Source organism: Pyrus communis, chromosome 2 (assembly GCF_041283825.1).
Source record: "Pyrus communis isolate YQ-2024b chromosome 2, ASM4128382v1, whole genome shotgun sequence".
In the NCBI taxonomy this organism is placed as follows: Eukaryota; Viridiplantae; Streptophyta; class Magnoliopsida; order Rosales; family Rosaceae; genus Pyrus; species Pyrus communis.
Window position 1 is genome coordinate 27,183,222 of NC_142566.1, and position 134,615 is coordinate 27,317,836.

General features: G+C 36.5%; 11 protein-coding genes, 1 long non-coding RNA gene and 4 pseudogenes across 18 annotated transcripts; 8 read left to right on the forward strand and 8 right to left on the reverse strand.

The window, feature by feature from the left end:
- Positions 1 to 1,111: 1,111 nt before the first annotated feature.
- LOC148698854 (uncharacterized) lies at positions 1,112 to 2,205 on the reverse strand (annotated as a pseudogene).
- Positions 2,206 to 8,330: 6,125 nt separating this feature from the next.
- Positions 8,331 to 18,709, reverse strand: LOC137732901 (disease resistance protein Roq1-like; annotated as a pseudogene). Its single transcript, XR_015960150.1, has 6 exons — positions 18,570 to 18,709; positions 15,786 to 16,433; positions 11,712 to 12,786; positions 11,229 to 11,507; positions 10,530 to 11,072; positions 8,331 to 10,403 (listed from the first exon to the last, which is right to left on the reverse strand). The product of XR_015960150.1 is annotated as a disease resistance protein Roq1-like (transcript).
- Positions 17,214 to 29,717, reverse strand: LOC137728183 (disease resistance protein Roq1-like). The gene is made up of 6 exons (XM_088690024.1): positions 28,952 to 29,717; positions 23,094 to 24,183; positions 22,581 to 22,862; positions 21,880 to 22,443; positions 20,953 to 21,750; positions 17,214 to 20,828 (listed from the first exon to the last, which is right to left on the reverse strand). The coding sequence occupies exons 1-6, from the start codon at positions 29,479 to 29,481 to the stop codon at positions 20,229 to 20,231; spliced, it is 3,864 nt and encodes a 1,287-aa protein (XP_088546150.1). The 5' UTR covers positions 29,482 to 29,717; the 3' UTR covers positions 17,214 to 20,228.
- A 7,834-nt stretch (positions 29,718 to 37,551) lies between these two features.
- On the forward strand, positions 37,552 to 43,670 carry LOC137747111 (uncharacterized). The gene is made up of 5 exons (XM_088679209.1): positions 37,552 to 38,406; positions 38,935 to 39,109; positions 42,321 to 42,392; positions 42,509 to 42,724; positions 43,396 to 43,670. The coding sequence occupies exons 2-5, from the start codon at positions 39,043 to 39,045 to the stop codon at positions 43,521 to 43,523; spliced, it is 483 nt and encodes a 160-aa protein (XP_088535335.1). The 5' UTR covers positions 37,552 to 38,406; positions 38,935 to 39,042; the 3' UTR covers positions 43,524 to 43,670.
- On the forward strand, positions 39,180 to 40,146 carry LOC148698855 (uncharacterized). Its single transcript, XR_015960167.1, has 2 exons — positions 39,180 to 39,475; positions 39,831 to 40,146. It is a non-coding gene; the product is annotated as an uncharacterized LOC148698855 (long non-coding RNA).
- Positions 43,671 to 43,744: 74 nt separating the features above from the next.
- LOC137747108 (disease resistance protein Roq1-like) lies at positions 43,745 to 53,561 on the reverse strand (annotated as a pseudogene). The gene is made up of 6 exons (XR_015960124.1): positions 52,808 to 53,561; positions 46,950 to 48,042; positions 46,437 to 46,718; positions 45,834 to 46,310; positions 44,605 to 45,450; positions 43,745 to 44,487 (listed from the first exon to the last, which is right to left on the reverse strand). The product of XR_015960124.1 is annotated as a disease resistance protein Roq1-like (transcript).
- A 3,215-nt stretch (positions 53,562 to 56,776) lies between these two features.
- Positions 56,777 to 59,408, forward strand: LOC137747109 (uncharacterized; annotated as a pseudogene). The gene is made up of 8 exons (XR_015960173.1): positions 56,777 to 57,353; positions 57,681 to 57,768; positions 57,876 to 57,944; positions 58,034 to 58,105; positions 58,208 to 58,290; positions 58,371 to 58,499; positions 58,605 to 58,821; positions 59,013 to 59,408. The product of XR_015960173.1 is annotated as an uncharacterized LOC137747109 (transcript).
- Positions 59,409 to 60,874: 1,466 nt separating this feature from the next.
- On the forward strand, positions 60,875 to 63,726 carry LOC137746790 (3-ketoacyl-CoA synthase 11). Its single transcript, XM_068486795.2, has 2 exons — positions 60,875 to 61,233; positions 61,841 to 63,726. Exon 2 carries the CDS (start codon positions 61,847 to 61,849, stop codon positions 63,380 to 63,382), a length of 1,536 nt encoding a protein of 511 aa, XP_068342896.2. The 5' UTR covers positions 60,875 to 61,233; positions 61,841 to 61,846; the 3' UTR covers positions 63,383 to 63,726.
- A 283-nt stretch (positions 63,727 to 64,009) lies between these two features.
- Positions 64,010 to 66,213, reverse strand: LOC137746791 (putative histone H2A variant 3). Its single transcript, XM_068486796.2, has 2 exons — positions 65,902 to 66,213; positions 64,010 to 64,585 (listed from the first exon to the last, which is right to left on the reverse strand). The coding sequence occupies exons 1-2, from the start codon at positions 66,013 to 66,015 to the stop codon at positions 64,289 to 64,291; spliced, it is 411 nt and encodes a 136-aa protein (XP_068342897.1). The 5' UTR covers positions 66,016 to 66,213; the 3' UTR covers positions 64,010 to 64,288.
- A 770-nt stretch (positions 66,214 to 66,983) lies between these two features.
- On the reverse strand, positions 66,984 to 70,737 carry LOC137747431 (uncharacterized). Its single transcript, XM_068487538.2, has 7 exons — positions 70,008 to 70,737; positions 69,473 to 69,608; positions 68,836 to 68,917; positions 68,145 to 68,320; positions 67,864 to 68,001; positions 67,645 to 67,784; positions 66,984 to 67,412 (listed from the first exon to the last, which is right to left on the reverse strand). The coding sequence occupies exons 1-7, from the start codon at positions 70,126 to 70,128 to the stop codon at positions 67,156 to 67,158; spliced, it is 1,050 nt and encodes a 349-aa protein (XP_068343639.2). The 5' UTR covers positions 70,129 to 70,737; the 3' UTR covers positions 66,984 to 67,155.
- Positions 70,738 to 77,634: 6,897 nt separating this feature from the next.
- LOC137746917 (EG45-like domain containing protein) lies at positions 77,635 to 79,388 on the forward strand. The gene is made up of 3 exons (XM_068486927.2): positions 77,635 to 77,853; positions 77,945 to 78,242; positions 79,079 to 79,388. Exons 1-3 carry the CDS (start codon positions 77,727 to 77,729, stop codon positions 79,083 to 79,085), a joined length of 432 nt encoding a protein of 143 aa, XP_068343028.2. The 5' UTR covers positions 77,635 to 77,726; the 3' UTR covers positions 79,086 to 79,388.
- A 10,650-nt stretch (positions 79,389 to 90,038) lies between these two features.
- LOC137747038 (uncharacterized) lies at positions 90,039 to 92,962 on the forward strand. 3 transcript variants are annotated; one of them, XM_068487040.2, is made up of 7 exons: positions 90,039 to 90,157; positions 90,320 to 90,540; positions 90,820 to 90,905; positions 91,052 to 91,198; positions 91,349 to 91,472; positions 92,082 to 92,368; positions 92,558 to 92,962. In XM_068487040.2, exons 2-7 carry the CDS (start codon positions 90,351 to 90,353, stop codon positions 92,648 to 92,650), a joined length of 927 nt encoding a protein of 308 aa, XP_068343141.2. In that variant the 5' UTR covers positions 90,039 to 90,157; positions 90,320 to 90,350; the 3' UTR covers positions 92,651 to 92,962. The 3 variants fall into 3 exon arrangements, with proteins under 3 accessions (XP_068343141.2, XP_068343140.2, XP_088546168.1); XM_068487039.2 differs by having other exon boundaries at positions 90,040 to 90,157; positions 90,290 to 90,540; XM_088690042.1 differs by lacking the exon at positions 90,039 to 90,157 and having other exon boundaries at positions 90,163 to 90,540.
- A 9,458-nt stretch (positions 92,963 to 102,420) lies between these two features.
- On the reverse strand, positions 102,421 to 108,908 carry LOC137747039 (potassium channel AKT1). Of its 2 annotated transcripts, none has more exons than XM_068487041.2 (11): positions 108,434 to 108,908; positions 106,993 to 107,358; positions 106,837 to 106,894; positions 106,431 to 106,739; positions 106,100 to 106,345; positions 105,876 to 105,974; positions 105,728 to 105,760; positions 105,431 to 105,616; positions 105,097 to 105,291; positions 104,917 to 104,992; positions 102,421 to 103,589 (listed from the first exon to the last, which is right to left on the reverse strand). In XM_068487041.2, exons 1-11 carry the CDS (start codon positions 108,622 to 108,624, stop codon positions 102,703 to 102,705), a joined length of 2,646 nt encoding a protein of 881 aa, XP_068343142.2. In that variant the 5' UTR covers positions 108,625 to 108,908; the 3' UTR covers positions 102,421 to 102,702. The 2 variants fall into 2 exon arrangements, with proteins under 2 accessions (XP_068343142.2, XP_088546169.1); XM_088690043.1 differs by having other exon boundaries at positions 106,993 to 107,377; positions 108,434 to 108,731.
- A 17,047-nt stretch (positions 108,909 to 125,955) lies between these two features.
- On the forward strand, positions 125,956 to 126,587 carry LOC137746911 (uncharacterized). The gene has a single exon (XM_068486923.2). The coding sequence runs from the start codon at positions 126,025 to 126,027 to the stop codon at positions 126,388 to 126,390; it is 366 nt and encodes a 121-aa protein (XP_068343024.2). The 5' UTR covers positions 125,956 to 126,024; the 3' UTR covers positions 126,391 to 126,587.
- Positions 126,588 to 127,414: 827 nt separating this feature from the next.
- On the reverse strand, positions 127,415 to 129,113 carry LOC137748478 (uncharacterized). Its single transcript, XM_068488636.2, has 4 exons — positions 128,956 to 129,113; positions 128,787 to 128,875; positions 128,569 to 128,659; positions 127,415 to 127,729 (listed from the first exon to the last, which is right to left on the reverse strand). The coding sequence occupies exons 1-4, from the start codon at positions 128,991 to 128,993 to the stop codon at positions 127,699 to 127,701; spliced, it is 249 nt and encodes an 82-aa protein (XP_068344737.2). The 5' UTR covers positions 128,994 to 129,113; the 3' UTR covers positions 127,415 to 127,698.
- Positions 129,114 to 129,967: 854 nt separating this feature from the next.
- Positions 129,968 to 132,398, forward strand: LOC137746881 (GTP-binding nuclear protein Ran-3). The gene is made up of 8 exons (XM_068486898.2): positions 129,968 to 130,172; positions 130,277 to 130,346; positions 130,844 to 130,900; positions 131,027 to 131,144; positions 131,350 to 131,439; positions 131,550 to 131,729; positions 131,816 to 131,893; positions 132,032 to 132,398. Exons 1-8 carry the CDS (start codon positions 130,170 to 130,172, stop codon positions 132,099 to 132,101), a joined length of 666 nt encoding a protein of 221 aa, XP_068342999.2. The 5' UTR covers positions 129,968 to 130,169; the 3' UTR covers positions 132,102 to 132,398.
- Positions 132,399 to 134,615: the final 2,217 nt, after the last annotated feature.

Sequence of the window (134,615 nt, forward strand, 5' to 3'; positions counted from 1 at the left end):
GATGTCTGGAGATTGTATAGGTGGTGGTGTGGAAGGTGGAGAAGTCTCGGATGGTGGAGAAGTAGGAGTGGTCGGAAGTTCAGTGGAGATGAGAGGTATGAGTGGTCGCGGGACAGGAGAAGAATCCACATCAAGTTGGGATAGGGAAGGTGTTAGGGTGGTAAACTGTGGGTGAGTAGCGGAAGTGTCAGAGTGATAAGGGAAGTGATCTTCGAAAAAGAGCACGTCCCGTGAAACAAAAACAAGATGTAGGTCGAAAAGTCAATAACCCTTTTGGCCATATGGATACCTAAGAAAAACACAACGACGGGCACGAGGATCAAATTTGGAAGGTTTATAAGCGTGAGTGGAAGCAAAACACAAACAACCAAAAACTCGTATGTGTGAGTAACTGGGTGTTTTTTGAAACAACATTTCATAAGGTGTCTTTCCTTGTAGAAGAGGTGTGGGTGTGCGGTTGATGAGATAAGCTGAAGTGAGTATGGCATCCCCCCAAAAATGTTTTGGCATGTTGGCTTGAAAGAGTAAAGCTCGGGCAACATTTAATAAATGGCGATGCTTACGTTCAGCAACACCATTTTGATGTGGTGTGTGAACGCAGCTGGTTTGATGAACAATACCTTTCGTGGCATAAAAACTATCAAGCTTAAACTCGGGACCATTATCACTGCGAATGATTTGGACTTTAGTATTAAATTGGGTTTCGACCAAATGAACAAATTGCACAAGGAGCTGTTGTGTATCAGATTTATATTTCATTAAGTAAATCCAGGTGCTCCGAGTGTAATCATCAACGATAGTGAGAAAGTATTTTGCACCAGAAAGAGAAGGAACATGGTATCCCCCCCAGATATCAACATGTATTAATTCAAAACATGATTTAGTGGATATGGAACTCAGTGAAAAAGGTGCTCTCATTTGCTTGGCTAAAGGGCAAATGACACACTTATTTGAATCACAAAAATTTTGTTTGAAAAAAGGAAATAACATGGAAACAGTTTTGAATGGATGTCCAAGACGTTGGTGCCAAAGATGATGGTTGGTTGTGCTAATGGTGTTGCATGTTCCTTTCTTTGTTGGATCGAGATAGTAGAGGCCCCCCCCCCCCGGTTCAATTCCCGTCCCAATCATCTTCCCTGAGCGTAGGTCCTGTATGACACAAAATTGTTTTAAGAAGATGGTAATATAAAGGGAATCATAGGTGAGTTTGCTAATGGATATCAGATTTAAGGTAAAGAATGGGACACACAAAACATTATCAAGCACAAGGTTGGGAGAGAAGACCACTTGGCCAATGTGAGTGACCGTGGCAAGATAACCATTGGGTAGTTCAACAGTGTGATTTGTAACTGGCCTCGACGACGTGAGATAATGAGGGCTGTAAACAACGTGATCTGTTGCACCACTATCCAAGATCCAAACATTTTTAATGCCATTATGTAGAAAGGAAAATGCTTTACCTGAAAGTACTTCATTAGTTGAAGAGTTACCCACGTGATTTGCAAATGAGGAACGGTTTTTGTTTAACATGGCAATGATCTGCTTACAATCTTCTTAGGAAAATGGGAAGTTTGGCATCCCGTCTCTCTTGTCATGCACGGCAATTTGATTGCCCTTGGAAGTGGATGAGCGGCTTTGTTCCGTTTCAGTAGCCGCTTTGCGTTTACGGCAATATTCGAAGGTATGACCCTTCCACCCACAAAAGGTGCATTTGAGATGGGCACGGCAATTTTTGGTGTTATGATTCGTCTTTTTACATTTGCCACAGCGAAGACCACCATCCTCGAGTTCAAGTTCGCGGCCATCATTCTTCACAGCAAAAGTTGCCGCTTCAGGTTGAGGAGTATGTTTTCCACTTGAGACCTCTGCCTGCTTCTCATGGCGAAGAACAAGAGAGTAAGCTTTGTTCACTGTGGGTAAAGGCTCAAGAATAAGGGTATTACTACGGACAGTGGAAAAAGAATCATTTAAACCCATGAGAAATTTCATTGTTTTCTGGGTCTCAATATAAGAGATGATTTCCTTCTTCGTATCGCAGCTACATGCAGGGATAGAGCACAGCACGTCATGTTCGTCCCATTTAAGTTTGGTAAAGTATGAACTCACCGTCATGTTACCTTGCACACAATCATGGATCTCGTTTTCTACGTGAAACAATTGAACGATATTTGCATGAGAAAACCGTTCTTGTAAATCAAGCCACATCTGTCTTACATCCTTGCAGTTGATGATGCTACTTGAGATTTCTTTTGACATGGATCCTAAGAGCCACGTCTTAACCAGATTATTGCAACGATTCCATTGCTGCAATTCTGCATGTTTATCTTCACTCGGCTTCTTGACAGTCCCATCAACAAGCCCTAATTTGTTCTTGACCGTTAAGGCCATGGTCATGGATTGAATCCATGTACTGTAATTATCTTCCACCAATGGATGCGGCATAAGTACTGCACCAGGTTGATCTGAATGATGGAGATAAAGTGGATGATTAGGATTCTCCCACTTTAGATATGAAGTCATGCTCGAGGAAGTTGACTTCGTGTCTGTGTTATCACCCATGGCTATGTTTTGCTAGGGTTGTTTTGGTGTTTGTGTGTTTGCTTATTATTTTCCCAAATATCAATCACTCTGGTACCATCATAAAATCACAGAATGGGATTGTGATATTCAAATTACTTTTCAACATATAGGTTTACAGCTTTATACAATGGTTCAATCAATGGGATCCTAAACTATTGCCTATAAGCAAGGCTTGATCAGGAACTAAAAAGGAAAGGAAATAACTACAATACCAATTTACAATATTGACTAAGTAATAGAGATATTTTCCTTAACATTTTTGTTATCTCCTTTTTTAAGTTTACAAATTTGCAAAAGCTTAAAATAGCAAAGCAATGTCACAAGGAATGAAAATTTGCAAGAGCTAAACCGCTAGCGCTAGAACCACAGATAAGATTGTCTTTTGCTTCTAATCTATTTTATATACATATGTATACATGTAATGAAAATTTGGGGGCCCTTCCAAATCAGAAGCCCTATGCGGTGGCACCTTTTGTACACCCTCAGGGCCTGCTCTGATTGATGACATAAGGACTCTTCAACCACTTCACCACCGTTTATGCGGAATCTCCTCCCTTTCTCTCTCTCAAGAAGAGGCAGCCTTGAAGAGAAGGAAATTCATGGTCTCCCGAGAAAATATATGGAAGTCCCAGGTGAACGAGGGAAGAAACAACTGAAGTTAGAGCACACCAAACATTGCCACCCACTCCCATTCATCTTGTCAAACTCCTGAAAAAATCAAACGCAAGCACCCATTATTTAAATAATGGTTTTTAATTATCCTTTATCCTTTCGCATTTAAGTTTTTTTTATTATTATTATTTTTTTTATGATTTTTTTTTTTTTATGATTTTTGTTTATGGCTAATGCTAAATAAACTAAATTCGTAGACAAAAATTTATAAACTAAATGACGTGGAAGTTAATAATTAGATTATTACTTAATTGTTGATTAACGTCCTTATTTTTTATTGGTGACACATTATTTAATTTGCAAATGTAGTCACCAAATTTAATATATCTAACATCACTCTTTATTTATTATATATGGTTATTGTCATGCTACATCTTAAATGCGGCCAAATTTCAACATAAAATAATACATTATTAATTAGTTGAATAGTTGTAATTACCGCGAATAAGTTATTGTTATAATTTATTGGATGTCTTTTTCCTTTCGTCATGGAGCAATTGCCAAAGTCAAATATATAGACAAGAACGCCAATATTCCACCATCCTTTTGCTTTCTCCTTGCTTTTGGGGTCTAATTCTTCCGGAATAACTTATTAATTAGTGCCTTACAATACTCTTAACGTGCCCACTTCCATGAACACTAATTTGTCTTGAAGGACCCCTTTACCTGCCTCTCCATTAGTATTAAGGGATATGTTATTCAAACATCTCTTTTTACTTCTTACATATCACTTCTTAATTTTTGTTATTTAATCTTATTCAATTCATCCGATTCGACGGACGAAAATTGAAAGGGTTTGTGAGAAGTAAAAAAATGTGTGAATATCACACCCCTATATTAATATCACCAGAGACCACAACTGATTGACTTAAAATAAAGGTACATCGTAATTAGTTCGAACCTTGACAAAAAATTTCAAAGGGATCGACCAATCCTTCCCACCAGCACTTCATAATTCCTCAATGAGAAGTGTTAATGAGACTCTCACAAAAGTGAGACTTTTTATGGATTCTCTGCCTCAATTTTTTTTTTGCACAGTATTTTATAATGTTCGCTAAAAAATTAAAATTAAATTGTGAGGCGACAGAGAATTCATAAAAATTCTCACTTTAAAAACTCCCCCTAACATTTACCTTCCTTAATTCATCAAAGCTAGTTGGCCTGCATCAAAGCATCGTCTATACCATATCTTCATGATTCCTTGCACCACGAGGCAATGCTAATATTTGAAACGGGACACATTTTTGTTTTTCTATAAAAAAAAAGTGAGAAAGATAGTTAAGACTGTTGGATAAATATCAATAATCAATGATAAATTTATATATGCTAATAAATAATAAAAGCGAACAAATAATTTAATAGAGTATGAATAAAACGAAATAATATTAAACAGACAAATTGAGGATCGAGGTTTGCGTACAAACAAAATTTCGTCCTTACTCTGTGCTTGTAGTTCTACGAATGTCTACTTCACCAAGATTCAACAATCTAAGTCGAGATTCCAGCACCAGAAAACTAGACTTCTAGCGAATTTCTTTGTGCTTCTCTCAGTAAAAAGGTTTGGGATTGTAGAAGAAGAGTTTGATTTTTCTGTGTTCTAAATGTCATGCAGATGGATGTATATATAATATATTTATGCATGTTCGCAACAGGTATGACTATGAGATGCGTCTATTGGGAGACATCTTCTCAGAGTGGTGCTTTGCTATTTGGCGTTCTTTCATCGCTTCATACTTCATATGAAAAGATGAGTGTTGATATAAAAATTAATTAATTAATTAAATCTGAAATTAGTTAAAAAATAATTAATTAAAGAATTTAATTATTAGAGTCGGAGATCAAACCCAATGCCCATCTTTTGATAATTAATTATATATTAAGTATATATTAATTATCAATTAATTAGCACACTCCAAAACCCATATCTAAGGTTGAGCTCAATTTTATTCTTTATGGTCCATCATTCCAACTTTCTAAAAGAGACAAAACTTTATAAAGTGAGAGAACCTTTTGATGATGATCAATGTGAGACAATGAAATATCTACTCAAAATTTCCAACAAAGACCGAGTCCAAATGGTGAATCAAGAGGATCAAATCAACTGCTGCTGAACAACATGACGAGAAACTAATCAGCCAACAAAGTTTGCTTTTCATGTTCCAAATAACAAAAACAACCAGTCAATATCACAAATTAATTGTTTGTAAAATGAGGACCAAATCATCTGATGCTACTGGACACTTTGAAGGATGCATGCAAAGGGAAAATCCGAATAGTCGAGCTGGGAAGAAGAGAAAGAGGTTGATGACGACGCTGAGGGTGGTCTGGGCGAGAGTGCAATGCTTTGTCTTCAAAGTAGATTTTGCCTTCTTCCATTTCGGTTCATCTGTAGTAATACTCATTTGTGTGCTGGGGATGATGAGAAGCGTCATGGCTTGCATGGTCATGAAGAAAGTTGAGGTTTTACATATTTTCTTCAAAAGTTTGTCTCATGCTAGATTAATCTCTGTTTTCTCCACCCTTACAAAACCATAGTTTCTTGGACATCAGTTTGCTAGAATAACGATTTTGTCCCTGCCTACCAAATTGAGTTTATGTTCGATAATTGCATGCCTCTATTGAGAATGAATCTCACATTAATGGAAAGATGAACTTTGCATATGCGTATAAGTAGTTGGGCTATTTCTCATGAAATTAATTGACAATATAGATAATAATCCAACTACTTATAAACACATACAAAATTTCTCTTGTCATATATATAGGCCCTTAGCATTTCTCATATTTTATTGCCAACAAAGAAACCTTAGCATTTCTCATATTTTATTGCCAAAAAAGAACACCAAATTGCAGGGTAAGGATTTGGATCCTCTCCTAAGCTAATTATGGAGAGGAACCTCCTGACCAATTATTGTGAGCCGTTAAATAAAAATCCAACAGTTACAGACAGGGGGTCCCTTTAAAGTTATAATAATTGTAGCTGTTGGATAAAAAACCAACGGTCCATGATGATTGGTCAGGAGGATCATCTCCATTAGCTTAGGAGAGGATCCAAATCCGCAGGTTAAAAATTGAGAAAAGAGAGAGATCAAGTGAATCTGGATTGTCGTTGAATCCTCTTTTTGAGAATCTTGAAAATCCATGAATCGTGTCCGTTTATTGTACATCGGGTGGTCAGAAATCATTTTAAATATTTTTATTTAAAATTAAATACAAACAATACATAACAAAAACTGACCGCACGATATACGATGAACGAACATAATTCATGAATCCTTACCAAAAAATTCCAGAGAGTATCCTGTTGGAGATTAAACGTTCATTAATCGGCGCCTTGTTTAATTAGCGGTGCAACAAAACACCACATTTCCTTGAAGTCCACACATGCACGTAATAATCTCCACTATATTTTTATATTTTTAAATAATTGAAAAAACAGGATTCACTGTTTTCATTCTTTAATAATCGTCACCCAATTAAAATATTAATTAAATTTAATTAAATAAAAACAAAATATTCGAAATGCCAAAAATACGAAGGAATGACGAGTAGAGACAGAGTACCGCGAGATTGTGAGCTTCTCATTCCGGTGGCCGACTCCGGCGACGAAGGTGCGTCGTCCAAACCCTCCTCATCTTCCTCCTCCTCCCACCACACAGGCCGCGAGGTGAGTTTCGATTTCTGTTTCAAATTTCATTGTTCTGTGTGTTAGTGTTATGTTTGGTTGCTGAGATACTGGAGGAAAATTCGAGGGAAAAGTTGAAAGTTTTTGCATAGGTTGCGAATCAAAGTTGTTGGATTTCTGATTATTCTTAAGATTTAGGGCTGAGAGTAGTTGTTAAATTTATTAAGTTGACCGGTATGCTGAAAGATGGAATGCTTTAGTAGCGATAGGAACTTAAACTTAGATCGTTGCCATGTATTTGTAATCTATTTTTCTCTCTTTCTGAAAGCAAAAATATATCATTTGTTTGAACTGTAGGAGATTTCTTACAGGCAAAGGAATAGTTGGATAAGATAGAGAAATAGCCCTCTCTAGATGAATTCAACAAATGTACAACTTAGCCTCTTATAAGTTTTAGACTGAGCCCATTTCATGTAATTTTACACTAATCTGTCAGGTGTGTGTGGATTTTTCTTGATGCATCTGTTTAATGCAGTAGCTAATGAGATCAAGGCTACCTTCTCTTTCTTCGAGATTGCTTTTTGCCCATATATATCATATTAGCTGCTCACTCTTTGTTCAAATCATGTTTGTATGCAATACTATATAGAGCTGAGAGAAGTTGTTAAATTTATTAGCTTGAGCCATGAGTTATGCTGAAAGATGAAATGCTTTAGTCGTGATGGGAAGTTAAACTTAGATTGTCGGCATGCATTTATAATCTATTTTTCTCTGTTCTTCTCTCATTTGTTTGAACTCTAGGAGTTTTGTTACAGGCAAAAGAATAGTTGGATAAGATAGAGAAATAGCTCTCGCTAGATGAATTCAAGAAATGCACAACTTATAGCCTCTTATAAGTTTTAGACCAGGCCCATTTCATGTAATTTTACACTAATCATGTTGTGTGCGTGGTTTTTTTTCTGACGCATCTGTTTAATCTAGTAGCTAATGAGATCAAAGCTTCGTTCTCTTTCTTCGAGATTGCTTTTTGATCATATTCACTCTTTGTTCTTTTGCAGTGTGATCCTATTTCCAGTAGCGACTTGGAATCAACATTTTTGGATAGGTTCTTCTCTCCAATATATGCTCAACTTGGAATCAACATTTTTGTTACGTCGTATTCTGAAATGCATTCCTTAAACCCCCATTATTGGATTGGTATATTCTAACTTGCATTAGTCATTGGTCCATTTTCTAACTCGCATTAGTCATTGGTCTTGGGGTTTGACGTTGCTAGAGACAAATTTTGGTGCGATAATCCAACTTCAGTAAAGAGAGTTTCTATCCGACTTCAGTGAAGCTAGGGTTATATTTTCTTTAACTTGGATGCTTAATTGTCTTATTCTTAGAAAAAGGTTTTTGATTGCACGAGTGACAATATATCTTATCTAGAGTATGTAACAATAAGAAGAGATGGGAACAAAAGAGAGATCTGGAATCACTCTGGCTTTTGGCATCACACCAAAGGTGCATTGGAAATCACCTCAATAGAGCAATTAGATAAATTCAGGCATCACAGCGAAGGTGACTAAATTTGGAATCACTCCAAGTCAACCTGCGCCTCACACATAAACAGGAAATCCAAAAGCTTGCAAAGTAGTTCCTTTTTCATCTATGGAATCGGAGGAGCCTCGTGTACCATTGGTTCGAGGAGAGGAAGCTTTCCACACCAAAAAGATGCCAAAAAGTTTGGGTGCAAAAGAAGGAGCTTTGAAGTCTGAAAAAATGCACCGAAAAATGGAAGCAGAAGAGATTCCAAGCAAAAGGTTTGACAAGGAAGAAAAAGCGAAAAAGTGGAAAGTGACAGCAGAGAAACCTGAAGAAAGAGAGGCCAAGACGAAAGAAAAGGCTTCGAGAAAGTTGAAAGCTTCTCATTCTACAGATCTCAAACCACATAGAAAGGAGGCAATTGACAAGAAGGTTGAAAAGATCCAAAAGGTGACTTCAGTTATTAGGAACTCATCAGAGAAAGATATAGCGAAATCTAAAAATGTGTCGAAGTGTCCAGAGGATCTCAGAAGCTAAACCGCACAATTGATTCCTGGTCGAAAGAGATAAAGTTCGAAGGGCAGCAGTCAAAGGACATTGTGAAAGACTACTTGGAATGAGCTCTTGATCTGGAGGGTTCTCGTGTCATGCTTAGCAAGTTGCACAGGAGGCTTCAAAGTACGTCTCACTTGAACAAAAAAACACAATTCAGTGACGGAATTTGAAAAACTGAGGCGTTCAGCCGATAGTTTTCGAGGAATGGAAATCAAGAGCTTAAGAAGGTGATCAGAGACAGCTTTGTGAGACAGAAACTGGTGGAAAATACAGAATCTGTCGAAAAGGGTAAACTATTTTCGATATATGGATTCGTGCTTGGATACTCCCTCCACCAGCTCAACCCAGAGTTCTATGTTTCATACCACCAGTGACTCCACCATTGCAGCAACAACAGCTGCTTCGTAAATCACGGATTGTATGAAGATATATGCATCCATTCCCTCCAAGCTTTGAAAGGCCACGGAGGCTGGGTAGGGTATGAACATCATTCGCTCCAAGATCCTTAGGGATTGCATCATCAAGTAATTTGGGCAAATGACTAGGCACAGTACTCAGAGATAAAAGTGAGATTCTTCAATCCTACCATGGAAGGTGGTACTTGTCTTATGGCTGTAGAATCTGCTTCAAGAGCCCCAAAGAACCTCAAACTCCAAAGTAAAAGCTTGAAAAGATAGTCTTCATATAGTAGCTCCTCCCAATCTTCTCTGCCTACATAACATTGCACACATCGACCTCAGGATATTATCATGCTGAACTTTCACATTTGGTGGTATCAGGGACTGTATGATGCGGAACTTTCACATTTGGTGGTATATCAGGGATTGTACGAAGGTTAAAGCATCCATCTAACCGCAGAGTTTTAAGCTTCGAAAGACCACTGAGACTGGGTAGGGTATGAAAACCATTCCATGAGAGATCCAAAACTTGTAAAGTAAATAGACTCCCAAAGATCCTTAGGGCAATCATCATTAGCTAATTTGCACCATGAGAGATTTAATTCCCTTGAAGAGTTTAAGCCGTGTAACGAATGTGGCAAATGAATATTGTCCACACCTGTTAGGGATAAACGAGTGAGATTCTTCAATCTTACAATGGAAGGCGGTACTTCTCTTATGAATGTACGCTCTGCTTCAAGTGTTCTCAGTGATATCATCTGCCCTAAATCCTCATGCAGTTCTCTGAATTGATAACAATTATTAAGAAGAAGAGTCTCAACAGATTTCGACTTATAGAAAACCCTTGGAAGAGAAATAAGCTTATAACAGTCGCTAAGGTTCACCAAAGAAAGTCTTTTAAGATGACCAATGGAGGGGTGAATATCGGTCAAACTCTCACACCCTTGCAATATCAACTCTTCAAGATTTGGGACTTGTGAAAAGTCTGGTGATTTCTGTAAGTCATAGGAATAGCTGAGATCAAGGATTTTCAAGTTACGTAGCGACTGTTGCAGAAAATCAAAAGAAAATTGAAATTAATATCCGAAATGAAGATGTTATAAAATAAAATAAAAAGAAGAAATCCAAAAAACAAATAGAAACAGAACATCATCAGGCGTAATTCATTGTACCTTGGAACCCTCCCAAACTTGTACCAGTTTGCTCATATGCATCTCTAAAACAACTAGTTTATCTTGATTAAAAAAGTCATTTGGTATGGACTTTAAAGGGCATTCTTCCCAACGCAACCATTTTAACTCTTTGGGAAGATGTTCGTATTCTCCTAAGCTGATGTAGGCAAGGGATAAACGAGTGAGATTCTTCAATCTTAGTATCGAATGTGGTACTTCTCTTATGGATGCTTCAAGTGTTCTCAGTGATATCATCTCCCCTATATCCTCATGCAGTTCCATGAATTTTGAACAGTAATTAAGAAGAAGAGTCTCAACAGATTTCAATTTATAGAAATCCCTTGGAAGCGAAATCAGCTTACGGCATCCTGTAAGGTTCACCAAAGAAAGTCTTTTAAGATGACCAATGGAGGGGTGAATCTTGGACAAACTCTCACACTCTACCAATATTAACTCTTCAAGATTTGGGACTTGTGAAAAGTCCGGTGATTTCTGTAAGTATTTGGACAAGCTGAGATCAAGGGTTTTCAAGTTATGTAGCGACTGTTGCAGAAAATCAAAAGAAAATTGAAATTAATATCCGAAACAAAGATGTTATAAAAAATAAAAAAATAAAAAAGAAAAGAAAAGGAAAAAAAAAAGAGAAGAAATCCAAAAAGCAAATAGAAACAGAACATCATCATGTGTAATTCGTTGTACCTTGGAACCCTTCCAAGCTTGTACCAGTTTGCTCCAATGCATCTCTAAAACAACTAGCCTTGGTTGATTAAAAAAGTCATCTGGTATGGACTTTAAAGGGCATCCAAACCAACGGAACCATATTAACTCTTTGGGAACATGTTTGTATTCTCCATTGAGCTCTACTCTGCTGAGGTCAAGCAGTCTCATTTTCTTCATTTTGGCAAATGCTTTTGTACTGAAACTAGCCTCATCAAAGCGCTGCAAATGTAGAGCAAGTCCTTCAATTTTTCCAGTTCCCTGTTAACAAAAAAAAGGTTATAGTGGTAAGAAATGGTGTATTTGCATATGTTTACATGTATTATTATGCATTACGCAAAATCACCCACGGTGAATATATTTTACACATGAATGTTGTTTAATGTATAATTGGCATGCGAGGGTTACATATATGCTTTTCTTGTACGATGCATTAATCCAAAATTGAATTGGGAATGTACTTACTAATTTATTTGTTAATACATTGGTGACATCTTGAGGATTCCACAACCTACTCCATTTTCCTGGGTAACGAGGAGATTTTGTAGAAATGATTACTCTGGCCATTTCACGAAGCAAATCATGCACATTCAACTTGTTGCGTTCAACAGTTACAAGGCATCGTTCACAGAGGACATTGATTCCTATTGTTGCAAAAAATTCACATTCATCTAATACTTTTGTGACAAAGTCCTTGTCCTCTCCAATAAAGAAACAAGATATGTCAAGGAATATAGCCTTCTGTGTATCATCTAACCCTTCAAAGCTTACTTGTAGTGGTTTTATTATTTTTCCTTCAGGAGTTGTTTTCAATTTCTTCAATTGACATTCCCACTCTGCTATGGTTCTTTTAAACAAAAAAGAACCTAAAACTTCAAGGGCTAGTGGCAAATCATCACAGTAAGAAACAAACTTTTTTGAGAGTTCAAGATATTCTTCATGAGGCCAACCATTTCCAAAGGCATGCCAACTAAAGAGCTCTAGAGATTCTCCATCCTTCAATTTCTGAGCCGGATATACTTTGTCCACATTTAGTAGTAGACGCTTATCTCGTGTCGTTATGATAATTCTACTTCCTGGACCAAACCAATCATGATTTCCAGCTATTGCATCCAGTTGTTCCTTCTTATCTATGTTGTCCATAACGACAAGTACCTTTCTATGTGAAAGTTCATCTTTTATCCGACTTCTTATTTCAAACTTTGGATTCAAGATGTCCGAAATAAGTTGTTTTTGTAGATAAACCAGACCATGTCTACTTGTAGTGTCGCTAACGTCATCAAGGAAACTCTTGAATTGAAAGTTATGATGAATTTGGTTGTAAATGGCTTTGGCAGCTGTTGTTTTACCCAATCCACCCATCCCCCAAATTCCAACCATGAGAACCTTATCTCCTTCACCACTTGAAAGATCAGTGATAATTTCTTGAACACGAGAATCGACTCCAACTGGGAACTTGGCCACAGTTAATATTTTTGTTCTAGGGATCCATTCCCAAAGATTCTCATCAATAATTTTCTGAATAAGCTTTGCTTCATGCCTGAAAACACAATTTGTAAGAAAATATAAATGGCGTTGCAGATCTGCAGTGACTTACTATTTGCAGGAATTAACTAACTAGAAGAAATATATATTGTTGATATAAAAACAAACTGTAGATGAAATGCGTTTGCTAGTGGAACTGATTTTTTTGTGGACAAATAAGTGACATATTATTACATAAGTTGTCATGTAGGCAAATAAGTGACCTATTATTACAAATTATTTACAACTTATACCAGTAACATCTATTATCAAATGTGTTCTTACGCCATTAGATAACCTACACAATCTAGACAACAAAAGCTAATTTATTTTCTTTGCGTGTTTTTAAAATTTGTATTGTGTGTTCAATAATTATACCCGCAAGACTATGTACATTAACCTATGCATTTTGAGTTTCTCGTAATTTACCTAGATTTATACTGATTTACTAATTTATATTCACTAATTTAATCTGCAAGACCATGTATGTTGTATATATATTCATTAATTTATTTGGGAACTGTTATTAGCACTTCAAAAATCTCATTCTACATTTCTCATAAATGTATTTTTCTTGTTAATTATAAAAAATTTGAAGTGACAAATAAGATTTTTGGAGTGCTAATAACAATTATGTTTTATTTAGATTGCATATTCACTAATTTACCTTTTTTAATTTGTGGCATTGTGGGCTTATTGTAATTGTGCATTTTGTTTTTTTGAGTAATTTACCTATGTATTGCATATTCACCTAGATAGTATAGGCAAGTTATTTACCCATAGGGCACGTTTGGTGGAGTGGTTAGGCTAGGGTTGGATGAGATGGGTTTGGCTATCCATCTACTGTTTGGTGTAGATGATCTCAACTAGATTAGGATTGGATTGAAAGCAGAAGTGCAAGGAAAACACAGAAAGGTGGGTCGATCCCAAGCACTAAACCCAACATTCCAGAAACAGAAACAAAGCAATTGAGATCAAAGAAAATGCAAAAAGGATAGCAGAAAATTACTGGACAGGGGAGGAGGCGAAGGAGAAGACAATCGAAGAAGCAGAAGGGGATCAATCAAGGTGGGGATCGCAGTAATTGTCATCGTAATCGACGGTGGTAAAAGAGTCATCAGAGAAAGGTCGTTTCTGGAATGTTGGGTTTGTGCTTACGATGACCCCACGCCGCTGCTCCCGATGATTCCACGGCTCTGCTAGCGACCATCCCAAAGCGCTGCTCACGACGACCAGAACTGTGGAGGGAGAGAGAGGGAGCTCTAATGATGATGACGACGATGGAAAAAAAATATGGTGATGTCGACGGAGAGAAGAGAGGTAGATGATGTTGGACTCGCAACCCATTCTGGACTTGTAACCAAAATTGGAATCCCATCCCTGATGCTCGTTATTCGCACCAAACAGCGGCAATGGACAAAACGGGCCTATAGAGTATTATTCTGAACTTGTAACCAAAATAGTCCATTTTAATAGTTGATAGCCTATCCATACAGCCTACAAAACGGGCCTATAGAGTATTATTATGTACCATAACTTATCTAATAATGATAGGTAAATTAATATCATATAATTTTGAAGATTTCGCTTAATCCTATGGAATTTAAAACAATCATTAATTAGCCAAATTTACAAAGATAACCAGATCTATCATCTCATAATAAGGGGTATTTTAGGACTATAAAATTATGTAATTTGAGTCATAAAGCAAATTTAATGAATTTTTCTAGGAGAAACTTGATATAAGTTCAATTTTTTGAGTTAATAGTAAAAATAGTCCAATTTATTAAAATAAGTCCAATTTGTTATATTTAATTATTTAATAATCAATAATTATCTATTCAATGATAATGTTTATTATAAAAATCAAATTTCTTCCCAATTATCTCTTTACTTATTGCTTTTTATTTATTTTTTTGTTATTTCTCGTTCTTCTTCCTGCTTTAAACTCCATTTATAGATTTTATTTTTAATTTTTATAATCAACCTACATCACATATTAATTATATTTATCTACTTATATGACAGATTCTTTTTTTTTATTTTATAATCAACCTGTCACAGATTAATGTGTATTGCATGTAGGTATGTTATGTTTTTTCTACCTTTTAATTAGGTTTGATATCTCACGTATAGGTATAATATGCATTCATATATTTTTTACTTGAGTTAGAGTAGAATGTTTTGCAGATAAATTTGTGTTAGTGTATTAGTTTTTTTGTTATAAGATATTAATTATATTTTTTGCAGTTGGAGAATTCATAATATTAGAATATTTTAATTGATTTTTAATATTTTTAGAAAATATAAAATGAGTATAAAAGAAATAAAAACATATAATTAGATAACTGATCTCACTTCTAAAAACACTCTATATTTTTGGACTGGATCTAAAGCCCCATTTTTCTAGTTAAAACCCACTCAACAACCAAGAGTCTGATGTTCTCAATTGCATGTCTCTTTACTATTTTTTTTACATGTGTCATTTCACTTAACTTTAAAGTTAATATTGTAGAAAGATATTTAATCCTTGCATGACGACATGAGTTAAAATTTCATCGATGTCTGATATAATATTTAATTTAACAAAATTTATCGGTTGACAAAAAAAACAAACAGTCATATACCATGTAATTAAATTTGTCTATTAATTGTTATAAAAATATTTATGTCACTTAAAAAAAAAAAAAAAAAAAAAAAAAAGAAGAGAACTTTGTAATTAAATTCGTCTATAACTTTTTATAAAAATATTTATGTCACTTTTTAAGACAAAATAAAACTTTTTTAAGGAAATAAAATTGGGCATGGAACTTGGAAGAAGGGGAAGGGGCTGATTTTAGGGATAAGTGGAGGGACGAGACACAAAGAAGACATGTAATTAGGGACAGCAGACCGTTGGCCGGGTTTAAATCTGAAAAAATATATGATGGGTTAAAGGCAAAGAATAAGGAGTTTTAAGGGGGGAAAACTAAAATTTTCAGTTAGATAATTAAAGTTGAAGAAAAGAAATGGTACCCGTCCTCAGTGTTTTTAAGATCGTGACCAGACAAGTTTGCAGCTTTAGTAAGAGCCTCTCTCCATTGCTCGACCCTCTCTCTCTTGGCTTCCCGTTTTTTGTCATCTTCTTCTTTACGGATGTCCTCTTCGTGTTTCTGAAACATTGGGGCTAAGGTGCCTTCCTGCTTCCTTATGTCTGAAGCTTCAACATCATAGAATATTGGCAAAACATGTTGCTCCAGTTCGGATCTGCACTCCATGATCTTCACAAGCTCGTCGAGACACCAACTCGAATCCGCGTACCTCCTTGAGAATACAATGATAGAGATCCTCGACTCTTCGATGGCCTGCAACAGTTCGGGCTTTATTTCTTCCCCTCTTTTCAGATCGTCCTCATCAATAAAGGCCTTGTAGCCCTTTTCTTCCAATGCTGTGTGGAGATGGCCCGTGAAGCCCTTGCGTGTGTCTTCGCCTCTAAAGCTCAAGAACACATCGTACTTCCAGAACTTTGAAGAGGATGATGAAGAGGTGGCACCGTGGGCTGCCATGGCTATATCCACGGTATAGTACTGCAGTGGTTCAGATTACGACTGAAAAATATGGCAGTGGTTGTGTTTGTGTTGCCAAACCGATGATACTCAAACACCTAAGTCAAGATCCTTCAATCTACAAAAACAAAAGTTTATAATATAATAATGTTTAGGTATTGACTCGAGAAACAACATACAGCTGGGCGAGAAGGTGCAGGGAAAAAGAGAGGAAAAGAGGAAAGAAAGGAACACAAAACAACAAAAAACTATCCAAAAGATTCTTGGAAACTCTGAAAGATGCTTTATTCACGTTAAAGAGAGAACTCATGTTTGCTTTTCAAGAATATGAGGGTAGAAACAATTAAGATCTACCTCATTATATTTCCTCTTACATTAATTCCCAACCAATGTTAGTCGCATTCTCATTTAAATTTTTTCGCTCTATGCATTATTTTGTTATTTATTTTGCAATTTCGTAATTTAAATCTCTTATTTTCGATATTACTCTTTAAATACCAATTGTGCTAAAGTTCAACCAAATTCAATAATCTAAATATTATATAATAAAGAGAGATGTTAAGAAGATTCTTCAAAGTGAGACTCTTAATTCTCCACCACCATATATGTTTTTGGCAAAATTTTTGTGTCAACATTATCGAAATATTGTACTAAAAACATGAGGTGACTGAGTCTATAGAGGACTCTCATTTTTTAGGGAGTTTCCTTAGCATTTCCTTATAATAAATAGACAAACCATATTATTTGTGTAAAATCTAAAATTAATAAACGTTAATCAATGATTACACTAATTGTGCAAAAAACATGAGATGGTGGAGAATTCCTAAAGAGTGAAGAGTCTTCTTGGCATTTCCTTGTAATAAATGGACAAACCATATTATTCGTGTTAAATATGAAATTAATAAACGTTAATCAATGATTAAACTAATTCTTATTCAAAGTAAAGCACCTTCAGGCCTAGGGAGACAAAAGTGTACCGACACATAATAGGACAGTGGAAAAATAAACAGTGGAAAAGCAAACTCGCTTTTTGAAGAAAAAACAAAGTGGAAAAGCAAAAGCTGGAGTTGCTTTTTGTAAAAAAATTAAGGGAAGGACATTTCCAGCGAAACACCACGACGCCACAATCTGATCATCAGACGTCTAAGATTGAAAGGAGTAAAGTAGAAACTTAAGAGTAAATACTTACAAGAAGTTATTGACATTCTAAGAATTGTTTCAAAGTACTCTTAAAATAATTATAAGCGGTTGATCATATTCAACACTGAAAGTAGAACGGTAGAACCAGATCGATCTTCATGTACAAATATTGAAGGTAGAGAAAGTAGGGTTAGAGTGATATAGTTTTGGCACATGACGGGCAGGGCAAGGAAAAGGTGGATGGAGCAATGCCAGAGCACTCAAGACATATACAAGAACTCCTACGTGTCCTCCACTTACATCCCAATCCAATATTCCACCTTTCGCTTTCACTTTGCCTTTGCTAGTCATGGCTACTTTATTTCTTCGTAATTTTCTTATTAATTGGGGTTTAATCCTTCCAGAATAACTTATTAATTAGTACCACTTGCTTATAATACTCTTAATGTGTCCACTTTTATGAGAAGTTTTTCAGTACCCAAAAAAACACGATTTGATACACTAAGTATCAAATAAGGGGTTGAAATGATTTTTTTAAGTACCAAACCAATTGTATTATGACACATATATAATAATATGATGTTTCATGCCGTGCTTCGAACACGTTGAAAAACTCTCCAGTGCTGGTTCATATACAGTTGCAAAAAGAAAATAAAAATGTTAGAAAGACCATCTTTTTAGATTACTAGCAAAAAGTCCTTACGATACTGTGGGTTTTAAAACTGTTAAAACATAATAAAAACAGTTGATGAAAAGTTGTAATGAATAGTTTGTAACGAACAGTTTCATGACATGTTCCTGTTTCGGTAAATAATATTCAAATTAATAAAGAACTTGGAAAATGGTATGGAGCTCCAACCGTTTACATCTTGCCATCTTGTCCTAAAAGTAAACACCACATATGGGTTGTTCCACTAGATGATATCCATTTAATGGAAGGACAAATAACATACCCAAAAAATAACAGTAGTGTTCCAATGCTGCCAAATCTGAGATTGATGAACTGAGGTAGCAAAACGCAAAATGCCCTTTTAAGCACGAAAGCCTTGACAAAGCACTGCAACTCACCACAAATCCAAAATAAAAACTTAAATACAGCTATTATAGAATGTACCTGAGTTCAATAAAATTTGTTTCACAATGATCTGAAGACAGCCCGCTCCCAAACCGCGCTACAAATTCGCCAGAAATCCAGCGACAACTCCGGAATCCCAAACGGCAAAAGAAACAAATACTATGAAGTTTTGGCCCGCCAATTGCAAGTTTAAGAACCCTAGAAACGAGTTTTATGACTTTCCACAAAGCTCCCAGAACCTTAGTTCTACAGCAAGCTTTACAGAGGAGCACAACTTCCCTCAAAACGGAGAGCGCAAACAAAATCCCTTTAAAAAACGAAAATCAGGATCTGTTTGGTGAATATTTTGTGAAATAAGGAACGAAAGATTCGAGAGCAACGGAGGATTCAAGAAAAACAGAGGGCGAAAGGAAGACACGAAAAGCACAGATGAAACAAAAGGTGAAGCGAACAAGAAGGCACGGTCGAAGTACAAAGATTAACAATGAAAAACGCGTGGCCAACAAGGGCAAAAAGGGCTTTCCACTGTAGAAAAACTGAAACAGTGCGGTCAACAAAGGAGAAACCAATAATGCAGCCCTGAAGCCGCAAAAAATCAAACGCAAGCACCCATTATTTAAATAATGGTTTTTAATTACCTTTTATCCTTTCACAATTAAGTTTTTTTCTTTTTTATCACTTTTGTTTGTGGCTAATATCAGAAAGACTAATTTGTAGATAAAAATTTATAAACTAAATGATATAGAAGTTAATAATTAAATTATTATTTAATTGTTAATTAATGTACTTAATTTTTTTTATTAGTGACATATTATTTAATTTGCAAATGTAATTTACAAATTTAGTCTACCTAACATCACTGTTTATTTATTATATGTGTTTATTTATTAAACTGAACTGGCTTAAACTAGACTAAACTGGACTAACTTAGTGAAGACTAATAGCTAGTCCAGTCCGACTTAATGAGGACAAACAAACGCCCCCTAAACGTTAATTAATCGGCGCCTTGTTTAATTAGTGGTACAACAAAACATAACATTTCCTTCAAGTCCTCGTATGCACGTAATAATCTCCACTATATTATTATATTTTTAAATAATTGAAAAAACAGGATTTACTATTTTCGTTCTTTAATAATCCACACCCAATTAAAATAATAATTAAATTAAATTAAATAAACACAAAATATTTGAAATGCCAAAAATACAAAGGAATGGCGAGCAGAGACAGAGTACCGCGAGATTGTGAGCTTCTCATGCCGGTGGCCGACTCAGGCGACGAAGATGCATCGTTCAAACCCTCCTCATCTTCCTCCTCCTCCCACCACACAGGCCGCGAGGTGAGTTTCGATTTCTGTTTCAAATTTCATTGCTTTGTGTGTTAATGTTGTGTTTGGTTGCTGAGAAAATGGAGGAAAATTCGATGGAAAAGCTGAAAGTTTTTGCATAGGAATCTGCATGCGCATAATAGGAAGGCAATTAGAACTTAGGGGAGAGAGGGGGAGAAGGGAGAGAGATACCTGTATGATGTTCTTGCCAAAATCAGCTATGAGATTGGTAAACCTTTTCATATCAGTCCATGTCATGGGGTTTGAATTTAATAACTTATCCAAGCGTGGAGCCTCAGTGAGTTTGGGAGAATCACATGCTGAACTTTCACATCTGGTGGTATATCAAGGATTGTACGAAGGTTAAAGCATTAATCTAACCGCAGAATTTCAAGCTTTGAAAGACCACTGAGACTGGGTAGGGTATGAAAATCATTCCCTGAAAGATCCAAAACTTGTAAAGAAATTAGACTCCCAAGATCCTCAGGGATTTCATTATCAGCTAATCGGCAACGTGAGAGATGTAATTCCCTTAAAGAGTTTAAGCCGTGTAACGAATGTGGCAAATGAATACTTTCCACATCTGAGAGGGATAAACGAGTGAGATTCTTCAATCTTACTATGGAAGGTGGTACATCTCTTATGTTTGTTTGCTCTGCTTCAAGTGTTCTCAGTGATATCATCTCCCCTATATCCTCATGCACTTCTCTGAATTTCGAACACCTATTAAGAAGAAGAGTCTCAACAGATTTCGACTTATAGAAATCCCTTGGAAGAGAACAAAGATTGTGACACCTTCTAAGGTTCACCAAAGAAAGTCTTTTAAGATGACCAATGGAGGGGTGAATCTCGGACAAACTCCGACAGCCTTCCAATATCAACTCTTCAAGATATGGGACTTGTGAAAAGTTCGATGATTTATGTAAGGAAAGGGAATAGCTGAGATCAAGGGTTTTCAAGTTATGAAGGGACTGTTGCAGAAAATCAAAAGAAAATTAAAATTAATATCCGAAATGAAGATGTTATAAAAAAAAATAGAGAAGAAATCCAGAAAACAAATAGAAACAGAACATCATCAGGTGTAATTCATTGTACCTTGGAACCCTGCCAAACTTGTACCAGATTGCTCCACCGCATCTCTAAAACAACTAGTTTATCTTGATTAAAAAAGTCATCTGGTATGGACTTTAAGGGGCAATCTTCCCAACGCAACTGTATTAACTCTTCCCAACGCCACTGTATTAACTCTTTGGGAAGATGTTTGTATTCTCCTTTGAGATCTACGCTGATGCGATCAAGGGATAAACGAGTGAGATTCTTCAATCTTACTATGGAAAGTGGTACTTCTGTTATGTCTGTTTGCTTTGCTTCAAGTGTTCTCAGTGATATCATCTCTCCTATATCCTCATGCAGTTCTCTGAATTTTCGACAGTAATTAAGAAGAAGAGTCTCAACAGATTTCAATTCATAGAAATCCCTTGGAAGAGAAATAAGCTTATGACACTCTCTAAGGTTCACCAAAGAAAGTCTTTTAAGATGACCAATGGAATGTGGTACTTCTCTTATGGCTGTTCGCTCAGCTTCAAGTGTTCTCAGTGATATCATCTCCCCTATATCCTCATGCAGTTCTATGAATTTTGAACACATATTAAGAAGAAGAGTCTCAACAGATTTCAATTTATAGAAATCCCTTGGAAGAGAAATAAGCTTATGACAGCCTTTAAGGTTCACCAAAGAAAGTCTTTTAAGATGACCAATGGAGGGGTGAATCTCGGTCAAACTCTCACACCCTTCCAATATCAACTCTTCAAGATTTGGGACTTGTGAAAGGTCCGGTGATTTTTGTAAGGAACGGGAATAACGGAGATCAAGGGTTTTCAAGTTATGAAGCGACTGTTGCAGAAAATAAAAAGAAAATTGAAATTAATATCCGAAATGAAGATATCATAAAAATAAAAATAAAAGAGAAGAAATCCAAAAAACAAATAGAAACAGAACATCATCAGTTGTAATTCATTGTACCTTGCAACCCTCCCAAACTTGTATCAGTTCGCTCCACTGCATCTCTAAAACAACTAGTTTATCTTGATTAAAAAAGTCACCTGGTATGGACTTTAAAGGGCATAGGTCCCAACGCAACCATATTAACTCTTTGGGAAGATGTTTGTATTCTCCTTTGAGCTCTACGCTGATGCGGTCAAGGGATACACGAATGAGATTCTTCAATCTTACTATGGAAGGTGGTACTTCTCTTATGGTTGTATCCTTTGCTTCAAGTGTTCTCAGTGATATCATATCCCCTATATCCTCATGCAGTTCTCTGAATTTTCGACAGTAATTAAGAAGAAGAGTCTCAACATATTTCAATTTATAGAAATCCCTTGGAAGAGAAATAAGCTTATAACGACATCCTGAAAGGTTCACCAAAGAAAGTCTTTTAAGATGACCAATAGAGGGGTGAATCTCGGTCAAACTGTCACACCCTTCCAATATCAACTCTTCAAGATTTGGGACTTGTGTAAAGTCCGGTGATTTCTGTAAGGAACGGGAATAGCTGAGATCAAGGGTTTTCAAGTTATGTAGGGACTGTTGCAAAAAATCAAAAGAAAATTGAAAATTAATATCTGAAATGAAGATGTTATAAAAAAATAAAAAATAAAAAAAAGAGAAAAAATCCAAAAAACAAATAGAAACAAAACATCATCAGTTGTAATTCATTGTACCTTGGAACCCTCCCAAACTTGTACCAGTTTGCTATTCTTCATCTCTAAAACAACTAGTTTATCTTGATTAAAAAAGTCATCTGGTATGGACTTTAAAGGGCACCATTTCCAACACAACCATATTAACTCTTTGGGAAGATGTTTGTATTCTCCATTAAGCTCGACGTTGTAAAGCCGGAGCAATCTCAGTTTCTTCATATTGGCAAATGCTTCTGTACTGAAACTAGCATTGTCATAACAAAAAGGCAAATGTAGAGCAAGTCCTTCAACTTCTTCAGTTCCCTGTTAACAAAAGGTTATACTGCGTAAGAAAGGGATTGCATATGTTTACATGTATTATTATTTATTAGGCAAAATCACGTACGGTGAATATATGCAAGTACTATTGTTGGCTAATTGAGCTTTCCTTGTGCAACCGCATATATTTACACATGAATGTTGTCTAAAGTATGATAGACATATGCTTTTCTTGTAAGATGCAAAAATCCAAAATTTTATTGAGAATGTACTTACAGATTTATATGTCAATACATCGGTGACATCTTTACGATTCCACAACCTGCTCCATTTTCCAGGGTCACCAGGAGATTTTTCAGAAATGATTACTCGGGCCATTTCTCGAAGCAAATCATGCATATTCAACTTGTTGCCTTCAACAGTTACAAGGCATCGTTCACAGAGGACGTTGATTCCTACTGTTGCAGAAAATCCACATACATCTAACAATTTTGCGACACGGTCCTCGTCCTCTCCAATAAAGAAACAAGATATGTCAAGAAATACAGCCTTCTCTGTATTATCTAGCCCGTCAAAGCTCATTCTTAGTGGTTTTATTATTTTTCCATCAGGAGTTCTTTCCAATTTCTCCAATTGACTAATCCACACTTTTGGGGGTCTGTTCCACAAAAAAGAACCTAAAACTTCAAGGGCTAGTGGCAAACCTCCACAATAAGAAACAACTTTTTCTGAGAGTTGAAAATATTCTTCGTTAGGCCGTCTATTTCCAAATGCATGCCAACTAAGGAGTTCCAGAGCTTCTTCTTTATTCAATATCTTAGCCGGATATACTTTGTCCACTTTTAGTAGATGTTTATTTCGTGTCGTTATGATAATTCTACTTCCTGGACCAAACCACTTGTGATTTCCAGCTATTGCATTGAGTTGTTCCACTCCATCTATGTTGTCCATGATGACAAGTACCCTTCTATGTGAAAATTGCTTTTCTATCCAACAGATACCTTCATCAACAGTGCTTATTTTAATCTCTTGATCCATGATGTCAGAACTTAGTTTTTTTTGCAAATGAACCAGGTCATGTTTACTTGTAGTGTCGCTAACGTCGGCAAGGAAACTTTTGAATTCAAACTCATGATGAATTTGGTTATAAATGGCTTTAGCAGCTGTTGTTTTACCCAATCCACCCATCCCCCAAATTCCAACCATGAGAACCTTATTTCCTTCACCACTTGAAAGATAAGTGATAATTTCTTGAACACGAGAATTGATTCCAACTGGGAACTTGGCCACATGTAATTTTTTTGTTCTGGGGAGCCATTTCCAAAGATTCTCATAAATAATTTTCTTAATAAGCTTTGCTTCATGCCTGAAAACACAATTCGTAAGAAAATACAAATGGCAGTGTAGACTTGCAGCGACTTACTATTTGCAAGAATTAACTAATTAGAAGAAATATATCAACAAGTGACCTATTATTACATAAGTTGTCACGTAGACAAATAAATGACCTTATTATTACAAATTATTTACAACTTATACCAGTAACACCTATTATCAAATTTGTTCTTACGCCATTAGTTAACGTACACAATCTAGACAATAAAAGCTAATTATATTCTTTGTGTGTTTTAAATATTGTCTTACATGTTCAATAACTATAATCTATGCATTTTGAGCTTCTCGTAATTTGCAAGACTGTATATTGTGTGTGTGTATGTACATACACATATATTCACTAATTTAATTAGATTGCATAGTCACTAATTTACCTTTTTAAATTTGAGGCATTGTGGGCTTATTGTAATTGTGCAATTTGTTTTTTGAGTAATTTACCTGTATATATATATTCACCTAGATAGTATAGGCAAGTTATATACCTATAGGCCACGTTTGGTGGAGTGGTTAGGTTAGGATTGGAAGGGATGGGTTGGGCTATGCATCTACTGTTTGGTGCAGACTATCCCACCTAGATTAGGATTGGATTGAAAAGTAGAAGTGCAAAGAAAAGCAATTGAGATCAAAGAAAATGCAAAAAGGATAGCAGAAAATTACTGGAAAGGGGAGGAGGCGAAGGAGAAGACAATCGATGAAGCAGAAGGGGATCAATCAAGGTGGGGATCGCAGTAATTGTCATCGCAATCGACGGCGGTCGAAGACTCATCAGAGAAAGGTCGTTTCTGGAATGTTGGGTTTGTGCTTAGGACGACCCCACGCCGCTGCTCCCGATGATTCCACGGCTCTGCTGCTGCTCGCGCCGATCCCAAAGCGCTGCTCGCGACGACCAACCCCACCTTGTACAACCAGATCTGTGGAGAGAGAGAGAGCCTTCTGATGACGACGACGACCACGGAGAAAAAGAAAAAAAAAATTGTTGACGTCGACGACGACCATGTTAATGGACAGGTTATGAAACCAGCCCTTTTCTGGACTTGTAACCAAAATTGGAATCCCATCATCCCTAATGCTCATTATTCGCATCAAACAGCCGGCAATGGACTTGAGTCCATTTAAACGATTGACAACCTATCCCCCGTCCGACTCACAAAACGGGCCTATAAATCTTATCACGTACAACAATTTACTTAGTACCAATAGATAAATTATTATCATACAACTTCGAAAATCTAGTTTGAAAATTTCGCCTATCAATGCCCATGCACGTTCAATTAACATAAAATTCTAATTCTTATGGAATTTAAAACAATCATTAATTAGTCAAATTTACAAACAAACGTAACTAGATGTATCATCACATAATAAGGGGCTTTAGGACTACATAATTATGTAATCTAAGTCATAAAGCAAATTTAATGAATTTTTCTAGTTAAAGCCAGTCAATGACCAAAGGTCTGCTGTCCCTAGTTCCACATGCCTTCTCAGTTTAGGTTCAATTGATCTTTTTATGTTCATTTTGCCCTTCTATAATCTAAATGAAAATATATTTAAATTTCTTGATTATCCAAATTTTGAATCTTCAAAGCCTTTAATCTATTCAATATCCAAGGAAAAAAAAATTAAAATAAAAATTCATGGCACGTTTTATCAACAACAAAATCTACTGTGATATAAATTCTTGATAAAAGTAGATTACAAAAAGAAAAAACCTATGGCACAGGAACATAAATACAACCTATGTGATGAAGATATATGTAAATAATATCTAATTAAACTATGGTTTAGGTAGACAATGCAACTAATCTGTGGTGCAGGTAGTTAATTTACAAACAAAAAAACATATGATACATATGCAATTAATCTCTGATATAGGTAGAGTATTATAAAACAAAAACCCAATGGCACAAGTAGATAAAAACAATTAATCTATAGATTATCAACAAAATATGTAATATATATATAGGTAGATAAATTTAAGGGTTATTATACAAAATGGTCCATGAGATTTGCATGATCAATAGAAATGGTCCTTGAGATTGTCCATCATCCATGATTTTAGTCATTCAGTTAAAAACTTTTTGGGCAATTTTTAAAGCTTCGTAACACAATCGATTCTTAACCAAATTCGACCCATAATATATCAAAATGAAGATAAGAAAGTGTAGAACAAGATTATACCTATTTGGAAGCCCAATGATTGCTGGAGATGGCCGGAAAATAGCTTGAAAGGTGACTAGTCCGCGGAAAAGCCGGAAAACTTGCCGGAAACTGGGTAAACTTTAAACGTTCATAACTTCTTCAATACTCAACGAAATCAAGTGATTTAAAAATGAAAATCATACTTCTCGATGAGACAAAGAGAATGATATCTTTCTTGACTGCTAACTCGCCGTGGTTTGGCCGGAAAACTGCTCAAAAGTGGTTAACTCGAAAATGGTTAGCCACTTTCGATCTGTTGTCCGACCAAACCACAAGAAGTTAGCCTTCGAAAAAGGTATCATTCTCTTCGTCTCATCAAGAAGTATGATTTTCGTTTTTGAATCACTCAATTTGGTTGAATATTGAAGAAGTTATGAACGTTTGAAGTTTACCCAATTTCCGGCGAGTTTTCCAGCGGACCAATCACCTTTCAGGCTATTGTCCAACCATCTCCAGCAATCATTGGGCTTCTCTTCATTTTGATATATTATGTGTTGAATTTGGTTAAAAATTGATTGAGTTATGAAGCTTTGAAAATTGTCCAAAGAGTTTTTAACGGAATGACCAAAATCAAGGATGGTGAACAATCTCAGGAATCATTTCTATTAATTTTAAATCTCAGGGACCATTTTGTATAATAACCCTAAATTTAATTATTCACTATACATGTATAGTATAATAGAAAAAGATAAAAAAAAATAATAATAAAATAAAAAAAAGGACAAGTGATATAGGTAGATAATAACCAAAAAAATTCGTGAAGAAAAATGATATTGAGGGAGGAAACACTAGAGAAAATGCTAATTCGATAGAACTTCAAAATTAAAAAAAAAAAATTATATATATATATATATATAAAGGAGAAAGAAGCACAAAAAAAAAAAAACAAAACCGAAAAACCAAAACACAAGATTGACTAATGCATTTTTTTCAAGCCAAACAAATGTATATTGATCATCCTTATGGAAGGAGGAGAAGAAGATTATTGGCAAAATAACGTAAGAAGTGAAAGATATTGTGAGGGAAAAACAAGAAAAGAAAAATGAAAGGTTTGAGAAAGCAGAAGAAAAAAGGAGATTTAAATCCCTAATCCTATAATTAAGGATAAGATTAACATTAATCATAAAATTTTAAAAATAGTAATTACTTAGTCAATTTATGGGTAAATTTGGTAAGAGAATACAAATAAGCTTATGAATCATGGACCTAACCCAAAAAATTAAACAAAATTGAACTATAACTAATAATGGCTCATAAAATTGGACTCATATTAAATTTCTCCTAGTTTTTATAAAAATATTTTTATCACTTTTTTTTTTAAAAAAAAACTTTGTAATTAAATTCGTGTATTAATTTTTATAAAAATATTTGTCACCTTTTTTTAAGACAAAATAAAACTTTTATAAAAAAATGAAATAAAATTGGGCCTGGAACTTGGAAGAAGGGGAAGGGACTAAAGTGGGAGACGTGAGCTTAAACAAAACCTACTTAATTTTTTTAAGAATTGTTATTATTACTTCAAAATTTTTATTTTTTATTCTAAATTTTTTATAATTAGAAAAAAAAAATATTTGTGATGAGTGTAGAATACGATTTTTAAAGTACTAATAACAGTTTTTAATTTTTTAATTTAATTTTTAACTTTTAATTAGGGTGTGTTATGTTTACCTGGCTGAAGTTTGTGTAAAAAAATTAGCAAAACTTGTATTGTATGCAATTACTAAATTGCCCCTACATTCTGTTTTCCTACAATTTTGCTGAGAAGATTAAAATAATAATTTTATGAAGTTTTGACTAACAAATAAGATTCTATTAATAGATTAATTGGTATTTAATATATGCACACACATATAACTAATTAAAAAAACTAAAGCACTAAATTGTTTGATTTTGATTTAATACCTTGTTCCTAATCATGCCCAAATTAATAAACCCTCTCTAAACCATCTCTCTGCGATTTTCTCACTGAGCGACCCAAAAAAAAAAATATTAAAACACAGCACAAGTAGTCCCGAGCGCTAATCACTCCCAAATCGCCGTTACATCAGGTCTTGATCGACGGTTTCGATGCCGAGCAGATATGGCAGCAAATCGACCTTCAATCGCAGCCGCTCATCTCGACCCTTCGCCACGATTTGAAGCCGGAAATCATGGGCTGCGACGACGACGGTGAAGGGAGTGAGTGTGAGGAGAGAGAGAGAGAAAGGATGAAGAGGAGAGAGAGGAAAATGAACGTGTAAAAGTGAAAGTGAAAGTGAAGGGGAAGGTAATAATGCGATAGAGGATGGGTTTTCGGTGTTTGGGTGTGGTTGTCGGGTGTTCGTGTTTATTTACTTCAATTCCTTGTTTTTTTTTTAATTAGTTACATATAATAATTAACAGTCTTAATTCTAGAGTTAAGTGGAGGGGAAGAGACACAAATACGATGTGCAGTCTGGAAAAATATATATGATGGGTTAAGGGCAAAGAAAACGGCGTTCTAAGGGAGAAAGCTAAATTTTTCAGTTAAATAATCAAAGTTGAATAAAATAAATAGTTACCCGTTCTCAGTGTTTTTAAGATCGTAACCAGACAAGTTTGCTGCTTCAGTAAGAGCCTTTCTCCATTGCTCTACCGTTTTTCTCTTAGCTTCCCGTTTTTTGTCATCTTCTTCTTTACGGATGTTCTCTTCGTGCTTCTGAAACATTGGGGCTAAACTACCTTCCTGCTTCCTGATGTCTGAAGCTTCAACATCATAGAATATTGGCAAAACATGTTGTTCCAGTTTGGATCTGCACTCCATGATCTGCACCAGCTCGTTGAGGCACCAACTCGAATCCGCGTACCTCTTTGAGAATACAATGATAGAGATCCTCGACTCTTCGATGGCCTGCAACAGTTTGGGCTTTATTTCATCCCCTCTTTTCAGATCGTCCTCATCAATAAAGGCCTTGTAGCCCTTTTCTTCCAATGCTGTGTGGAGATGGCCCGTGAAGCCCTTGCGTGTGTCTTCGCCTCTAAAGCTCAAGAACACATCGTACTTCCAGAGTTTTGAAGAGGATGATGAAGAGGAGGCACCGTTGGCTGCCATGGCTATATCCACTGTATAGTACTGCAGTGGTTCAGATTACGACTGAAAAATATGGCAGTGGTTGTGTTTGTGTTGCCAAACCGATGATACTGAAATACCCAAACCCAAGTCAAGATACTTCAATTAATGTTTAGGTAGTGATTTGAGAAACAACATACTGCTGGGCGAGAAGGTGCAGGGAAAGATGAAAGAAAGGAACATGAAAGGACAAAGACTATCAAAAAGATTCTTGGAAACCCTTAGAGCAACTCCAGCGTTGGAGCCCTCCCCCCTGGCAATACACTATTCAATCCACCTAATGAACAGTAACTGCCCTTAATGAACAGTAAGTAGCCCTGGCAATAGAATTTGCATCTCCACCGTTACACTTCAATAGCCCTGGCAATAGGCAATAAAATATTATTATTATTTTTTTTTATAAAATAATACAAAATAATTTTAATTGTAATATCGGATAAGATTTTTAATCGTTCTCGTTGCGCCACGTGTCATTATCCGAAGTATTATTAAATAATACAAAATAATACAAAATAATACAATTATTGGTGATGGATTTCTGATAAGATTATTAACCAATCACGTCGCGCCACGTGTCATAATCGGTTCACAATCTTTGAGGATAGATTTCCATCAGATTTTTAACGAATGACGGCATGCCACGTGTCATAATCTGTTTACAATCTTTGAGGATAGATTTCCATCAGATTTGTAACGAATGACGGCATGCCACGTGGCATTATGCAGAACCTAATCCTTTCTGAATCCTCTATATAATCCACCATCCATCCTCACAAATCTCACACCAAAATTCTCAAGATCTCTATCATTATTCATAGTTTCTGCTTCCTTATTCACAAAAATTTGTATCATTATTCATAGTTTCTGTTTCTTTTTTTCAATGTCGTCTTCTTCTTCTTCAAGGATGATGTGGGAATACAATCAGGAAGAGGAAGAATTGTTTAACGAATCTGAAGCAATCTTCAATCACCAGAGGGTAAGAAATGAGAGGGAAGAGGATGAGGAGCGTCAAATGAGAAATGACGAAGTAAGAAGGGGCAGAGCCTCACATTCCCGTCGAGTCATCCAAGCTGCGGCTCAGATCTGCAGGCCCAGCCGTTCTGGAAACCTTGATAGAAGCAGCCGAGTAATTTTCCCCACTTCGAATATTACTACTAGCTTGTGCCAAAGCGTCTCTCCACGTACTAAACGATTGGCTAAGTAATTTCCAACGACTGGACATCGATTCTTTGGTTCTTTTCCCACCAATTTTCTCAAGAAAATTGGTATGAATAAGACTCCACATTTCTCGCAACTGCATCTCATTACCCGTAAGCGAACTATGAGTAACTTCAACCCAGCTAGTACACAACGCAACATCTTCAATAAGCGACCAATTCGTACCTGCACCAGTGGTCATTTTGTTGAAAAAAAATGGATTCAAACTTTGAGACAAAGAAAGGAATGTGATTGAAAGTAGTTGAGAAAATATGAAATTGTTGTGTAAGGTAGATGATAATGAGAAGGTATTTATAGAAAAGTAAAAACAATTTTTTTTACAATTTTTTTCAGATTTTTCAGATTTTTTTTTGAATTTTTTACAATTTTTTTAAAATTTTTATTCAATTAATTAATCTCTGCCGTTAGATATAAAAAAATTTGAATTCCAACGCTCCAGATTGTGCCACGTGTCACAACGGTAACTTTTCAAAATTTTAAAACTATTTTTTCATTTATTTTTTAATTTATAAAGCATTTTAATATCCACCGTTGATCTCAGATCGAACGGTGGATATTAAATCTGACTTTTTTTTTTTTTTTTACCGTTGAGATCTAACGGTCCACATTAAGTGACCGTTAGGATCTAACGGTCCACATTAAGTTCCCAACGGTAACTGACAATTTATTTTTTAAATTTTTTTGTGTCGGCGACGCGCCCCCACGCGCGGGTGGGGTGCACGCGCCTGACACAAAAAAAATAAAATAATGCGCTGACGCCACCCTGGCGTCAGCATTGCGTCACACCCACCTCGGGCTCAAGGCCTGGCAATCCCTCACGGGCCTGGCCCTCGGGCCTCCCCCATCCCCCGGCCTGCCTCACGCTGGAGGCCATCCACCGGCCCTCGGGCCTTTGTTCTGGAGACTGTCCCCCGAGCAATATGCTACGGTGGGAATGCTCTTAATATGTTTTATTCACGTTGAAGAGAAGGCACATGTTTGCTTTTCAAGAATCAGAGGGTAGAAACAATTAAATCTTTTATTTTCAATATTACTCTTTAAAGATCAATTATACTAAAGTTCAACCAAATTCAATAATCTAATGATTATATAATAAAGAGAAACAATGAGAAGATTATGTCAAAGTAGGATTTTCTATGAATTTTCTACCATCTCATGTTTTTGGCATAATTCTCATTCCAACATTGCAAAATATTATGTCCAGAACATGACGTGGTAGAGACTTCATAAAAATTCTTATTTTTCCGAGCGTCTCTTTAATATTTTTCTATAATAAATAGATAAATCATATTATTCGAGTAAAATCTGAAATTAAGAAATATTAATCAATAATTAAACTAATTCTTTTTCAAAATAAAGCATCTTCAGTCCAGGCCCCAGGAGACAAAAGTGTTCATGTAACCCTACCAACACATAATGAGACGGTGGAAAAACAAGAGCTGCCTTTTAGAAGAAAAAAATAATAATAATAATAAAAGTGGAAAAGCAGGAGTTGCTTTTTGAAGTAAAAAACAAAGTGAAAAAGCCAAACAAGAGCTGCTTTTTGGAAAAAAAAAAGAAAAAAAGAAAGAAAAGAAAAAAAAAAGAAAGGTGGAAAAGTAAAGCAAGAGCTGCTTTAAAAAAAAAAAAAAGAAAGGTGGAAAAGTAAAGCAAACAAAGTGGAAAAGTAAAAGCAGGACCTGCTTTTTAAAAAAATAAAATAAAAAAACAAAGCGGAAACGAAAAGCAGGAGCTGCTTTTGGAAACAAAAAACCAAAGTGGAAAAGCAGGGGCTGCTTTATGAAAAAAAACCAAAGGACGTTCGTTTTCAGTGAAACACCACGTCGTCACAATCTAAGATTGAAAGTAATTAAATGACTATGATTCTCTTTTCTTTTTTCTTTTTTTTCCATCTCTTTCCTCTTTTCATTTCACATCCTCTATTTTCTTTTTTTTTTATATAAAATATTGACGTGACTTAACCGTGATCATTCAAATAAGAAGGGAGGAAAAAAAAGAAAGAGAATCCTACTCTAAACGTAAAACGGTAGAAATTTAACAGTTGATACTTACGAGAAGCTGACATTCTAAGTATTATTTTGAAGTGTTCTTAAAATAACTATAAATGGTTAATCATATTCAACACTAAAAGTAGAACGATAGAACCAGACCAATATTCATGTAGAAATATTGAAGGCAGAGAAAGTAGGGTTAGACTGATATAGTTTTGGCACATGACGGGCATGTCAAAGCACTCAAGATATATGATAAATTTTTGAGCATGACGGAAACACACACCTCAGCATCCAGATAAATACAAGAACGCCTCCGTGTCCTCCACTCACATCCCAATCCAATATTCCACCTTTTCGCTTTCTTCATGCCTGCTAATAAGTGCCTACTTTCTTTCTTCTGAATTTTCTTATTAATTGGGGTTTAATCCTTCCAGAATAACTTATTAATTAGCACCACTTGCGTATAATAATACTTTTAATGTGTCCATTTTTATCGGAAGCTTTTTAGTACGCTAAAAATACGATTTGGTATATTAAATATCAATATAAGTAGTTGAAATTGTCTTTTCAAGTGCTAAATCAATTGTATTATAACACTCGTACAATAACGTATGATGTTCCATGCTATGCTTCGAACACGTTGAAAAACTCTCCAATGCTGGTATATATACAGTTGCAAAAAGAAACTAAAAATGTTAGAAAGACCATCTTTTTAGATTATGCTAGCAAAAGGGTCCGCACAATGCTGCGGGTTTTAAAACTATTAGACATAACAAAAACAGTTGGTGCAAAGTTGTAATGAATAGTTTGTAATGAACAATTTCTTGACATGTTCATGCTTCGGTAAATAATGTTCATTAGCATATGTACAAACCAAACTAAATCTATTAATTTAAAAAAATTATTTGCTTCCTCTGCCCAACCCAAAATAATTCAAACAAAATTTGCACAACACAACATGTACGCAGACCTCTGTAATTCATGTTAGCTTTAATTGATCACACCGCACCTGCTTTCTGAGATTCTGAAATATCCATCAAAATGAAATCACACAAAATCAAATTTGGAAAACAAACATACAAACCCTACTAATTCAAATAAGAAATACACACAGTTCCCAAATAAAGAGCATGGTTCAAGTTAGTGATTTGATTTAGGCACAGAATGCAATAGCAACCTATCGATTTCTATAAATTTAAAATATTAAAATATATACTTCAATAATGTTTATAGTTATTCTCTACTGTAAGCAATTAGTTTTGTTTAACATAGTTCATTATTTTGTAAGCAATTATTTGTTTACAAATTTGAAAACGATTTATTCACTTAAGTTCCAAATCAGAATAACATAAACATTCACATTAATAAAGAACTTGGAAAATGGTTTGGACCTCCAACTGTTTACATATTCCCATCTTGTCTAAAAATAAACATTACATATGGGTTCTTCCACTGGATGATATCCATTTTTAGACCTACCACTTTACCTAACACATGGGTTCCTCCACTAACAGTATTAAAAAATAATAATAAATAAATAAATTACAATTGAACTTACTATTTTGTATCTTCCTCTCCCACTTCATGTTTTCTCTTTCTCATACAAATCAAAAGCACAAAACTTCCTAAAATTGGAGTTATTTCACTCATCTCTTTTAAAAAATTACTAACACGTTTTAATCCAACAACTAAAAATACTTATTCAAATTGGTAAAAAAATGGAAGTGTTGGAACTTGTGAACTTGTGAGGGACATATAGTCCCACTGGCCCATTCTTCGAATTTAGCTCCTCATTATAAGTGTTTTTCCTCACTTATGGTCTGAAAGAAATTAGACCAAAATCATAGATTTTGAAACTTGAACTTGAAGAATTTGGGTATATATGTTAAACGTCGAAGATGGACCTTGGAGAAAAAGAAATTGGTGGTCTCCAGAGAAAATATATGAAAGTCGCAGGTGAATGAGGGAAGGAACAATCGAAATTAGAGCCCACCAAACATTGCCACCAACTCCCATTTATCTTGTCAAACTCCTATAAAAAATCAAACGCAACCATCCATTATTTAAATAATGGTTTTTAATTATCCTTTATCCTTTCACATTTAAGTTTTTTTCTTTTTATCACTTTTGTTTGTGACTAATATTAAAAAGATTAAATTTGTAGATAAAAATTTATAAACTAAATGATATGAAAGTTAATGATTAAATTATCACTTAACTGTTGATTAACGTATTTAATTTTTATTGATGACACATTATTTAATTTGCAAATGTAATCTACAAATTTAATTTACCTAACATCATTTCTTATTTATTATATGTGGTTGTTGTCGGATTCTCTTTTTAAGAATCTTAGAAATCCGTGAATCGAGTTCGTTTATTGTACACTGTTCTCATAAATTATTTTAAATATTTTTATTTAAAATTAAACATAAACAGTATCTAATAAAAATTGACTATACAACGTACAATGAACGAATACGATTCTAGAATCTTTAGGATCCTCACAAAAAAATATTTGAAGAAGAACCTGTTGGAGATTATTAATCGGCGCCTTGTTTAATCAGCGGTACAATAAAACGCAACATTTCCTTGAAGTCCACACATGCACGTAATAATCTTCACTATATTATTATATTTTTAAATAATTGAAAAAACAGGATTAACTATTTTCATCCTTTAATAAAAAGGAGGATTCTCTACCCTTATATCTCTCTACCCTTCCATTCATTCTTATTTAAATGATTACGGTTAAGCTACGTCAAACATCTTATATTGATTTTTTTATAAAGATAATAAAATAAAAAATAATGTGTGAAAGAAGGGGATGGAAGGAGATAAGACTAGGGGTAGAAAACCCTTCTTTCTTTAATAATCCTCACCCAATTAAAATAATAAATAAATTTAATTAAATAAAAACAAAATATTTGAAATGCCAAAATACAAAGGAATGGCGAGCAGAGACAGAGTGCCGCGAGATTGTGAGCTTCTCATTCCGGTGGCCGACTCCGGCGACGAAGATGCATCGTCCAAACCCTCCTCATCTTCCTCCTCCTCCCACCACACAGGCCGCGAGCTGAGTTTCGATTTCTGTTTCAAATTTCATTGCTTTGTGTGTGTTAGTGTTGTGTTTGGTTGCTGAGAAAATGGAGGAAAATTCGAGGGAAAAGCTGAAGCTTTTTGCATAGGTTGCGAATTAAAGTTGTTGGATTTCTGATTATTCTTAAGATGTAGAGCTGAGAGTAGTTGTTAAATTTATTAGGTTGAGCCATGAGGTATGCTGAAAGAGGGAATGCTTTAGTAGTGATAGGAACTTAAACTTAGATCGTTGCCATGTATTTGTAATCTATTTTTCTCTCTTTATGAAAGCAGAAGTATATCATTTGTTTGAACTCTAGGAGTTATCTTACAGGCAAAGAAATAGCCCTCGCTAGATGAATTCAACAAATGTACAACTTAGCCTCTTATAAGTTTTAGACTGAGCCCATTTCATGTAGTTTAACGCTAATTTGTCAGGAGTGTGTGGATTTTTCTTGATGCATCTGTTTAATGCAGTAGCTAATGAGATCAAGGCTTCCTTCTCTTTCTTCGAGATTGCTTTTTGCTCATATATATCATATTAGCTGCTCACTCTTTGTTCCATTGCAGTGTGTCGTATTTCCAATAGCGATCACTTTCTATATCGCGTGGTGGTTTATTCACTTTGTGGATAGCTTCTTCTCTCCAATCCATGCTCAACTTGGAATCAACATTTTTGGTATGAAGTATTCTGAAATGCATTCCTTAAGCCCCATTATTTGATTGGTACATTCTAACTTGCATTAGTTATTGGTCTCGGGGCATGACGTTGCTGAGCTAAGTATCTAGTCCATTTGCTCTCTTCATCTAATCCTAGACACAAATTTTGGTGCGATAATCCGAATTCAGTAAAGACAGTTTCAATCCTTAGAGAAAGGAAATCCAGATGCTGGTGAAGCTAGGGGTTTGATTTTCTTTAACTTGGATGCTTAATTATCTTATTCTTAGAAAAAGGTTTTTGATTGCACTAGTGACCATGTATCTTATCTAGAGTATGTAACAATAAGAAGAGATGGGAACGAAAGAGAGATCCGGAATCACTCTTGCCTTTGGCATCACGCCAAAGGTGCATTGGAATCACTCCAATAGAGCAATTGGATAAATTCTGGCATCACACCGAAGGCGACTTGGAAATTTGGAATCACTCCAGATCAACTTGTGCTTCACACATAAGCAGGAAATCCAAAAGCTTACAAAGTAGCTCCTTTTATAAGCTAATTTGGAGATGGATCTGGAAAGATTCACATTAATATGAGAAATTAAGGTGTATTAATTAAGCATGCTAATTAATGTTTAGCTTCTGTAAAATGTTAATTAAACATGTTAATTATATGAGAGATTTAACTCATTCAATTATTGAAATGAGATGGAATGGACCAAAATGCTCTATGGATCCCTCTCCGCAGACCTGGCCGGTGATTCAATTATTGACTCGAAATTGTTCTGATTAGTGAAATACTCTTTTAAGTCTCCTCTGAAAGCAAAGCACCTTCAATTGAGGCCCCAGTGAAACAAAAGTGGTCCTGTAACCCTACCAACACGTAATAGGACGGTGGAAAAGTAGGAGCTGTTTTTTGAAAAAAATACCAAGGGAAGGACCTTTCCAGTGGAAAACCACGATGCCATTATCTGATCACTGGATGGCTAGATTCAAGTTTTTCAAAAGATCCATATTAAAGAAAAAGCTATATTTGCTTTTCAATATTATGGTAGAAACAATTAATTGTAGCTTTTCTCTTTGGAACACATGCTAGCAACTTTCGTATTTAAATTTTCTCCCTCTTTAAACATGAAGTATACTACAATTCAACCAAATTCAAAACGTGTAGTAATAGACAAACTATGTCATTCGATAAACACTGAAATTTTGTCAATTTAAATAACTATTACTTGTGTAATCATACGATAAACATCATTTCAATTTTCATATATATTAGTCGCCTACGGATTTCTAATATAAGAAACACATAGAATTTTCTACCTAGAAAATTACTTCCAAAAAGAAAAGGAGAGACCCCCGTTTCCTGTTGCAAAATTCGGAAAACCCCCAAAATCAAACTACCCGGCAAACTGGCACCAAAAATATGGAGGGGAGTTCCGGCGCCTCTTCCGACGCCGCAATCGAAACCCTAAGAACCAGATGATGGTGCTTCGGCAACCTCGAACAAGTGGAGGAGAAGATCCTGATCCACCCCGCCTTGTCCGACGACACGCGTACGGTAGTGAACTCAATGGAAGCTGAGCTCACCAACATGAATCTTAAATCCATCTCCGCCAGGTCCATGCCCGACCCGCATACGCTCCTAAGGTCCTCTCACCTCCTCGGCCCCAAAGTCCTCCAGGTAAATCACACCTCTCTGTATTTCTCGTTAATTTTTCTTGTCCTCTGTTTGGTTGCTGATAAAATAGATAAAGAGAAAGAAAAATGTGGTCTTGCCTTTGTGTTTTGTTATCAAATGGCTTGGGTAAGGGACGTTGCTAAAAGCAGTACGGTGGATTTTTCGAGTAATTTGAGTCGTCGGCGGCTTTTGATGCCCGACGATCCCTGACGACGGCCACAGCTGTGGAGTACTCTCATACCCCAGCAATCCCTGACAACGTCGTTCCTGGAACTAAGGTACTTTCTGCTTCTTGATGCCTTCTCAATGCTCAGCTTGTGTTTTATATTTAATAAGCTAGAGATTTGTTTGATTGTTCACTTTTTGGATTTTGTATATGTTCAGTTTAGTATTCAAACTGGTACGAAATTGAGCTAGATTATGGAAAACAACAGAAACTCACACTTTCGTAGAACTTAGTGATGAACACTGTGTGCTCCGTCTTCGTGTATGCAATCTTGAAGTGAATCCACATCCAGTAGGAAAATTTATAATTTCGTTTATTTTTTATCCCATATGTGACATTAGCTCAACACTGCACTGGAAGACCCCTACAAATTTTTTAATTTTGACAATTATTATGTGGAACACTATTATGCACTGGATACAAGTATATTTTCATGAAGCTCAATATGAATTTCATAAGAAGTTTTAGGTGTCTCTCTAGTCCCACTTTCTTAAGTGATTCAGGGAAAACAGGTGCTTAGATAAAGGTCGCATTTGAGTTAACTGAACATCTTTTGTTTGTCCTACTTTTTGATCGGCAGGTCTGTTTGCAAGGTAAAGTTACTGTACGTAACGGAATAGTATGTTTGAGTCCTAAAGTTGTGACCGTGTTGGGAGGTGTTGTTCAATCACTTTACGAAGAATGGCAGATGAATACAAAATATTCCGAGTTTTCACGTTCATCTTTAAGGATTTCACAGGAAAGTGATGGTAACGTCCCCCTCCATTTGAGAAGTTGCAAGTTGGGGCAGCTGGTTTCCTGAGCAGGACAAGTTTTCACGTCAGTATTCTTGAGCTATTGATTTCATAATATTAGTTTATGTCTTTTAACATAATGTTAAACCACTCATTATTGCTATTGCATGCATATCTCATGGGCAAGATGCAATCATTGGCAGATTGCTCTGATGTTAGCTCCAAGAGTAGTGAACCTATTGCCAGAATTACTGAGGTTGGACCAGTTGGAAGACAGTGAAACCTTCAATTGAGAGCAAATGACGAGGATAAATCTTATAAAAAAAGTGAGACAGATAACACTCGTAAGGCAGATTCCCTTGATGAAAGAACTCAAGATCAAAGAAGGTGGATTTTCATTTGTGTCCAAATTGTAGCTTGTTATTAAATTTTGCTATTATCCTATGGTTTTCTTTCTAAGCTTAGAAGTAAATTCCTTGAATATGTGGCGGAAGCAGGGCAAGTATTTGTGCGAATTCGAGTAGTATTTGTCAAATATTTGGGTGAATGTCTTATATTGATTGTTGTAATGTTGAAATGTTACTTGATGCAATAAATTCAAAATTCAAAACAACTAATTGAAAAAAGAATCTGAAAAAAAAGCATGAAATATGGACTTGCCTCCATTATCGAAATAGGAAAGCGAAAAATGGTGAGGTGTTTGACGAATTGACTCTGATGCTTTCACCTTCATTCTGCACAGACGAGTTTATCAGATGCGTCATGGCTTGGTCCTCCCTCATCTGGATCCCAGTCAAAATCGCGTTACTAATCCGTAATCAAATTGAGGGAAATTGAATTGAGGAGGAATTAGATTGAGGAGGAATTGAAATGAGGTGGAATCAGAATCAGATTCCTGTTGAAGTTGTTTACTAAAACTGTCCGGAATCGGAATACAATTCCATGAAGCTGTTTACTAATTCAGCAGAATCGGAATATAAATCAGTATGATTACTAAAATGTCCTCGTCTCCAATCAAATATTTTAGTAAGAAAAAATTAAATTGCTTTTTTATTTCATAGACACACTAAAATGATTTTGTTTATTTTTTTATAAATTTAAGTATTGACTTTAATATCTAAAGTTTCTCGCTCAAGTTGTAGTTTTTTCTCTTCGGCATATGTATGGAGTTGTGCATAATGTGAATGAGCATAGAATTATACTTAATGAGGTAGAAGGACATGGAAAGAAATTGTTAGGAGCATTTTCAGAAAAATAAGTCTAGGGTTAAAAGGATAATCTTGGAAATAATGAAAGTAAGCAAAGGCATAAAGGGAAAAAAATTATCATTCCGATTGCTTGGGCAATCCGGAATCCAAATACCTTGTATATGTTGGGAATCCAAATCCTCCAATTTCAGGAATTGGATTCCATATTTTGTGTGGGCCCCACGCACTTTTGATTCCTCCCAATTTTAGTAAATACAAGTATAATCCGTAATTGGAATTGGATTCCTTATTCTCATTCCGATTACGGGTTAGTAAACACGCTATAAAATTTTTCATACAACATCTTACAGTATTCTTCAACGCGTTTTCATGTTTTGAAAGAGGTGCATGACAACATCATTACCAATACCATCAAATATCTCTCTCTATAAAAATAATCATGTTATCATTCATCCATTGATATTCCATTCGATTTCTCAATCAATTCAGAAATTTCATGGCCGAAAATGTTTTTTCAACGGTGGCAATAGCAACTAGAAGACTTAGTGGTAATGTCACAAGTATGTAAACTAGCGGATACATCTTGTCTTTTTCTCTATTTGACCATTTTTTATAGTTTAATTAGAATTAACGTTGGAATTGAAATGCAATCTATTTTTTTTATTTGTAGTTTAATTAGGGCTTAGGAATTGAAATGCAAAAGAACACACTCACAATTGAGTGGGGCGGATGCCCCCTAGACCCTATACAACTCCGTCCTTGTCTCGAACAATGAGCCCTATGAGGCAAATGTGTGACCTTTGGTCCTTTGACAATTGGAAAAGGCACAAGCAGACATACCTGTGTTTAATGCCTAAGGCCATGTGCAACTGCAAGTTTGCCAAAATGCCAACCCAAGCCACCAAAGTCGGTCACATTTCCATTTCAACTGCTGACAAAGGATGCTTCATATGTAATAATCATAAAATCAAAGTAGTTTCGAAAGCATTTATAATGTATAAACCAACAAATTTAAAACTTTCTGATTGCATCTAAACTTATACTATAAATCATCAATGCCCTCATAGGTAGGTGGCTCATGGATGGGAGAACAACTTACATAATAAATGCTCGCCATCACTTTGCATTTTGTGTCAAATAAAGACGTGTGGACAAAAATTTACAGATATTTTACTAGCACAAAGCATTTATGAAATTATGAGAATATTTTTTATCCGTCATTTGGGTAGGAATAAACCTATTCACAAAATGTGAAACATGATTCATGAGTTTCAAGTGTTTATGCACGCTTACATCTTTTTACTACTAAATTCTTCATAATAATTTTGATTCCAAAGTGATTATTATACCGTCACACATAATTTATAAACACACGAGTTATAATATAAGTAAACAGAGATTTGTTTCAATTTAATAAGCTAGAGATTTGTTTGATTGTTCACTTTTTGGATTTTGTATATGTTCAGTTTAGTATTCAAACTGGTACAAAATTGAGCTAGATTATGAAAAACAACGGAAACTCACACTTTCGTAGAACTTAGTGATGAACACTGTGCTTCATCTTCGTGTATGCGATCTTGAAGTGAATCTACATCCGGTAGGAAAATTAATAATTTCGTTTATTTTTTTATCCCATATGTGTGACATTAGCTCAACACTGCACTGGAAGAGCCCGACAAATTTTAATTTTGACAATTATTATGTGGAACACCATTATGCACTAGATATAAGTACTTTTTTCATGAAACTCAAAATGAATTTCACAAGTTTTATGGGTCTCTTTAGTCCCACTTTCTCAACTGATTCAGGGAAAACAGATGCTTAGATAAAGGTCACAAGTTTTTGTCCTACTTTTTGATCGGCAGGTCTGTTCGGAAGGTAAAGTTACTTTACGTAACGGAATAGTATGTTTGAGTCCTAAAGTTGTGACTGTGTTGGTAGGTGATGTTCAATCACTTTACGAAGAATGGCAGATGAATACAAAATATTCCGAGTTTTCATGTTCCTAGGAAAGTGATGGTAACGGCCCCCTCCATTTGAGAAGTTGCAAGTTGGGGCAGCTAAAAGTCGGTTTCCAGAGCAGGACAAGTTTTCACGTCAGTATTCTTGAGCTATTGATTTCATAAAATTAGTTTGTCTTTTAACAAAATGTTAAACCACTCATTATTGCTATTGCATGCATATCTCATCGGCAAGATGCATTCAGTGGCAGATTACTCTGATGTTAGCTCCAAGAGTAGTGAGCCTATTGCCAGAATTACTGAGGTTAGACCAGTTGGAAGACAGTGGAATCTTCAATTGAAAGCAAACGACGACGATAAATCTTATAAAAATAGTGAGACAGATAACACTCCTAAGGCAGATTCCCTTGATGAAAGAACTCAAGACCAAAGAAGGTGGATTTTCATTCGTGTCCAAATTGTAGCTTGTTATTAAATTTTACTATTATCCTATGCTGCATCCGGGTTTTGTGTAGTATTAAGCTTAATTTAAAAAAAAAGTGAGACAGATAACACTGGTAAGGCAGATTCCCTTGATGAAGAACCCAAGACAAAAGAAGGTGGATTTTCATTTGTGTCCAACTTGTAGCTTGTTATTAAATTTTACTATTATCCTATGCGGCATCCGGGTTTTGTGTAGTATTAAGCTTAATTTTATGTCATCTAGTTGTGGGGAAGGGGTCGAGAAGAGACTGGTGTTTTTACACTTCGATTTGTTCACTAATTATTTCTAGTGGTGCGTATATAGTTGTAGATGGGGCAGGTGTAAGGTGGCAGAATCAAACTTGAATCATTTGAATGGAGGGAAAACCAAATTTCTGCTAAGTTTTGTCTGTATCAACATCGACAATCATGTAAAATGGAATTATACTTGAATCACACAAGAAACACAGTTAGTTAACTTATATATTATAAATGTTCTACATTTTTTACTTTGTAATTTAATGCTGATGTATTATGGCTTCCACAAAAATTGAAGCTGTCCCTGTTCAAAACCAAGCAGCCGCACAAAAGCTTCTTAAAAAAATGAGTCATCAAAACCGGGATGACATGCATTCAAGAGGCAGACAGTTTGGGGGAAAGAGGAGGATTACTTGACTATTTTTTGATTGTGCAAACGAGTTCATCAACTTCAAAGGTAGTAGAAAGGTAATAGATCTTCTACTAAAATGTAGAGTCAATTTTCTGCTAACATGTCGGGGCAAGTCAAGATTAATGACAACGTAGTAGAAACTATATATTGACTGGCATCTCGAGGCTGTCATTGATTTTCTGGAATATGTGGTGGAAGCAGGGCAAGTATTTGTGCGAATTCAAGTAGTGTTTGTCAAATATTTGGATGAAGGTCTTATATTGATTGTTGTATTGTTGAAATGTTTTTTAGATGCAATATTTCTTCAAAATTCAAAACAACTACTTATTGAAAAAATCATAGGAATCTAAAGAAGTATGAAATAAGGACTTGTCTTCATTATCGAACCAGTAAAGCGAAAAATGAAAGAGGTGTTTGATGAACTGGTTATGACCTTACTCAGATATGTGATGATGACGATGCATCACCGCCTTGATCGTGCTTCACCATAGAATCGATCTGGGTGTGACATAATCAAGACAGATGATGCTTCATTTCTTCTTGCCTTTTCCCATTTCAGTCATCCATGGTAATTCTCATTTGTTTCTTGGGACGATTATTATCAGATGCTTCATGGCTTGGTCCTCCCTCATCATAAGACCGAGTTGGATTCGTGTCAAAAACATATCCAGCTTTGTCCAAATCATGCATATTTTCCTTCATAGGTTTGTCCCATACTAGATTAACCCCTGTTCTCGTTATTGAAATGGCTGGGTTTTCAAAAAGTACATCAACTTTATCCCCACCTTGCAAATTGAGCTTATTGTTCAAGAGTTGTCCCTGCAAAAGATAATCGTATCCATCTAGGGGGTCATGAGATTCTTGTCTGCCTATGGAGGCTTGCAACTCAGTACGCTGGGTATTATTTATAACAATAATGGCAAGATGATTGCTTCTTTTTGAGCGGTACAAGCAGAACAGAGTTAACCCTTCAAAATTACGACCATCACTCGGGGGAATATCAAAGGTGACTTTAGTGCCCTCGTTGACAAACTCAAACCAATCAGGAACATAGTTTCCATGAAGGAAAATTCCACCAAATCTGCAAGAAGTCCATCCCTACATATACAATACAAGTGTCATATATATGCATGTATACGCACGATAGGAAGGCAATGAGAGAGAGAGAGAGAGAGAGAGAGAGAGAGAGAGAGAGAGAGAGAGAGAGAGAGATACCTGTAGGATGTTCTTCCTTAAATGGGTCGAGAGATTGGTGCACTTTTTCATATTAATCCATGTCATGGAGTTTAATGATTTATCCAAGCCTGTAACCTCAATGACTTTGGGTGAATCACTTAGATTCAGTTCTCTTATATTTCACACTTCTGAAAAATTGGGCATTGTTTCCAATGCAGGGCATCCATTCGCCAACAAAATTTTCAAATTTGTTGGTAAATCTGTGATTGTACGAAGTTGCTCACAGTGATGTAACCGCAGAGTTTCAAGCTTTGAAAGGCCACTGAGACTGGGTAGGGTATGAAAATCATTCCCTTGAAGATTCAAATCTTGTAAAGAAATTAGACTCCCAAGATCCTTAGGGATTACATCATCAGCAAATTTGCACCCTGAGAGATCTAATTCCCTTAAAGAGTTTAAGCCGTGTAAAGAATGTGGCAAATGAATACTTTCCACACCTGATAGGGATAAACGAGTGAGATTCTTCAATCTTACTATGGAAGGTGGTACTTCTCTTATGGCTGTATCCTTTGCTTCAAGCGTTCTCAGTGATATCATCTCCCCTATATCCTCATGCAGTTCCTTGAATTTCCAACACCTATTAAGAAGAAGAGTCTCAACAGATTTCGATTTATAGAAATCCCTTGGAAGAGAACTAAGCACTCTGCATCCTTTAAGGTTCACCAAAGAAAGTCTTTTGAGATGACCAATGGAGGGGTCAATCTCGGTCAAACTCTCACACCCTTGCAATATCAACTCTTCAAGATTTGGGACTTGTGAAAGGTCCGGTGATTTCTGTAAGGAACGGGAATAACGAAGATCAAGGGTTTTCAAGTTATGAAGCGACTGTTGCAGAAAATAAAAAGAAAATTGAAATTAATATCCGAAATGAAGATATTATAAAAATAAAAATAAAAGAGAAGAAATCCAAAAAACAAATAGAAACAGAACATCATCAGGTGTAATTCATTGTACCTAGGAACCCTCCCAAACTTGTACCAGACTGCTACAAGGCATCTCTAAAACAACTAGTTTATCTTGATTAAAAATGTCATCTGGTATGGACTTTAAAGGGCATCCTTTCCAACACAACCGTATTAACTCTTTGGGAAAATTGAAATTAATATCCGTAATGAAGATGTTAAAAAAAAAAAAAAAAAAAAAGAAGGGAGAGAGGAAATCCAAAAAACAAATAGAAACAAAACATCATCAGGTCTAATTCATTGTACCTTGGAACCCTCCCAAACTTGTATGGACTTTGAAGGGCATTCAAACCAACGCAGACATTTGTATTCTCCTTCGAGCTGTAAACTGAGGCTGCAAAGGGATAAACGAGTGAGATTCTTCAATCCTACTATGAAAGGTGGTACTTCTATTATAAATGTATCCTCTGCTTCAAGTGTTCTCAGTGATATCATGTCCCCTATATCCTCATGCAGTTCTATGAATTTTGAGCATCCATTAAGAAGAAGAGTCTCAACAGATTTCAATTTATAGAAATCCCTTGGAAGAGAAATAAGCTCTTTACACCACCCAAGGTTCACCAAAGAAAGTCTTTTAAGATGACCAATGGAGGGGTGAATCTCAGACAAACTAGAACACGATTTCAATATCAACTCTTCAAGATTTGGGACTTGTGAAAAGTCCGGTGATTTTTGTAAGGAATGGGAACAGCTGAGATTAAGGGTTTTCAAGTTATGTAGCGACTGTTGCAAAAAATCAAAAGAAAATTAAAATTAATATCTGAAATGAAGATGTTATAAATAAAAAAAAGAGAAAAAAATCCAAAAAACAAATAGAAACAAAACATCATCAGTTGTAATTCATTGTACCTTGGAACCCTCCCAAACTTGTACCAGTTTGCTAGACTCCATCTCTAAAACAACTAGTTTATCTTGATTAAAAAAGTCATCTGGTATGGACTTTAAAGGGCACCATTCCCAACACAACCATATTAACTCTTTGGGAAGATGTTTGTATTCTCCATTAAGCTCTACGCTGTAAAGCCAGAGCAATCTCAGTTTCTTCATATTAGCAAATGCTTCTGTACTGAAACTAGCATTGTCATAACCATAAGGAAAATGTAGAGCAAGTCCTTCAACTTCTTCAGTTCCCTGTTAACAAAAGGTTATACTGCGTAAGAAAGGGATTGCATATGTTTACATGTATCATTATTTATTAGGCAAAATCACGTACGGTGAATATATGCAAGTACTATTGTTGGCTAATTGAGCTTTCCTTGCGCAACCGCATATATTTACACATGAATGTTGTCTAAAGTATGATAGACATATGCTTTTCTTGTAAGATGCAAAAATCCAAAATTTTATTGAGAATGTACTTACAGATTTATATGTCAATACATCGGTGACATCTTTACGATTCCACAACCTGCTCCATTTTCCAGGGTCACCAGGAGATTTTTCAGAAATGATTATTCGGGCCATTTCTCGAAGCAAATCATGCATATTCAACTTGTTGCCTTCAACAGTTACAAGGCATCGTTCACAGAGGACGTTGATTCCTACTGTTGCAGAAAATCCACATACATCTAACAATTTTGCGACACGGTCCTCGTTCTCTCCAATAAAGAAACAAGATATGTTAAGAAATGTAGCCTTCTCCGTATCGTCTAGCCCGTCAAAGCTCATTCTTAGTAGTTTTATTATTTTTCCATGAGGAGTTCTTTCCAATTTCTCCAATTGACTAATCCACACTTTTGGGGGTCTTCCACACAAAAAAGAACCTAAAACTTCAAGGGCTAGTGGCAAACCTCTACAATAAGAAACAACTTTTTCTGAGAGTTGAAAATATCCTTCGTTAGGCCGTCTATTTCCAAATGCATGCCAACTAAAGAGTTCCAGAGCTTCTTCTTTATTCAATATCTGAGCCCGATATACTACGTCCACTTTTAGTAGTAGATGTTTATCTCGTGTCGTTATGATAATTCTACTTCCTGGACCAAACCAATTGTGATTTCCAGCTATTGCATCCAGTTGATCCTCTTTATCTATGTTGTCCATGATGACAAGTACCCTTCTATCTGAAGATAGCTTTTCTATCCAACATCTACCTTCATCAACAGTGCTTATTTTAAACTCTTGATCCAAGATGTCCGAAATAAGTGTTTTTTGCAAATGAACCAGGCCATATTTACTTGTAGTGTCACAAACGTCGGCAAGGAAGCTCTTGGATTCAAACTTAGGGTGAATTTGGTTATAAATGGCTTTGGCAACTGTTGTTTTACCCAATCCACCCATCCCCCAAATTCCAACCATGAGAACCTTATTTCCTTCACCACTTGAAAGATAAGTGATAATTTCCTGAACACGAGAATTGATTCCAACTGGGAACTTGGCCACATGTAATTTTTTTGTTCTGGGGAGCCATTTCCAAAGATTCTCATAAATAATTTTCTTAATAAGCTTTGCTTCATGCCTGAAAACACAATTCGTAAGAAAATACAAATGGCGGTGTAGACTTGCAGCGACTTACTATTTGCAAGAATTAACTAATTAGAAGAAATATATCAACAAGTGACCTATTATTACATAAGTTGTCACGTAAACAAATGAATGACCTTATTATTACAAATTATTTACAACTTATACCGGTAACACCTATTATCAAATTTGTTCTTGCGCCATTAGATAACGTACACAATCTAGACAATAAAAGCTAATTATTTTCCTTGTGTGTTTTAAATATTGTATTACGTGTTCAATAACTATAATCTATGCATTTTGAGCTTCTCGTAATCTGCAAGACTGTATATTGTATGTGTGTGTTTGTACTAATTTACCATTTTAAATTTGAGGCATCGTGGGCTTATTGTAATTGTGCAATTTGTTTTTTTTGAGTAATTTACCTATATATTGCATATTCACCTAGATAGTATAGGCAAGTTATATACCTATAGGCCACGTTTGGTGGAGTGGTTAGGTTAGGATTGGAAGGGATGGGTTCGGCTATGCATCTACTGTTTGGTGCAGACTATCCCACCTAGATTAGGACTGGATTGAAAAGTAGAAGTGCAAAGAAAAGCAATTGAGATCAAAGAAAATGCAAAAAGGATAGCAGAAAATTACTGGACAGGGGAGGAGGCGAAGGAGAAGACAATCGATGAAGCAGAAGGGGATCAATCAAGGTGGGGATCGCAGTAATTGTCATCGCAATCGACGGTGGTCGAAGACTCATCAGAGAAAGGTCGTTTCTGGAATGTTGGGTTTGTGCTTAGGACGACCCCACGCCGCTGCTCCCGATGATTCCACGGCTCTGCTGCTGCTCGCGCCGATCCCAAAGCGCTGCTCGCGACGACCAACCCCACCTTGTACAACCAGATCTGTGGAGAGAGAGAGAGCCTTCTGATGACGACGACGACCACGGAAAAAGAGAAAAAAAATTGTTGATGTCGACGGAGAGAAGAGAGGGAGACGATGTTGGACTCATAGCACATGTTAATGGACAGGTTATGAAACCAGCCCTTTTCTGGACTTGTAACCAAAATTGGAATCCCATCATCCCTAATGCTCATTATTCGCATCAAACGGCCGGCAATGGACTTGAGTCCATTTAAACGATTGACAACCTATCCCCCGTCCGACTCACAAAACGGGCCTATAGAATCTTATCATGTACAACAATTTACTTAGTACCAATAGATAAATTATTATCATACAATTTTGAAAATCTAGTTTGAAAATTTCGCCTACCAATGCCCATGCACGTTCAATTAACATAAAATTCTAATTCTTATGGAATTTAAAACAATCATTAATTAGTCAAATTTACAAACAAACGTAACTAGATGTATCATCACATAATAAGGGGCCTTAGGACTACATAATTATGTAATCTAAGTCATAAAGCAAATTTAATGAATTTTTCTAGTTAAAGCCAGTCAATGACCAAAGGTCTGCTGTCCCTAGTTCCACATGCCTTCTCAATTTAGGTTCAATTGATCTTTTTATGTTCATTTTGCCCTTCTATAATCTAAATGAAAATATATTTAAATTTCTTGATTATCCAAATTTTGAATCTTCAAAGCCTTTAATCTATTCAATATCCAAGGAAAAAAAAAATTAAAATAAAAATTCATGGCACGTTTTATCAACAACAAAATCTACTGTGATATAAATTCTTGATAAAAGTAGATTACAAAAAGAAAAAACCTATGGCACAGGAACATAAATACAACCTATGTGATGAAGATATATGTAAATAATATCTAATTAAACTATGGTTTAGGTAGACAATGCAACTAATCTGTGGTGCAGGTAGTTAATTTACAAACAAAAAAACATATGATACATATGCAATTAATCTCTGATATAGGTAGAGTATTATAAAACAAAAACCCAATGGCACAAGTAGATAAAAACAATTAATCTATAGATTATCAACAAAATATGTAATATATATATAGGTAGATAAATTTAAGGGTTATTATACAAAATGGTTCATGAGATTTGCATGATCAATAGAAATGGTCCTTGAGATTGTCCATCATCCATGATTTTAGTCATTCAGTTAAAAACTTTTTGGGCAATTTTTAAAGCTTCGTAACACAATCGATTCTTAACCAAATTCGACCCATAATATATCAAAATGAAGATAAGAAAGTGTAGAACAAGATTATACCTATTTGGAAGCCCAATGATTGCTGGAGATGGCCGGAAAATAGCTTGAAAGGTGACTAGTCCGCGGAAAAGCCGGAAAACTTGCCGGAAACTGGGTAAACTTTAAACGTTCATAACTTCTTCAATACTCAACGAAATCAAGTGATTTAAAAATGAAAATCATACTTCTCGATGAGACAAAGAGAATGATATCTTTCTTGACTGCTAACTCGCCGTGGTTTGGCCGGAAAACTGCTCAAAAGTGGTTAACTCGAAAATGGTTAGCCACTTTCGATCTGTTGTCCGACCAAACCACAACAAGTTAGCCTTCGAAAAAGGTACCATTCTCTTCGTCTCATTAAGAAGTATGATTTTCGTTTTTGAATCACTCAATTTGGTTGAATATTGAAGAAGTTATGAACGTTTGAAGTTTACCCAATTTCCGGCGAGTTTTCCAGCGGACCAATCACCTTTCAGGCTATTGTCCAACCATCTCCAGCAATCATTGGGCTTCTCTTCATTTTGATATATTATGTGTTGAATTTGGTTAAAAATTGATTGAGTTATGAAGCTTTGAAAATTGTCCAAAAAGTTTTTAACGGAATGACCAAAATCAAGGATGGTGAACAATCTCAGGAATCATTTCTATTAATTTTAAATCTCAGGGACCATTTTGTATAATAACCCTAAATTTAATTATTCACTATACATGTATAGTATAATAGAAAAAGATAAAAAAAAAAATAATAAAATAAAAAAAAGGACAAGTGATATAGGTAGATAATAACCAAAAAAATTCGTGAAGAAAAATGATATTGAGGGAGGAAACACTAGAGAAAATGCTAATTCGATAGAACTTCAAAATTAAAAAAAAAAAATATATATATATATATATATAAAGGAGAAAGAAGCACAAAAAAAAAAAAAACAAAACCGAAAAACCAAAACACAAGATTGACTAATGCATTTTTTTGAAGCCAAACAAATGTATATTGATCATCCTTATGGAAGGAGGAGAAGAAGATTATTGGCAAAATAACGTAAGAAGTGAAAGATATTGTGAGGGAAAAACAAGAAAAGAGAAATGAAAGGTTTGAGAAAGCAGAAGAAAAAAGGAGATTTAAATCCCTAATCCTATAATTAAGGATAAGATTAACATTAATCATAAAATTTAAAAAACAGTAATTACTTAGTCAATTTATGGGTAAATTTGGTAAGAGAATACAAATAAGCTTATGAATCATGGACCTAACCCAAAAAATTAAACAAAATTGAACTATAACTAATAATGGCTCATAAAATTGGACTCATATTAAATTTCTCCTAGTTTTTATAAAAATATTTTTATCACTTTTTTTTTTTTTAAATAAAACTTTGTAATTAAATTCGTGTATTAATTTTTATAAAAATATTTGTCACCTTTTTTTAAGACAAAATAAAACTTTTATAAAAAAATGAAATAAAATTGGGCCTGGAACTTGGAAGAAGGGGAAGGGACTAAAGTGGGAGACGTGAGCTTAAACAAAACCTACTTAATTTTTTTAAGAATTGTTATTATTACTTCAAAATTTTTATTTTTTATTCTAAATTTTTTATAATTAGAAAAAAAAAAATATTTGTGATGAGTGTAGAATACGATTTTTAAAGTACTAATAACAGTTTTTAATTTTTTAATTTAATTTTTAACTTTTAATTAGGGTGTGTTATGTTTACCTGGCTGAAGTTTGTGTAAAAAAATTAGCAAAACTTGTATTGTATGCAATTACTAAATTGCCCCTACATTCTGTTTTCCTACAATTTTGCTGAGAAGATTAAAATAATAATTTTATGAAGTTTTGACTAACAAATAAGATTCTATTAATAGATTAATTGGTATTTAATATATGCACACACATATAACTAATTAAAAAAACTAAAGCACTAAATTGTTTGATTTTGATTTAATACCTTGTTCCTAATCATGCCCAAATTAATAAACCCTCTCTAAACCATCTCTCTGCGATTTTCTCACTGAGCGACCCAAAAAAAAATATATTAAAACACAGCACAAGTAGTCCCGAGCGCTAATCACTCCCAAATCGCCGTTACATCAGGTCTTGATCGACGGTTTCGATGCCGAGCAGATATGGCAGCAAATCGACCTTCAATCGCAGCCGCTCATCTCGACCCTTCGCCACGATTTGAAGCCGGAAATCATGGGCTGCGACGACGACGGTGAAGGGAGTGAGTGTGAGGAGAGAGAGAGAGAAAGGATGAAGAGGAGAGAGAGGAAAATGAACGTGTAAAAGTGAAAGTGAAAGTGAAGGGGAAGGTAATAATGCGATAGAGGATGGGTTTTCGGTGTTTGGGTGTGGTTGTCGGGTGTTCGTGTTTATTTACTTCAATTCCTTGTTTTTTTTTTAATTAGTTACATATAATAATTAACAGTCTTAATTCTAGAGTTAAGTGGAGGGGAAGAGACACAAATACGATGTGCAGTCTGGAAAAATATATATGATGGGTTAAGGGCAAAGAAAACGGCGTTCTAAGGGAGAAAGCTAAATTTTTCAGTTAAATAATCAAAGTTGAATAAAATAAATAGTTACCCGTTCTCAGTGTTTTTAAGATCGTAACCAGACAAGTTTGCTGCTTCAGTAAGAGCCTTTCTCCATTGCTCTACCGTTTTTCTCTTAGCTTCCCGTTTTTTGTCATCTTCTTCTTTACGGATGTTCTCTTCGTGCTTCTGAAACATTGGGGCTAAACTACCTTCCTGCTTCCTGATGTCTGAAGCTTCAACATCATAGAATATTGGCAAAACATGTTGTTCCAGTTTGGATCTGCACTCCATGATCTGCACCAGCTCGTTGAGGCACCAACTCGAATCCGCGTACCTCTTTGAGAATACAATGATAGAGATCCTCGACTCTTCGATGGCCTGCAACAGTTTGGGCTTTATTTCATCCCCTCTTTTCAGATCGTCCTCATCAATAAAGGCCTTGTAGCCCTTTTCTTCCAATGCTGTGTGGAGATGGCCCGTGAAGCCCTTGCGTGTGTCTTCGCCTCTAAAGCTCAAGAACACATCGTACTTCCAGAGTTTTGAAGAGGATGATGAAGAGGAGGCACCGTTGGCTGCCATGGCTATATCCACTGTATAGTACTGCAGTGGTTCAGATTACGACTGAAAAATATGGCAGTGGTTGTGTTTGTGTTGCCAAACCGATGATACTGAAATACCCAAACCCAAGTCAAGATACTTCAATTAATGTTTAGGTAGTGATTTGAGAAACAACATACTGCTGGGCGAGAAGGTGCAGGGAAAGATGAAAGAAAGGAACATGAAAGGACAAAGACTATCAAAAAGATTCTTGGAAACCCTTAATATGTTTTATTCACGTTGAAGAGAAGGCACATGTTTGCTTTTCAAGAATCAGAGGGTAGAAACAATTAAGATCTACCTTATTATGTTTCCTCTTACATTAATTCCGACCCAATGTCAGTAACATTCACATTTAATTTTTTCGCTCTATGTTTTTATTCTGCAACGTTGCAGTTTAAATCTTTTATTTTCAATATTACTCTTTAAAGATCAATTATACTAAAGTTCAACCAAATTCAATAATCTAATGATTATATAATAAAGAGAAACAATAAGAAGATTATGTCAAAGTAGGATTTTCTATGAATTTTCTACCATCTCATGTTTTTGGCATAATTCTCATTCCAACATTGCAAAATATTATGTCCAGAACATCACGTGGTAGAGACTTCATAAAAAATCTTATTTTTCCGAGCGTCTCTTTAATATTTTTCTATAATAAATAGATAAATCATATTATTCGAGTAAAATCTGAAATTAAGAAATATTAATCAATAATTAAACTAATTCTTATTCAAAATAAAGCATCTTCAGTCCAGGCCCCAGGAGACAAAAGTGTTCATGTAACCCTACCAACACATAATGGGACGGTGGAAAAACAAGAGCTGCCTTTTAGAAGAAAATAATAATAATAATAATAAAAGTGGAAAAGCAGGAGTTGCTTTTTGAAGTAAAAAACAAAGTGAAAAAGCCAAACAAGAGCTGCTTTTTGGGAAAAAAAAAAGAAAAAAAGAAAGAAAAGAAAAAAAAAAAGAAAGGTGGAAAAGTAAAGCAAGAGCTGCTTTAAAAAAAAAAAAAGAAAGGTGGAAAAGTAAAGCAAACAAAGTGGAAAAGTAAAAGCAGGACCTGCTTTTCAAAAAAATAAAATAAAAAAACAAAGCGGAAACGAAAAGCAGGAGCTGCTTTTGGAAACAAAAAACCAAAGTGGAAAAGCAGGGGCTGCTTTATGAAAAAAAAACCGAAGGACGTTCGTTTTCAGTGAAACACCACGTCGTCACAATCTAAGATTGAAAGTAATTAAATGACTATGATTCTCTTTTCTTTCTTTTTTTTTCATCTCTTTCCTCTTTTCATTTCACATCCTCTATTTTCTTTTTTTTATATAAAATATTGACGTGATTTAACCGTGATCATTCAAATAAGAAGGGAGGAAAAAAAAGGAAGAGAATCCTACTCTAAACGTAAAACGGTAGAAATTTAACAGTTGATACTTACGAGAAGCTGACATTCTAAGTATTATTTTGAAGTGTTCTTAAAATAACTATAAATGGTTAATCATATTCAACACTAAAAGTAGAACGATAGAACCAGACCAATATTCATGTAGAAATATTGAAGGCAGAGAAAGTAGGGTTAGACTGATATAGTTTTGGCACATGACGGGCATGTCAAAGCACTCAAGATATATGAGAAATTTTTGAGCATGACGGAAACACACACCTCAGCATCCAGATAAATACAAGAACGCCTCCGTGTCCTCCACTCACATCCCAATCCAATATTCCACCTTTTCGCTTTCTTCATGCCTGCTAATAAGTGCCTACTTTCTTTCTTCTGAATTTTCTTATTAATTGGGGTTTAATCCTTCCAGAATAACTTATTAATTAGCACCACTTGCGTATAATAATACTTTTAATGTGTCCATTTTTATCGGAAGCTTTTTAGTATGCTAAAAATACGATTTGTATATTAAGTATCAATATAAATAGTTGAAATTGTCTTTTCAAGTGCTAAATCAATTGTATTATAACACTTGTACAATAACGTATGATGTTCCATGCCATGTGAAAAACTCTCCAATGCTGGTATATATACAGTTGCAAAAAGAAACTAAAAATGTTAGAAAGACCATCTTTTTAGATTATGCTAGCAAAAGGGTCCGCACAATGCTGCGGGTTTTAAAACTATTAGACATAACAAAAACAGTTGGTGCAAAGTTGTAATGACCAATTTCTTGACATGTTCATGCTTCGGTAAATAATGTTCATTAGCATATGTACAAACCAAACTAAATCTATTAATTTAAAAAAATTATTTGCTTCCTCTGCCCAACCCAAAATAATTCAAACAAAATTTGCACAACACAACATGTACGCAGACCTCTGTAATTCATGTTAGCTTTAATTGATCACACCGCACCTGCTTTCTGAGATTCTGAAATATCCATCAAAATGAAATCACACAAAATCAAATTTGGAAAACAAACATACAAACCCTACTAATTCAAATAAGAAATACACACAGTTCCCAAATAAAGAGCATGGTTCAAGTTAGTGATTTGATTTAGGCACAGAATGCAATAGCAACCTATCGATTTCTACAAATTTAAAATATTAAAATATATACTTCAATAATGTTTATAGTTATTCTCTACTGTAAGCAATTAGTTTTGTTTAACATAGTTCATTATTTTGTAAGCAATTATTTGTTTACAAATTTGAAAACGATTGGTTTGGACCTCCAACTGTTTACATCTTCCCATCTTGTCTAAAAATAAACATTACATATGGGTTCTTCCACTGGATGATATCCATTTTTAGACCTACCACTTTACCTAACACATGGGTTCCTCCACTAACAGTATTAAAAAATAATAATAAACCTTGCTTGATTTCAGATGGAGTTGCAATCACACCTGCAGAGAATTAGAAAATGGGTTGTTTGAATTTGGCTCCAATGGAGTATTTGGGGACGTTCAAACCTAGAGGTTTGAGGGCTTTCAGGAAAGCGCCGCCATGAGAGCATCTCACCAAGCTGGGTTTGGGTTCGGATGGGTTTGCTGGGATCGAGTTCGAAGAGAGGGAGGCTACGGGAGAGTGAAGGAGGGTAGACATTGGAATTAATGAAAAATAGGAGGGGTATTGTTGTCCAAAAAAATTATAAATTTGTATCCCATGGGCTGGAACAAGTCATTTCAAGGGTTAAGGTGGAACCAAAAAATGACTATAATTCGTTCCACGGGGCAACTCGTCCCAGTCAATTTGACGCACCAAACATAGTACGGAACATCTCGTCCCACTACGTTCCGTCCCGTCCCACGTACCAAACGCTACCTATATTACTACCATACAACGTCATCTCCAAATAAGGAAACCCCATTAACATAGTTTATACACTTAATGGAATTCTACTGTCCATATGTTGCCACATAAAGGCATTGGAGGCCATTCATTTTAGATGGGTCCTATAACTAAAGATCAGACGGCCAACACATCCATCCGGGATTCTGAATGGTAAGGTGGATGACACGTTTCAAAACTCAACACCAACCAATCAATTTTTGGCTAAGATTTCAAATGCCAAAACCAAAGTCCTGCATTCGACCAGAACTAACACAACCACCAGAACCTTAGCAGCTCAGCCACAAAATGATCAGCACAAAACTTTCAGACCAAATCTTCCGGCCATTAATCCCCGCCGCGTGTGTCAGTTTCCGGCGGCCGATAACCACTAAGTCCAAACTACTGCCCTACTCACGCCCTAAATCTTTGAAACTCAGACACTTACCCCAAAACTCCAAATGGGCTATTAGGCTAAGCTTAGTGGACCAAAGCCCACCAAAATCGACGTTTGACGTGGAACGGTTAGTAGGGTTTTTGTACGAGGATCTAGTTCATCTTTTTGATGATCAGGGAATTGATCGGACGGCGTGTGATGAGCGTGTGAAGTTCAGGTACCCAATCACCAAGCATGAGACTGTAACTGGGTACTTGTTGAACATAGCCTTCTTGAAGATTGTCTTCATGCCTAAGTTTCAGTTGCACTGGGTCAAACAGGTAACAGTTTTTGCTTGCTTAGTTGGTCACAACAGTATGTTTGCTTGTTTATACCTAAGTTCGAATTCTCTTCCACGTAATTAGTGTATATTAGAATATCGCTTTATAAAAAAACTAATGAAATGGTGTAACTAGCATTTTAGTTTTATCATTTTTTTTTGTTGGCTTTGTTAGGGCAGGCCAAATAACTAATTGAATTAGAGAAACAATACCTTCATTGAATTGGTACAGTTGAATTTTGCAATTAAGTATTCGTATTGATCACACTTGAATAATGCCACAATTTTATGTGGACTGTGCCTGGTTTTACTGGCAAAGTTGCTATAGACAGGACCATATGAAATCAGAACTGATCTTTACAGGAACCTCTGTCATGGGCATCAACCCAGAGACCGGGAAGTTCTGCAGCCATGTGGTAGGAACTCCCCTGTCTAATGTCATTATGTGTATTGATTTGGTAACCAGAGATGAATTGGTACTATCTACAACAACTTTAGTAATTCACCATCCTTTAATGTGTAGGACTTCTGAGATTCTATAAAGAAGAATGACTACTTTTCTTTAGAAGGTTTGTTGGATGTATTCAAGCAGGTACTGCAGTCTCATCATTCACTTGCAAAAACTTAAACCTTGAAAATTTGTTGAGATTCTTACCCTTTTTATATGTAAAACCTCTGCAGCTGAGGATTTACAAAACTCCAGACTTGGAAACACCCAAATATGACATACTAAAAAGAACTGCAAACTATGAGGTGTGTTTGCTTTTCCTCGAATGAGTCTTGTTGTATTCGTAAAAACTTAAAGCCACATTTGGTGCCTAGGATTATATTACCATGCATGTCTTGATTCCACAGGTAAGAAAGTATGCACCTTATGTAGTGGTAGAAGGATCAGCAGACAAGCTGTCTGGGTCAGCTGGTTTCGGTCATGTTACTGGGTGAGCGTTATCCCTAGCCAATCATGTTTTTCTTTTCTCGTTCTTCACTTAGTAGGATTTGGATGATGGAATCTGTTTAGGTACATCTTTGGAAAGAACTCGAAAATGGAGAAGATACCGATGACTACTCCCGTCTTCACTGAGGCATCTGATGCCGAACTTTCCAAAGTATCCATCAAAATATGTCTTCTACTGGACAAGGACATAAGCAGTTGAGATTCATTTTTTCATTGTAAAATCGCTATGCATTCATAAGCGATGAGGTTGTACTTTCATTCCATGTGAGCAGCTAATAACAAGAAAATATCTCTGCACAGCTTACCAGATCCCAATCAAGAAACAATTAGCTTGAAAAAGGTGGAAGAAGGCATTGCTGCAGTTGTGAAGTTCAGTGGGAAGCCTACCGAAGATATTGTTCGTGAGAAGGAGAAAGCACTGCGCGCTAGTCTGATCAGAGATGATCTCAAACCAAAGGAGGGTTGTTCGCTTGCTCTTTACAACGATCCAGGCCGGACTTGGAGCTTTATATTGGTATGTTGCAGTAACCTCAAAGCTCAATAGTTTTTAGAAATCACTAGTTATCTTATTACTATTTGCTCCATTTGGTTATAAATTAAGGCTGTTCTTATACTTTTGAAAATTGATTGTTCTTATGCTTTTGTTTTGCATTTTGAACTGACTTTCGACCTTTGAACTTGTATTGGGGTTGATCTGCATCGAAGAGGAATGAAGTGCTGATAGGGCTGGAAGAGTTCACATTGGACTAGCATATTGAACGTGTTCTTCGACAAACTCTTCCCATCGATCATTTTTCCCTACACGCACAATAAGAGTTTATTTTCGGCTAACAAGGTACCAAAAGAGTTTGATTTATAGAACTATGATCTGGTACCATGTAGAATTATGAGATTATATTCATATCTTAATGTACATATTTACACAAGCCAGTGACTTGAGACACAAGTAAGTTACTTGATTTATAAGAATACAAGTGACTTGAGATGCAGTAATCATATCCTAAGCATGGAATCCTTAGAGGATTCTCCCTCTGTAACATCTTCCCATTGATGGCTTCTATTGAATGAATATGTTCACATAGTCCTAACTTTTCCTTTGAATTGTGAATTATTTACAATTTACAGCTTCAACTTTCAAATCTTCTGGCAAATCTCAAAACGATTTGTGGGCCCAAACCATAAGAAAATGACTTTCACGCAACGAAGATGTTATATTATCAAGTCAAACATATATTATCACATGAAAAAGTTAAAACACATAACAATGCGTAATTGGTTTGAGATATTGTCACAATAACGTCAGTCTAGTCTCGAACAATGAGCCCTATGAGGCAAATATGTGACCTTTGGACTTTTGACAATTGGAAAAGGCACAAGCAGACATACCTGTGCTTAATGCCTAAAGCCAGGTGCAACTACAAGTTCCCCAAAATGCCAACCCAAGCCGACAAAGTCGGTCACATTTCCATTCAACTGCTGACAAAGGATGCTTCATCTGTTATAATCATAAAATCAAAGTAGTTTCAAAAGCATTTATAAACCAACAAATTTAGAACTTTCTGATTGCATTTACACGTATACTATAAATCATTCCTAGGTAGCTCATGGATGGAAGAACAACTTACATGATAAATGTCCGCCTTCACTTAGCGTTCTGTGTCAAATAAGATGTGTGGACAAAAATTTACAGATATTTTATTAGCACAAAACGTTTATGAAATTATAAGAATATACTCGTGCCATATAAATTATTATCCACGAATGAAAATAAAGAACAACTTCGCACGTGAGTCCCATGACAACTTAGTCTTCCAGTAATGCCATGTGGCATGAGAGAGATGGAGAGGGAGACAGAGAGACAAAGACAGGGAGGTGTATCCATGTGACCGACTCATCAGCCCTTATAGTAATTAAGATGAAAAGAATGAACAAAGCGAAGTAAACAACTTGACAAAGTCGAATGAAATTTAATATCTGACATAGTCGAATGAAATTTAATATCCTGTAAAGGGCCTTGAGCTTTGTACTCGACGCCTCACGACTGCCGGTGCAATGTGATTCTCAAAAACATACGGTTACCTTATAATACCAACGATTTAATAATTTTTTTTTTCTTCACTTATAAAAAAAAAATTTGAAGTTTAACTTATATAGATGACGACGATATATTTGACTCATTATATGACCTAGCCCCGTATCCTTTTCGATTTCATTTTTTTATTTATCATTTGGGTAGGAATAAACCTATTCACAAAATGTGAAACATGGTTCATGAGTTTCAAGTATTTATGCATGCTTACATCTTTTTATTAATAAATTGTTCATAACAATTCTGATTCCAATTATAATATAAGTAAACAGTAATACCAAAAAACATTTCATATTGATAAGAACATATGTGGTTACATTTCACATTAGTAATTCAAAGCAAACAAGATAAAATTAGAAAAATTGGAAATCAAAATCCAAGAAGAACTCTTCCAACACACAACACGACAAATTACGGAAATTTCTTTGGGTTGAGAAAATCAAACAAAAAAATCCAAACCAATCCAACGGAGAGAGATTAAAAAAGAAAAACTTGATAAGAAGATTATGATGTTGAAAGTTGCCGCTTTCATGGCTTCTCCTCCTCCGCACCACCTCTTTATTTAAACCTTAAATTAATTAGTAATACACAACTCACCTGACCTGTCTCTCCAGTTGCACTCCCTAATTATAGTCTAATCCCCATTTAACATTTTTCAAATTAGTTTCTTGTTTCTTACCGTTTGGACCTCGCACGTTATCCTCTCTCTCTGACTCTGTCAAATTTCTCTCTCTCTCTCTCTCTCTCTCTCTCTCTCTCTCTCTCTCTCTCTCTCCATTTCTGTTTGGCTTCTGTGGTGGCATTCTGAGATCTGGTGGTGGGATCCGACGATCAAAGGTGAGTTTTATCATCTGGGTTTTGCCTCAATGTGGATGGTTTTTGCTTTTTGCTGTGAAATTTGATTCGAATCTTCGAAAAGATTAATGCTTCATGTAAATCTGCATCTGGGTTTTGTGTGTTTATCGTTAATCTTTGAAAAAGTTCAATGCTTGATGTAAATCTGCATATGGGGTTTGTGTGATAATTTTGTCTGAAAAAAAAAATTTCTGTAGTAAATTCTGATTTGGGATTACTTTGTTGGCGGTAAATTTAATCTGCAAACGATAAGAAAAACAAAAAGTTTGGAACTTTCCCGAATCAAACTCTGAAGCTTTTATTTTAGTCCTTGGATGCAGGAGCCTAAGTTTTTGCTTTCACTTTTTTTTTTTAGTAGACAAGGTGATTTATAGGTGTAAATCAAACGTTTCTTTGTAGTGGCTTATAAACGTTAGAGAAATGGTGTATTTTTAAGGATTTCTGGCCCAATTTCTATTGAAAATTTGTTCGAATTGAGTCGTGTTGAAGTATATTGTGATACCTTTGCTCTTGTGCTTTTAGAAATTGACTGATATTATGATCTTGAGGTCATTTGATCTGATCCATTTTGTTGTATATTATCTATCAGGGAAAAATGGCAGACCCGAAACCTGACACACCCTTGATCCCACCATCCTCGTCAAGAAACCTCCCCGACTTCAAAAATTCAGTTAAACTGAAATATGTGAAGCTTGGGTACCATATTCTCATCACCCATGGAATGTACCTCTTTCTTTCCCCTCTTGTTGTCGTTATCGCTGCCCAGATTTCAACATTTTCTCTCAAGGATCTTTATGATCTTTGGGAGCATCTCCAGTACAACCTGATTTCAGTGATTATCTGCTCGACTCTCCTTGTTTTCCTATCCACCGTGTACTTTGTCACCCGCCCTCGCCCGGTGTACCTTGTTAACTTTTCGTGCTACAAGCCAGAAGAATCTCGAAAATGCACAAAAAAGATTTTCATGGAACAGTCTCAGATGACTGGTACATTTACAGAGGACAATCTTCAGTTCCAGCGGAGGATCCTTGAGAGATCCGGCCTTGGTGACTCGACTTACCTTCCAGAGGCAGTTCTCAACATTCCTCCAAATCCGTCAATGAAAGAAGCTAGAAAAGAAGCCGAGGCTGTGATGTTTGGTGCCATTGATGAGCTTTTTGCTAAGACAGCTGTTAAACCTAAGGACATTGGAATCTTGATTGTGAACTGCAGCTTGTTCAATCCAACCCCGTCTCTTTCTGCCATGGTTATCAATCATTACCAGCTTCGAGGGAACATAGTCAGCTATAATCTTGGTGGGATGGGATGCAGCGCAGGTCTGATCTCGATCGATCTTGCTAAAAATCTTCTTCAGGTGCATCCCAACTCCTATGCACTGGTTATCAGCATGGAGAACATCACCTTGAACTGGTACTTTGGAAACGACCGCTCAAAGCTTGTCTCAAATTGCTTATTCCGGATGGGAGGGGCAGCTATATTGCTTTCCAACAAAAGCTCAGACAAAAGAAGGTCCAAATACCGATTGGTTCATACTGTTCGCACTCACAAAGGTGCTGATGATAAGTGCTTTAGCTGTGTTACCCAAGAAGAAGACGATAACGGGAAGATTGGTGTTACTTTATCAAAGGATCTGATGGCAGTAGCAGGCGATGCTCTAAAGACCAACATCACCACATTGGGGCCTCTTGTTTTGCCAATGTCCGAACAGCTGCTTTTCTTTGCGACATTGGTTGGGAGGAAACTTTTCAAGATGAAGATCAAACCATACATCCCGGATTTCAGGCTAGCTTTTGAGCATTTCTGTATCCATGCTGGAGGGAGAGCAGTCTTGGATGAATTGGAGAAGAACCTGCATCTATCCGATTGGCATATGGAGCCATCAAGGATGACACTCCACCGATTTGGAAACACCTCAAGCAGCTCTCTTTGGTATGAATTAGCTTACACAGAAGCCAAGGGAAGGATGAAGAAAGGAGATAGAACATGGCAGATAGCTTTCGGATCGGGATTCAAGTGCAACAGTGCTGTGTGGAAGGCTCTTAGGAGCATAAACCCAGCAAAGGAAAAGAACCCATGGATGGATGAAATTGATCGGTTCCCAGTCGATGTTCCAAGGGTGTCAACCTTCTAATTTGAAGCAATATTTCCCATTTTTATGCCGCCAGATTTAGGTGGCTTTTGCTAGCGTTCTTTCTGTCTGGAGGTCTTAGAATTGGTTTTCTTTGCTTTGCCATTTCTGGAGGTTCTAGGAAGTTGATTGTTTCTTTTAGGGCAGATGTTTGGTGGTTTAGGGTGGAAAGATCGCAGCCAAATTTCACTTATAAGGGGATTGTCTGAGTATTGGTGTTTTTAGGTCATTAAATTCGAGCATTTCGAATTAGGATTCGGGGTTGTGGAATGGTTAACATGTTGTAAATCATAATTTGGATGGAATTGAAAGTTTGTACTAATTCAATTTAACCCTCTTTGTTTTGATTGTTTATGTTATCTTTGGTGTGAGGTTTGCTTGTTTTTAATTGTTCTGGCATAGAACAGTCATAGCGTTTTCTGCAGAAGCACTTGTGAATTCATTTCCAAATGCTTTTCCAAGAAGCACTTGGATTTTAGCAGAAGTTTCAACAATTTTATGTAAAGAAAATCACTTCTACTAAAAACGCTTGTGAGGACAAGCACTCGACTAAAAGTCCAAAACGGGCACTTAAAAGGTCTTCATTTTTCACCTCATGGCATATGAAAAGTGCAACTCGAAGTTCTAACGGGCAAACGAACAGCATCAGGAACCAAATTCATGCAAATCACAGATTGGTACATCTCTTTATCAACAGGTTGTCCGAACATGTCTCTGATACAATCATGACAATGTCGCACGATAACCCGATTTCTAAAAGCACGCCTAAGATTGTTGGACAATGACAGACAGAATCTAGAAGATTAAGAAGCCGAAACAACAAATTAAGCGTGTCATTAAAGTCGCCAAGAGACTCTGTTCCTTGCAGAAACTTGGCACTCTTCCGCAGCTGTAGTCCCTTTTTATTAGCTACTCCTTGGTCGACTTGTTGATAAGTGACTTGTGGATGTGAGGGATCACACCTCCACCAGCAATGGTTCCTTTGATGAGGGTGTCGAGTTCCTCGTCACCACGAATAGCAAGCTGCAAATGCCTCGGAGTGATACGTTTCACCTTGAGATCCTTGCTCGCATTGCCTGCCAACTCTAACACCTCAGCGGTGAGATACTCCAAGATCGCTGCAGAATAAACTGCGGCAGTTGCTCCCACTCTCCCATTAGCTGTGGTCCTTAACTTCAGAAGACGGTGGATTCGACCCACAGGGAACTACAAATATATAACACATTAGTAAATGGCAGTATCGACAAACAAACTTTCCAGCCTCTAGTTATAAAAATCCAACAAATGAGGGGATAAAACAAAAATACGAAAGAAAGAATGAATACGGAACAGGGTTACAGTCCAGACAAACAATTCACTTGAGAATGCCGTCATCTACCCACGAACCACCAAAAAGTAAACCAATATAACAGAAATATGAACCATGAAGGACGACTAATAGTATCAAAGAACCTTAGGATACAGATCAATGGACAATTGCAAGAGCAAGAGAAACTCTAAGTCCAAAGCACTGTGAAAGAAACTACAAAACTATAGGTGTGGGCCAACGTTTTTGAATACTCTCCTCATGTATGGAAATTACTTTAGTACGAGAGAGACCAACAGATGGAATTCAACAAAAAGTTACAGGTCGCAGTTGCAGGTATATAAACTCAGGATCTCCCCCTCTCTAATGCCATGATAAGTTTTGTTGGATTTTACAACTATTCCTATAGCTTAAGACATGGGAATATGAGTGAAGTACCGTATTTATGTTCTAATACATTCTATATCTCAATCCAAGAGAGCAAATATGTCTATGAATAATAATACAAACTAACACAGCGATTAAGTTAGGCGAGTTGTAAGTGATGTTACGAGTGAGGAGGCATTCAAGAAGAAAATTTTTATTTCGGACATTCTCTAATCCAACCAGATAGCAAGAAACCATGAAGAGAAAGCTGTTTATTCTAAATTCCAACACACCACCTTTCCGAAACATATCATCCCCAAAAAACTATCTTCCAAAGTTAAACTAGCTACGTATCGATGCCCTCACTACTACCATGGTTCAAAGCTCGATTCCAATACTCTCGTGCGAGATTTCCAATTCCTTCCACAAGCCATATCAAATTCAAAATCTTACATTCTCTATATTACACCTAGCATTTTTACGGTTCTTTCCACTAACCCGGGCTTATTGTAAAGAACCAAATCCGATTTATAACTCATTCCATCCACATCCTAAAGGAACCCGACTAAACAAAACTAAATGGAAACCAAGAACACACTGTTTTTGCCACAAAAATAAAATCTTCAGCTACATGATTCCGCTTCCCAAAACATGAAACCCCAACAGTTGAAGTGATAACATTTACCGCCAAAAAAAAGCAAAACCCGAGTCAAATTTCCTTCCTTTTGTCCTCTTTATTTCACAAATTTACTCAAAACTCCTCTCTCAACAGGAAAAAACCCAGATAATCTCAAAACCCCAAACACCAAAATCAGAAAATCGAAAAGGGGTAAAGAAGTAAAATAACAACCTGAAGGCCGGCGCGGGAGGAACGAGAGATGGGTTTCTTCTTGTCCTTGTCTTTGCCGCCGCTGTTGGTGGCGGTCTTGCCCATAATCAGCCCCTTCGCGCCCTTCCCCGACATCTTTTCCCGCGAAAAGTAACGGATAACGGATTTTCGCCGAGGTTTTATTTATGGGGGAGATTTTAAATCGGATTTTATTCAATGATTTGATTGAAAATAAATATAAAAAAATCTATCTCTAAAAGCACTCTCTCTCGTTTCTGGTCTCTCCCTAAACCAACACGCAAACGTAATCGCGATTCGCAAATGGTCGGCCAGTCCTTTGGAACCAGCCTACTTATATCCCTCTTTGACCAATTAACCCTCGCACTTTTCTCTATTTACGACCTGTACTTTTTTCTTTTTCTTTATTTTTTTTAATTATTTATCTTTGAGATAATTTTATTTAAGCTTTTTAGTCAAAATAATTCTCATGACATAATTCCTTATTTTGATCCCTAGCAATGATAATTAACTTGTAAAAAAAAAAAAAAATAATAAAAGACAACAAAAATCTATAAAAGTGATCATGAATTCATCCACTGTAAATCATTTTGGTTATTCTATGAAAAATCTGTCAATATCCTCGTTAAGTGAAGGGGTTGATTTAACAAAAACACCCTTAAAATGATGGTCACTAGTCGCTCATGTGACAATTTAACAAGAATATTGACAATTTTATTCATGGAATGATCAAAATGATTTACAGTAAACAAACTTAAGAACCATTTCTATTGATTTTTATTGTCAGGTTCTATCGATTTTAAACACTATGTCAAACTCACGAGCTATTTTAAATAAAAAGCCCTTTATTTATGTCTTATTTTTTTTCAGGCTGGTGGATTTTTCTCCCGGATTATACCTCCGGTCACTGATTAGACAAAATCCAGGTAATTTAGTGGCGAAATTGAAGTTTCAGATATTAAATTGAGTTACAGCCTTCTAGGGACACAGGCCAAACACAAAATTCCAGGTTTCTTAGGTTTATCAGTTTCGGAAGCGATCCGATCATCGTCTTGCATGTACAAATGACTATAACAGAAAAGGGATGATATGCAGTAACGATTCATTTGTCCGGTCGATGTTTCGGTAACGAAAAACAGTGAGCTAAAAGTTGTACAAAAATTCTTGTTTTAGTCTGTCTATGTAATGAAGTAATCAAACTAGGATGGATAGATCTCAAATATGAAAGGCATTGGCTACATATACTCTTGGACCACTTCACTCGTTCACCGCTGCCTCTTCCTTCTCTTTCGCTTTTCCCTCTTCTGTGATGTGGAACCCCTCGATCTTGTGAGAAACCTCTTCTGGGGGTACCTTCACCTTTCCAACTGACCCATTAGCCTCAGCTTCATCTGGAGTCAAGGGCCCGGTCTGCCATATTCTAATGGTGCCATCTTCAGATCCTGAGGCGTATGATTCCCCTCCTGGCGAGAATCGCAAACAGTGAACTGGACCGTGGTGACCCTTGTTGCATGCTGCATCCAGATACAAATGGATTAACTGAGGGTTCATAATAAGAAACACAATACAATATCCGAATGATTACAACAACACATGACAGAATGTAAGAGTTTAACCTACAAGGACTATGACTAGAAGGATTCGGATACCGTTAACTATTAGTATTGGAGTTAAATTTAACCCTTGGACTCGGCCATACAAAGGAACTGCAAATTCACTTAAAACGGATTTTTTTGGAACACATACCGATCTCTTCACCAGTATGGAAATCAAATACATGAACCCACATGTCTTCTCCCCCGGCAATGAACTTGTTCCCGAACTTTGGTTCCAGCGAAGCTGATTCTACTGTGCATGGCATGTTGTAGCTCTTCACCAACCCAAAGCTGGAAAACAAGTAGATTATCATAAGTCGTCCAGGTAGAAACTCTACCAAAATTCAGAACAACAAAACTGATAACTTACTAATTTGCATCCCAAAACTTCACAGTAGACCCATCAGCAGTAGAGATATAACGACCATCTTGACTCACTTCAGAACTGGTCACAGATGATTTGGTTTCAAGCGTTTGAACTATTTTACCGGTTCTTACATCCCATAATCTGTAAATTCACCGGTCACTACCAAGTTAGTAAAGAATGAAGTAAACATTATTCGTTTAAAGAACTGTATGTGTGCAATGTAAGAGACTAAAAACTATATCAAATGTAACTTTAACATAAGATGGTTTAACAGGCATGCATACCTGACACCTCCCATATCAGTACAAGAACTTAGTATGGTCTGGTCACTGTGGAGCCATGCAGCAGTTCTGACTGAACCAGGAGATTTATCCACTTCTCTTGGAGGAGCATCTGGACGATTCAAATCATATATACGAATAACTTTCTCTACTCCTCCAGTAAGCAAAAGGTGTGTATCCTGATACCATATGAATATATTTGGTCAATCGATACTCATATTGATAAGAACCAAATGAGCTTAAAAAATACAAGGCAAAAGGATCCAAATATTTAATGTTACAGCACCCATTAAACCAGTTTCCTTTCGGGCATGAAATCTCAGAAATTATGGAATCCGAACCAACATTAACCATATTGGAGACCACAAATAATCATACAACTTAAGATCGTGATACCTTACAAGTTACAACCACGCTTGGTAGGTGAAACATAAAAAAGTCTAGCATTATTTTAAAAATCCCCTCTTACCCCAGGATAATACTAACCCCGAATCAGAAAACATTAAGAGTAAAAAAGATAGCTACTTTGAGAGAAGACAATATGTATAACAAGTGCAAGTATGATTGGATATACTGGAATATATCCATTACATTTCATATATCACATTTACCTTGCAACATGAAACTTCCACAGCAGATAAGATTCTAGAAACAGAATTTCACACTTTTCATATGATGATGACAAGAGAAATACCTCTGCGAAAGCACAGGCTCGAACAATGTGCTTGTGTTCAAATGAGTGTAGAACATCTCCTGTTAATGCATCCCAAACTTTCCTGCATATAAATTTGATGCACAAAATAAAATCAACTTTTGATCAAACTGACTACAACTTAATTGACTAAACAAGCAATGACAGGAGAATGGCTGCTCTGGTGAGAGAAACACAATGTATAAACATTATTAACCTACTTAATTGTAGAAGGTATCACTGCCCATCATTACTTATGAAAATAGATATGTCAGATATGGGATATGTTATAGAGAACCAAGATTGAGATGTCCGACGTTAAGGTAAGGAATTTAGCAAGCACAAAAGCCACTTAAAACTTGGGAAACATACCTTATATAAGCAACGATAAGAAGAATACATGAGTGAAGAATGAAAGAAATATAAAGAAAAAATAAAAGAAACTGAGCGGATACTACAGAAATCCTTGACAATTGATTATATAATCAGGTATATTCAAAATTTTAAGGTAAAAGCACACAAATTTACAAGCAAAACTTTAATCAAAACAGTGCATTAAACTCATTAAAAGAAACAAGAAAAGCAACTGATTGTCCATCTAGGAATGGAAAAGTACAGAACTATAAGGGTTAAGACATACGCAGAGAAATCTGCAGAAGCAGTTGCTGCACGCAGGGCGTTGGTATCCAAGCAGCAACTCCACACTGCGCCTTTATGCCCTTCAAATGTTCCAACCCAATCTCCAGTCTCTCCATTTCTCAGCATGGGACTCGAATCTAATCAACACAATTAAAACCTCAGATATAATCTCCCATCAAAACAACTTCAAAAGAATACCACAATATCTAAGAGCACTCGTGAACATTAAGATGTCACATTCTAAAGCAGGAAATATTTGTTTCAGCTGTGCCATATATCCTAATAACACGATTCACCAGATTTTCACAGCAATGACAATTAACCATGTAAAGTATCGAGGTTCAACAAAAACACAGAAATTACAGTAATTTGCAGCTAAACAGTAACACCGAAAATAAGAACCCAATGCCAGTTCAACAAATCATATATAAAGCAATTAACTTGCACATTCAAACAGATAGATATACAGCAAATCACACAGTAATGAAGCAATAATTCAAACCCCATATAAAAAATCAATCGTTATCGATACATACCCTTACTGGCACTGATGAGAAAGAACCCATCAGGAGTAACCGGACTGTAAAACAGATCCACCACCGGACGCGAATGACCGTGGCAGACCAACGGAACCGCCACCTTCTTCTTATTATCCATCACTCACAAGCTAAATTTAAATAAAAATAAACAAAAAAAATATCCCAAAAGTAAATATGTTTTAATTTTTCTTGATCCGTATCCCAAAACTTCAAAATCCAAAAGAACCCTAACCCTAAAAGTATTCAATTTCGGTATACAGATTGGAACCGGAATCAAAAGATGTTAACTTGGGAAAATTGTACAGGACGATGGAGCGAGAAATTGGCGGTATTTTGAAACAGGTGGGAAATTGAAAGGAAGAATCCACACCTCCTAACCCTCGAAACAACAATGGCTCTGACTGAATCAAAATCTAAAATTTAGGGGAAATTACAGGAAGAAGACGACCTTAATTTTGAAGAAAATAATAATAATTTAATCTAAAAAGAAAACTGGAAATGTTAGACGAAGAAGAACAGAGCTGGTGTGAGACTAACGAAGGGCTAGGCGCAAGAGCAAGTTCGGCCATTGGGTCTGGATTTTATAGGTTGAGCTTTTTGGGCTTGTTTTGGGTCCGTTTCTGGGCTTTGGATCTCGGTGGTGTGTTTCTTAGGGAAAATATTTGTTGATTATGCACATGAATTTTAGAGTGACGATGCATTAAAGATTAGATTATGATTTATCGTCACGTGTGTAATCGATTGATCGTAGCATTATTATTATGAAAAACTTAAATTTCAAGCATGCGAGATACTAAAATGACGTTTCTTTTATTAATTTAGCAAATGAGTATAATCAATTGAAATGGAGTTTCGAAATACTCCTTGACAACTAACAATTTAACCTACTAATGCTATAGTTTGTAAAGAAAAAGGGTCCGATATTCATCCATTCGTCTGTAGGAAGCGTTATCTCTGCCTCTCGAAATTGAAATTCGTACCAAACGCCTTCATCAAAGAAAACTAACATGGCGGACGGTCTCCGGAACGCAGCTGGCATCAGCAACAATAAGAAGAGACTCCTGTTTTCAAAAAGTCCTCTCCCATCCATAGACTGCGAAGCGTTACTGAATGCGAGAAGAGAGGGAGAGGGATTCAGGCATTGCAATCATGAGTTACCAATTGAGTGGTGCCCAGAAGGTTACAAATTCCTGAAGCGATTGTGCCAATATCAGCACCTGTACAGATCATATCTGCCTCGGAGGAAGGTTGAGTTTTGATGTGTGTGCCATAAACGGAAGCAACTATGTAACATACGTTCCAGAGGATGAGGCATGCACGGTTGTTTGGAGCATGCTCACAAAAAGTTATCCGTTGCTTCTTTGGAGCATGTTCACAAAGCGTATTCGCCCACGTGCATTTGAAGCATGATGCAGTTACGAAATCAGAGACCTTAGTTTCTCGGGCAACCGGCGTCTTTGACCACCAGACCTTTATTTGATGACTAAAATCATCCCAACCCTACATTGTGTCTGCAATAGCATGTACATTTAATAAGACAAAAGGTTGTGCAAGAGTTTATTTTGGCCTTTTTCAATAGGCTTTTTATCATCAATGGTCTCTGAGATTGATCAAACTCATCATTTTGATCTCTCGATTTCAAAATCAATCAATGTCGTTCCTGACTTTCACCACCGCATATCAATTTGGTCTTTCCGTTTAGATTCCGTCAACTATATCTGTTAGTTTGCATGTGGAACCCACAAATCCAATAAAATTACGACACATGAATTACACAAAATAATAGTTTTTATCACAAATGATCCTTGACATTGATCAAGCTCCTCATTTTGGTCCATGAGTTTCAAAAATCAATAAATTTGGTCCCTGATTTTCACTACTGCACATTAATTTAGTCATTCCATTAAAATTTCGTAAATATTTTTTTGTTAGTGTGATAATATGGTTGCACTGGTCCAATCATATGCCGCCACATGAATTAATTATAAAAAAATATATATTTTTTTAAGATTTAAAACTAAAAGTACTAGAAGAAATTAAAAACAAAAAAAAAAAGGAAAAAAAAAAGACATCATCGTCTTCATCTAGGTATGCTAAAAAAGACAAGGAACACACTATGACACCACTAAAGATCTTGTCCTCTGTGAACTCACTTCTAGGGGTGGGCACGGTGCGGTTCGGTGCGGTTCCACCCCTAAATTGGAACCGGAACCGAAATATATTAACGGTTCGATTCGGTTCGGTTCCACTTAAATTTATGACTAGAACATTACGGTTCGGTCTACATCGGTTCCGATTCGGTTCTTGCCGGTTTACGGTTCCTAATAATAAATTATTTGAACACTAAATCATTATGCATTCAAATACATCTTCTAAAACTGATTACATAAAGTTGCATACAACACATCTTTTTTAATGCAAATGTCTTTGGTAGTGGCACCAAGTCAACAAAAAAAGACAACTAAAATACATATGCACTGGTCAATCAGTCAACAAACAAAAAAATGATGAGACAAATTGCAAGTTTTCAGACTTCAGAGAGCAAGCAAGAAGCAGCAGCTCATGTACACAATTTTTCAACCTATTATACCATGACATGTGTGTGTATATATAATTTATTTATTTATTATTAATAAAACAGTTCGGTTCGGTTCAGCCGGTTCTTGGTCATTCGAAACCAGAACCGGAACCGGTTTGAACGGTTCGGTTCGGTTTTTCACTCAAAGTTGACTTTTCTGGTCAACACGGTTTTTTTCGGTTTTTTTTCTTACAGTTCGATGCGGTTTTGCGGTTTGGCGGTTTTTATGCCCACCCCTACTCACTTCTCATTTTCTCTAGTTGGTTATAATCCTATTGAATTTGGATTCGATTTTATCGAATTTAGATTGAATCTTATTTTCCAATCGAGATTGTGGGATGCGAGAGAAAATGTCAGCGCCGAATACTCGTCAGTTGATTCACTCTAAAAAAATTAGTTTCTTATTGTTAATCCACTTAGTGCCATATGATTGGACTAGTGGGACCACATCAGCACACTAATAAAAAATATTGATGAAATTTTAATGGAAGGACTTTATTGATGTGCGATTATAAAAGTCAGGGACCAAATTTATTGATTTTCGAAACTTAGGGACTAAAATGAGGAGTTTGATCAATGTTAGAGACCATTTGCAATAAAAACTCTTCTTTTGTGTAATCCACGTGTCACCATTTTATTGGATTTGTAAGTCCCACATGCAAACTAACAGAAATAGTTGATGGAATCTAAATGGAAGAATCAAATTGATGTGTGGTAGTGAATGTTAGGGACGACATTTATTGATTTTGAAAGTGAAGGACCAAAATGATGAGTTTAGTCAATCTCAAAAACTATTTGTGATAAAAACTCTTTTCAATATCATATGTTTTCTACGTAAGTTTATTTTCTTCTCTTATTCAATAACAAATCGAAAATAAAAAAAGCCAAAAACCCCAAAATCCAAAACCTCCCAAAGTCGCTGACCTAGCCTTTGGCTTTGCGATTAGTGGCAGCCCTTTTTTTCCTCTGTTTTTTTTTTTTTCCTTCTCTTCTTCTCTATTCCTTTTCTATGTTTCCTTCTGAGCTATGTCTCAGATCTCTGAGCTTTTGGCTTAGTTTTCTCTCCTCTAAATGCCTACCCATTTTTCCCCTCCCCACCGCACCCTTCTGTCCTTCCTCTCATTTCCTCCCCATCTTTTCCAACACATAATCAAGAATTAGGTCTTAGAATGTTGACTCCATCTTGACTCAAGACCCTTCAGTCTTAGCCCACTGCCGATTCGGCTTGCCGAAAAAATTGGGCAAAGTATGGAATGATTCACGTGGAACAGTGGTGTCTTACACACCCCCTTTGCCCTCCCATTCCTCCTTTTATGTTTTGTGACTTTTCATACAGGTGTGGTTGTGGATGTTGTGTTTCTTGGTGGATTGATTCAGCTCAATACTCTCAGAGCTAGTTTGTTGTTCGGGTGCTCTTTTCGGTTTGGGGCGTTGTTTTCCTTCACGGAGGACGTTGTGGCGACGGTGGAAGCGTGCATTTGCTACTTTTGCTTTAGGATTCCTTTTCATTTGTTGTTTACTATTGCCTATGAGCCTAAGTTTACATGGGCCTCCCACCTTGTCTTGACTTGGGATGTTGCTCTCAATTTACGTGTCTGCCTACTTTCTTTTTTTTTGCTTTGTTTATGTTGGGTTTGTGTTTGGTTTGGACTTAAGTCCATCTATCACAATTTGTAATTCTCTCTTTCATTAATGAAGCCCCTTTTGTCCAAAAATAAAATAAAAAGTAAAGAATTTTTCTCAAGTTTTTGGTGTTCGAGAATTCTCCGTATGAATAACCGTTTGTGATCTCTTTACTCTATTACTTCCACAATGTCAATTACATACTTGATTCATTCATCGATGACAAACACCGCTTAAGAGAGTCACTCTATAATTTCTCACAAAGAGTGTTTGTGAAAGCAAGTACAAGAAATAACGATTCCGTATGTTATTTTCTTTTTTGGATAGATTACCAAATTTGTTTAAAAATGAATTAGCTGGGGTGTTCTTTTCTTCAACCGTCCACTTTTTTCGTAGTTGTAGCATGTGTATCAAAGATAAGATAATCCAATATTTCATGGGTTGGTTTGCAGTTGGTACATCAGTTCTGGTCATCCCTCCAATTTTTCTTGCTTTGACTCTGGAGAGGTCCATAGATCTAGATATAGTCTCGCCCATGGATAGAGAAAAAGTACAGGCTTTAGCGCGCTACGGCTTATGCAGTTGATCGAATTAGATAGCCCTTCAGCATGTGTATTTTTTTATAAAAATAATGAGTCTATCTTCGTGCTACGACTTATGCAGTTGATCGAATCAGATAGCCCTTCAGCATGTGTTTTTTTATTTATAAAAATAATGAGTCTATCTTCGCATGGGTTGAACGATTATTATGATCAAATGTTTTGAAAATGGCAAGAGGGGGTGTATGATCCTTTATCTTGTGTCATTGGTGATGTAGGTTAGACATGAGAAATTAAAATTTCATTTTATTTCTATTCGATCGGGTGTTCTATACGCTATAATAGGTTTTGACTCCACGGTCTTGATAATCAATTTGGTTGAGGTTTTATATATATATATATATATATATATATATATATATATATATATATATATATATCAAACAAACCTATTATATATATATATATCAAACAAACCACAAATTTAACCACTATGGAGTGACCCGGTGGATAGGACGAATTTCAAGCCCGTATTTCACATGGTACGTTCTGAGTTCGATTTTAGGTGCGTGTGAATCACACGATGGTGGTTAAGGAGAGACTGAAATGCCTCTATGATCTATGAGTATTCTTAGCTCCCAAAAAGGTAAACTACCGTAGTAAAGCCAAAAAAAATAAAAATAAAAACAAACCATAAATTCATATATATAGTCTTTATAATGTGAGTCGAAGACAATACATTCTTCAACTAAATGGAGACAACTACTAACTTCATAGAAAACTACTCTATAGTTGATGCTTTGGTCATTACTCTCCAAAATCCTGAAGCTCTCTTGTGACATCCCACATCGTCCAGGGAAGTGATCCTTAAATGTATATTCTCATCCCTACCTAGCACGAGGCCTTTTGGGAGCTCACTGGCTTCGGGTTCCACTGGAACTCCAAAGTTAAGAGAGTAGCGCGCGAGAGCATTCCCAAGATGGGTGACCCATCAGGAAGTTCTCGTGTGAGTTCCCAAAAACAAATCCGTGAGGGCGTGGTCGGAGCCCAGAGCGGACAATATCGTGCTACGGTGGTGGATCGGGCCCGGGAAGTGGTCCCCCCCGGGCCGGGATGTGACATCTCTAACTCTTGCTTATGATAAGATGGAGTAGAAGAATTTCATGTACAATATGTAACATATAAGACAATTTTTTATCGAATACCTATATACATTTAGTCTCGACACATATTTAATCGTTGAAAATTGTAAATTTCAACCGTTTGTATCAATTTTCAGTAATCAAATATGGATTTGCATTAAGTGTGTGCAACTAACTCAAGAAAAGTGTCATATCTTATATACTATCGTATTGGATCTTTGATTCCGGAGCAATTATTGGAATATGAATAGAAATGTCAATGAAATATACATGGGTCGTTTTATTCCTACATTTTATAAAAACACCCCACACTCAAAAAATATCTTCAAAAATTCCAACTTTGCCCCTCTTTTTTCTGAAGACACCCCCACCCCCACCCCCACCCCCATAAAGAAGTCAACATCAAACAAGCCTCTCAACGGCCACCTATCTTTGAATACCTCTGTCATCGACATGGGCATGGCCAACAACTCCCATGTCGTTGGTAACAACCCAATGAACCCATCACCTCAACTCATCCAACTGGATAACCCTTCAGCCCCATCACCTCCTTCGCGAAAGTAGTCGGTCAACACCATCTTACCCGTCTCTGATGCTTAAATTTATCGTCCAACATCCTAACTTGCCCACCCCATCTCCAAATTTTCTATTGCCAAACTTCACCAACCATCCAAATTTCCAAATAGGTTGAAGAAGTACGTGCAAGTTGTTGGGGACTGGAGAGGGAGGGAGAGAGAGAGAGAGAGAGCTAGGATATGGTGTCATGGTGAGAGGTTGGTTTTTTGTCCTAGAATTCTGTGGTGGTTGGCTGTCGACATGTGGAATAGTAGGGGGTGTGGCTTTTTTTTTGTGCTTCTAAATTTAGTTTAAGTAGGGGTAAAAGAGAAAGTTGATGCAAAAAATAGACGTAGAGTTTTTTCATAAGATCAGGATTCGGCTTCTCTGCCCTCTCAATTCCCATACATTTATATTCTCTCTTATTTTGTACTGTCACGATTAAGCTACGTCAACATTTGATATTAATTTTTTTATAGTGATAATAAGACAAAAAGTAATAGTGATATAAAATGTTTACGTGACTTAACCGTAACCTCACAAATAAAAAAGAATAAAAGTGTATTGGAATTGGAAGGGCACATAAAGCCAGGTCCATAAGATCATGGGGTGTTAATTACAAAAGTCAAATCCTAAAAATGTGTATCGGTACAGTATATTTATACATAGGTCGTACCAAGCTATCTCTTCATTACATCAGCTCACTGATTCAATTAAAAAAATATGAAAATTGTACATATCAATGATTAACTTGATGACGTAAACGTGCAGTTTTAATATATCGTCTGCTAAATTAAGGTGGTAAACAAAAATGAATTCGAGAAGATATAACGTGTAAAATAAAATTCAAAAACACCTACCTTGCGGCTAAAGACGCGTGGTGAGTTGGCTATGTCGTATATAACACCTTTAAGACATATAGATAATTCAAGAATTTGTTCCCTAGCCGTCTGTTTAAAGAAATTTTTAATGTGACGAGAATACAAATTGTACATTATGTATTTTTATGTAAGTAGTAAAAAAATTATTTTTTACATTATTAACTTTTTGACGTACATATTTTATTATTTATATAATGACATGTGATGTACTATCTCGAAAAATCTCTCGTCTTTTTGAGTGTTTCTCAATTTTTTCAATTTATAATTTAAAAAAAAAAGTTAGATCAGCAAGTTGACTTTGAATAATGTACAATAAACTCTTCTTCTCCATCCATCTAATTCACGTCTCAAATTAAAGAGCTTATCCTCCAAATTCCAGACTTTGGTTTCTCCAAAAGATGTCCAGAACTCACAATCCACGCCAATGGCTTCCAGTCCTGCTCAATCTCCTCTTCCTCCTACAGCTTTTCGACACATCAAACGCCGACGTCGGCACTGCTGCCCAGTACCCTCCTCCATATTTACGTAAGTACACGCTCGAGCACATACACGTGTAAACGACTTTGTGAATACATATGTTCTGACACTTGACTGTAAATACATGTGTTTTATATAGCGACGGAATGTTTTGGAGGCGATTCGTCGCAGTTTCCCTCGAGTAATCTATTCGCAGCGGCCGGTGACGGAATATGGGACAATGGAGCGTCGTGTGGGAGGCAGTACTTGGTGAGATGCATAAGTGCAGAAGAAACGGGGACGTGTGTTCCGGACAAGACGATTCAAGTGAAGATTGTGGACTATGCCGGAAGTATTAACAAAGCATCGGTTTCCGGCACTACCATGGTCTTGTCCCAAACAGCCTTTGGATCTGTTGCTAATTCGACGGCTAGATCCATTAACATTGAGTTTCAACAGTTAGTCCATCCATTTCTCTTCACCTCAGTTCCTCTTTATATTCTGTTTTGTTTTGATAGCTAGAACATCTTAACTATTCCTCTTAATTTGCTATCTGGGACAACATTTAATTAAGGGTAAAGGAATTCGTTGCTTTGCTTAATTGTATGTATTTGATTATATATGGCTCCATCCCCATGCAAATGTGGATTAGGCAAGTTATTTAGGGTAGTGTATCAACCTCTTGCACTTGAATTCGATCCCCTTCGTCTGGGTTTGAATGCTCTAATATATCTCCCTATTAGAAAAAAAGAAAAAAAAAAGAAAAGGAAATTGGCCAAATTCCTACAGTGAATGCACTTAAAGAACCGCAGATTTTGACCACATTGTACACCTTTGTGTCTGCCTATGTATGTGAATATGCATAAAGAAGGGACGGGGCATCTCTCTCCCTTTTTCTTTTTCTTTTTCTTTTTTGTTTTTTGAAGGGGAGAGAGAATAAGATACAGCGGCACCTCACGAACTTCTTACTGATCATTTTTGAAATCTCAATTACTAAGATGATCATCTTCATTTAGCATGTCATTGATATCTTATAGTCATCATAAGTCTTTAAGATCACTATGTCGCGGATATTAATTTTAATCATCTCAACTATTAGGAAATTATTTCTGATTGTTTTAGCTAATTTCTCTTTGAAAGAGATATTATACATACATATACATATATATATATATCTATAATATATATAACTCCATATATAGCTGGACAGAAGCTGTGTATATTTTCTCCATATGGAGGATGTAAGATTTGTGTTTCTATTTTTTAATGTTCTTGTTTTTGTTTTTCTATGCAGGGTATGATATGGAAGATGCAGAAATGATCAAGAGTGGGTTTGAATTTTCAATCATATTCTTCTGCAGGAGTGGAACGTGCAGCTGAAGGCGGAGAAACTTCATGTGTTTTTGTATCGTATTTATATTTTGATAGGGCAGCGTTTTCACACATCTTTTTTTACTTTTCACGCATCTTTTATTAATTTATAAGGAAAAGTAATGAAAATTGTTTGAAAGTAAATAGTAAAATAAATAGTATCAGGATTGATTTTTTAGTGTAAAAATATGATTTTTCTTTAAATTGAACAGTACTGAGAGCTTTTTGTTAAAGTTCCCTTTAAATCATTTGATCTTCTTCAACTTATTCGATTTGCCAGTTAAAAATTGTGAAGAGCGTGTGAAAAATAAAAAAATTTGTGAAGATAGCACCACCCTTTTGATATGGGGAGAATCTAAAATCTTTTGAATTTTGTTTGGTCATCCGTAAATTGTGGATTTAAACAAATGGAAATTTGATTATTTTGTTAAACAGTGTGTACAAAAATATGTCATTTTCTGTTTTATTCTTCGTTATATATGTAGTACTTTTTATTACCCAGGAACTTTCCTTCTGCCTGCTGCTCTTTGGAAGCTACCATATCCTGTCGACTTGTCTATGTTTGGTGGTGTGAATTAAATAATTTTAGCATAACGTTGACATCTATTAACTAATATAGTTCGATTATTTTGGTTAATTAATTAAATTGGTTGAGATCATTAGGGTATATTTTTCTCCGATCCTTCTAGACATATTTTTCTTGTCGAAATTCTTCATGTACGTGTTTTACTAGTTTGCCACAAGAGTTGCGCCACATGTATTCCAAATCTGCAAAACTTGAATTTTGCTAATTAATTGCGCGTATCGATCTTTGATTTACTCCGTCATCTATCTACATCAATATTAATATTATCAAATACTTCAACGATATAATTATTGAGTGGTTCATATGGTTTTAACCATGAGAACTGGATTTCCTCTAGATCCTTTAAAATTGAACTCACTAATCAATAAATTCGGACTGTTAAAATTTGATCCAATAGTTATAAACAGGAAGTTCTCTTAAAAGTTATAATAATTGTAACCATTAAATTAAATTTCAATAACTCAAATTCATTAATTAATGAGTTTAATTTTGATGGATCGAGAGAGGATCCGGTTCCTTAACCACGTAACCCTTAAAACAATTAGCAGTGCCCGGCGCCCGCAGCAGATTTTTTCACCACCGTCATCATGCATATGATATCATGTAGCCCCAGTGCAATTATGAATCCCAGCACTTTGAAACTATCCGCATGAAATGTTCAGTAGGTGTCTGTGTCAGCTGGACGTGTGTGTGGATGCTTGACTTGTATGGAATTTAGGTACGTGGAAACTAATGGCACATGCATGGGGTCGGGGGATGCACAGTAGAACTTCAAACGAGTCAAATAAGCCAGAGACTGGTAGTGATCAGATGACTCTAAAACATCAAATCTGGGGACCAGATCATAATGTAATATTCCAGCGTAGTCAACACGTTCACACGTTACTTTTTTTTGTATCCGATGGAATTTGGAGCTGATCATCGGCAGTTTGTGGTCTTTGTAACTCAATTATAAGGAGTCGTTTTATATACGATTAAATTTATATGAATAAGCACTATTGTTGCCACGATGTGGAATTTTTCAGGTCAACGGGTCGAGAATCCACTCCAACAACACCGATATTATCCTTACTTAACCATCTGTACAATCCTCAAGTGTGAAGTTTTATTACAAAAGGTATCGGTGTTAGTTAGAGTGGGGTAATTATATATAAATGGGTATTTGCTCTTTTCTCTGTCCGATGTGGGACATAATGGGATTCCAACAATCCTCTGCACGTGAGACCTCATTTTATGGGTTACACGTGAAATTCCACACATTGACAATCACGTGGAGTCATGTCGGGACTCACCCAATCACGTGGCATCTTTGGCCTAAGTGAAGCCATATCGGGACTCACCAATCACGCGAGGCCAATGAAGACTCACCCAATCACGTGACAGTACGAGCATGTCTCCTAATTCTGATATCATCATAACTATGGCAGATTCAACCATAAGAACACAGAAAAGCTTAAAGTACGAAGCTATGGAAATCGGAGAAAGAGAGAGAGAGAGAGAGAGAGAGAGAGAGAGAGAGAGAGAGAGAGAGAGAGAGAGAGAGAGAGAGAGAGGAACTTGCAAAAGAAGCTGATGTATATCCAAAACAAAATCATCAGCAATTACATTAGTATCCAGCTCTATTTATAGTAGCTATCAAAGCTTCTAACATCTATCAAACTTAATGACTAAGGAATCTAACAAATCTAACTACCTTAGCTGATGTATACAAAACATGAAATGACTCAAATACCCCATCATATATTTCCTCTGTTAATAGTTGACAGTGGCAGAGTTAGAAAATTTATTAAAAAAAATCAACCTAAATTAACAAAAATTAAGACAACCAAAACAAAATCATCTAATCACACAGAATCCTTAGGTTTGCCAAGTTGATTTCCCTATTCACGAATTGGGGTGCCATAATAATGCATCTTCATGCAGAGTGGTAAGTTTTACTAATATAAAAAATTTAGTTCAAGAAATGACCACAGCTATTACCATATTTAGCATCCATATTACCATTTTTATATCTTATGAGCTCTAGAAACATACAACAACACTCAAAATCTGCATATTTGTAAAATTTTTGTCAGCTTTTATTTCATTAAACGCCCAGTCGATAACGGTCATACCTAGAGAATAAATATATACAAAATCAAATTTGAACATATACAAATATGCAATCTGTTAATTTGAGAAAGGTCTGTCCGAGCCTTTGTAAAAGAAATGGAAGAAATTGTGGCAAGAGATGGATTACATCACGAAGAAACTTATCAATTTCAATTCTCTTAAAATAGGAGTATGAGAAGAGAGACGTTTTCTTCATGTATAATCATCTTTTAATTCCCTCAAAATAGAAATAATTCTCCTTTACCTTGAGTTTGAGGAGAATTATCCATTCCAATTTGATCTTCTTGTCCGCCTACGCTTGTGTTTGCTTTAGATCAAGTTGATGTCTACAAATGAACTCCATAACTTGTCGAACTCCATTCAACGCTCTAATCGACGATAGGATCGTCGTCGTTCTAATGCCTCTGAATCGGTTCGGCCACAATCATAGGGCGCCGTTGCACGATCCGGCCACGATCATAGGGCACCGTTGCAAGAGGAAACGAATGAGAACCTGTGAAGGAGATTTTGGGGTTTTCCTTTGGCCCAACGATGTAATGTATTTGCTTGCAAGTCTATTTCATGCTTAAACTTTGGACATTGGACTCACATTTCTAAATCACTTATTTTTCATGAGTAATGATTTATGACGAAATCTCATTTATTTAAATCTCAGCTGTTCATTTATAAAAAAATAATATGCGGAAGAGAAATTTTTTTTTTTCTTATACCAACAATAATAACGGGGATAATCATATACTTATCGAATGTTATTTGGTCATGTATCAAGACCTTTTGTATAAAAAAATTAGGGGCTACCTACCCTTTCTGTTTGATTTCAGGTTATGGTCTCATTTAAAACGTTCTAAATAACTACCTCGTACTCTAAAATTGGACATTCCTTAGGTCACAAGCTTTGAGTGATAAAGTCGCTAGTGCTAATTGTTGATGTAAACAAGCCACTTAGTATTACGGTCTAGTGGTATTCCTCTTCACTTGTAAGCAAGAGGCCTTAAGTTCGATTCTCGCCAAATGCGAATTTGAACCACATTATTGTTAGCCCATTGTGAGGTTTAACCCACCCCCTTCCCCTTAGTGTAGATAATATCATTTGTTGATGTACACTAACTCATCATTTATGCGGCTCTAAATTCTCAAATCGACATTTCATTACAAAGTTAATCCTGAATTTTCTTGGTTAAAAATGTCGATTTGGAAGCTCAACAGATGACGTGAGAGTGAAAACCGCCTTCAATATTAATTCACATCATCACTTAAAACTAACGATCAAATAAATGTCCAATTTTCAAAATAGCATGCAGTTATTTCGAATGTTTTGAAAAATTAAGACCGATTTGAATTCGCCATAAAGTAACTATAAGAACTTCACCCAAAAAATCTACATCCATAATCTCTAGCATTTTCAATTAAACTTTATTTACCGCACCCGTACCTTTTCTTTTTCACTATGGAGTCCTAATTTTCAGTTGCAACGAAAGAAGTTGAATTTGTTATGATCCGTTACTTCTCCCGCCAACTTTCAGTTAAGAGCCGTCTTTATATTTACCAATTTACCCTTCGCTCAGCACCTCCTTCCTTATATATCTCACTGCAGAGAAGTGCGTCGACTGAAAACACAGAGACACATTCCGTCACCAAATCTTTCAAGAAATTAAGAGAGAGAAAATACAGTTAGAGAGAGAAGAAAGATCAAGAATTGAGAGAGAGGGAACCCAGAATCCTTCATCGTTCTTGAAGCCGAAAATACGAAGAAGATGGTGGTGAACGACGGAGAGAAGTCTCTGTGAGATTAATGCTGCTTGCATTGTGTAATCAACCATTTCAGTCGATCGAGTTTTGAGAAAGAAAATTTTCTGGGAAAAATGTCGGATTTCGGGAAAGGAAAAGCATCAGCTTCTGGGCAAGTTTCCGATTCCGTTGAAGGAAAGTATGATGATTATGTTCCTGAGTTGATTGATAACACTGAAGTTCAACAGGCAGAGCTTAAAGATATGGCGATTGGGGATCCTTCTTTGCTCGCTCCCTCTAACGAGAACGCTGCGCTTCCTCCTTCTGGGCAAGTTTCCGATTCCGTTGAAGGAAAGTATGAAGATTATGATCCTGAGTTGATTGATAACACTCAAGTTCAACAGGCAGAGCTTAAAGATATGGCGATTGGGGATCCTTCTTTGCTCACTCCCTCTAACAAGAAAGCTGCGCTTCTTCCTGCCGCCGCCATGACAGAACCCTATACGCAGCCGAGTGAAAGCGCCGCTGCGAATGTGGAGCCGGGGAAAAGAAAGATCGATGAGAAGGGCAAAGGGAAAGAAGTGGAGCCAAGTGAAAGCGCCACTGAGAATGTGGAGCCGGAGAAAAGAAAGATCGATGAGAAGGGCAAGGGGAAAGAAGTGGAGCCGAGTGAAAGTGCCGCCGAGAATGTGGAGCCGGGGAGAAGCAAGATCGATGGGAAGGGCAAGGAGAAAGAAGTGGAAGAAAAACAAGAAGATGGAGGAGGAGGAGGAGAAGAAGAAGAAGAAGAAGAAGAAGTAGAAGTGAAAGAAGAAGCTGCAGTTCGGAAGCCGAAACGAAAGAAACGGAAAGGGAGGAAGCAGAAGAAGAGGAGCGTTGCAGGCTTATTGCAAATTACGGAACAGACCGAACTTCGTCCGGAAGATCAAGATTAGTAATTCTGATATACAAGAAAAAAGGTATCGGTATTCAGCAAGACAATTCTTACAGTCAATCAATCATGCTCTGTTTCTGAAAGAAATGTTATGTGCTGATCAATAGGAGTAGGTAGATTTGAGTTCCGGCGGTGAAAGTCTATCGAAAAATTGTTCAGTTTTTAGGGTTTTTCGTAACTCGATTCTATGTTTGATGTGGGTTGAAATATCTGCAATTGCTAGTGTGATGAAGAACATCAAGTAGATTTGAATTTCAGTGGCAATGTCTATCGGAAATTGCAATTTCGTTTCTCAGATTTCGACTAGTTTCCTTGTTTGATCAATGTGGCTTCTAATCTGCAAAAAAAATTCATTCCGTTTCGCTTTCGACTTTCTATGTTTGTTATGATTAAATCATCATCGTCATTCATGTGAATCGAGTACTGGTTCCTCCTATCATTTCGGCTGAAGGTTATGAAATGCTTGTGTTACCCCACCCTGCTAAGCATTACAATGTGCAGCGATGGATTGCTTGCACATCCCCAAAATGTATTGGAAATGAATATATTACGATAAGAATTCCAAGCATTTACTAAGTTTTTTTGTGATTGTATCATTTCGTTGACACGTCGCATACACCTCTCAAAATTTGGCCACGTGCAAAGAAAATGACGGAAATAGCAGAAAATTGTGATTGAATTGACGGTTGAGAGTATATTGGCATAAATTTAAAATTCAGGGAGCTCAAAATTAATTGAAAGTTCGGAAGACAAAGTATTATGAAGTCCAAAGTTCATAGGGCATTATTAAAACTTTTCTCCCAACTGTTTTTAGTTTTAGGGGCATTACTAAACTCAAAGGTACCCTTTAATTCCCTGTTCAATGTGTTCATAGCTAGGATTGCTTGTGAGTTAAGATCTTTGCACCCTTCTTTTATACAGTATTTCCTTTTTGATGCGAGCTATTAAAGGAGGGTTGAATCAAATATAAGACCAAGACCTCGACAGGTTACTCTCGTCAGTCTGTTGAAAAATATAAAGTTACTGATCAAATACTCTACCGAATTATTACAACTTATACTGATTGATCGACTATTAGTTGCAACGAGACCTTTTTGTGTGAAAATCTACCTTCATAGGTTGTAGCATTTTCAACAAAACTTGATATTCACTGCGTCTGTACTTTTTTTTTAATTGAGCGGTCAAGTAGGGATCGTAGTTCTAAGCTATTTACTTCTCGACGATGAAGCGTATCTGTAATTCGAAAAGACATGAGAAACATGTTAAATTTCATTTACAATGTTTTATCGAAAGCCAGAGAACTAACTATCGAGACTTTGGAATGTCGAGACGCAATAAAATGAGACCCAAAATATTTAGCCGAACAAATAGAGAGCTACGTCATCAGACGCAAAGAAAGAAACCAAGATAAAACCGAGCCGTTAAGAGTTTGTTATGATCTGTTATTTCTCCCGCCAATTTTCAGTTCGGGACTCATCTTCATATTTACCAATTTACCCTTCACTCTTCACCTCCCTCCCTTATATCTCACAACGGAAAAGTGCTTACTGAAACCACATACACATTCAATCATCGTATCTTTCAAGAAATTAAGAGAGAGAGAGAGAGAGAGAGAACGAAGAAGTAGACGAAGATGGTGGTGAAAGACAGAGAGAAGTCTCTGTGAGTTTAATGCTTCTTGCATTGCGTAATCAACCATTTCAGTCGATCGATTTGAGAAAGAAAATTTTCTGGGAAAATGTCGGGTTCCGGTGAACAAGAAGCACCAATTGCTGGGCAAGTCTCTGATTCAGGCGAACTAGAAGCACCGAGTTCTGCGCAAGTGCCATATTCCGGCGAACAAGCACCAAGTTCTGGGGAAAACTCCAATTCCACCGAACAAGAAGCACCAAATTCTGAGGAAAATCTCGATTCCAGCAAAGCAGCACAAGATTCTGAGGAAAACCCCGATTCCGGCAAAGCAGCACAAGATTCTGAGGAAAACCCCGAACCGGGCAAAGAAGCACCAACTTCTGAGGAGAACTCCGATTCCTGCGAATCAGCACCAACTTCTGAGAAAACGTCCGGGCCCAGCGAAGCAGCGCCAACTTCTGAGGAAAACACCAATTCAGATGAAGACCCAATGTCAGTGACCGGTTCCAATGAAGTTGAAAGAACCATTTCTGGGAATACCTCTGATTCCGGCGAAGCAACACTAATTTCTTGGGACAACACCGCTTCCGGCGAGGAAAAAACATCTGGGGAAATGTCATTGACCGAAGCACCAATTTCTGGGAAAATCTCCGATTCCGAGCAAGAATATCGACCAATTTCTCCGAAAATGCCGGATCCATGGAAACAAGAGGAAATACCAGATTGTGATGATTATGTTCCATGGTTGATCGATAACACTGAATTTGTACAGGAACTCGTTGAGGAGCTGATGATTGGAGATCCACCTTTGCTCGATTACTCTCACGAGAACCCTGCTCTTCCTCCTACCGTCACTGCGACAAAACCCTCTTCATCGTCGAGTGAGAGCGCAGCTGAGAATGTGAAGATGGGAAAAGGAAAGATCGATGAGAAAGGTAAGGGGAAAGAAAAGCAAGAAGATGGTCAGTTCTGATATGCAAGAAATAAAGGTATCGATATTCATCAAGACAATAAAGACAGTCAGTCAATCATGCTCCGTTTCTGAATAAAGAAGATGTTATGTGATGATCAATTGGAGTAGGCAGATTCGAATCGAATTTCGGCGGTAAAAATCTATCGAAACTTGTGAGATTTTAGATTTTTATCTAGTTACCATGTTACTAAAATCTCTGCGAATTTAGTTGATTTTGTTCGTTGAATTCAATCGTTGATTTTGTTCGTGTAATGAAGAAGAACATCCGGTAATGGATTGCCTATTGGTTTTTTTTTTTTCTTGCATTCTATTTTGTGTTCAGTTTTCTGTATTTCATAAAGCTTCCGATTTGCTTTCTTTGTTACGATAAATCATGATTGTCAATCGTGTGAATCGAGTACCAGTTTGTCGCATCGTTTCGACGGAAGTTAATGAAATGCTTGTGTTCCCTTAGCCTGCTAAGCATTACAATGTGCAGGATGAATTGATTGCAAAGAAGCATAAGTTCGCTTTTCAACAGAAGACACAATTGATTAAGCAGTAAAAGGGCGTTTCCAATTTAACTTCAATAAATTAAAGTACCAATAATTTAACAATTCAAATTTAATTTTGTGGACAGCTAATCTCGTAAAATATTGCTAATTAGAATTACCATTAAGATTAACCATGATTTATCCACGCGATTAACGAAAGTTCAATTGCTTCCACGCCATGAATCGACTAACACCATTTAGCGATGTAGTGGGTAATATTTGAGTTATCAAGACACAATAAAATGGGGCCCATAACCAAATAAAGCAGAGCCGTTAGAGTTTGATATGATCTGTTATTTCTCCCGCCAGTTTTCAGTTCGGGACTCATCACATATTTACCAATTTACCCTTCATCTCCCTCCCTTATATCTCACAACGGAGTAGTGCTGACTGAAACCACATACACGTTCAATCATCAAATCTTTCAAGAAATTAAGAGAGAGAGAGAGAGAGAGAGAGAGAGGAGAAAGATCAAGAATTGAGAGAGTGAACCCATGATTCACCGTCGTTCTTGAAGCGGAAAACACGAAGAAGGAAACGAAGATGGTGGTGAAAGACACAGAGAAGTCCCTGTAAGCTTAATGCTTCTTGCATTGCATAATCAACCATTTCAGTTGATCGAGTTTTGAGAGAGAATTTTTGTGGGAAAATGTTGGATTCCAGTGAACAAGAAGCTCCAATTGCTGGGCAAGTCTCTCATTCAGGCGAACAAGAAGCACCAGTTTCTGGGGAAAACTCCGATTCCTACGAACAAGAAGCACCAAATTCTAAGGAAAATCTCGATTCCGGCAAAGCAGCACAAGATTCTGAGGAAAACCCCGAGTCCGGCGAAGAAACACCAACTTCTGAGGACAACTCCAATTCCGGGGAATCAGCACCAACTTCTGAGGAGACCTCCGGGTCCAGCGAAGAAGCGCCAACTTCTGAGGACAACACTGATTCCAATGAAGACCTAATGTCAGTGACCGGTTCCAATGAAGTTGAAGGACCCATTTCTGGGAATATATCCGATTCCGGCGAAGCAGCCCCAGTTTATGAGGGCAGCACCGATTCTGGCGAAGCAACGTCTGCGGAAATGTTATCGACCGAAGCACCAATTTCTGGGAGAATCTCAGATTCCGAGCAAGAGCTTCCTCCAATTTATGTGAAAATGTCGAATCTATGGAAACAAGAGGAAATACCAAATGGTGATGATTACGTTCCATCGTTGATCGATAACACTGAACTTGTACAGGCACTGCTTAAGGAGCTGAGGATTGGGGATCCAACGTTGCTAGATTTCTTATACATGAACAATGCTCTTCCTCATACCACCGCCGAGTCAAAACCCTCTTCATCGTCGAGTGAAAGCACAGCCGACAATGTGGAGCCGGGAAAAGGAAAGATCGATGAGAAAGGCAAGGGGAAAGAAAAACAAGAAGATGGTGAAGGCAAGGGGAAAGAAAAGAAAGAAGATGGTCAGTTCTGACACGCAAGAAATAAAGATCTATCGAAATTATGGGATTTTAGATTTGTAGCTAGTTACCATGTTACTAAAATCTCTGTGAATTTCATAGGTTTTGTTCATCGAATTCAATCGTACAACTTGGAATTAGTGTAATGAAGAAGAACATCAAGTCATGGAATGCCTGTTGGCTTTTTTCTGCATTCTATTTTGTGTACAGTTTTCTGTATTTCGTATCGCTTTCGATTTCTTTGTTTGTTACGATAAATCGTAATCGTCATTCATGTGAATCGAGTACTAGTTTGTCATAAGACGAAAGTTAATGAAATGCTTGTGTTCGCCTACCCTGCTAAGCATTACAATGTACAAGATGAATTGATTGCAAAGAAGCATAAGTTCACTGTTCAATAGAAGACATAATTGATTAAGCAGTAAAAAGGCAACCCCAAAGGCTCCCCGCTTTGCGAGAGTTCGGGAGAGGGGGGGGGGGACGTCTATGTTTGACTCAACTAATATAGTTATGAAATTAATAGAGAAACTTTGTGATAGAATTGACGGTTAGGAGCATATTAGCATGATAAAAGTTCGGGAGGGTTAAAACCAAATTGAAAATTCGAATGCAAAGTGATATATCAATTGCTAAAATATTTGAGGAGCGTTGTATCGAATATAAAACCTCGAGCGTTGAATCGAATATAAAGCCTCTTACTTGTATCCCAAGCAACAAAGCTTCTTTGGTAAAACAAACTTGTGCTCTACACAATTACTCCACCATTTCATCGTAGTAGAAAATTCAGAGACAAGAAACTGAATTGGGTCAAGTGGCCCATTACACTACAGCAATAAGGCCCAATTGATAAATCCATGAAGCCCATATAAACAGGGCCCAAGCTAACTCAATGATTACCCAGTCAACGGGTCAAGCCATCGCGGCGTGCGCAGTACGCACCGCGTGTTGTATAGAAAACCTTAGAAATTCCAACACAGCTTTACACGTGTCGCCATCGTAAAATCACCCCTTTACGAATTTGCCTAGAAATTTCTCCGCAAAACAATCCAGGTATTAATTGAATCCCCAAACAATCCGTAATTTGTTCATCAATTTCCTTCGGAATCCCCCGATAAATTTCTGTAAAATTTACCGATTCTCACTCATAAACTCGAATTGCACTTGAATTTTGACAAATTTTAGGGCTTTTGATCTGTTCTGGTTGGCAATTAGGAGCTGGATTGGGGTTTCGGGCGGCCGATCAATGAAGAGGGAAGTGCAGCTGGGGCCAACAGGTGAAAGGGAGCGAGACCGAGACCCTACTGACATTGACCCGCTGCTACCGAACCAGGTCGATTCGTCGCCGGCAAGCTCGAGTGAGATCAACAATGAAGACCTTGAGTCTGGCTCTATTCCCAGCTGTCGAATTTGTCTCGAGAGCGATGCCGAACCAGGTCAATCGGTTTTTAATGAATGAAATTAAGTTTGTTAATTTGAATTTTTGTTTAAGCAGTGTTGGATTTTCAGTGCCATCTGATTCCTGAGGAGTGTTTTATGTTTTGTGGGTTAAATTGTTGTGATTTATTGCAATCGTAGTTCGGAACTTCGAAAGATTGTATCTTGTTGTAGTTTAAGTCTATGTTTATAGGTTGCAGTAATTTGATTCAATTGAGAGTTGAAATGAGTATATTGCTGCTGCTGTTGGTCTGATTTGTGTTGGTTTAACTTTACAGGGGATGAATTGATTTCACCTTGCATGTGCAAAGGCACCCAGCAGTTTGTTCATAGGTCCTGCCTCGATCACTGGCGCTCTGTTAAAGTAAATAACTTTTTTCTATTAGAGTGAGGATATTGTGTATCATGGTGAAATTTAGTGACCTGTTATCTCAGATTGTGCGGGAACCGGACATTACTTAATTATTTACTGAACTTGTTATCTCCTCCAACTTTCATCTGCTTTTCTAGGAAGGATTTGCTTTCTCACATTGCACAACCTGCAAAGCGGAATTTCACCTTCGAGTTGAAACATATGAGGACAATACCTGGCGTAAGATAAAATTCAGAGTTTTTGTGGCAAGGGATGTTTTCCTCGTATTTTTAGCAGTGCAATCAGTAAGCAATTGTCCTTTTGATTATGTTCCATGATACAATTTCATTCTTTAGTTAATGAAGCATTTCTGTTTCGGTTGGAATTCTTTTGATATAGTTTCATCTTGTAAGGCAATGAAAAACTTGTCAGTTCTCTAATTAATTATTTTCCAGATAATTGCTGCTATTGGTGGCTTTGCATATGTTATGGACAAAGATGGTGCATTCAGGAATTCATTTAGTGATGGTTGGGACCGTATCTTGTCAAAACATCCTATACCATTTTATTATTGTATTGGTAAATTCCTACATCTTGAAACTGTTATGTAAAAAAGTTATGTAGTTCAGGGTTTTTCCCCGCTTGCATCATGGAAATGCTTGAACACTCCAAAAACAAACGTGGGACTAGCTTATTGAGTCGGTAACCATTGCTAATTAAAGTTTGGTATCGTTTGTGTCAGAGTGGTAGATCTTAGGGAATTTTGAGTTTCTGACAGAATGAAGGCAATAGAAGTCCCTTCTTGCTGTTTGAAGTAATATTTTGGACATTTCTATGAAATTTCAATGAAAGATGTGCACCAAAGACATAGTAATTTCTATTAATAGATCTTTGTGCTATGTCTCCCTAATCTGTATGGCACAACGACCACACCCCCCCCCCCCCCCCCTTTCTTGAGCTTATGAAGTAGGCTCCCTCGTTCCCCCACTTTGGCCTTGTCTTCCTCGTAATAGTAGGAATGTTGATATGGATAAATCTGATCTTATCGTCTCTTTTTGTTGTTACGATAAACTTGTACCATTGTTTATAATGGGAAGGAAATATGAGGACAAATAAATGTAGTACTTGTTCACATCTATTGCTTTGTATTTTAAATCGTGTTTGCCACTGTGCATTTGTATACACCAGGTGTCCTAGGCTTTTTTGTACTGCTTGGATTTTTTGGGCTCATACTACACTGTTCATCGCTCAATAGCAATGACCCACGGATGGCCGGCTGCCAGAACTGTTGCTATGGTTGGGGAATTTTGGATTGTTTCCCAGCGTCGATGGAGGCTTGCTTTGCCCTGGTCATCGTTTTTGTTGTCATCTTTGCCATCCTTGGCATAGCTTATGGTTTCCTTGCCGCCACCATGGCCATTCAGCGGATCTGGCAGCGACATTACCATATCCTGACCAAGAGGGAGCTCACAAAGGTTAGTCTTCGACATTCTTCTCCTGTGCATGTCTTCATGCTTGTATTTAATCATTTCTTGGATGTGGCATGGACTTGCATTAATTTGCCAAACCAAGAGAGAGTGTGTATCATCTCGTAATTTTCAACTCTTCTAGATATTTGCATCATTCAGAAGTCCCGGAATGCTTATGGTTTCAAAATTTTGCAGGAGTATATAGTGGAGGATCTTCATGGATGCTACACCCCACCGAAACTAGATCCCGAACATGAAGCACGTCTGAAAATGCTGAAGTTGTTGTAGATAGAGAAATAAATTTCAGGATATGAAATCCGCAATGTGTATTTGCACTTGTAACTTGTTGAAGGATCCTGTGGCTGTAAAGGGAAAAGAATAGTCTCATTTTCCCCAGAATTCACCAAAATTGTAAACCCTAGTCTTGGAAAGATGATCCAACAAATGTTGGGGGGGATGACCACTTGTCCAGTACTTTTGTACTCTCATGTCTCTTGTGATATTTGCTTTGCTCCTCGATTGTACCAGTTGAACTATTCTTCGACTTGTGTCCTCTTGAGTGTTTATATATCTCCCGCGAAGCGGGCTTTTCCGGTTGTATTCCCACCCCAGGTCATCTCCCTTAATTTCTGCTGAGTGAGAGAGGTTCGAGCAAAACTCCCTTATTTTCTTTCATGTATCCGGAGAGGAATGACGTCGCAACTGACAGGACGAACGATGTAGTTGGCATACGTGTCACTGATGCGTGATTTATACGCACACAAACTAAACCCTCTTTTTGTCAAATTGTAGTATAGGTGCAAGTAGGGATCGTTCTGGACCGGAGATTAGGAGGGATTGTTAATCTTTTGGAAACTGACTTAAAAACGTAAAAACAATATAAAACACTAAACTAGACTCAAAGAATTCAAAAATACTTTAAAACATAAACTAAACAGATTCTAACAAGTTCAAAAGACTCAAAACTCTTAAAAACACAAACTAAATTGATTTCTAACTAATTTGACATTAAAGTAAAGGGGGATTTAGGTTTTGACAAAATTAAACTAAATGAACAGATTGCAATTAAAACAGAATGTAAATATGAATGTGAATAAAATATGGATGATGGAATAGCCAAGGGGTTCTTCTCCACACATGTTACACTTGCATACAAGATTGATTCTCAGTTGGTCTTTCGATAAATTATGAAACTCAACGCCCCGGGTTAATTAGGTCCGCTTAAATTAACCGTCAAGTTTTCCTTAAGTTAATGAATTGGATGGGTTAGCGCAACGCAATTCACCACATTCTCCAAAAGTCCTTTACGTGAACAGTACAATAAAGATACAATCAAAGATCATTAAGCATTATGAAAACTATAAGTGTTGACGAGGCATTCGTTACTATGATGAGCATGAAACTCGTGCCAAGAATTCAGTTAACGCGATTGTTTATAAGCAACCTCCACTACTTGTGAATATAAGTTCATAACGATTAGGTGAAATTCACTTATATTCTAGCGTCATATTTATGCATGAAAATTAAGCGCGCATTCTTAATAAACATTCATAAATAAGTTATCAATCAAACGGTTAAACAAATTGAATCCACAACTTATGAAATTCCAACGAAAGTTAATCAATTCATATTGCAAATATAAACATAGTTTCGAATCACCCCCTAGCTAAAGGGGGTTTAGTTCCTCATAACTTTGAAATCAAAGAAACACCTAAACATTCCAACAACTCAAACTTGAATTGTATGAACGTTTAGGCACTCTTCTCTTCCATTCCTCATACGTACAAAACAAAGAGAATTGAATTTAAACTTTGAAATCAAAGAAACACCTAAACATTCCAACAACTCAAACTTGAATTGTATGAACGTTTAGGCCCTCTTATCTTCCTCGTTGTTGTAGCACAAGGTCTAAGGTGAGGTTTGGGGAATTATGGAAATGGATGAGGAATGGTGGAAGGGGGACTCACGGTTAGGATTCTAAGGGGAAGATGGGAAGCTCACGGCTAGGGAATAATGGAAGTGTTTTAGGGGTGTTGTGTTGTGAATGAGATGATCTTGAATGAATGAATGCAAGGGTATTTATAGGAGTAGTGGAGGGAACATATGGCTATGTCATTTGTAGGTGAAGTAGGTGGATGTTGTAGGTGAAGTAGGTGGATGTTGTAGGTGATTATGAGTGATAAGTGATAAGTGTATGATATGTTAAGTGATAAGTGAATGATTATGATAAGTGATAAATGAATGTATGATATGATAAGTGGTGAATGATATGTGGTGAATGATAAGTGGTGGATGTTTAAGTATTTAAAATAGGGAACAAAGCCCTTCCTTGCATGGCAAGGAAGGGAGACACAAGGAAACACACGACAATGTCCTAAGGTTGCTAGGAATGTTGTTTTTGTGTTCTAAAATGCGTAGGAGTTTTCAATGATGCTCAAACATGAGGTCTTTTTAGGATTTAACTTTCCTACTTCAAGTCTTCAATTTCGTCCATCCTTTTGGCTCCAAGCATATGATATCCATTCCAATCTCTAATTTGCTCCAAAAGGCTCCAAAAGGCATCCTTTTGCATACTTTGCCCTTAGAACCTGAAAACACACAAAAGAAGCATAAAGAACTAAAATAACTAAAGAAACATAACGTAAATGTACGAGAACAAGCCATTTAAGTCGCATAAATATGCTCCTATCAAATACCCCCACACTTAGCTTTTGCTAGTCCTCGAGCAAAACAGAAAAACAAAACAAAAAACACAACCTACACCTTCCAACAATCGTATCAGGGACTTCCAATGCACATGACAAATTAAAAATCATTATTCTCACAGATTTGAGCCATCTTTACACTTAAGTACATTCTTACTCATAGTCACCACATACTAGTTCACAATTAAGCATTTAAAACCATGTTTTGAATGTAGTAACATGCCTTAGAGAATTCCCTCAATTTCTTACTAGATGTACTCTCGTTTTTCACACAGATTTTCTGACTACACACCCTACACTAGGTATATGTGAGAAGATTGATGTAAACATGTAGACGAACACTCACATATGTTATAATAAGGAAAGCATTTTCTGGAGTTAATAAGCATGTTTAGATATGATCTCATGAATGGAATGCTACTACTTAGACACGAGAACCAGTGACACCATAAGCCCATACCAAGTTCAAACTCCACAAATTGAAATACACAACACTCAAGATAGAAGTCAAGGGTTGTAACGGGGCTTGGGGTATGTGGATAACAAAGAAGGGATATGGAAAACAAAGGTTTTTAAAGAAATAGTGAGCAAAGCATTTGAATCAACTTAGAATTCACTTTTGAATGAAAACTCAACTTTTGAACAAAAAGGGAGAGTTTAGACAATTTACACCCAGAATTGGTGTTTTGGAACCTTTCTTCAATCACTTATTCTTTCATTTTTTTCTTTTCTCTTTTTTTTTTTTTTTTTTTTTTTTTTTTTTTCTTTTCTTTTGAATCTCAAAACATCAACACTTAAACATTCTCTCCCCCACACTTATTTTCTTTCATAATGTAACTCAAAAGGAATTCAATTAAGTCATGCTCACTATCTTTTAAGAACAAGGGTGGGGATTGTCCTAAACTAGGCTAGGTGAGGAAAATGTGGGTAAACAAAGAATAAAGGCTAAACAAGGCTCAACGGGGTTAAAACTTACAACATATACGAAGTATGAGAAGTAAGGCTATTTGACTATGGTGGTGGTCACTACACAACTTCTTCTTGAATATGTGTTATGCAAATCAATAACATGCTTTGAATGAAATGGGCATGAGTTCTAGCATTTGGAACTATATGATGAAACGCCTTCTAAGTAGTAACCAAGCAAAGAATAATGAGATCATGCAACGACTTTAGAAAACAAGAAATCACAGATTAAACTCTCCAAAGAACGTTATAGGCTCAAGTCTCTCAGGGTTGTAGCGTTTGTTTGAGTTCCTTCCTTCAAGCATGTTACAAAAACGAATTTTTTTTCTTTTATGATTGCATGTGAAGTCATACATTATAACCATAACCAAGCATATACCAAGAGTAAATCATACTTTTCTCTATGTTTATAACTCTTTCTAACCGTCATGCAATTATAAACCAAATCCTTGTCATTGTGTTGGAAGGTATCCTAAGACACAAACACACAAAAACGACTCAAAACACTCTTTTTAGGCTTTTCAAAACAATTTTTTTTCAAATTTTTATGGTATTTTCGGAGTTATAAAAACAAAACATACTAAAATACTCTAAAACAACTTAAAAACGCCTTAAAACAGTAAGGAACAACATTTGAAGTTATGGGTGATAAAATCTCACGAATTTGTATCAACAACATTAGTTACCCCCCCCCACACTTAAATCAAACATTGTCCTCAATGTTTTAAGCTTAAAATCACACCAAACAAAAGTAAACATAAAAACAGCAACTAAACATACTAAACATGGCAGAATGTAAATAACAAAGAGAAGAGTTTAGAGACGCAAATCTGGTTGTGGAATGTAAATTCCATCTTCTCCTTGTTGATTTCATTGAGGCTTGATGTTGTTGATTCCACAGGGGTTCCTCCCATCGTTGATTTTCCTTTGTGCTACTCTTGAACTGGGCAGCAGGATTCTTTTGGTCTCCCCCGGAGGTCTGAGCTTTCCCCTTTTATCTGTTTCTTTGTTCAATCTTTGCAGGAGTGGTCCCTTCTCTGGAAGTGTATCAACCGTTGAAGATGACTACTCGAGAGCAACGCTAGGTAAGCAATCAGGAATAGATTCCAGGCAGTTGGCTCCAGATCGGAAGACTGACTCCAAGTGTCGGCTGATTGCTTCTTTTACCTTGTCATGCGAGTAAGAACAAGGACAAAGAAAAAGACAGGGAAAGAGCATGATATGAGATACTTTTGCTTTTAACCTTAATGATATGAGATACCTTTGCTTTTGAAGAAGCGGTGAATGAATCAGCACACTCCAATCCACCGTTTCCTCCTGGGTCATCTATACTCCAGGCATCTGGTATCATCTTTGGGGGAGAAAAAATTGAGTATTTCAAGAGGCTTTGCTGGGAGTGCACCTTCAGAGGTGAGGGAGAGTTGGGCATTTTCTTCAGGTTTGCCTTGCCATAAAAGACGAAGGTCGACATATATAGAGATAATATCAAGTGGTGGTATTGTTCTTTTACCCTTGTCGACAAACGTTTTGATCCCGCAAATCCGACTTTTTGAAATAGTGGCGCCTCTTCGATTTCTGAGCGACGCCCCTTCGATTTCTGAACGACGCCCCTTTGCTTTCTGAATGACACGTAGTAGTGCGGATGCGGCTCCTTTTGTCAAAGCTGCACGCGGTTTCTGAAAAGCAGAGAAAGCGTCGCCGAACTTTGCGCTTGTCGGCTAAAGATGTGTAGTTGCGATGATGGCCTCCACGTGTTGTCTGAAAAGAAGAAATCTTTTGACAAAGTTGAACGCGTCTTCTGAAAAGCTGAGAAAGCTTCGCTTAACTTACGCCGGAAATTCCGGCGTTTTGAATCGGTGGACGCGTCGCCTTGGCTTCTTATAGAGGTATCGATCACCACAACAAACACACTCTGAAGAATTCCCATTTTTGAACATCGTCTCCGGCCCTTTGAAATTTAACTCCATCCACCCCTTCTCTTTGAACACTTTTGAAAAATGGCAAACCCATCGAACCTTAGCTTGGAATTGAGCCTTAGCAGTGATACGGGCGCGCCGCGTCAAGGTAACGTATGGCGCCCTTCTTTCTTATCTTCTAACGGTCCTCTTTCAGGTGAAGACTCAGTGATGCAGGACGCCACAACAGCTACAATAGTAGCTAGGAACCTCCTCACTCCAAAAGATAGTAGGCTGCTGTCAGGACAGTCCGATGAGTTGGCCGTTCAAGAGTCCCTCGCACTTAGTGTTTAGTGTGGGAGTTCTGTGTCCAACATGGGCCAACGCCTGCTTGCCCGCTCCCGTCAGGTGGAATCATTGATGGCGGAGGTGGAAAGTCTTAAGCAAGAGATCAAACTGCTTAAGTACGAGAATAGAAGTTTGCATGTGCTTGCAAACAACTATTCGACGGGCATAAAGATGAAGCTTGATGAGCTGCAAGAATCCAATGGTCGCATGCAAAGTGACCGTCAAAGTGACCGTCAAAGGCTTGCGGCTTACTTCCAGAGGCACATTTTTCCTGGCTCGTCCAGCGTTTGGCCAAGTATTGAGGCCTCGAATGCTCTATCTCCGATGCCTTCCGCTCCGATGCCTTCCGCCTCGATGCCTTCTGCTCCGATGCCTCCCGCTTCTAGAGTTTTGCCAAGGAGTGGGGCTTCAAGCAAACAACCTTTGTGAAAGTTACATTATTTTGCCATGTTATTATTATTATTATTATTATTATTTTTTTTTTTTTTTTTTTTTTTTTTTTCATAAATAAAATCAAACGGCATGGAATTGGTCCTTGAATGGAAGGTGATACTTGAAGTGAACCGGCATTGGTTCAAATTCTAAAGTGGGTGCCTGGATCATTAACAACATATTAGTATAAAAGAAAATTGAAATTCGGGGAGGCGGCTTACCTGTGTGCTCCGACATAAACTCAAGAATAAACACCACTCCCTGGAAAGTTTCAGGGATATTGGACTTGGCCAGATTGCATGTGAGTATTGGTCCTTGTCTTGTGTCATAAAATTCAATTTCTTTGGGGTTGTTTGCCTCAAGTATATCCTTTTCTAGACATTCCCCAGTCACATCTTGCTCTTGATTCTTTGGAAAGGATTCGAAGATGCCTTTCTCACCCTCTTCTTCCTTGGATTGCATAATCCTGCAAGGAATAGGGACATTCAGTGGAACGGGGTTAGAAATAATTAACTTTGGAACAACCTTACCTGAATTGGATGGCGTAGGAGCGATAGGTGCCTGCGGTAAAGGTGTTTCCACCCTTTCCGTGGGTTGGGTGTATTCCTCTTCCTTGTGATTTGATTTTGATGGTTGAGGGTCCGTTCCAACCTCCTTGTCACTTCTCAACATGATAGCATTGGTGGTTTCAAATTCTCCCTTCTGATTTGCAATGGTTGAACTAGGGAGTTCGCCTTGGTCGCAAAATTGTCCTTCGAACTCCGCTATCTGCCCAATTTGCTTTTCCAGAGTAGTAAGTAATTGAAAAATCGTATCATTATCATTTGAATTACCTACATTACTTTGGGCAGGTTGTGGTGGCTGCATAGGCGTTGAATAGAACTCCTCATACGGCTGCCAATATCCTTCTTGTTGAGCCTCATTGTCTTGATTTTGTAAGCCCTGCACCAAACAAATTAATTCATCAAGCTTTTGATTATAATCTATTGACGAACTTAAATTTGGTTGGGCATATTGAATATGAGGTTGTGGTGGGTGCATAGGTCTTGAATAGAACTCCTCATATGGCTGCCAATATCCTTTTTCTTGAACATGTTGAGGTTCCCACCATATAGAGTTTGAATGATCACTCCAATCGGAATTGTAAGTATTGGAAAACACGTCGTTCCTTGATTGATTATGATCAAATGTACCAACTCTTTGCGTTTGGTACTCTTCCATAAGCTGTGACAAAAGAGAAACACTATCAAGTGCCATGTCTTGCGTCTAAAATAAAACTAAAAATATATATATACACAAACGAAAATAAAACAATCCAAGAGATTAGCAAAGTTGCTAATCCCCGGCAACGGCGCCAAAATTTGATGCGTGATTTATACGCACACAAACTAAACCCTCTTTTTGTCAAATTGTAGTATAGGTGCAAGTAGGGATCGTTCTGGACCGGGGATTAGGAGGGATTGTTAATCTCTTGGAAACTGACTTAAAAACGTAAAAACAATATAAAACACTAAACTAGACTCAAATAATTAAAAAATACTTTAAAACATAAACTAAACAGATTCTAACAAGTTCAAAAGACTCAAAACTCTTAAAAACACAAACTAAATTGATTTCTAACTAATTTGACATTAAAGTAAAGGGGGATTTAGGTTTTGACAAAATTAAACTAAATAAACAGATTGCAATTAAAACAGAATGTAAATATGAATGTGAATAAAATATGGATGATGGAATAGCCAAGGGGTTCTTCTCCACACATGTTACACTTGCATACAAGATTGATTCTCAGTTGGTCTTTCGATAAATTATGAAACTCAACGCCCCGGGTTAATTAGGTCCGCTTAAATTAACCGTCAAGTTTTCCTTAAGTTAATGAATTGGATGGGTTAGCGCAACGCAATTCACCACATTCTCCAAAAGTCCTTTACGTGAACAGTACAATAAAGATACAATCAAAGATCATTAAGCATTATGAAAACTATAAGTGTTGACGAGGCATTCGTTACTATGATGAGCATGAAACTCGTGCCAAGAATTCATTTAACGCGATTGTTTATAAGCAACCTCCACTACTTGTGAATATAAGTTCATAACGATTAGGTGAAATTCACTTATATTCTAGCGTCATATTTATGCATGAAAATTAAGCGCGCATTCTTAATAAACATTCATAAATAAGTTATCAATCAAACGGTTAAACAAATTGAATCCACAACTTATGAAATTCCAACGAAAGTTAATCAATTCATATTGCAAATATAAACATAGTTTCGAATCACCCCCTAGCTAAAGGGGGTTTAGTTCCTCATAACTTTGAAATCAAAGAAACACCTAAACATTCCAACAACTCAAACTTGAATTGTATGAACGTTTAGGCACTCTTCTCTTCCATTCCTCATACGTACAAAACAAAGAGAATTGAATTTAAACTTTGAAATCAAAGAAACACCTAAACATTCCAACAACTCAAACTTGAATTGTATGAACGTTTAGGCCCTCTTATCTTCCTCGTTGTTGTAGCACAAGGTCTAAGGTGAGGTTTGGGGAATTATGGAAATGGATGAGGAATGGTGGAAGGGGGACTCACGGTTAGGATTTTAAGGGGAAGATGGGAAGCTCACGGCTAGGGAATAATGGAAGTGTTTTAGGGGTGTTGTGTTGTGAATGAGATGATCTTGAATGAATGAATGCAAGGGTATTTATAGGAGTAGTGGAGGGAACATATGGCTATGTCATTTGTAGGTGAAGTAGGTGGATGTTGTAGGTGAAGTAGGTGGATGTTGTAGGTGATTATGAGTGATAAGTGATAAGTGTATGATATGTTAAGTGATAAGTGAATGATTATGATAAGTGATAAATGAATGTATGATATGATAAGTGGTGAATGATATGTGGTGAATGATAAGTGGTGGATGTTTAAGTATTTAAAATAGGGAACAAAGCCCTTCCTTGCATGGCAAGGAAGGGAGACACAAGGAAACACACGACAATGTCCTAAGGTTGCTAGGAATGTTGTTTTTGTGTTCTAAAATGCGTAGGAGTTTTCAATGATGCTCAAACATGAGGTCTTTTTAGGATTTAACTTTCCTATTTCAAGTCTTCAATTTCGTCCATCCTTTTGGCTCCAAGCATATGATATCCATTCCAATCTCTAATTTGCTCCAAAAGGCTCCAAAAGGCATCCTTTTGCATACTTTGCCCTTAGAACCTGAAAACACACAAAAGAAGCATAAAGAACTAAAATAACTAAAGAAACATAACGTAAATGTACGAGAACAAGCCATTTAAGTCGCATAAATATGCTCCTATCAGTCACCGGTAACAAGACGGATGTGGAAGCAGAGACGGAGGGTCAAGCGGCTGATCTGGCTGGACCAAATGAAGAATGAATGAAGCTATAATTTTCATGAGTGAGTTTGGTAGACTGCATTGCGAGTTGTTAATTTGAGTTGTGTTGTAGGGATGCAAATCGGTTTGAAACAACTCCAACTTGCATTAGGTTTGGTTTGTATTTGGCTCATCGAAGCTCTGCTTGTGAAGGAAACAAGCCGAGCCTCAAACTTAAAACACTCGTGTACTCGGTTCTTGAGCGACTAGTGCCCCTGAATATATGACGTATTGACCTATCCTACTAACCTAATTTATAGTTGCGTATACTTGTACTACAATTTAATTTCTTTTAGTCGACAACGAGAAAATAATCTGTACGTTGCTCGAAATAAGACTGATTTTATTTTACAATTTTTATATTTTCAAGGTGTAAATCATTTACATTTTGCTGCTACATACATTTAACTTGCACAGTGACTTGACGTGCAAGTCATAATATTGACAGGAAAACAATACACGAAAATATAACATATGACAGCAGGAGGTTAACTATGGACATCATTTTTCATCCACATCTCTCAATCCAGCATATCTTAATCTGGATTAGTCCGTGGTAATACCGACAATTATTTACAAATCCTCCTTATTTAATTGGAGGATTTTAGCTGTTAGGTTCTTCTTGTTCTTGTTGTGATTCACCAGCACTTACAAAAACAAGATGATCACCGTCTCTAATTACATCTATATCGTCGATTCCAGCTCCATCTTTGCTCACGATTTTCACTGGCGAGAGTCCGAATTTCTTTGCCCCTATCTCAACCAACTCCTCGTAAGTCTGTGGCAGCAGCACAAGTTTGCCTTTCACTTCACCCTTTTCAGGGCAACTAATCGTCACCCTAGCAGCAGGGTTGCTTATGTAGTTCTTAGGAACTTTCGCCTCTGCAACGGAGAAAAACAAGTCTTTCTCCCCTGTGTGGGCAGCCGACATCATGCCAAACAGTGAGTTGTGGAAGTTATTAGTCCTACGCCTCGGGCGATTCCTTCCCCATGATCCTCCCTCCACTCTTGAAAACGAGCTGTCTGTGGGTGGAGTGTGGATAGTTGGCTCACTCGTAAACCTCCCAAGGAACCGGATCCCACTCTTGTGCTCGGGAATGGTAATGACAACTTTGGGTTCTTTACTAGAGTGGAAGAGGCTCTTTATGTCTTCGTGTCCTTGTTGTTCCGCTAGAGCTCTCGGGGTCCAGCTATGGAGGTCGGGTTTGTCAACGTCAGCTCCTTGGTCCAAAAGGTATTTGACAATGTCTACGTTGTCTTCAGATACAGCAACATGGAGAGCTGTGGTCCCATTGCTTTTCGGACGCGTGACATCTCCGCCATGTCGGACAATTTCCTTGAGCAAATCCAACCTGTTTTGCTCAGCAGCAGTGCAAGCAAATTGACCTATATCCCCTGAGTTCAAGTTTGCACCATTGTCTAACAGCAGCTTGGCAATTTGCTCATGACCATTCAGTATTGCCTCCCAGAGTGGTACATTCCCATCTGAGTCTGTCAATGCGTAAAAACAAAGTTGAGTTCATGTTAAGCCTAAAATTTTCTCTTAAATCACAAAGTAAACGAGTAATTAACCGGCGGTTAATAAGCTGTACATCTAAAGTACGTTTGAAAAAGAAGTAATTAACCAACAACAATATTCTAAACTATTCTAATTTAGGAGATGGTCAAACACAGACGCCACTGTGGAGAGTTGACTTTGAGAGTGGACAACCGCCCACATTAAAAAAATATGACCTAATAATTGACACAAGCCATGTGCATACATACATGCGCACGCAGAAACAGTTCATTGCAAATAATTCCATCAAGTCTACGGAGACGATCTATCCTTGGAAAGGAAAAAGAAACGCGTCGACTATCTTTGCTTGATAAGACGACATTCTAAACTACTTTAGTTTATAAATAAGGAGATTCGAAGCTAAGCGCAAAAATGTAGTACATGATTTTGGCCAACTAACATCACCCACGTTTTTATGCAGACAGAATCACAACAAATTTCTATTTGCACGAACTACGAGATGTGTGGAGATCAAGAAGTTACATACAAAAAAAAAATTTCAAAAGATAAAAGAAATATAGAAACCAAACCCCTACATTTTAAAGATATTATATTAAAAAGGATTCGGATAAGATAATTAAACAGATTTTAAAGCCTAAAATAGCATGATGTTTGCCTCTGGACTCTGATGCATATAAAAAATAATTAAGCATAAGAATTTGAAACAAATAATTGAATCAAGTAGTTCATAGTTTAATTAGGTAACGTCAACAGACACAATAAATTCCTCTATGGAAGAGTATGTAACCGGATATTCATTCTTTTTTTTTTTCTTTTCTTTTCCACGAGGACAAAATGAATGACCGGTTACATGGTAGAATCCTAACAGAAGAGTATTTCTGAATTATAGTTAATTAGTTATGGCAAAGGTCAGACACAAAACCGAGCGCAATGACGTTCTAGGATTCATATAGCCGACCCCACTTAGTGGGAAAAGGCTTTGTTGTTGTTGTAGTTATGGCAAGGGTCAACACATAGGACCAGTATTTCTCTACATGGGCAAATTATATTAATTTGATCTTAACTCTATGTATAAGTGATTTCTCCTAATCGCCTATGGAGCCTACGATAAAGTATGTTTGACGATAAACCTTAGCGAAATAATTGAACGGACTTTCTTGCATGAGGAATAGGATGGCCCTACTAGGAGGATATTTATTATAATTCAAACACGATTACTCTTAATGTCAAACCTCTTGTCAACAGTTATATGTTTGATGGTGGTTTAACTTAATGATTTGTTAAAGGATTGGACAGTACCTCTGCTGTTAGGATCTGCCCCATAGTCTAGCAGAAGAAGCACGCAGTTCTCGCTTCCTTTCAATGATGCTATGTGCTGGTTTTTCACAGAACAAAGAGGAAACAAAAAATGTGTGTAAATATTCAGAGTTTGATGCACTAGAAAAAAGGGTAAAATCAAGAGCAGAGGACTTTGCATACCAGAGCAGACCTCCCATTATTATCCGATTCATTTGGATCCAGACCCCGTTTCAACAACTGATTCAACAACAAGTCGTCTCCTCTGATTGCTGCAAAGCATAGACTGAGAGGCAGGTCCATTCTACCCCGAGCCAGCATGGTCTCTGTCTCCAACAAAACTCCCTCCATAATTGGGTCCTTGAGGTCTTTCAAATGCTGCAACCCACCAAGAAAGAAACACCAATGTACAGTGCAACATGTCAAAAATCATCATCCAAATAAATTCCGAGTAGAAACAAATGAGTTTCTTTCACTTATGGATCAGATGTCGCAAGGTTAGATCAAATAATCTCACCTGAAGGAGATTATTCATAATCACAGTCCCATCGCCAACATTAGCTTGAACTATGTTTAAGAATGTAGTACGATTCAGCCGCAGAAGCTGAGTCAATCTTTTGGTCCTAACTGTAAAGAGCTGTGGTCTGTAACAAAGTACCCCAATCTCACCAATAAGATCACCAGATTTTGCCTCACCGATGACCTGCAATTAGTAAAAGTAATGTTACTCAAAATTTTATTTGTCACGTCAAACCAAGGTCAAAGCAACTACCAAATGCAAAAGATATCCTTTCCATTCCAGTGTTAGACTTGCCTGTTCAACTCCATTTTTGAGAACCACTAAATCCTGTAAAGTAATTCAAACATTAGATTCGATTGTTCAGAAAACAAACTCGAATAAAGAGAATAGGAAATTTATAAGGTCTTTGAAATTTAATGAGAAAGAAAGATGAAATTGTTACCACAGCACCAGTAACAAGTATGTAGAAATCTGTGGGTGCTTCGTTTTGCAAGATTACATCTTCTTTGGGCGGAAAATACTCAGCTTTCATCTCCGAGACCTTTGAATTCAGAAGAAGAGTAAGAATTTAAACCAAACATCCACACAAGATACTTTGAAAAGTTCAGACAAGTTCACTAGAGAGAAGCATTTAATTGAAAACTTTGAGATTGGGTTTGAACTTACCAACTGAAAAAGCAAGTCATTTGAAACCCCATGAAACAAGTACACCTTATCTACAAGAGAGTAAAACAGATAATGTGAAATACTCGAGCGGATGGCTTTAGGAAGGGAATCAAGGGTCTCTTGTTGCTGCAGTCCTTCCGAGTCTGTTCTGAACTTCAGACACAGGTGTGCAACCATCTGATCCTGCAGGCGTACAGGCAGTTGGTTCCTCTGCGCAAAACTGGAAGCAGCTTGTATGGTATCCCTCTGGTAAACAGAAGGAACACAAATTAATATTCTAACATATCATGAATTTTATTGAACAAAATCCAATAAGTGAATATTTACTCACAAATTTTCTAGTTCGACTGGTCCCGTGGACAACCAAGTTGGTCATATTTCCAATTAAGTACGATGTCAATCCCAGGTTGAATAACATGTAGAATATGTCAAAGATCATCTCCCTTGTATTGACTGGATGCAGATCTCCATATCCAACTGTTGTTAGCGTTGTGATCGACCAATAAACTGAAGTCACATATCGAATCCACAGGCTTTGTTCTAGGATTTTTACTCCTATCCACGTTTTCGCAGGGTCGCGATAACGTGCAGCTATAAGATAATAGAAGCATCCAGCACAATGAATGGCAAAAAGGGTGACCTACAAAAGAGCATCAAAATCCCATAAGATGGTGATTCCATATAAGAAAATGCATTTTGTTCATGTAAATAATCCCAGAACCATAAAAATTACTTACGCATATAAGTTTTGCACAGCGAACCCAAAAGTAGTTATAATTCCTATCTTTCTCCAATCTGTTCAAGCAAGATAGTGGGGAGGTTAATATAAAGACAAACTTCTGCTTATATATGCATTTTTCGCAGTCAAACAACTTCTGGGACTATTGCCATACCTGGAAAATAGGGCACTAACTCTTCGTAGACGCCAAAGACGAAGCATGTTGAAAAAGCCATAAGACTGCACAGATTTAGGAAAGATCCTTGTGGCTAGTTCAGATGGGATTGTGGATATGACATCGAAAATCAACCAGGATCTTGCATACTTCCAACCAATCTTTTTACGATCATCAACAAGTAAATATGTGGTCTTGTCCAGGTAAGCCACAAAGAATGTGAGAATGATATCAATAGCAAAGAAACCATTGACAACATTATCAACAATGGAAAGCGGTCCCCCTGGTCCTTTAAGAAAACCAAATTCGAACGGCGATACCCAAGCAGTATAGATGACGAGAACAACAAGAAATGTTTCCCATATCCTGCAAGAACAAATTCAATCTGAGCCAAGTTTAGCAACAAGATGGATCTTTTACGAGTAAGAGAATCCCAAGAAATATTATCCAAACCAAGATTGCAAATTTATGCTCTGAACATATAATTCTTCCAGAATTTAAAACATATGGGATGTCTTGGTTCAGTGATTAGCATTCAAAACTCTTCCTTTTCCATCTGATTCACAAATGTCTAGAATCATGAAATAAAACTGCAGATTGTTTTCCATACACGAAAAATTCAGATCAATTACAGGCCTCCAAATCCGAAAGTTCTTGTCTTGTTAAAAGAATTTATAACTTTTTTTCGTAACCGTGGGAATAAAAACCGAGCACTTGAAAACAGCAAAGGTATATTCCAACAGAGAATCAACACAAATTTCTTTTGAAAAAAAGGAAGATACTTTTGGGCCCCCAGAATTTTTAGCAGTGACATAATTTGAAGTTTCAACAACCACCACTTTTGTCATGATTCATGATTATTCAAAGACATAACAACAACCACTTTAGAAGCATAAGGCTATGAAGAAATAAAATTAAATTAAAATTAAAAACCAAAACAAATGAATCCTTTGAAACATTGAAAAGGCACCCCCAAGATTCAATGCCTGTCTTTTCTAAATTCCAAAAAACATACAGTAAATTAATACACAAAAAAGCAGAGAAAATATAACCAAATAACACAAATGCTAATATGCATTCAAAACAATGCAAATATCCCATTGGAGAGTAATTATAAACAACCCCAGAACAAGGAGAGACTTTTCTGTACGCCGGGTACACGGCCTGGTACACCAACACCTTAGTATGACATAAAACTCTCAAATAAACAAAAACCACAAAGCTTCAACCTTTTGTGGCAAAAATTCAATGGTTCTTTCCAAAACACAAAACTCAGAAGAAAAGGTAATATAAAAATATGCAAAGAAACAAGTTTAGTCAATGCAACCGACCCACTACACGCTACAGTAAGAAATTAAAGATTTTTGGGTACACAAGGTGTTTGATAAAAGTAATAGCAGAAAACAAAGGCAACCCAGAAAACAGAATTCGGAAAAATAACCTGTAGCGGCGGTCGTACGGCGACACAATAAACCGGTCGAGCTTGATACGACGGTTACTCGACCTTGCACCGAGAGAAGGTAAAATCCCAGTTGTAAGACTGTACTGGCTGCCGTCTCTGGAGAGCTCAATCTGCTCTTGGCCGCACATTGAGACGCGGAAGACTCCTCCGGTTCTGGTATTGCTCTCCATTGGTTGTTTGGAATTTCTAGAGAGAGGGAGGGGAGGAGAGAGAAGGAGGAGGACGTCAGTGGTGGCGGAAGTGCTTTGGTTTGTGTTTCTTGGCAGGTTTGATCACCGTTTTGGTGGGATTTGCAGGTGCTATAAATAGGGAGGTCTGCTAAGACTCCTATTGGATTTGTAATATTTTATTTTTATGGGGCTTTTGACCTCTATTTCGCGCTCACGCGGTGCTTCTTCAAGCGGGCAAGATTGTCTTCCCTTCCATTTCCGATGCTCTTTCGTGTTCTGTTTATATGATCATGATTAAGTCACATTAATATTTTATATTACTATTTATTTTTGTCTTATTATCTCTATAAAAAAAATATAAAATATTAACGTGATTTAATCGTGACCACACAAAGCAGGAAAGCACGGAAGGGCATGAAAAGTGAGAGGGCAGACAATCTTTGTCGCCTTCAAGCTCTGTCCCACTCTTCCTACAGAATTCAATGTTTACAAAGTGGGAAAGAGTTCATCTCTAGATTCCTTCTATTAAGACCACTACATCAAGTGATTTGGATTTTTGAAATTTGATCAACGGCTAAAAATAAAGATTTTTTTTTTAAATTATAATAATTTTAGTCATTAAATCAAAATTTAAATGTCTGAATCACTTGATCTGGTGGCCTTGGTGGAAGAAATCCAAAAAAGATCTCTTTTCTACAAACTGCTCTTAAATGAAAAACCCTTTTTGAAAAAAATATTTTTGAGATCCAAAAGTACTTGAATGTTTTATCAAGATTAACTTTCAGTTTTATTAAAAATTAGTTTCAAATATACTTTTCTCTAAAATGTTTTCAATGATTTAAAAATACTTTCTTAACAAACCCGTATTGTCTCTCTCAATATAATACACACACTATTATTTTATAGACTTATTAATTGATATGCCCTGAAACTATAATTTAGTCTCATTTTAACCTTTTCGCTAAACCAATTTGTGGGGACAGATTAATTAATGAGTCTTCCTTTAGGATAATATTATGAGACTAAATTTGTAGATAAATTTTCGTAAACTAAATGATATAGCAGTTGAAGATTGGATTATTACTTAAACGTTGATAATTGTGCTCATTCCTATTGATGACACATCATTTAGTTTGTAAATTTTGTCTACAAATTTAATTATCCTAGCAGTACTCTTTCCTTTATGTTGAATAAAATTATTTGACCCCCTTACCCCTGTTGCAAATTTATAAACTGCGTAATTGATGTCGACTGATGACGGTATCAATAAATATGAGTTAAATCAGCTAATTAGAATAGTGTGTCCATTCAATGAATCAACTTGGAATAAGCTTGAAAATATCAAAGGTTAGTTATCTTACATCAACGTTTGAAATCCCTTTACATATATTTTCCCTTTAATGAACCAACAAAATTACAAAGAAGATACCAATGGAATCCTAATGTTTAGAAAATCAAAACAAATATTAGCTCATATATTAGGAAGATTAGAGAACCAAATACAAAATTGATTATGATTATGTACCAAATTTGATAATGAATCCACAACCATATTTGCATCTCAGACGATATACTTAAAAATTACCGCCATTCATTATGACGGTTTGGTGGTATTTCTCTTCACTTGAAAGTGAGGCGTTTTAGGTTCAAATCTTATGAATGGCAAATTTAGTAACAAATTAGGTTGCCCATTGTATGGTTTTGCCGAACTCCCCCTCTCCTTAGTGTAAAAATATCAATGTACTAAAAAAAAAAAAAACTACCCCTTTTGACGAAGACCTAGTTTTTTAGATATGAACCAAAATCTTATAATCCCCTTATATAAGTAGTTTCTTGTAATTTAAACGTATTGCCCATAATAAACCATGCCTAAAAACTGGTATCTCAAATTGAATAACCAGAACCATGACTACTTAAGTAAGTTCCACCAAGTTAAAATTTTCTCAATTTTCCAGTATTTTTAATTTTGAACAGAATATGCAAATTTTGTCATATAATAACCAGAATTAAGTGGTTTCCAAGTAATCATATTATTTATGTTTATGTTTCATATTATTTATGTTTGTTTTAGTACAATGATATATTTACACTAAGGGAATAGGGAGTTTGGTTAAGCCAAACAATTGACAACCTAATTTGGTATCGAATTTGTCGTCTATGAGATTCAAACCTAAGATACTTACAAGTAAAAAGAAACACCACTAGACAATAATACTAAGTGACATATATTATTTATGTTAGATTATTCATTATTAATACTTTTACTGTAATTTAAAGCCGTTTAGATTATTGTTTGTAATGTATTTTTTCTTTTTGAAATTTATATCGCATCATGTTCTCAATGAAACCCTAAGCCAAAAATGGGCCGACAACGATAGGATTCCATGGGCCCGTTGCAATAACAAATTCATGACTCCGGTTACATGATTCGTACACTAAAATGCCTCCTTCTAAATCATTTTTTTGCTTTCCCGTTTGTATTTTTTTCGTAGATTCCCTCTAAATTTGTTGTGTTATCGTTGTAGCTTACGAAATTGTACGGCCCAAATAGAAGCTGATGCAAGAATGCTTAGGCTACCTGTGGCTAAGTTGTTTTGAAGTTAGTAACACGACCGATGGCCAAACTTTAGACACGTCGTGTCAAGCGGAGGAAAACTTTCCAGTAACGTGATACATCTCTTCTCCTCGCTTCTCACTTTGTAAGTAATATATGACGTGACGAGTATGACTATACATAAGCAAATGAACCTTGTTGCAGTTAAGTTTTCCTTGTCAAAACACACTTGCTTCTTACGCTGAGTTGCATGTATACACGTACCGGTACCACTGTTTTCTCCAACGTATAAATAGAAATAAAATGGAACAAGAGAAATAAAAAATTCAAAAAATGAGTGAAATAGCTATCAAACAGGTCATCACTGATTCACAGCTCTAGGAGAGACAGGGAGGAGTTTTCTGAGTGCTTAGGAATAATCTACAAGGAGGAGTTTTCAGAGTCGTTCAAGTTGATTTGGCATGCAACAGAACAAAGATGTCCGTCCTAGTCATTTGTCCCTCTCCCTCCAAATGGCGCTAATTTTTTATTTTATTTTATTTTTATCAGGGGATTGCCAGATTGGTACTATTTGGATTCTGGAATGATCGACTTCACCGACACTTGATGTGAGATGAGTCAAAATTGGACGGTCTGATTATGATATCCATGAAAGGGATCCTCTGATCCCTTCCTCCTAATCTACCAAATTAGAAGATTCGTACCGTTAAAATTTGATTTAACAGCTGAAATTATTATAACTTTTAAAGTGAACCCCTGTTTGTAGCCGTTTGCTCAAATTTCAACGACACGAATTCTCTGATTTGATGAATTAAAAAGAAAATATCCAAAAATGATCCATTTCCGATATCCATTTCTGTTTATCTGGAACAACTCACAAACTAACATTGTAAAGAACCGACCTAGTACTGTGTTTGCCTGCTGGTGTATCTGTACACATATATGAATGCACTTAGTTTATGAAGGGCATACATGAAAATTAAAGAATTAGATTTTTAAAACATTAAAAATGTGTTTAAGTGATCGTGGTGTCCGCGTGTTAAATAATGAATAGAAAAGTTAAAGAATAAGTCACTCAGTACTATAGTTTAGTAGTATTCCTTTCACTTAGAAGTTAGATGTATTAGGTTCGAATTTCATGAATGACGAATTTGATATTCCACTCAGTACTACAGTCTAGTGGTATTTCTCTTCGCTTAGAAATGAGATGTTTTAGGTTCGAATCTCGTAAATGACGAATTCGATACCAAATTAAACTACCCATTGTGTGGTTTAATGTACTCAAAATACCACTAAATCATAGTACTAATGTGACATCCCACATCGCCCAGGGGAGTGATTCTTAAATATATATTCTCATCCCTACCTAGCACGAGACCTTTTGGGAGCTCACTGGCTTCAGGTTCCGTAGGAACTCCGAAGTTAAGCGAGAAGGGGGCTAGAGCAATCCCATGATGGGTGACCCACTGGGAAGTTGCTTGTGAGTTCCCAAAAACAAAACCGTGAGGGCGTGGTCGGGGCCCAAAGCGGACAATATCGTGTTATGATGGTGGAGCGAGCCCGGAAAGTGATCCCGCCCGGGCCGGGATGTGACAACTAAGCAGCAATTCATCATCATAAATTTAATTATTCACTTATTTATACTTTTTTTTTTTTTTTAATAAAGAATACCTGAATAATAAAGAAACTTGCCTACAATTGAGTATCAATGTAATGCTATTTCATACAAACCATACATAATTGTGTGTAAATGCTGACGCATGTCACGCTACAGTAGCATTCTTGTTGCCAAAATTTTTTCACTTCAATTTGAGCACGTATATATAATTGAATTTTATACTTGGACAGAATTACACGGGATTAAATTTGTGACACACTTTTTGGTAAATCATCCGTGCAAATAAAAATGGTCGGATTCCCATGTCATTCGAAAAAATGTCACATCACCTTCGCCTAGATGGGAAAAGGATCCTTATTTTTCTAGAGATTTTAGAGATTCTGTGATTATAATCGTTCATCGTACATCATACGGTGAGAAATTATTTTAAAATTTAAATTTTAAAATTAAATATAAATAATAATTAACAAAAACTAACCGTATGATATACAATGAACAATCTCGACCACGAAATCCGTAAAATCCCTAATTCTACTACGATTTTAATTAGATCCTGTCGTTGTTAGGCGTGCAATAATTCCCATCTGGTTCTCCAAGAAAATGTTATTTACATTTTTAGGCCCTGTAGCCATGATCTAAATGGTCGAGATGTTCACGAACATCACCGTTTAGGGAAAATGCATGTAGCTGCGGTATTGATGTCCAAACCTATTTCCCCTTCCCTCAAACAAAGTCAATGCAGGCAACAGAGTTGACTGTTCATGCATTTAACCAGCCCATGCATGCAGCATACTCAATACGACCAGTAGACCTTCCATCTCAATTCCACATGGAAGACTGAAGGACGACTAGTTTGACTAGATGTACATGTTTTGCTTTAAATGCTCGTTAGTTCTTACCAAGCCTCAAGGGAAAGGTAGGGGAAGGAGCTCTCTTCCATGTTTATCATCCAAATAGGTTTTTGATATGATATATCATAAGGCTCTATACCTACCTATTGTGTCGACATAATGATGTGGTTTGAGTGTTCACTTAAACGTTTCCCATCCAATAATTCAAATTAAGCTTTAGTTTTTTTTTTTTTTTTTTGACGTGACATAACTTACCATGATAAGTTACGTCAAGTGCTTAATTATGCTAATGGGGATTTGTTAAATTTGATTGAATGGTCGAAATACCTTAATCAAGTTAGATTGAATAAATTTGTCATTCTAATGCAAAGAAACAAAATTCAAATAGTCACGTAATTAAATTTGGTTTGTAAAATTTATAGCATATATGTATGGGAAGAGGGAGACATGAAGCAATAATTTGGAGGGTTGGATCACAATCAAATATCGATGCCCCGACATGAATCAAATTGATATAAAGCCACGCAGATGAAAGGAAATAGGTAGTAGATTGAACCCCTTAAAACTCAAATTCCAAAACTTTCAATCCTTCGAGTCAATTTTACATGTTTTAAAATATGTGTCAATAGCAGGATAGATGTGAAATTCCAAAACTTTCAATCCTTTGAATCAATTTTACATGTTTTAAAATATGTGTCAATAGCGGAATAGATGTGCACCATCGAACAACAAGTGTTACAAGTACACACAAAAATATCTCTACGACAAGGAACTTAAAGGTCATATTCTTGAAAGTAATTTTCCCTACATCTGAAATTTTGAGTTCGAATTTATCCTATGTCAATCTTTTTTGTATAGAAAAAATAAGGTTTATAAAATAAAATTAAAAAAAAAAAAAAAAAAAAAAAAAAAAAGACCCACTGAAATAAAAAATTGTAGGCTTTTAGTTATATAGGCAGCTAAATCCTAATTTATGAAATCAGCTTTGCTAATGCCGACTCCAACAACACCAAGCCAAGTAGCCAACCAACTAAGGAAAAGATATTTGAACCAGGCCAGTACATTTGCACTTTAATTTCTCTTCAATCTTTTCGCACTTCGTTACTTTTGAAGCCATATACATTTTTCCCTCTGGAGTCTTTTCACCATTGCAGATGGCAGACAAAAGGTTTGCAAAGCACTTAATTATATAACTAATAGCACAAGACCGATTAAAAATGTAAACTGGAATCGAACTATTGTTCTCTCTAATTATATCTATGCATGTGCAGCACACTTAGGTAGATAGCTAGCTTCCAATTGTATGTGATGAAAAATCCTTTAATCATCTTATTGATAAAAGTTACTCTAAGGATAACATGTTGATTTTTCCCAAGAGCTCACATTGACAAAAAGGTTTGGCACCTTGATGTTGGTTCTTCGCCACCTAGGGCTGTAGTATGTTTCAAGAGTTGGTATGTTCGCCCATAAAGCGGTGTGTGAGCTGGTGCGTTGATTTCATCTTGTCATACGATATTACTACGTGACTAGAAATCTAATACTCAACATATCTATCATCAGATGAATTTTGTTGATGATGAGTTGGCCAACTTGAGCCTCTCTCTTCCTCAAAGTCCAATCTATTTTTTAAGCAAGTTCCATCTTCTTCTAAGCAGTTATTAATGGGAATTGTTATTGACACTCCAAAAATCTCATTTGGCACTCTAAACTTTCTATAATTAGAAAGAAAAATATACTTATGAGGAATGTAGAATGAGATTTTTGGAGTGCTAATAACAGCTTCTTTATTAATTATCTAATATTTAGGCTATCTCCAACCGCATGGTCCAGAAGGCCAGAGGACCGAAAATAGCCTGAAAAACATCTCCAACCGAGGGCTAGGCCAGAGGACTTTGGAATCTGAGAGGTTCCCATGGAATCGGAGAGGGCTGAAGGGCTGGCCAAAAATACTGGGAATCCTGTTGGTTATAACCGACAGGAATACGTTTATATTATTTAATATAAATGTATTCTAATGCTTAAGAAAAAAATTCAAATGCAACAGCTAGCTGACGTCAGCTAGTCGTTGCATTTGAATTTTTTTTTTTTATAGTTTTATTATTTTTTTTTATTTACAAAATTTTTCCTATAACTTCTATTTTTAATTTTTTTTTTAAATTCTATTTTTTCCTATAACTTTTATTTTACAAAATTTGTTTCATTTTTTTTAAATTCCATTTTTTCCTATAACTTCTATTTCACATAGTTGCTTTATTTTATTTTAAATTCTATTTTTATCCTATAACTTTTATTTCACAAAATTTGTTTCATATTTTTTTTTAAATTATATTTTTTTCCTATAACTTCCTAAGCCTTTATACAACATTAAATTAAATTAAGTAACATGAAACAACATTAAACAATATGAAATAACATTAAATAACATTAACCAACATACAAATTATACAACATAAAAAAAAAAATTTAACAACATGAAACTTAAATAACATTTTAAAAAACATTTAATAACATAAAACTTAAACACCTAATTCATGCTTCTTTTGGCCCAAAGATGTGCAACAAGATCATGTTGTAGGTACTTGTTTGTGGCACGAGAACGTATCATTCTATAGCTACCAACGACTAGCTGATGTCACTTAGCTGTTGGATTTGAATTTAAGTTGTAGTTTTTAAATAATAAATTATGTTTGGCCCTATGACACTTTGGCCCTCGGTTGGAGAAGGTTTTTTGTGGCAGGGCTAAAACGAGCCCTCTGGCCCTCTGGCCCTTGGTTGGAGACGGAGACAAATATGGCCATGTACTGTTCATTAAAATATTAATATCTTGGAGAATCTTGGAGAGCCAGAGGGCTAAAACAAGCTTTCTGGCCAGCCATCGGTTGGAGATGGCCTTATGAGATTTCTCGACCTTGTAACATTATTTTGTAATTGCTCTTTTGTCGCGCTATTAGAGCCCTTATGTTTAACCAAAGAAAATTCATTTTTCTTTAATGTAAAGAGGAAATTAAGTTAATAAGAAGATTACGACTGAGATATACAAATTAATAAACAATAAAAAATGAGTTAATACTTCAAAAGCATCGGTGCCAAGCATTGCAAATTGTTATGTTGTAAAAGAAAATGGGTAGGCAAGGGCGGATGCATTATAGGACCAAGGTGGTCCCAGGACCACCCAAAGGCCGGAAAACAAGCAAGTGAAGGTCCTCGAGGACCCTGTGAATATTTGGTAAAAGTCTTTTTGTGCCCACCAAGTGTTTGATGTAATGTATGCTAAGCATATTTCAGCTACACTCGGCAAGTTGCGTCAACAATACTCGACAAATGCTCTCGATAGCACTCGTCAAATTATTTCGGTAAATATCGATATCTATTGTAATATATGCAACATGGTTTTGTTGACGCAGCAAGCTCATCAAGTGTCTAGTGCAATGCTTTTGTGAATAAACTGAAATTTGTTAGTGCGTTTCGCGCTATATTTTTATCTAAAAACTTTGACTTTTAACATTAAAACTCCCAAAATTCAAATCACGGATTCGCCGCTAGGCGGATAGAGAGAAACTGGTGCCTCCACGAAGTTCTTGATAATTGCAGAAAATAATGGCTTCCTTATATTGACTAGAAAAACACAAATAAAGTGGTCCATTGTGACTAATATTTGTTAAAAAAAATGCAGATATCTTTTACAAATCGATCTTGCGCGCTTAATTTTTTAATGAAAATATATATGTCCATTAAGGCAAAACTAGGAATGTATTAGTCGATCGATTAGGCCATTAAAGTATATAACAGCGACATGGTACTAGCCTACTAGGTGCAACAAATAATGGATACGACATAATCCATAATTCATTAATTTTAAACTTAAATTATTCCCACTAATTAGAAATGGATCATCGAGTCATCAAGAAATATATAATAACGTATTCCGAGATTTGATATAAGTGGTGAAGAATAAATGAATGTTTTGTTTTAATTTTAACTTGATATAATCAAATACAAAGATTGGCAAGAATTCTTAATCACCGAGTGATTAAAAGAACAAGGACAACACCCTGAAATCATATAATTCACTAATAATAAATATTCAATTTTTAACGTGAAATATCTCTTCAGTGTCAAATTCAACATGTCTGTTCCATGAAAACTGCGATCGATCCTTATTGGTCATCACCAAACATGTTCCTCCCATAAACCAATTTGGTTACCTTCTTCACTTATTTAAAAATAAATTGAAAGTAAAAAGGGGAAATAACTATTTGTGAAATCAAAACGTATTTATTGATAATCTGTAAAGGCCCAACATGATCTAACATCTACGTCATCAATATTTTGTCAAATTAACCACCTGTTACTAAGTATTGAGTTTTATCACAAAAAATTTAATAACTCACATATATAGTATATTATTTTTTCAAAGTACCAATGTGTGACCTATTTTCTAACAATTAAACATTTGTAGTAAAAAATTGTTTCGACCCCAATATAAAGAGAAAAACAAAACGCAGTTGAGCTTCAGGTTAGTTTGGGTTAATCTAGACCAGCGACAGATTCAAGATTTTAACATTGGGTGGTCCTAATCAACGTACGCTAGACGCTAGTTTGGTAGCGGGTTGGGGCCTAGATAGATTTAAGTAAATGTATTATATCATATAAATAAGTGTCTCTTTACACTTAAAACAATATACTTGTATTGAGAATCTGGGTTTATTATGTTTAGGGAACTACCATTAGCACTCCAAAAATCACATTCTGCATTCCTTACAAGTGTATTTTATTTCTTTCTAATTATAGAAAGTTTGGAGTGCAAAATTAGGTTTTTGGAGTACCAATAACAATTTTCTATTTTTGATTATATAACATACAAAAATACCATAATCTTGGCTCTAGTACTTTAGTGAATTTGATGGTATGAGATTAAAGTTTATGTGGTTACGAGTTCGTAATACTTTATGAAATACTTTTAGAAGTCGCATGAATTTATAATGAATTTAAAAAAAAATAATGGTGTTAAACATATGGTATAAAAAATATTGGTTGAGTAATACCCCAACCCTTTATTAGCACAACTTTATTGGACAACAACTAAAAAAGGAAATAGAAAAATGGGAAGTTGGTTATGTGGAAAATGGAGAGAGAACATCTTTCTCTTCATTGGAACCAAAGTCCAAGAACAGTTGATCCATAGTGATCTTTCTTGTGTTCCTCTTCATCTGAAATTAGATTTTCTTCATGGTTCAACTTATGTTGTGCATCATCTACACAACCATGATGGTTTTCTCTCTTCTACCACCTACTCAGACCAGTTGGATGGTCCTCAGAAGGCCCACATGTCCTTCTTTAGACTTTCGGGTGGTCCCGGAACCAGGTCCATAAATGGATCCGGTCCTGATATGGGCTTATATCCAATACGTACACTTGAAAACAAGAAATTATTATGGGTATTGCAAACACGTGGCATATACCATTTTACATGTTACTGCAAGTGTTCACAAAATAATTTCTTTCTTAAGGGTGGATTATTTAATATGGGTACGTTGAAAGTTTCCAAAAATGTTTATATCAGGATACATCATCCATGACAACACACGATTTGATGCTAGAGCTGTGTTTTGTAGACAGAGGCAAAAGAGAAACCAAAATTTAATAAGGCTTCTTCCAGATTAGGGCAATTTAAATGGCACGAATAGAGGAACTTAGTTAAGTTGAAAGATGTAGATTGTCCCAATTTGAAAATGCATGGGTTCATTATCTTGAAATATTTGAAGACCTTTTGTCATTCCTTGAAAGTTCCGAAATTGTCTTGGTTTTGGCATTTAGGGCACACTGGTTTTTTCTGGACCAGGGCTCTTCTACACTACTGCTGCTGGGAAAAGTGCTTTTGTGGTTGCAAAACCTGTAATTACCAAAGAGTGGACCTATTAATCATAGAAGTTTGACCTGAGAAAAGCTCATTTACTTACACTGATTGCCGGTTTCACAGTTTTACTCATTGTCTTGAGGAAGATCCAGTTTTTTCCATCATTTCCTGAAGTATCTCCCTTCCCAGGCCTTAAAAGAAAATTTCAATTCCTCCAGATGATTATTGTATTCTAGGAAAACAAAAGTTTGAATCCCAAGCAATCGATCACAGGTGAAGATGTGCAAGCAAAACTTTTGGTACAGGAATGAAGAATTTGCTAAGATTATTAGTCCACTAGCACGCGCAACTAACCCTAACACTGTTCTTTTACGTTATCATATTCTTCCTATTAGAACTAGAATCATGTGATCAGCTACTAATATTGAATGCCCTGTCTGCACCTAAGTGGGTTTGGTTGGTAGGAACCGGATTCGCTCCGGGTCCAAATAAACTAAGCTTAAAGATTAAAGGATCTAGATCGTTGAAATTTAATTAAACGGTTACAATTATTATAATTTTTAAAGGAACCGCTTGTTTGTAGTGGTTGAATTAAATTTAAATGATTTAAATCCTTTACTCAAGAAGCTCAGTTTATTTAGGTTCGAAAAGGATACGGTTCCTGGGCGATAAGATCAGCTGACCCAAAAAATAAAAGACTTTGACTGTTTGGCAGAGTCATGGTCTCAAAATGTTTGATTGATGTTAGACAAGACAAATAGCTTGTAGGCCATATGCATGAGCAGGAGCATAAGATTTAAAGAGAGGGGATCCTCGCTGGATCGTTTTTGTGAGAATCTTAAGGATTTTCTAATTAATAATCATTTATCGTATATTATGTAATTAATTTTCATCGAATATTATTTATATTTAATTTTAAATAAAAAAATTATAATAATTTCTAATTACACGATATACGATAAATAAATGTAATTTAAAAATCTTTGAAGTCCTCACAAAAAGAATCTGATAAGAATCCTCACTCAAAAATAACTTAGCTGGGAGACTACGACATAGGAGCCAACAGAGAATGTAGATTTCACTTTGAATTATGATACGTAGCCGACCATGTGAAATGAATTGCGTATATTCTGCCACATAGAGAGAGTAAATTTAAACAGCCCTCATGATTAGGCTTCGGAAAACATAAAAGTTACATATGATGGGACATAAAGTCCCTTTTTCATTTGGAGGTGGATTGTCTCGTCTCCTATTTTCATACTTTCCTCGTGCTATTCTGTAATGTGTGATCACGATTAAATTATGTCAATATTTTATATATTTTTTTTATAGAAGTAATAAAAAAAATTTAATAAGAATATAAAATGTTGACGTAGTATAATCGTGGTCACACAAACAAAATAGCATAGAAAGAGTATGAAAATGGAACGGCAGACAATCCACCTTCCTTTCATTTCCAAGCTCGTGGCTTTTGTTTTTCCTAGTCTAGAGGTTAGGTTACACAAACCAATTAATGGAGCCATGTAAACCTGTCTTTGGTTTTTATGCATAAGGATCATAACCCTTCAAATCATCATTCCCAAACGTGTTATACAAATTTTTATATGTGTTAGAACGTAATTTATAATAAATTATTGGATAATACAAGACACGTTATGACCAATTATAATATTTGCTTTGGTTATATATACTTTTGATTGAATAACTTACACTCGTTATCCATCCATGTCGTAACTCATAACACGTACATTAGGTATTATATGTATCAATGTTTCAATGCCATACAATAGAAAAGTTGCGGGATGAATGAGAGAAAAATGGTGATCAATTGATGGAGACTTTGGTCGGCGGGTAAGAGGCAAGGAAGGTATATTCTTATAGGCGTAGAAGATTTCCAAGAAGATGCTAAGAGAAGCCTAGTCAGCCCACATGATAGAAATGTTTAGCAAAGAAGAGTGAATTGCTAGAAAAGCAGCTAAACATAGGGACCATTGGGACCCCCTCAAAAGTATCCAATTGAGAATCCTTAGTGATTGATTATCCCAGTTCCAGTTCCCTTCCACCTCCACCATCAGTTCATTGAAAGAAAATTCATAAAGATCTTTTAGTTTCATTATTGCAATGCCTAGTATTATTCAGGAATTCCGGAGCCTCGAAAATGCAACGATAAAAATTTAACGACAACAATCTCAAATATAAAGCACAGTAGGTGGAATATTTTTTCTATCTTTAAAGATTAGGGTTTGAAATTTGAATGCATTGATTTTGCATGTAGGTTTGTGGTCTCAAAATTTGAGAGTGGACCACTTTGGCAAGGGTGATAGCTTCATTGACATTTGACCTTCCATGTATGCAGGATGTATCAAGGGACAAACAACTAAGGTCTTCTTCAATCGAGCCGGCCAAAGGGTTATAAGCCAAAACATAACCTGTTTTGACACAAAATTTATCTCCAATAGATGGTTGGGCCAAAAAAATTTAGGATCCACCAAACTAAAATATAGCCAAATGACCAGAGGGCTGGACAAACATAGCTAGCCAACCAACCCTAACAGTTGGGCCTAGCTGTGCTGCTATTTGACCTCATGTAGTTTTTTTTTTTTTTTTTTTTTTTAAGACTAAATTTTAAAAATGTAATTTTTTCCTATAAATACCTAAGTCATTTCTCACATCCTTTTCACTCTTTCATACTATCTTACCTCATTTTAATGTCTAAGTTGTTAACATGCAAGTAAAATTAAAATATTTAATAACATGACTTAAACAACATGAAATTTAAAACACATTTAGCAACAAGTGACTCTCAAAATATGTCCAAAAACCTTATTTTAATATGATAGTTTAATTCAATTAACCGATAAAATTAAAGAACAAACTTAAAATAATAAATTATTAAGAGGGCTATTTCGGTTGGAGATTGTATATAGATATGGCATAACACTGTTCATTAAAAAATAATTTCTTGCAAGGCTATAATCTAGACGGAGGCTAAACGTAGCCCCTTCTGTTAGAGATGGCCTAACCATCGTATAACTGGCCTACCATTGCTTGAAAAGAAAACCTGATTACCTTATTGTTAATCATCTCAAAAGTTGCCGTCAATGACCAAACCCAAGCATCAGCTTTGTTGTTTAGGTGAAAACAGTTTGGCATTAAGGAGCTGCCACGCAACATGAAAGTTGTGATATTAATGCTGCAAGAGTTGGAACAAGTAGCCCAATGCCATCATGGTCCTCAACTCTGCTTGATTAAGCTAAGCAGTCACTGAATACAGAAAATATATGCTCGGCTCGTTATTTGAGAAGAAACTATTCCTACTTACTAATCACACGTTGATAAGTGTCAAAATATGATTTATACAAAGGAGGACGGACTCCTCCCACGAAAGACAACAAGAGGTGAGTTAGGTTAGACGGGAGGATATCGATCTTTCTCTAGAACTGGTGCTAGCTATGACACTCATTTTTATACATGAAAATGTACTTGATTTGTTCAGCTTGGATTAAGAAGGAAAACTGTCAGTAATTAGATACTAATGGCAAATATAGGAGCTTAATTCAACTTGTTTAATTTGTGATCCTACTGCTTATATATTTTGGTTTCTCTGGGCTAGAAGATTTGTTCATATAGTGGGCAATTTTTTTTTTGGACTTGTATTAGTCCTTCTTGGGCTTCAATGAATAGGCATGCACTGATCAGTATATATACTGTAGAGATGGGAAAAACTTTCTATTTCTAGGGCTGACGTGTACAATTTTCCATGTTGTCAATATTTGTCCTCTTAATGGGTTTAGGGTTTAACGACGAATGATCTTTATGGGACCAAACCGCCCTCCTCATTTCTTAATATTCACTGCTCATATTGTTGAGTATGAATGATGGGTCCGGGAAAAAATAATTTATGGACTCTCTTAGAAGCAATTAGATTATATTCTTCGTATTGACAATTGAAATAAAGTACCTAAATAATAAAGTCGCTAAGGCAACTAGTTAGATGTAACTATTCCAAGCATGTCACGACTACTATTGAGAAGCAAGATGACGCAGATTTTCTGGCTAGGAAAAGGGAAGTGTACATTGAGTCCATGAACCTGGGGTCGTCAAAGGCGCAACTACGGAGGCACAGAGGGGTCGTCAAAAATCGTCACTAAGTGAAAATTCCGTGCCTCTGCTCATTGAATCTGGAGTTCGTTCTGGTTTGTGGCGCTTTGCTGCAGCAATAATGCTGTCGTGTTTTTTTTTTTTTTTTTTTTTCTTTAAATACCCAAATCAAAACAATGTCGTTTTGGACGTGGGATTAAAAAATAAATAAAATGGTTCGTCTGGTTTTGTTAAAAACTAAAACGGTTCGTTTACGCTATCATACAATTCAACTTGACAAAAAGGCAAAACTTTTTTCCTGCCATTGGAGAACACGACATTCAACAGCAAGGCTGCAAGAGTCTCTCCAGACTCCAGACTCCTGCGCCACCGCGGTCTATCCATCTGTACACCTATGCTGAAAAGCTTCCCATGATGCAATGGTTTAATCTAATAAGTATGTGTGCATGCTAATTAATGATATGAATCTACGCTATACAAACATAAAAAGCTCATACAAATGCAGGAGCTGCAGAGTTAATGGAAGAGGCCAAGTCTATGTATCTTTCTTGTTTTTTCACTGCACAAATATTTTTGTTGCTCTATAGGGAACGATGATCAGTCGACCGATCTTGTTCTGGGTGCCTTTCACCACGCTGTTGCTCTCTCCTTTAGTCGTGATTTTCAGGGCCGCAAGACGAGAATCTTCAATGGAAAATCGTCTAGGGTTGCAAAAAATTTCAAATCTAAAGTTCTCCTGTTTTTACTGTGCAAAGTTTTGCTTCCCTTGATTTTTTTGGAGGTTCCATTTTTTCTAGTAAATTAGTAAAACTATGCTCTTTTTTTTTCATCCCTTCAAGTTATCCAAGCTTTCAACTTGTGGTGCTAATTAACTTGTACAATTGCCCAAGTATGTCTGCTTACTTATTCATCCGTACGTTGGCAATTGTAAAGTACTACGTAAATTCAGCTCAACCGAATTTTAGATCTTAGATCCGTCACTGTTACTCAAAGTCGTACGTGTCAAATTTATGGCACGAAAAGTATTTCATATGCCAGAATATGGACGAAGCATGCATCTTTGATATTGTTCTAAATCATCAGTGCAAATCATGCGCTGAGCATCGATCCAAATATTCCATGCTGACTTCGACGTAGCTATTCTGGCAGTCGGCCAATTAAGACGAGAAAGCTGATAAGCTCATTGCCGGACAGCATATTGGGAACCTTCCTCAACATGTTGCATGTCCATACCAATTTTGAATGATAACTTGGCTTCTTCCTATCTTGGAAATGTCACAAATAGCCAGTCGAGAGCTAATTTAAAGAAGAAAAAAAACTCGTTTTTTGTGTTTGTATGTATGATTTATTGATTTGGACAACTTGGACAACAAGTTAAATTGTTATTTGTGTGATCCAGATTGCTGCTCAAGCAAAGAAGCAAGGGAGATATTCTCTTTTCTAACTCACGTGTGTATATAATTTGATCAAAAGGAGTTGATTTGGTTATTAATGACACACCTAGATCCAGAATATTTACCTGAACATTCAAATTGAGCTGTGCTGGTTTTATCACCTCCAACACAGTTTGACTCAAGTGTCTAGGTGAACATTTTAGGTCGAAGTATGTCAATTAGTGTGTGGTTTTCCAGTACTGCAAAAATGCATTGGTTGACCAATATTAGCACAAAAATGCATATTCCACAATGAATGCACGAAGTAGAAGTGGGCATAATTACATTGGTTAAAACATATGTGCTTCTTAATATATGTATTAATTTCAAATCTCCGTCTTCACAACTTTAAATTAGTTTAAAGTATAATATTGGGGAGCATAATGACTTGCTAAATATAACTCATTCGATTTGAATACCATTTATCATCAATACATGTCAAAGTGATAAGTAGTTATATAAAAGTAGCATTAAAGGTGAATTGTTTATTTCTTAATTCATTTGAATGACTAAACAGTCTCTAAATTAGACGAATTTTCTAAACTTGTCAAGACACAATATATAATCAAAAGAAGTTGCTACAATATGAATTAAAAGGATGAAACCAAGGTTAAAATTAATTTGATAAATAATTAGGTAAAATCCCAAGAACTAACCTTAGCTAGGCGGCCCATAGTTACTCAGGACCAAATAATTAGGTTACGCAAAGTCGAGGGTATTTAGGTCTAATCAAATTAGTCATCGCTATCATCGAGACCAAACCCTTAGCGCAGAAACAAGGAGACCGGAATAGCCGGTAAAATGCATTTATCAAAAGAGCACGATGGACCCCACACGGTGCGTGGACCGGTAATTTCTAATTGACACGCGTCCTGTCTTATCCGTTTTCCAACTTTCCCTTTAAATTCTGAATCCAAACTCCCCAAACCGTCAGAAGTGTTAATTTTGGTAATCCGAATTCCCAAATCCAACGTCTCTCTCTAAAAATGTCAACCAATCTCATCAACTTCCGTCCAATCCTAACCGCGCCATGCGCCGCCGGAAAGCGAAGGACCAGCTCAGTTGGCGGGAAAGGCTCGCCGTCTAACTGGTGGACGCCGATCTTCGGGTGGTCCTCCGAACCCGACTACATTGACCCGGAGGCAAAGACGGACTCCGACGACAAGGACGAGGGCGGAGCAGCGGACTCGAAACAGAGGCGATCGCGGTTTGCGCCTGGCTGCTTCACGGAGGAGAAGGCGCGGCAGCTCCGGATCAAGACGATCGAAATGGAGACGTATCATGACGCGATGTATCACTCGTCGATCGCCAACCGACTCGCCTCCGATTTCAGGAACCGGTCCGATCTATGAGCCGGCGATTTAGAGATGATGAGAATAATGTTTTGCCCCAAATAATCTATTTTTCTTTTTTGATAAAGTAGGATTAGGGGCGGCTAAAAATGTGAAAGATGGTGACGTCCATGATGTAATTAACGCTTTAGTTGCGTGATTTAGACTATTAAGCTTGTAATTATTGATGTTGTTTATAAATAATATGATTTTTTAAATTTGGTTTGTAAATTGGGAAAATTGACCAAATTGAAGGGAGATCAAATCTCAAAAACTGATCAAGTATCGACGACATACTTTAAGATGGGTGTTTTACATCTCTCCCACGAAAGAGCTTTTCGGTTAACAAAAAATATAAAATGCTGATTTCAAGGCACTTTGTATCGTCCATCGGAGATGTCCTAATAAACTTAATTGGTTCACATTGGTTGAACTGTTCAAGATCAATAATTAATCCTAGTGATATTGGGGAAGGGAGGTGACGAGAAGTCGAGAACACATGACCTCGGGTACAGATGGGCGTACTACAAACGCCTTGCAAGGTCTAGGTCAAGTTTTTGTCTTTTGGGTCAAGTTGGATGTGGCGTATTTGCATCGTTGGTAGGATCCTACAACTTGGAAAAGTATCCAAACTAGGAATATGCCGGTGAGTATCGCACCGAATCCATGGGTCATGAAACTCATGATTCGTGACAGGGACACCGTGCTTGGGGCTTGGGAGGGCATGGTCAGGATATTTTCACCAAAAAGTACATACGTAACGTATCGGAAGCCAAACTCCGCAGGAGAACTTCTATGCACCCGGGATGCCACGTTGGTTGTAGCCCAAGCAAATCACGCACAGGCACACTGTAGCATAAGAAGTCAAAATCTAAGTACCAAAAATCGAAATACATGACATTGCTCGATTGGCTTGCGATCATAGGTACAGGTGAGTAATTCTCCTACTGCACAGATGCGAGCAAAAATAAAAGACAGGCAGGCAATGTTGGCAAAACCAAGCCCGTCTTAGCATATATAACTGCAACCATAACAAACATAACAATTGACGAAACAAGTTCACTCGTTTGTATTTATTCACTAGCAATTATATGCCGAAAACAGATTGCGTGGTTGTATCTCCGGCCAGCGAAAAGAAGAAGAAATGCAGTATGTAGTTATCAGTATAGCTCCATAATAGATGGAGACAATCTGAAATTATCCCAAGACAATGTATCAAAATAGCCTAAAGTAAATGTTGGTGCAGTTGGAACATAGAGCTGAAAGAACCCGCAAAACGACTCGCGTTGGTGTAAGCTACTGCATAATCTCAAACCCTGCTCTTGAAATTTACTTGCTCTCAGCATCATACAGATCAGTTCTGAATATGTCTGTTAAGGATAAAAAAAACACACCAGAATGTGGAGAAAACAACAAAGACATGACGAGAGTGAAATACAAAGAGCTCAAAGAATCAGATAAATGTAATATTCATTGGCAGCAATTTACAAGAGTATATTCTTGATTCCCTATCACTTTGAGTGAGAAGTAGTATCTTATGCCACAATGCTACACTTACGCGTTTATCTTTACACAAACAAAAGGACTACTTCTCAAAGACAGAATTTCGAATTTCAAAAGGAACCACAACAAGTCAGCCTGTCATGTATCAACCGAGCTCGAAGCTAATCTATTTCAATGATTGATATCTCCAAACCATTACCGCATAAAAAAAAACAACAACATCTACGGAGCTCGAAGCTAATCTATTTCAACGGTTGATATCTCCAAACAACAACAGCCACCAAACCTTATCCCACTAAGTGCAATCGGCTCAAACCATCACCGCATCATCAATACAAATTCTAGCTTGCAAATCGAACAATTCTCTATAACCAATTCCCCTACCCTGATCCTTTTCACCTACATATACCACCAGAACATGCTCTAATGTTAGCAAAACCAAGCCCCATCCTATTCGAACACACATCTTTCGCATTGGCTGCCAAGATTATGGACTAAAAAAATCCAAAATCTTGGCAGCAATGCGAAAATCTACCACGGGTTCCGATTTCAAACCTAAGTTACTAATTCTTCCACCAATTTGCATCAATTCCGCAACTTATAGCAATCAAAACATGTCATTTCTCATAGCACCAATCTATCTATTCAATATATAATCTCTCAATCACCAAAAAAACTAAGTACAAAAAAGGATACACCAAATAAAAGCCATGAGCAAATGCTCCAACCAGCACAGCAGTAAACAAGCGGTCCCGCACAACCGGATTCTTCCGCAATGAGAGTCGAACTGAGAAAATCAAACATCCACATAAAAATATATACAAACTGTTGGGAAAAAAAACCCAGATGGGAAATACCGATTAAAATCACAAAAATTAAATTAAAAAAAAAAAGAGAAAATTGGAAAAACGTACTGAGGGGAAGAACAGGGGCATATATAAGAGGAATCAAGAACTTGATTTGATGTCCTGGTTGTCTCCTTCGGATTGCAGTAGCAGCCTCCCTATCAATATTTCCATGAACAAAACGAAAATAAATAATTAAAAATGGAATTAAAATTTCGATGAGTTTGGCGGGACTCACTGATTAGAGCGATCGGAGGAGGCGGGCCAGGAGGCCATGGCGGGTGGGTCGATGAAGGGATTTGAGATCTGGAGATGTATTGTTGGTTAGTTCTCTGCGCCTAATTGAAACGGTGCGGTATGGTCAATGTATCGGGCCCTTTAGAATATATGTAAAATTCCTCCCTCGCATAAATTATTAATTTAAAAGAATTATTATCACTAAGGGAAATGTGAATTTCCAATTATCCGCTAAAATACTGGACTATATTTATATTCTACACATAAATCATTAAACTGAAGGTAAATTATAAAAAATAATATGTTTATCATTTATTGAGAAATTTCTTATTTACACATGTTTTTTACATCTTGTCATAAATAATATTCATTTACGATATTTTAAAGTACTAGATTGTACGAGGTAGGGTAATTCAAACTCACATGTAAGGTGGAAAATAATGGTAATTATTAGACAGTTGGTAAAATAAGATTTACAATTTTAATTTCATTCTCTAAAAAATTAATTCCAATTTTTTTTTATTATATTGAATTCTTAAATTCAAAATTGTGGATAATTAATTTTTAGGGAATCAGAGCCATTTAATTTTTTTTGAAAAATGATTAATTTTGAAAATTACGAAACTCTAAACTACCATAATTTATAAAATAAATTCAAATCTAAAAATTGAGCATACTGACTTAATCAACTAAAGTAATCCAAATTATGCTAAAACGAGTAAAGTTGCAAAAGTTTTATTTTCGTCAGGTGTATGTCAGGCGCCACCTAAATATACGATCAAAGATTCAAAATTGTTCACGAAGTATCATATATACCGATGCGTACTAAAAGTGTATCTAAATTAAAACACGTGTTTTAAAAATTGGATGTTACAGTTGGTCCCCAATTCTCCACAATGGATACAGTTTTTCAAAAAAAGAAAAAGAGTAGTAGGGCCGGGTGTCTGGACCTACAGAGTGGGACCCATAAATTTTGAAAAATGGTTTCTTCTAGTCATACATTGAGAAAAACAGAAGCAAAAGATCCAACGGCGGAGATGAAAGCGTCAATCTAAAGCCAGCCGCAGAGTCAGCAAAGCCATATAAAAGTAGGCTCCCTGCCCACCTCCATACTCAAATCGCCGCCTTCGTCTCCGTCCGTCTCTCTCACTCGGCTGCGACTCTTAGATTCTCTCTCTCTCTCTCTCTATCGCCACTCGCCGCCTCGAAGCCCCAATGGTAACTCTCTCTCTCACTCTCTCTCTTCTTTTTCTGCTTTTTTAGGGCTTAGGGTTTATGCTGGTGATCGATGATTTGGTTCGAATTTGAATTTGTTCCCGTAGGCTTTGCCGAACCAACAGACTGTTGATTATCCGAGTTTCAAGCTCGTCATCGTCGGCGATGGAGGCACTGGTAATTTTCCGTTTCCTTGTTCTGTGTCTTATGTTCTGAGTTGATGTTTTCGTCGACTGTGTTGGCACAATTATTGCAATTTTAAAATTAGGGTTTTGATAAGATTTTGCGTTTAGGGTTTTGTTGGCACAATTATAATACACTCCCTCCCTAAGAAGACATTGATTCAATTGTTCGGATATTTACAAATATTTAGTAAATTGAAAGGGCACAATATTTGGTTTGATATGTGATACTATCTGATTAAATTGATATTGATGGAAATAAACAATCTTCTTAGAGGGAAATGATTTTACATTTATTTATCTGTAAATGTGATTATTTTCCTGGAATTTTCTTTTGATAAAACTAGTGATGAGAGCAGAGAAATCCGAGGCTAAACACCGATTAATTTGGGGAGACAATGCCTAGGAAAGAAGAAACAATTTTAACTGTTCTCCAAGTTATAATGCTGTGTGGTGATTTGGATTTGAACTGAATGGTGATGAGTTGTGCAGGAAAAACCACTTTCGTGAAAAGGCATCTCACTGGTGAATTCGAGAAGAAATACGAGCGTAAGAGACTTTTCTGACATTTCCCTCCGTTGCGCCGTGTTGTTAGTTTGTTGTTATAATTAGTTTGACCTTGATATGTTTGTTTATACTTAACGTTCATTTTCTGTTACTTTTCTTTGCAAACAGCCACCATTGGTGTGGAGGTTCATCCACTGGACTTCTTCACAAATTGTGGAAAGATCCGCTTTTACTGCTGGGACACTGCTGGGCAAGAGAAGTTTGGCGGTCTTCGAGATGGTTACTAGTAAGTGAATATTTTCCTGTTGCTTTTGTTCTTCATTAAAAATAATTTGATGCAAAACTGATTTTGTGTATATTTAATGGCTCCCAAAGCATTTTACGGTATCTTATGACTTCTTTTATATGTGATTACCTATATAAGTTATTTGCCCTTTCATTTTGCTGCTTAGTTGATGATCTCACCTAAAATTTTCCGTTGAAATATGCAGCATTCATGGGCAGTGTGCAATCATCATGTTTGACGTTACTGCTAGGTTGACATACAAGAATGTTCCTACATGGCACCGTGATATCTGCCGGTGAGTTAACTAAATTAAATTTGTGTCAAGTCTGATGTTTCTTTATTGTTTTATTTTTACATTAGTTGGTGAAGGTTCGGTTTATTTGACTCCTCACGTTATGATTTCAGTGTGTGCGAGAATATCCCTATTGTTCTCTGTGGCAACAAGGTTGATGTGAAGAACAGGCAGGTAAAAGCCAAGCAGGTTACCTTTCATAGAAAGAAGAATCTGCAGTACTATGAGATATCAGCCAAGAGCAACTACAACTTTGAGAAACCCTTCCTCTACTTGGCGAGGAAGCTTGCAGGGTAATTACAAACATTCTCATTTTTATTTGGTTGCTATAGCGTATCGATAATAGTAATTGAGATTGATGCTGCTGCTGTTACTTCAGTGACGCAAATCTTCATTTCGTCGAGTCTCCGGCCCTTGCTCCTCCAGAAGTGCAATTTGACATGGCTGCCCAACAACAGTAAGTATTTTCTCTATGTTAATAAACTTGAATCTTCTTTGATGTTAACATTGAAATCAGTAACTTTTCAATGCAAACATCGTGGATCCAGCATGAAGCTGAAAATCGTCTCATCTCGGTTATTATTGCTTCTTGCAGGCATGAAGCTGAGCTTGCGGCAGCAGCTGCCCAACCTCTTCCTGATGACGATGACGAGGCATTCGAATAGACGGGGAGATGATGCATTTCAATATACCGTGGCATATTTCTTCTAGGACATGGCTTTCATTCGTTCTGCCGGGATTTGATTTTCAAAGTGTCATGTGTTAAAACACAGGGCCCCTTTTAGTCAGATTCAAGTACAGCTACTATTAGCTATTGTTTCTCATTGGTTGTGCTGTTAGTTAATCGTATGGGTGTTCGTTCTCCAGTAAATTTTTCGTTGAATTTGCTTTGCCTAAAGCCAACAGTGTATTTTCAGAACTCGATTGTTTCCGAACTTCTATAGATTGATTAGTTCCCTGTTCTTGGTTCTACATGAAATGCATGCACAAAACCATGGAAGGATCATAATTCTATAGGCGTTTCGCTTCGGAGCAAAGCAAAATGTTGCACCCAATTTGGGCTGGTGAAAAAAGAGTTGGTCTAGGGTTCAGGGTCCGTTGCGAATTTATGAGACGCTACAACAAATCTGAACTGAAAATGATGGAACTGAGTTTCTGTTGATTCGAACAAGGATACAATCTTTTACGAACCGTATTGGACAGGAGGAGTTCAAACACTGACCTCTGGTGCAGGTGTAAATACTATTGAACCAACGAAGAACCTCAGGTGCATGCGTAAACACTCTTAATCACTTAAATCACAATCTCGCAATAAGGCTACGGCTTATGTTGCCCAAATGTTAATGTTTTTCGACGATATTGACGTTGTCTTTCTAGCACAAACTTTGCCTTTGTTGCAATAACAAGCGCATATGTTACGTGCTTTTCTGTTCTGTCTGCGAGAGCAAGCAGGGGAAGCCAAGTTGTTTTATCATGTCTCTGTTATGTGTTTGTTCCAAATTTCCAATCATGTGTTTGTGTCTTATCATAAGAACACAAGGGAAAGCAGCAGTCAACTGCATTACAAACCTTTCAAAAGCATAAGTTTGCCTCATCACAACATGTGAAGTCCACATGGCACGAGATAAGTGCCCCTCTGCTGGCTCTGGCTAAGCGCTTCTGGGCCGTACACACAACACACAAAACATAGGTCCCAAACCCACTTGCTCTGTCTCAGGAACCCAATATAGCCAAAGCTGTATGCAAGCATTTAGTACGCGTGGCGTGCTTTCCTTTGACAGCATCACCGTCCCGCTTTGTGCATGACGTCATGTCCTTTCTAAACTTTGATTTCATTTATTGATATGATTGATTGTAATAGTGTGCATAATTATTAATTGGAACCTAAGTTGTGATATATAAGGATATATATAGTTGATTATTTTAATGAACATAATCAATCTCGCAATTCACGAGAGCATTATCTATAACCTAGTACTTTCAAACTGAGTTAAATACATTAGACTATAGTTGAGTGGTAACTTTAATACTTAAAACCTAACATAAAATTTACCCTAACAAAGACAAGGCGCCTTCAAGGAATCTCTCGCTAGTAGGAACATTGTTCATTTCAGAAAACAAGAAAGTAAATGATATGGCTCCCTGGTTACCTAATTTGAGCCCCAATATTACCAAAGATCGCAAGGTCTAGTCCTTGTCGGTGTCGGTTCGAAGCACACTCAAAGAGACCACAATTGTGTTCAATGTGTGTGCATACAACTAGAACTAGGGCATCCACATCATTCCAACCAGGAGTGTGGGGCATGTGAAAGCTGGTCTTGGCGCTTGCCATCATGTTCTGTGACAGTCTATGATATCTTGTGTTTCTTTCTGTGCCTTGTGGCTGTAGGGGTGGCCCTTAAACTTCAAGGACACCGTCCAAAACTCCAGGGGCTCTCATATGGGATCGGGCCCCATTCCTGCTCCTCACGAGTAAGAGGTAATTTTAGCTTTATGGCAGCAAAAAGGGTGGCTTTCGCTGTCGGTCGTCGGTCGGGTTTAGGGTTTATGGCTTTGGGCTAAGGCTAGCCCTAGCAGGGCCACAATGATATATCCCAATTGGCTTCCATTGTCATCTTTTCAAAAGTCATCTGCTATTATCCTGAATGGGCTCTCTTTCCAGTGTCTTCCACCGTCTTGCTTCCTTTTTGTGAAATGGCTATTCTTTCTTTTTTCTTAGGGTTTCTCTCTCTTAGCTTTAGTACCGACGTCCATATACGTTTTCCAACTTCTTAAACCCTAATTTATTTTATGATAGATAATATCGAATTGTGACAACTATATACGAACTAACATGTTAAGATTTTAAATGAGCGGTCCAATAGTACACTACTAATTATTACTCCATGTCAAAACCAATAAGTGTGACATTTTTTTACAAAAAATTTACTTTATTAAATTAGAAGTGAAACCATCCAATATAATTTGTATGTAACTAGTTCAGGTTTCTGACGTGAGACTCATTGGGCAGAGTCGCATTTTCTTACGTTCCCTAGCTCACTAGCTGATTAATCATACTTACTGCTTCTTACTCATACAACGATTAATTAAAATGAATATATAGGTTCATGTGGTTGGTACATTTGTATGTGTGTGTGTGTGTGTAATGCATAGAGACTGCATTTGAGTTTGCGACTCAA

Bases quoted from the DNA above. Each gene is read 5' to 3' on its own strand.
- LOC137728183 (XM_088690024.1), bottom strand. From the start codon at position 29,481: ATGGCAGCCAACGGTGCCTCCTCTTCATCATCCTCTTCAAAACTCTGG. The intron at 22,863-23,093 runs GTAAGTACATTC...TTTTGTTAACAG, and splicing joins ATGTATTGACATATAAATCT to GGAACTGAAGAAGTTGAAGG. The intron at 20,829-20,952 runs GTACAATGAATT...TTTCTGCAACAG, and splicing joins AAGTTTGGCAGGGTTCCAAG to TCCCTTCATAACTTGAAAAC.
- LOC137747111 (XM_088679209.1), top strand. From the start codon at position 39,043: ATGAATACAAAATATTCCGAGTTTTCACGTTCATCTTTAAGGATTTCA. The intron at 39,110-42,320 runs TCCCCCTCCATT...AGTGATGGTAAC, and splicing joins ACAGGAAAGTGATGGTAACG to GGCCCCCTCCATTTGAGAAG. The intron at 42,393-42,508 runs GTCAGTATTCTT...ATTCAGTGGCAG, and splicing joins AGAGCAGGACAAGTTTTCAC to ATTACTCTGATGTTAGCTCC.
- LOC137746790 (XM_068486795.2), top strand. From the start codon at position 61,847: ATGGCAGACCCGAAACCTGACACACCCTTGATCCCACCATCCTCGTCA.
- LOC137746791 (XM_068486796.2), bottom strand. From the start codon at position 66,015: ATGTCGGGGAAGGGCGCGAAGGGGCTGATTATGGGCAAGACCGCCACC. The intron at 64,586-65,901 runs GTTGTTATTTTA...ATATATTTGTAG, and splicing joins CCTCCCGCGCCGGCCTTCAG to TTCCCTGTGGGTCGAATCCA.
- LOC137747431 (XM_068487538.2), bottom strand. From the start codon at position 70,128: ATGGATAATAAGAAGAAGGTGGCGGTTCCGTTGGTCTGCCACGGTCAT. The intron at 68,321-68,835 runs GTATTTCTCTTG...ATATGGTATCAG, and splicing joins GAGCCTGTGCTTTCGCAGAG to GATACACACCTTTTGCTTAC. The intron at 68,002-68,144 runs GTATGCATGCCT...GTGAATTTACAG, and splicing joins ACTGATATGGGAGGTGTCAG to ATTATGGGATGTAAGAACCG.
- LOC137746917 (XM_068486927.2), top strand. From the start codon at position 77,727: ATGTCCAGAACTCACAATCCACGCCAATGGCTTCCAGTCCTGCTCAAT. The intron at 77,854-77,944 runs GTAAGTACACGC...TGTTTTATATAG, and splicing joins GTACCCTCCTCCATATTTAC to CGACGGAATGTTTTGGAGGC.
- LOC137747038 (XM_068487040.2), top strand. From the start codon at position 90,351: ATGAAGAGGGAAGTGCAGCTGGGGCCAACAGGTGAAAGGGAGCGAGAC. The intron at 90,541-90,819 runs GTCAATCGGTTT...TTAACTTTACAG, and splicing joins CGAGAGCGATGCCGAACCAG to GGGATGAATTGATTTCACCT. The intron at 92,369-92,557 runs GTTAGTCTTCGA...AAAATTTTGCAG, and splicing joins CCAAGAGGGAGCTCACAAAG to GAGTATATAGTGGAGGATCT.
- LOC137747039 (XM_068487041.2), bottom strand. From the start codon at position 108,624: ATGGAGAGCAATACCAGAACCGGAGGAGTCTTCCGCGTCTCAATGTGC. The intron at 105,617-105,727 runs GCAAGTCTAACA...TACTAATTGCAG, and splicing joins TCAAAAATGGAGTTGAACAG to GTCATCGGTGAGGCAAAATC. The intron at 103,590-104,916 runs GTACTGTCCAAT...ACGCATTGACAG, and splicing joins GGCAGATCCTAACAGCAGAG to ACTCAGATGGGAATGTACCA.
- LOC137746911 (XM_068486923.2), top strand. From the start codon at position 126,025: ATGTCAACCAATCTCATCAACTTCCGTCCAATCCTAACCGCGCCATGC.
- LOC137748478 (XM_068488636.2), bottom strand. From the start codon at position 128,993: ATGGCCTCCTGGCCCGCCTCCTCCGATCGCTCTAATCA. The intron at 128,876-128,955 runs GTGAGTCCCGCC...AAATATTGATAG, and splicing joins TCCTCCGATCGCTCTAATCA to GGAGGCTGCTACTGCAATCC. The intron at 127,730-128,568 runs GTATCCTTTTTT...AGACATATTCAG, and splicing joins GCTCATGGCTTTTATTTGGT to AACTGATCTGTATGATGCTG.
- LOC137746881 (XM_068486898.2), top strand. The intron at 130,901-131,026 runs GTAAGAGACTTT...CTTTGCAAACAG, and splicing joins ATTCGAGAAGAAATACGAGC to CCACCATTGGTGTGGAGGTT. The intron at 131,894-132,031 runs GTAAGTATTTTC...TGCTTCTTGCAG, and splicing joins GACATGGCTGCCCAACAACA to GCATGAAGCTGAGCTTGCGG.